Source organism: Notothenia rossii (genome assembly GCF_949606895.1).
Source record: "Notothenia rossii genome assembly, chromosome: 6".
Taxonomy (NCBI): Eukaryota; Metazoa; Chordata; class Actinopteri; order Perciformes; family Nototheniidae; genus Notothenia; species Notothenia rossii.
The window spans coordinates 37006482-37150660 of record NC_136909.1 but is presented as its reverse complement, the minus strand read 5'-3'; the positions used below and the strand labels follow the sequence as shown (position 1 = coordinate 37150660).

The following is a 144179-nucleotide window of genomic DNA, read 5'->3' as shown; positions in this document are numbered from 1 at the left end:
AAGTAAAGTCTTATCAATGTAGACAAAATACCTTAATGAACCTTAATTCTCCAAAAAAGCTGGGTAAAATGTCTGATCAAAGGTTTGAATGCTCACACACACACACACACACACACACACACACACACACACACACATACACACACACACATACACACACACACACACACACACACACACACACACACACACACACACTGTACTGCCCTCTGATTGGCTGTGACATATGAGACCAGGGGGCTCAGCAGACACTCCCACATGCAGGTGAGGGAGCAGAGGATCAGGCTGCAGGGTCAGTTCACAGACAGACAGACAGACAGACAGACAGACAGACAGACAGACAGACAGACAGACAGACAGACAGACAGACAGGAAGTCCTGCACGACAGACAGGTGTTTGGTTGGCTAAAAAACTGTTGGGCATGATATCAGAACAGTGTGTGAAGCTGCAGGAAGACGCCAGGAAGTATAACAGAAGAAATGCAAAGACCGAGGACCGAGATTACCAGTAAGTTTGTGACTTGTGTAAGTTCCTTGTAGGAATAAACAATTGTAATATGAGTAGTAGTGTTTGCATGCTGGCATTAGGGATAGTTAGCAGTATACCTCAATGAGAAACTAAAGTCAGCGTTTGCTGAACAGAAAACAAAATCATATATGTGTTGGTTGTAGATTACTAAATCTGTTACATTTATATAATGATATATCACTGTTAATGGGTTATTAGTGAATTGTGGGCTTTATTCACTAAATAAAGGGGGGGACATTGCCTCATAGTTCCGCGGCCGGAGTCGAACCAACTTAATTATTTTTTTCAATAATGAAAACAGTTAGTTGCAACTGCACAGCGCGATATAATATCCACTATACAGGCCACTACAGTACATTACCTCATGAAAGATAATATACATCTTTATCACTGTTTGCAGTCTGATAAGTAACAGAAACAAGTCACATCAAAGTCAAGATATGTTTTAGGTCATTAAGATACAGACTCCCCATTAAATAGTTTGTTAATTCTAGGTTGATTTAGTTAAAGTGGACCTATCATGCTATATTTGAATAATATAGTGTATAGGACCATACCTATATAAGGCATATTTATACTTTTTATTTTTCAAAATACCAAACAGATCATGCATTTTAGCAATTCCTCATTTCGCTCAATTTAACACTGTCTTTTCATGGGCTGATTCTATGAGAACAGCACCATCTACAGGCCTGGCATATGTACTACAGCGTCTCCAGCGCTTTCGAACGGCAATGTCCGTGGCTGTCTCCTTCTGATTGGTGGAGTTGGCCCAATAGCCGTAGCGCCACTTTTGTGACGTCATAGAAGTGTTCAAATCTGGATCAGTCTGTATCAGATCCGTTGCAGCCCCTTTTTAAGAGATTTGGGTATGGAGGAAAATAGAGAGGGTTCTGTTTTCTGACACTTGGTGAGTTCCCTGGAACACCGGGGACACATATTCATGTATAAAAGACGTACAAAAGTGCATTTTGCATGATAGGTCACCTTTATCTATTACAATCAACACATTCTTTAGAGTTTATGAATAAAATATTTAATGAATTATTGTCAGCATTCTTTTAAATCATCTTATAGTCTTACATCTCTGAAAGGCATGGTGTATGGGTTCAGGTCCATGAGTTTACTATTTATGGTGTTCAACATTATCTTTTTTTCTTTCTTCGTGCTTATTGCTGTTCTCTACGGTGGTGGAAATGTTAAAACGCGCAACAACGGCTCAATAAATTGTCATTTGGAGAAACACGCTGCTCTTTCAAAAAGGATATAAATATAAAAACACAAATATGCCAAAACACATGCAAATGAAGAAACATCTTTACCAACTTGACAGATTTACTAAAAACACTGCATCAACTACATGCTGTAAATAAATAATGCAACACAACCGAAAAGTGATGCACACTGCTGGCACCGGAGTGCTTGTTGATGTTCGGGGATTATAAAGTTGGCCCACTGTCACTGTTGGCAGCAGTGGCGTAACTAATGACGGTGCAGCCGGTGCAACGCACAGAGCCGGCCGGGGGCCCATATATATATATCTTTTAATATATATCTTTTTTGGGCGGGGGGGTCCCAATGGCATTGACCGGTTAACGCAGTCTTCAAAGTAATGAAGCAACCTTAATTAATTTGTCTTCCCAATGACCTTGCTCCCTTTCATGTCTTGTGATACCTTGCATAATGAGCGGACCGTTTAATCAACCTCAAAAGTTATACGTGCTGCAGCTAGCAGCAGCAAGTTTGGCAGCATTATAAAAAATGAAATAGCTTGCATTTATAATGTACAGCAAACCAAAGCACAAGAGCGGCGCTCAAAAGAGAAAGGACAAGAGAGAACAAGGAGATGTAACAGCTAAACTGACTTGGATATTGTGGCTCTGTTATGGTGGTTCTAATGTTTAGCTGTTTCCTTTGCCCTAGCTTGAGACTGTTTTATTTCTGCTTTTGTTGCTGAAAATGAGCAAACTGGCACATTTACAGAAATGTGAATTATTGTGGGTTGTCCTTATAATATCTACTTTAGCATCAGTCTCAAAAGATCAGTGTCACTCAGACCCTAATAAAGCCCTTTATATTTATAATACTTAACAGTTGCTCATGTGTGTGTGTGAAGTTATTTATATGCAGTGTGAGGTGCAGTTGATCTCTCACACAGATATTTTGTATAAAAGTGTTTTGAATTTAGATATCAGAAACAAAACTGAAATACCTTAATGTCAAACTTGGCTGTTCAGTTTACATTCAACTGAGTCCTTTAGAATTAGAGTGGCTATTTTAACTGGTCCAATGTCCTATTCTTTTATTGCCATTACTTCATAGGAGGGTTGAGAGATCCAGACGCAGACACAAACAGATTCATTTCCGGTCTTTTGCTGCAGTTTAGAATGATGTTTTATTTAGCGTTTACATACCAAGGTTTAATTACTGTCAATAGTTGTGGTATGAGCATCTGGCGGGCTGGTGGAATCGGTGTGCTCTTCTTCCTGTGTCCTCGTCCTTTCCTGTCACCTGTGACCCCTTTTATACACCCTGTGCAGCTAAACCCTGCTAAGTGTTCAAAATAGTATTGCACTATAAATATAAATAAACTGAGACACCAACAACACCAATAAAACGGCTCCTACATAAACAATTTGCACATTCTTCCTTTAACTTCATATTTTTATTTTTGTATTAATAGGCCTTTTACATACGCTTTTTATGTTATAACAATTATTATTAATTCATTTTTTATTGCACATTCTTACTTTAACTTCTCGTGATTATTATATATATTATACATTTAAAAAGTTTTTTTATCTTTTAATGGACATTTGATTTCAACTTATCATGTTAATATAAATATCTTTGTTTAATCTTCTCACTTTAAAATATTTGTTTCTCTTTTATTTAAATGATTCTTAACAATCCTGAAACCCATTTCCCCTGGCATAAATAAAGTACTCTGATTAAGTGAAGTTAAAGGGAATTCATATTAAACCATTGTTGCTGAGTACAGTATTCATTCCTCTCTAATCTTCCATGTAGCACCTGCCTGATGCTGCTATATGAAGTGTCTCCGGTCATTTTGTCGTGATGTCTGAATGTTGTTTTCTTGCTGTGTGTAGTTCAGATGTAGAAAACGTGGAGGAGCGGCAGAGATTTGAGAAGATGGTGGGCGACCCTCTGCAGGCCGTGGACCCGGAGCAACAGGAGCTGTCAGGCAGGAGGAAATACGCATTAGTCAGGTGAAGCACATTTAGTGGAAAACTAACCTGAGTCTGGAGCTGTTACTGTAGTAAGTCAAAAACAAAATTGCACGTGGCTGCTCAATATTTCCAGTTTACACCGGCATTTATTCTTTCTTTCTTTTTATTTGCCCAACAAATCCAACAAAGGAGCCGTTTGAAGTAAAATAGTTTGTTCTCGTTTCCCCTCTAAAATGCTCTTACAAATATTTATTTTTTCAACATAATATACATTTTGAATTTAAGATATGAACATAAAATAGTGCTGAGGGTAGAAAACGGTTAAGGAATACTTTCTAAAAATATATAATATATAATGTGTTGGACAGGTCGTGCAGCTTGGAAAATGTAATAAGCGTTATGGAATAAAGATATTTGATATGTTATTTTTATGTAATTTCCCTTGGTGACCTGTTATAAATACTGTCATAAGTACATTAGAGTACAAAGGGCCTCAGACAAAAGGACAGTCATGTAAGGTGCAATATAATGTAATATAATATTATGCAATGTAATTCCTCCTCCTGTGCTGATCTGTCAGATCAAAGACCTTCGACCACTCTCTGCTGACTCAGGTCCAGACAGAATCAGACCCGAAGATCGAGAGGAAGAAGTCTCACTACAGCCAGGTGAGCGCTCTGTGTTTGATCACAGCTGTGAGCATTACAGCAAGGTAAAAATCTCATCCAGCCGGGGGACGTCAGTTACCATTTCTGATTAGCTATTTTGCTTACTGTGGGATTTATTATTGTAATATACCAGAATCTTTGTCAACCTTACCTTATTTAAAGTGATATTAATATCACTTTAAATCATATATTATGTTTATTCTTAAAATGATTCTCAATGTGTTTTTTAATTATCTATCAAAATATCAAACTAAATCTACTTTATTGCAGCTTTTGAAATATAATCAATATTCAAATTGTGCAGCTTTCCAATGTTCAAGCTTCACTCTGCATTATCCATAATGTGTGTGTGTGTGTGTTGTGTTTCAGCTTTCGAAAAGCAATTGCCAGTACCATAAAATATTTAAGGAGATCAGCAAAGAGGAACTGCTCAGACAGAGTAAGTCATTAATGATCACAACTTTCCGCTCCACCTTAAATACTGGATGAGAGATTAGATAGTCTGATACCTCTTAGCTTTTTATTAATTAGGGGATGATGAGTAGTATTTAGTGGTTTCTATTAAAAGAAAAATATTCATAACTATATTTTCATTCATGACTATGTTTTCATTATAGTATAATTAGTTGAAACTAAGAATTTTCTTTTCATTAGCCTAAAATAGAGAAGTGCAGTGATGATGTATAGTCCACCCTGGAAGTTGGCATCACACGGGCTCCCTGGACAAAAAGCAATGGGATTTCCCCATTGGATTTCAGACTTGCTTATAAAACTCTGGTATCATCAACATGAGCATGAATTTATTGGCTTCTAAAGTAGTGTAATGCTAGGATGGCCTCAGCGTGGTGAAGGAAAGATACCACAGCATTATTTACTGCAACCTGCAATACCAGATTCCGCCACGTCCTTCTCACTGTCCTTTCGAAGCATCGGTTTGCATTTTAAAGTCCTTCTTTAACAAGATTGAGCTAGGTATATGTACACTGAATAACACGTTGACATTTGTAATTGTTCATCCTATCAATACTGGCCATAAAGAGATACAAGTTATTTTAGTGTATATAGTTATATAGGACACAATCTCCAGTGCCCGTCCTTTGAGAAATTCAATAATACATCAGGCTGAAGTTAATATAATGCTGCAACAAATGAAGTGTATATCTTCCCAAAGGGAATGTCGTTTTGGTACTAAAGTACACTCTTTGTGTTACTGTCCCTTTGCAAGGAAACGCTGATGAAGCACAAAAAGAGATTTGTATGCCATATGCGCTTTCCTGTTTGTAGGTGCCAACCTGATTTTTCTATCAGCTTCAACTGAACTTGATTGTGTATTCTGTCCCTGAGTGATTACTGGTATTTTTTTGAAAGGTGATCTCTTGGCAGGCCAGTACGAACAAAAGGAATAATATAGTTACATAAAACTATTTTAATGTACAATATTGTTTTCAAAATTGTAAAAACTCTTAAATGCTCATAACAGATATACAGAACTAACATCCAGATCAGTATCTATTGTAATCAAGTAGCGGTTAATGCATCGACCTCTTTTTCCTCATATTGTTTTTACAGAAATGACAGGAACTAAAAACGGAGCGTTCCCCTCAGTATGCTGATGCTGTTTACCTGTTTTTCAGGTTACACATGTGCTCTGCAGAAAGACATCCTCTACCAGGGACGGATGTTTATCTCTGACCATTGGATCTGCTTTCACTCCAAGGTGTTTGGCAAAGACACAAAGGTACCGAGAACTACCCTACTGTTACTGCAAAGTATTTTTTCCTTCATGTCAGAAAATATTGCTGTGGATAAATGTTCTGAGTATTTCCATCCCAGAGGTCTTTCACAATTGCGTCTCTTGTTTCCACTTTAGCATCCCAAACAGATATTTGACAGTGTTACAGATGATCTGTGCTATGCTTATTTAATAATGAATAATAAAGTTGAAGTTATTTGAAGTGAATAGTGAGGTGCCAACTGTAGCTGGTTTGAATTGATCAATGATTTATATTCACCTGGGGAAGCCTCACAGGACACACAAATAGAATCATTATTACAACAAAAGACACAGAATAACTAAACAAAGAAAAAAAACAATTAAAGAAGCACATCATTACTATAAACAACTACAAAAATACATAAAATGACCACAAACGGCTTAGAAATACACAACTAGACATAAAACAGGTGGAAACAGACACAAAATGAATTAAACAGGGACAGAAAAACAACTACAAAGATACACAAAATAAACGGATGGACGTGGAAAAAAAACAACATAAACAAAGAGACACAAAATGACTACAAGGGAACAAAAGATAAGATAAAAAGATTAAAAAAACAACTACAAAGAGACATAAAATGACTACAGAGAGGCAAAAAACAGAACTAGACATAAGCAGGTAGAAAGAGACCCAATAATGACTATCGAGGGACAGAAAACAACTACAAAGAGACGCAAAGTGACTGCAGGGAGACATAAAACAACTATAAAAATACATAAAACAACAACAAAGACATAGAAAGTGACCATTAAGATACAACTACTAAAAGACATAAAACAACAAAAGGAGGCTGTGAGCGTTTCGAGCTCACACTCGGTTTAAAAACGACAGAAGGAGAGGGATGGGATCAAAACAAAACAGTTGTATTCCCCAAAAGGCAGGCACTAGGCAAACAACAGAAAAAACACAGAAGTCAGTCCTCCTCTTTATCCTCTATTTCTGGAGGTGTGCGAGTCAGTCCTTCCTCTCAGGACCCAGCCTACTGCGAGAGAGACCAGAAGCAGGTTACCATATGCTTTTATTCAGTGACTGATTACCTGATTCTGGTCAGCTGTCTGGTCTCCAGCCGAGCCACTCCCATCACTCCAGCAGCCGGCGCCCTAACCACACCCCGCTGCCACAGAGGCTAAATCACTATAAAGTCTGTGTGTCTTGCTCGTGTGTAGTCTAGGTGGTTGGGCCCTTTTGCATTGTCTGAAAATCCACCCAAAAGTAAACATGAGAAAGAAGAAGTTCCTGAGGCGCAACATTTACTGGAATCCTCTTTGAGTCCCAGATACGTCTGTTTTTGGGATATTTTGGACATTATGTTGTTTTTGTCTGTTTCAGATCGCCATCCCAGTGATATCCGTCTCGTGCTTCAAGAAGACCAAGACGGCCATCCTGCTGCCAAACGCGCTGGTGATCGGCACCGCCAACGACAGGGTGAGCAGGAAGCTCAAACTTTAATCTCAGCGACATTGTATTGCTCACACAGAAGCCATTCCTTTAAAATCTAGAATAACAACAAGGTAATCTTCATATATCTGTTCCACATTAAAACTTTTGTTTTTTGTTTCAGTACGTCTTCGTGTCCTTTCTGTCCAGAGACAACACCTACAAGTTCTTGATGTCCATTTGTTATCATCTGGAGGTAGGACATGTATTCCCATATGGTGCTAGACTGTATCTTTCTCATTAGTCACTTGTTGCCATGCATAAAATACTATTACATTACTTTTAACAAGGTTTAATTGATTTTGAAATAAAACAAGTTACATTTTACATCAGATCACTCCCACATTGCATTGCATTACTTATTCTTTCAATTGGTAAGATATGGAAAGAGTTGGGACACTGTTGTGCATAGACCAAGAACAGGAAGGTTCATTTCTGAGTTATGCAACAGGCCTTATGTGCATATAAATACATGTGATTACTTAGTATACCAATATACCTGCAATTAGAATCAAAGCATCTTATCTCTGTGTCTTTAAAGGTAATGTTTTGTATTTGTTTTAAATGTATATATTTTTACAGAGTTCCAGCTGGTTATGAACCACTCAGCCGATTTAAAAATATTGAGGAATACAGTCAGGTTGACTTAGATTGACAGAGGTTTTAACTCCCTGAAAACTGAAATATATCTCACAATGTTAAATTCATTTCATTTAATATTTTTGGGACTACAGTTTGAAAACAAGTAGGCCTACAAAGATTGCTGATTGTAGTTCTTCTAGTACACCTTGTGTTCTTTGTTCTATGTCAGTATCAAAGACGGAATACCGCTTCATGTATTTGGATATCAACCTAAAACCATGTGTATTACATAAATACTGTAAAATAATTGTGTACAGGAGAAGAGTCCATGCAGCAGCCCCGTCCCCTGCTCAGCTGAGAATAGCTTCAGAGGTCAGAGGTCACCTCGGTCGCCTCGCTTCCCTATGGTAGGTCAGACACAAGCCCACCAGGGCAGCAGTAGCCATGAGAAATCTAGTTGCACTCTATTGAATGGGCAACATATACTGTACATGTATGATGTATTCTCTAAATGTGCCTTTACGTTACGATCTTCTTCCCAGTGAATCTGAGAATTGATACATGAAGGAGGAAGTTGTGGAATATATATGTTTTGATTCAAAGGTGAAAATAATACCAGGTAGTGGTGGTAGTTCAACCAATACATATGTTATTTTCATTTGTTTGACTCCATTTCATTCAACTTCCATTAGGTGAAGACTCATAAGTGATTTAGGTGTAAAATGCTAACATAATCCATGATATATGGAGAATTGTATCTTAAAATACAGAGAGAGAACGGCAAGAACATTTGAGACACTATTAATATCCCAAATTGTGATGCTTTTTTTCTTTCTGGATCGGCTTAACCGACTAAAAGGTATCCAAGTGTGTTTGTCTTGTGTGTTTTTTCCTCTCTTCCTCTGCTTTTTGACATCCATCATTTTCTTTCTCCTGACAAACATGAGTACTGTAATTTTGATTTCTGATTCTCAGTAAGTGACTTTCCTACTAACCAACATATTTTTCGTGTTTCTGTGGTTTTCTGCAGAGTTTTCCAGGTGAGTTCTGTGATCTGGACGTAACAGTGAGACAGAGGAGGCAGGAGATGGAGGAGAGCAGCAGCTCCGACTCTCAGACCCCCGACTACGACAAGAGAGCAGGTATCACCAACCCACCAATCAGCAGCAGTGCAGCAGAAAGCTACAAATTATAGGCTCATACTTTCAAAGATCCAATATTGTTACTACTAAAAGTCCAACTCTAACAGGCTCTAAATTAGCAAACACACGTCATACATTAGAATTTAAGCTGGTTGCATTCACATGACAACTATACAGTGGGGATTCAGTGCATCCCTCTGTTTACTTCCTCCTCTCCTCTTTATTTCATTCATCGCTGCAGTAGGTGCTTATATTATGATAAAAGCTTATATAAAAACATAAAAACTCAAAAACAAAACAAAAATACATATTCACAAATCTCCTCTTGTTGCAGCTCTTGTTGACCTAGTTACAGGTGTGCGTATGGTGTTAAAATGTCTGAGCGGAGGTGAGGTAAGGCCGTGTATTATTTTGTGCATGAGGCAAGCATTTGCATATCTAATTACATTTTCCCAGCTCAACAAGTTGTATTTTGTGAGTATTGGGCAATGATGAGAATAAACTGATTTCTTATCCACTATTTTAAGTGTTTGTTTGTATAATGATTCCAGGGGTTTAAGAGTGGTTGTACAGGCATGTGACCAGGTTGTTAAGCAGTAGGTGATGTGAGATAGAACCATAGAGTGCATGTACATCAGAGCCGCCTCTGTTGACATGCAGTCTTGGGTAAACCTTAAATTTGACAGACTGAATTTGACCCTGTTGCAAACCTTTTTCACCTGAGCCTTAAAATTGAGTTTTGAATCAATTAAGACCCCCAGGTATTTGTACTGTGAGACCACCTTTAGCCTCTCCCCGGACACAAACACATCAGGCTCAATGCAGCTTGGTTTTGGTGAAGAACATACATACAGTTTTACTGACATTTAGTTGCAGACAGCATTGCTCCAACCAAGCTGTTACATGAACCATCTTGTTCGTCAGTTCATTAGCCACTTGTGTCAGACTGCCTCCGTGAACATAAATTACAGCATCATCAGCATACATTTGGATGTTTTTGTCAGGACATATCGATGGTAAGTCGTTTATATACAATGAAAATAACAATGGACCCATAATTGACCCTTGTGGGACACCTGTGGACAGCTGGAGGTTAGATGATTGATTATTCTCTACTCTGACATACTGACAACGGTTGAACAAAATGTCAGAGGGTTAAAGAATGATGAGAAGGAGAATTCATCCGGACTTATGGACAGTCGCAGTCCTAGGAGAATCGGACTGCACTTACAGTACACTCAGGGACGCTTGCTACTCGCATTATCTTTGTTTGACAGTCACAAAATGTTGCAACCGCAAATAATAGTGGGATAGCATAATCTCGTCTCCTTCGTCAAGGATGGTTCAGTTTATCCTATGCTAAAGCAGATAATGAAATATGTATTAAAATGCATTTCTTATCATGTAGAGACTTTAAACAGCTCTTATCATGGCTGCCACTTTGAAAGTTCCAACTCTTTTCATTCTGTTAGCAACCTTCCTAAACAAACAAGACAATTAGACCACGACCCTGGCTCTCTGTTTAGTCTTTGTCCGAGTCTTGTTGGTTGTACATCGGGAAGCCTTGTCTTGTACAGACCATGGCTTTTAAAAAAAGTTGTTTCTGTTAGATGTGTCTCTGTCTACTGCGCTTGAGTCCACCGTGCTCCACTTTCCATGACAGACGTAAAAATAGACATGACACAGGGAAAGAAAAAATAGAACAGGAAAAAGATCAACTAAAACCTGGGATGTTAACATATAAGGGTTTCCATTGAAAAGTTTTCCTATTCACACTGCTTCGTGTTTCTGTTTGCAGGCTTCCCTGTTCCTCCGTTTCTGGAAGTGTTGAAGCGCACAGACAGTGCAGCTCCACCTGAACATCCAGACCATCAGCACAAAGTGAAGAGCCAGCACCAGAGCAAGCAGATCCCAGACAACTCGCAGCATGCTCCACACAACACTGGTACGATTGTTGTCCCACAGCAGTGGCATCCACAAAGAGTTTTCATCGGGTTGGCCAGTTGGTGCCAGTAAACATCTACAGTAGACATAAACACCAAAACCAAAAGCCATAACTGGATTTATGTAACATTAACATTGGTAGTTAATGTTAGCAATAATCTGATGCACAGTCACAGTTCATTTGTGAGCACTTTCCAGTCAACTGGTTGCTTGACTTGTCAAAACTTGAGAAAACGTGCTGCCAGTTGAGGGAGTTATTATTTCAGGAAACATGAGTCATGCTCATAAATGTTCTGCTATTATTCCAAACAATCCAAATTGAGGCAATAAGTGGGCAACACATCACCTAGTTTGAAAGTTGCGTGAGCCAGGCGCATCACGCTGGATGGACTACTTTTACCTAAACTAATTAATGCAAAACAGAACAGTGACACCGCAACAGTTGTCAAAGCTGCAGCACTCCCACATTGCATTGCATTACTTATTCTTTCAATTGGTAAGATATGGAAAGAGTTGGGACACTGATGTGCATAGAACAAGAACAGGAAGGTTCATTTCTGAGTTACGCAACAGGCCTTATGTGTCTAAAAATACATGTGATGACTTAGTAGCTGCACTTTTCCCTAAAAACACAAATATACAGCTTTTATTGGAAGAAAATTGGGAACAAGCCTTCCTCAATTTCAAAACACCATCTAAACCCATGTTATGCATTGTCAACTCCAAACGAAGGGCCAGCAATTGTATTAATATTAGTATCTGTAATACTCCAACTGCACTCAACGCATTCTAAAATAATCCAAATTGGATCTAAATATTGTTTTATCAAACACACTCTAGCCACAAACTGTCCAATATTTCCTAATCACACACAATTGTTATGCTTATGCAGGGACGTGCACAGGTACGGGCTAATGTTTCCCGGGCATTTTTGTCTGACCTGCCCCTCTGGAGAGAGCGAGAGTTTTTTGTTTTTTTCCTAATGTGGCCGAATCAACATGATAAGCCCACAATAAGTATTGTAGCATCTCGCTGCGGGAAACACAACTTGTCAGCGCTGTCATCTGCCCGCAGTCACGTGACTTTGTTTACAATCTGACAGCTGGAAGCAAAGGAAAGCACTCCGGCCTCATATGGCTATGGTGATCACACCAAATGCCTGCCTGGCGTTAGAGTATAGGGGAAAAACCAGGGGACTTTACTTCCTCTTGATACCGTCGCTTATTTACAAAAAAACACCTACATATAGCCCACTTGTTATTGAGCTTCTGTCTTTCTGTGTCTTCTCATCTGTAAACTGACTCAACAGGGCCCCTCGCTATCTTTTCTTGATTGCCCTCTCACGGGTGAACACTTCACTGTCCCGCTTCATTGTAGGATTTCTGCCATGTCTTTACTTCAGTTTGACCATCTCTGTTACTAAGTTATGGAATACTAAATAAATAAGTAATTAGACACCTTACCGTTACTGGCTGCGCTTATAAAGAATGATAAGAATAATAATAATGCGTATTGAACTGGTTTCATTAATTAGTGAGTTTATTTAAGGTAATTAGCCTAGTTAGAGGCCCTATTTTATCAGTATGTCTGCACAGCAGTTACAATGGTCTGGTCAAACTACATTAGAACAGAATTTTCCCCATTTTTTCTTTAATAGTTACTCAAATTAGATATTTTAATGAGATATGGACCGCAAAACAAAAAAATTTGTCTGAATAACGAATTTAGCAGTGGACATAAAAGTAAAATGAGGGTCACTTGCAGTGTTGTGTTTTTATTTTATTAACCTTTTACATTAAAAACAAGGCCCTTTTTTCAGTTTAGAGCAATAGCCCCTCCAAATGTCTGTGCACGTCCCTGTGCTTATGGTTAACTATTTCAAACTGATAAGGTTGACATTGTCCTTCCTTATGGGACAGTTGTTGTTAATGTTGAGGTTAGACAACCTACACCCCAAGGAGATAAGTAAAATAGTGCAACAAAAACTGTATAGGATGGACATTTTCAATGAGGTTCAAATGTCCCTTGTGACAAAAAGTTGATAAATTACACCAATTTTTCTCCTTACTGTATTTCACAAATCAATAAAAGAACCAATTACGTTTTTCACCCATACCAGAATAACAACAAAATGTATTTCAGAGTAACAAACATATTTTTCCTTTCAGTTCCGGGCTCAGAGCTGGTGATTGACAGCAGAACTCTGAAACCAGTTTCTCTCAATACACTGCTGTTGGTCTACCTGTTACTGTGAGTCCACTGCCAGTCATAACCACTCTATTGCCATGATTCTTACATTCATCTTAATTAATTGATGAGGTACATGTTTCCATTTGATCAGTAAATTATTAATGAATGTATATTTTCTATTCAATTGTATATTCACGTATTTGTTAATATGTGAATTGCTTTATTCAACTAAAATAAGTACGTTTTTGTTTTATGATTCATTTTCACTTGCAAGTTAACTCACTATCACTGTGTGTGTGTGTGTGTGTGTGTGTGTGTGTGTGTGTGTGTGTGTGTGTGTGTGTGTGTGTGTGTGTGTGTGTGTGTGTGTGTGTGTGTGTGTGTGTGTGTGTGTGTGTGTGTGTGTGTGTGTGTGTGTGTGTGTGTGTGTGTGTGTGTGTGTGTGTGTGTGTGTGTGTGTGTGTGTGTGTGTGTGTGTGTGTGTGTTTCCCAGAGTGTGTGTCCTGTTCCTGTCTTCCTGTTACCTGGCCTTTAAAGTTGTCTCATTGGAGCAGAGACTGACTACCCTCGGCTCCATCTCCGAGTTCCCCCACCAGGAGTGAGTTCACAAAATATGTCACCTTTAGCTACAGACTGAACTAGAAGAGCAGGATGAATGTATATATGTATACATGTTCCTACTTGTTGAAACACCTCACCTTCAAATGTGTTCAGACTTATGTATTGTCAAAACCTATGTATTTGCAGATTACCGTAAATGTATGTCTCCCTAAATTGGCAAATATGGGACCAATTTGTTACGCTATGATAAGACTTTCCCACAGGCATCTACTGTTTTTCCAACCCTGTATATATTTAACCACTTCCACATCGACCCTGCTCCGCGCGACTGTGTTATGGATGTTTAAAGAGAACGTCAGCTCCATCTAAACAACGCTCTAGTATGATCAGGTCTACTTGGGGAAAAAGAAAGATATGAGCCGCTTAATTTGATCAATCTGTGTATATCAGACCAAAAAGATTTAGCTATACTATCTACCCCTTCCCTCCCCATGGTACCTCTCCCTCACTTCCTAAATTGGGACAATTCCCTGCGGGTTGAGTGGACTGCAGCTCCGGAGACCCCCCTCCCTGTTAGCCACAGTAGGAACTCCCGTTGCAGTCAGTTCAAGTTCAAGCCAGGCTGCAAAACGTTACAGCAGTCTTGCCAACCGGAGTATTTGATATACTCTGACAGTGTTGGAATGTAACAAAGTACATAATTTGTATACTCAAATAATGTAATTCTGTACAAAACGTGACAAACTAAAAAAAACTAAATATTAGGCTACACTTAGTTGCTAGTCCTTTCATCTTAAATCCATGGTGAACTGATATTAAAAGATGGATTAATATTAACTCCACTATGCATTACTATGATCGTCTTTGATATTAAAAGGGCTATTTTCATCAATCCACTTTGAAGAAGTGCTCTGTGAAGCGACTGCAGCTGTCAGAGTCCTATTTTGTGGTATTAAAACGCCATGGGTGACACTCTGATGCTGCGTCGATGCTTTCCACACAGGGAAAGCTGCAAAAGGAAGACATGTGGAATTTTCTCGCTATTTACATTATATAGAGACAAAGTTATGAGGTCAGGGCAGACCCTGGGAAATGAAGTTCAAGATTCAAGGCTACTAAGACACTGAAATAACTAGCTCACTATCTTCAGCTAATCCACAATATACAACATAGGGCATGGAAACACAAACATTTCAATTCATGTTTAAGAATTAATATCCACCATTCTTGTTTTTACCCCCTAGAAATGAATTTCTGGGGGCGAGTGACGTGAACACAGAGCTTTTTTCTGAACTGCTGTCCATTAACCTGATGAAGCTGGAGAAGGTCAGTTGGTCTGTCTATCTGTGTCTCATAGGGTTACATTAAAATTGATTATTAAATGATTCTATTAATCTCTAAAAAATTATTTATCGTGTGAATTTAAAATTCCAAATATCAACAGTTGCCTTAGGGCAAATTTGGATGTTTTTGGGAATACGCCTTTGTCTTGAACAAAAAGCTTTTTGATCAGTTTTTTTTTTTAAATCAGAAGACTATGTAAGAATTAAATATCTTGGAATTTATATTTTGTGTCCAGACATTTTGGGTGGCGTTAACATAAGTTTCAATATTTTATCATTAGTTTATGTAAAAGTATTGTTTTTTTTAGGTAAATACAATGTAAAAAGCAGATGAAATAGTCAGTTCAGGATATTTTATGCACTGAATGACCACCCCTGCTGATGTGTTTTAAGATGTTGCAACCAATGTCTCCTTTCTTTAACTTTTCCCCATGAGTACCTTCTTTAAAATGATAAACTTAATTACTACAAAGGAAAGAGTGGAAAAGTTGTTTTCCGCTCATCAACATGTGAAACCAACACGCTTTATGTCAGAAGCAGAACTGGAAGGCTTCAGGAAAAAGTGTAACCGGACGCTTGTTTGCCGTTAATCAAACATTTATAGTCATTGATCTGTTCATATAGAGAAGTGTGGACGTCACCTGTAAGAAGAGCTCATTCCTCATCTTTCAGTCTGCACTGTGTGTGTCTGAGCACATTAACATTTCAGGCCAACACACGTCTCCTAAAAACAAACAGCAGCACACGAAACAAGAGCCTGATTCATGAGAAATGTAGATATTTAAAGTTGTTTATCTTAATAGATTGAGGAGAACTAACATTATTTCACAAAAGGCAAGCAGTTAGGATGAAAGGGAATTTACTAGCTAGGCAACATTCAAAATCAAACTTATCAATGAGGGGCGTACAAGAAATAAAGGAATAAATGAATAGATAGAGATATAGATGAATAGAGAGTAGGCACAAGTACAGGTTCAGGTTAACTGCTGCTAGGGAGTTCTAAGGACATCTGGTGGATGGATGGGACTTTGGGGCAATGAGAAGTAGATATAACGTCTAATAGAAATTGAAACAATCCTCAATGGGTCAAGAAATATCAAGGAAGGTAAATAACAAGTTAGCTTATCAGCAAGAGAATAAGTAACCATAGATTGAATGATTAATAGAATACAAAACTATAAACAGAATACAAAACCATAAAGAAAGTTAAAGGTCCCATGTCATGCTTTTCCGGTTATTACCCGTCCCCTTGTGTGTTATGAAGGTTTTTACGCATGTAAACGGTCTGCAAAGTCACAAAGCTAGCTAGTGGAGCCTCGCAGATGGGGCTGCTGCAGCTCCCTCAGCTCCCCCCCTTCCCGCGTCCATTCGTGATGTCTAGCTGTCTTGCAGCAAGCAGGAAACCACACCAGTAACGGCCCCTACACACGGCGGCGTGCGTTGCCGCTTCAACGCTTCTGCCCATTCACTTTGAATGGGGTGACGTCACGATTCACTGAACTGCATCGTGGGAGCAAAGCGTAGCTTCTCTCGCTGTGCTCGCTGCAAAAGTAGAGCAATGTTCTACTTTTGACGCCTCGACGGAGGCGTCAGCCAATCGAATCATATGCCAATACAAGCTCTAGCCAATCAAACCATGTGCTTGTGTGTCTGGGGCGGGAGATTCATGTGATTGGTTGTTGGTCGAGTTTCAGCCCCCTCCGCCGGCAAGCGACAACGCACGCGAATTATGATCAGTAGAAATGGCCATGACATGGGACCTTTAAGTGATTTACTTCATTATCAACATGGCATCAATGGAATAGAACACTTTAAGAATGTGCTTTTACTTTCTTTACAGAGCTTACTGGTTCCCGTTACCGCCAGTTTGTAGGAGTTTGTGGAGATGTACATATGGAGTTATAGAAACCGACCAATAAAAACGTCTATCATCAGATCAAGTATATCATGTATCATGCATCATGCAGTCAAAATAACAGACATGTCCGTTCTTCCAGGTGCAGAAGAACCTGCAGAGATTGCTGGATGAAGCTGCCTGAATGTTCTGAAACCAGTAGACTGCTTGAGCTGCTTACAGTTCTGTAAATATGTAGTTTATTAGACGTTATAAACTGACCAAAACCAATATGTATTAATGCAATAACACAAAAGGGCTTGAAAATTATGAGCCATCTTTAAATACTGTTAAAGAGCTCAGTTGTTTAATTTCTTTTAATTTGGACGGTGTGTTTAACTGGTAACCACACCCACATGTCACAGCGTACTGACACGCCCAGGAGTGCACGACTACATCACTGCAGAAAGATGAGACATTTGTCCCACTCAAGCCAAGTCAACAAAAAATGTCAATATTATTTAGATGAATTAAAAACGCACTTTTTGAAAGGGCTGACGTGTTAACATGTTAAAGTTAATTTATACTGCAACGAGGATACAGGATGAAGTACCATAATTCCATGACATATTTTTTACATTTCTGTGTACCAAAGACCTAATTTCAGACTTCTAGCCACAAAAATGGTCCAAAAATAGACTCAATAATGCATCACTATTGTTATTGTTTTGTTCACCACTGACAGCGAAAGATAAGTCATTTAACTGTACGTGTGCGTCTAACGAAAAACTTGACATGCAACTGTGACTGTGTGCATAAAAACAATGATACATTTTGATGTATTTACTCTCTAGCTAAGTTCCGCACAACAGACTGTTACACATATGACTGTTATGATGTACTGTAAATATAGAAATTAAACACAGATTTAATGATGTGATTTATTTTCTTTTGGTGAATAATGCTCTTTATTTTCTTTAATGTTCCTGTAGTAGTTATGTTGTAAGCGTCACATTCTCTTTAATTTTATGTTGTCAACCGGGGTTTCATATACTAATTTAACAGTTTCTTCCATTGATTTAAAGCAGGTCATGCAGGAGTTACTTAACCACAGCCTGCTTGTATTTTCAATCATTTCTGGATAAACCTTTAGAGAAACTAATGTTAACACCAACATTTGACAGGATTACAACAGGGAAACAGAAGTTTGAAAACTTCCAAGCCACGGCTACGGAAAACGAAGAAGAATGGAACAGGCTAACAAGTGTGCCACTCTCTCTAACGGTTTCAACATAAACTGTACCGAAAATAAATACCTCACGATGTCTATCTAATTATGAACTTGCTTTACTTTCACGGAACACATTTTTGGTGATAACAAATGTAACAAATTAAGGCTGTGGCGCAGTGGACTCGTGCGTTGGTGTTCAGATAAGGGGGTCACGGGTTCAAACCCCACTGCAGTCAGCATGTCGTTGTGTCCCTGGGCAAGACACTTCACCCCAAATTGCTCCTGTGGGGATTGCCCACAGTATTGAGTATGTAAGTCGCTTTGGATAAAAGAGTCTAACAAGTGACATGTAATAACATATTTACCAACACATGTTCTACGCCACATACTGTACTTACATTTAAATGTGTACTGCGTCGGTTCCGCCGTTCTCCGCAAGGGTTTTTGAAATTGGTCCGTGCGCAAAGCATTGTGGGGATTTTAAGGAGGCGAAGTCTACCCATGTGCAGCCTCAACATTTCCCCCAAACCAAGAACGCGGCCTCGGTGGAATTTCAAGTATGCTGGACATTGGAACAGTACTTCGGCGGCACTCGATGACGTAGCATCCTTGAAATATTGGCTTGGAAGCTGCTTGGAAGCCAGTATCCTCGAGATTGAGAAACAGCCACTGTCTACGGAGCATTTCCTGGTACGTCACCGGCAGTTACTTCCCCTACCTTTTGCCGCCCCTGTCGGCTAGCAACCAGTTGCAGTCACAAGTGCCGGTAATCATTTCTGACATTAGGCAAAATATTTTCAAACTGTTTTCAAACAGTTCAATATGGAGTCAGAAATAGTTCTTTTTTTTGTGTTGTTCAATATGTTTCAATTAATTTCCTGACGGCGCAGCAGGCGCACCATCTATTTCAGATCAATGGAAGACCATTTCCAGGTAATAATATCATACGATAATAGATATCAGTGTTTCCCCTAGGATGGAGTCATAGCAGCGGTGAAAAGGCATGCGGGCCCAGCAAAATGTGAGCGCGTGGAATTTGTAATGGCGTGTGCGAAGTGCGTCCCGCCAATATGTTTCTAGTATGTGTCTGCCAGCACAAGAAGGGCTCTTGAGGCTCTACAGTTGTATTTTGCTAAATCACCTTTATTGAACATACAGTAACACAAATACTACACATCCACATAACAAACAATCAAAATAAAATGTATGCAATTGAATTATTTTAATCTGCTTTATTTGGGGGTGGACCTCCCATCCTCTAGACTAGAGGGGTCCGGGGGCATTCATCCCCGGGAAGTTTTTTTTAAATGTTGAAGTTAAATGCATCAATCTGTTGCACTTTGAGCACAAAATGAATTTATGGATACAGCTCTCAACACTCAGATGACAGGGAGCTGTATACTTTTCAATAATCCAAAAATCTATCACAACCATAACAAATACATTTAGCACAAAAATAATTTAGTTTATTCTTATCTTATGTTACCCTACTTTTTATTTATGCATATTTTACTAATCTCACTCCCCTTTTACTGTCCTATAATACACATTGGAATGATTTCTGACTTTATTTTTTACTACTATATTAAATAGAGGTGTGCTCTCTCTCGCTCTCTCTCTGTCTCGCTCGCTCACAGAGGCTGTGTGCTCCTCCATGGCGATGACGCGAACACCACGTATTATTATTTTAATGTATAAAAGAAAATACCTGGCTGGCGCCCCCGTAGCAGCGTGGCGCTGCGCCGCTGCTGACTGTATATAGGGGAAACACTGGAAATTATATACAATATATATGTACTGTATTTTTAGCTAACAGTAATATTAATATTAGCCTATACATGTTTAAAATGTTATTTCCTCAGGTTGAGTATAGCTTGTGTATGTATATATATAGCCGATAAACATGTCTATAGAGATGTACACAGAATATATGTATGTACTGTATGTACTGTATTTTTAGCTAACAGTAATGTTATTAGCATATAACACTGATACAAATTTCATTTCAGGGGTATATTTCGAGTATAGCTTGAGTGCATAGACCTATATATATGTATTGATATATACACACATAAATATATATATATTTATATATACACACATAAATATATATATATATTTATACTGTATATACACACATAAATATATATATAAACATGTCAATAGAGATAGAGTCTTCTGACTGGCCACAAAAAGTGTGACCACATCACCCCAATTCTGGCCTGAGTTGATTTTAAACTTCTTTTATTTGTTTTCAAAGCCCTAAATGGGCTGGCTCCTGCCTAGTGCCTATATAGCTGAACTCCTCCAATGCTACGCCCCAGCCAAATCTTTAAGGTCTGCTGACCAGCTGCTGCTGGTAGTGCCCAAGACCAGGCTCAAAAGTTTATAAATAAACTTAATTTGATTTAATTTGATAGATATATATTTATACACATAAACACAAAAAAAAAAAAAATCTTCACTTATTTAACCCTTTTTTACCCAACCTTTCCCTCTACCAGCCAAGGCCCCTGTACTGCAGGACCAACTTAAGCGTCCCTGTCCTGGATAGGTTTTTCAATGACCAGGACACACGCCCTGATTTCAGGCTGAGCAGGGAGTCCCTGAATGTGCTGCTGGACCTCCTGGGTTGCTGTGTTTTGCCGGCACGTGTTTTCATCCATGCCTCTTTCAATGGATATGTTTCAGGAACAAGCCAATCAGAGAGAAAGAGTGAAGAAAAGTATTGTTCTTCATCGTGGACAGATTCTCAGAGAACTTATTCTAGTGTTTTCTGAGGAAAATATCACGGAGAATGACTTTCACTTCCAAGTTATTCTTCCCGATGGAAAACTTGAAAAAGCTGTGGATGATGGAGGTGTTATGAGGGATATACTGTCAGAATTTTGGAATGACTTTTATGAGCAGTGCACTATGGGAAATTGCTTCAAAGTGCCATACCTGCGTCATGATTTTAGTAAACAAGAATGGGAAAGTGTAGGCCGAATAATCACATTTGGCTGGCAAAAAGAGAAGTACCTTCCTGTTAAACGTTCACCTGTAATTCTTGAGCAAGCTCTTTTGGGCTTTGTTGAGAGTGATCTTGTGGACAGATTTCTCAAGTATGTGTCAGAGTCTGAGCGGGTGATCTTTGAATCTTGTCGTTCAGATTTTGAAGGTGTGAACCAAGAAGAATTGTTGGAAATCATGGATATCCACAACTGCCGGCGGCTTCCAACAGCAGATAACTTTGAGCAAATCTTGAAGGAGATTGCTCATTAAAAACTGATTCAAGAGCCTGCTTTTGTGATTGAACAGTGGAACAACACACTTGCACCTCTTAGATCAGAGCTGAAAGGGATTGCAGCAGTCTATGAAGATCTACAACCAACATCAAGAAAGATCATGAGATCAATGACTTACCCCAGTACACAGAATGCCCAGGAGAAACAAATGGTCAAGTATGTTAGTGCATGTCTTAGAGAGTCAGACACCCAGCACCTCTCCCTTTTCCTCAGATTTTGCACAGGATCAGATTTGTTCACAAGAAAGAGCATCACTGTCAGCTTCACACAACTTCAGGGATTTCAAAGAAGACCTGTTGCTCATACATGTGGCTGTTACTTGGAGTTGCCAGTCAGTTACGACCACTACCCAGATTTCCGACATGAAATTAATAAAGTCTTAGATAGCAACGTGTTGGTAATGGATATTGTCTAAGATACAAAGATTTCAGCTTACAGCAACTAGACTGCAATCAGAGGTTCACATTTAGAATTTGTAGGTTTTCCAGATTATTGTGAAGGAAGTACAGCTTGTTTAACCTTACTGAGTACCACCGCATCAACATCTTGTCAATATTTCTTTACTGCTTTTAGCCACTTTTGTTGAACATTGTTTTCATTTTAAGAACATGTTTACGTTTCAATGCAGATAACTTTCTGTGAATACCTCAGTTAAGGAAGTAGTTTAAGATTGATGTTTTATATTGCTAGACTTCACTAATAACCTGAGTCTAAATCAGTTATTTCAGACAACAATGTATATATTCCTTTGTTAAGCACTATTCTATTCAGGTGCTGTTCTTGTTATTTACCAAAAGACAGTTTGGCATTTAAACCACTCATAAACGTATCGATGGATTACAATTAAAGGCTGCTGATGCTGTAGCAAGTTAGATTAAAATGCAGTCAAAATGAAAACAGCAATTTTGGTTTCAGAGGTTTATTGAAGTATGCCAGCTGATTGGTTGGATTCAGATAAATGGAGGGGGAGAAAGGAGCGAGGAGTGTTTGAGGAAGTCACTCGCTCTGTCTCACTCTCTCTGCTGCCTGCTCTTCCCTGGCTTAGCACACCATTGTGAAAGAAGTGGGAGGATGGAGGGATGCAGAAGGAGAGAGGATGAAAGGGAAACAGCTGCTGCCTTTAAACTGATGTTATTCTTATCGTGATATGATACAGGACATGCTCAGTGACTCAGCCATCAAAGAGCTGCTTGGAAACAATTATATCCAGTCAAAATGAAAACAGCATTTTTGTATGCTATCTGTTTAAATAATTGAATAAATAATTCTATTAATACATGTGTGTATTTTGCATTTGTATCCTGTTTTTACACATAGTCAATCAAAGGGCAACACACGACTTTGTTTGTGTGTACATAAAAATATATGTTCTGAGAATATTTGGTACATCTTTGACGTGTCTCAAACAGCTACAATTATATTTTCATTCATCACAGGTTAAAGTATATTATAATTCTGACAATTGCAATCAGTATATATATATTTCAATTTGTCCTGGAATGAAACAGGAAAAACATTTCTGAAATATAAATTGTGACACTGCCCCAGGAAAGTTAGTGATCCAGTTCATTGTTCATCAGTTGTCTGAGTGTGATATACAGGTTAACAGTTTCAAACACATCATTTGTTAATTTCGGATTATACTGTGACATTAGATCCACACAGATATGGAACACATCTTCATCACATGGGAAGTCCTTGAACACACACTCATCAAGGCAGACTTGAACTTTCTCCAGGTCCACTTGGTGCAAACAATCTCTGCCTCCATACAGGTGAGGGACTGCATGCAATATGGAGGGACGTCCATGGGGTGATCGTGAGTTATGGACTTGACGGACTCTTTGATTTTTCCAAGTCAATACAACCTCATTAAGTTCTTCCTAGGAGGCAAATCATATTCAGTCAAATAGAATGTATAAAAATACTGGGCAGTGGTTATTACTGCCTTAGTCAAGTATAGTCCTGACCCATGGTTTTTTATATTTGTGAGATTTGTCTTCTAGTTGTACTATGCTAGGTTGGCACAATCATATTAATACCTGTAAAATGTACATTGCAGCAGTGCAACTAATGTTATATCTTAACAGCTATACAAATGTGGTGGATAAACCCGAAAAAAAAAATTCTTAAATACCTACTTATTTGACACAGCTACTCTGAATACCCACATATTTTTGTTAGCCAGAAACAATAACTTATTATTCACTCTCTCCACGGAAAACAGGCAATTTCTATTTTACACATGGTCATTTGTGGCTCTTTAAAAATATTCACCACATTCAACATTTATTTATTTCATAATGTGACAAGTACCTGTATTATTTGTAGAAAGCAGAACTGGATCAAGGACTTGTCCAAGAAGTTGTCATCTACACTCAGTTTGTCAAAAAGGTCCATCCAAAACTGGACACACTCACTTCGCAAGGTCAGCCACCATCGTTCAATACGCTGGTTTCCAGTGCTTGGACCAAAGGTCACATTGTCTGTTTCAGCTTGGTTCTCAGAAAAATGCAAAAACTGCTGCATTTCAGCCTTATGGCCATTTTCTGTTCCTAAATCAAGTCTGAGTCTGGCAGGGCACCCACCAGCATTGATAACAGCATCAATAAAGTAGCCAGCGATGATCTTCGGGTCTTTGTTTCTTTTGTAAGCTTCAAGCCATATCATCTTTCTGGAAAACCAGTCAATGCATCCACTGATTGCAATTCCAAATGGCTTAAGCCTGTCGTAACCATCAATGTGCCATACATAGTTTGGACCACAGCTGTGGTAGATGCGCCTTCGCAGTCTGTTTCTTGACCTCAGATCAACACCTTCACCATCCAATAACTGTAGCAGTATTCACACTGTTTCTCTGTCAGTCACAATTCCATGTAACCAACATTTTTGGTGCATCCATCTGTAACCATGACACTGACCAGATGTTCCCAGTTGCTGTTCAATGAAGATTGCCACCTCAGCCACATCGGTTTTATTCTTTCGACGCCAGAGCTGCTTCTTGCTTAAAATCCTTTCAAGGGTGCGTTTGCTTAGTACAACTCCATGTGAATCAGCAAGCAAATTAAGTTTTTTATCTGTTGTAAATCCACGTTTAAAGTAGTCCTCAATGTACTCACAATCCATTTCCGTGTCAAGATAAATAGGAGAACTCGAGCCAAAGAGCTGCTAGTTTATCTGTTATGACAAAGTATCTCATAATGGCTTTTTATCTCATAATTATGACTTTTTATCTCATTATTTCGACTTTATTATCTCATAATTATGACTTTTTATCTCATTATTATGACTTTTTATCTCATTATTTCGACTTTCTTATCTCATAATTATGACTTTCTTATCTCATAATTATGACTTTTTATCTCATTATTATGACTTTTTATCTCTCATAATTATGACTTTTTATCTCATAATTTCCACTTTTTTGTCTCATAATTATGACTTTCTATCTCATTATTTCGACTTTCTTATCTCATAATTATGACTTTTTATCTCATTATTATGACTTTTTATCTCATAATTATGACTTTTTATCTCATTATTATAACTTTTTATCTCATAATTATGACTTTTCATGGGGATTTTATTTTTTTCAAGTGGCGGAAATGGCCTTCCATTACGGCCCGGGGGCCGGAGGTTCCCCACCCCTGCCTTAAACAAACAGATATATATGTAAAGTACCATGTGTACAAACAATATAACTGATTCTCTTCTGTTGAACATGTTGGATTGTGTATTGTCCGAGTCAGGGTCCTTTTTATTTTACTGTAACTTCGGAAGTTGTGTTACCAATGCTTGCTGTTTATTTGATACCCTTTTGGTAATGCAATTAATAAAAACAACGAGGTTTGGGTTCATTCTTCAGATGACTGTGACGTTAACGTGTAAGCTCAATAATGAACTCCAGCTCAACCAACCATATTGTAATATCTAAGTAATCATCTTGAAATATGACATTAATAATTGTAATATACACACATCTTATTGTGAGGTTGATTTCACATACACTACTTCGACATTAGCTTGTCTACATACTTGAGCAAAGCCAATTTAAATTAACTTTAGCAATGCATACAGTTCCTACCTACATAATAAAATATCTCTCTAAGTTACAAGGATGACCTTATTTTATCAACCTCAAACAGAAGCCGTTTCTTCTACAGTATTATCCCACTTAATGCTTAACACTTGTCTATTTCGTTTTAACCTTTATATATACAGTCTATGATTTTAACTTGGAGGCTACGATTAGCATCGTTAGCACCGATGTAGCTACCACTTGCTTACACACTAACCCAAGCCTTAACATTCATTACGTAGCTGATTAAAATCATTAACACATAAATAAAGCACTCAAATTTCACTTACCGCAAAACCGCATTTATGCACCGTCGGTTTTAACCGCAGAGCAAGTCACAATAGTCCGATATATAAGCATGACGAACAAACAACCAAGGCCGGCTTCAAGTTGTGTTCCCTGGATGAACTGAGCAGGCTGAGTCCCTGTGGATTCACGGAGCAGCTAGCAGAGAGACAAGAAGCTAGCAGCAGCAGTCACTTGACAGAGCTGTCACTCAATGTGACCACGCCCTAATATATGCATAACTTTAAGGCTTAATATTAATTAAACAGATGAGTTGAGAAAAAATTCACTCCAGGATCCATAGACAGGAAGGGGGAATCTAACTATACTGAGAATAAAATGTTTTGAAACCACGATGTAAACATGTTTATTTCTGCTGTAAAGTTGGGCATTTTAACATTGGGGTCTATGGAAATTGCTCCCTTCTGCACACTGCTCCTACTGGCCACTAGATGAACTGCAGTTTGAGGCACTTCCTGATTCGCATCCCGGAAGTGGCCCAGAGTTTGCCGCTGTCAGATTGGGTTATGGCTAGAAAAGATCCGTCTAGTGTAAAACTCTCGCGCGAGTTTGCAAGTCACGTGGCTGAATGTTTACGTTTGGCAGGCAGCCTTTCAGTTACGATCATTAACATCAGTGGGCCACAGCAAATGATTGTGAGAAGCTAAACTATCTATTAATTATGTCAATGACAGGGAGTGTGATTGTTGAAATAGGATGTTAGCGGTCTTGCTGTTCAAAGAAGAATGACAACACTGTAGATCACCAACACTATGGTTTATTTTTTATTCACAGGCAAGTCAACATTGTCGCAGTAAAAGTCCCAACTAAGATAGCTCCTGGTGCAATAAAAATGTTCCCTTTCAGTGTTTTACTATTATCCTGCTGCATTAATGTGTATGTTGCATCATGTTACTGCTGTAGATGTGTTTCCGAACCGCTCCAACGAGAGTTACAACGAGAACGTGACGTCATATTTACACAAGACGGATCCTTTCTAGCCATAACCGTCAGATTGGGTTATGGCTAGAAAGGATCCGTCTTGTGTAAAACTCTTGCGAGAGTTTGGCTGAATGTTTACGTTTGGCAGGCAGCCTTACAGTTACGATCGTTAACATCAGTTGGCCACAGCAACCAATGGTGAGAAGCTAAACTATCTATTAATTATGTCAATGACAGGGAGTGTGATTGTTGAAATAGGGTGTTAGCGGTCTTGTTGGTGTTCAAAGAAGAATGACAACACTGTAGATCACCAACACCATGGTTTATTTTTTATTCACAGGCCAGTCAACGTTGTCGCAGTAAAAGTCCCAAGATAGCTCATGGTGCAATAAAATGTTCCCTTTCAGTATTTTACTATTATGTCTGATGTTTCTCTATTAATATTGCTGCTGCATTAATGTGTATGTTGCATCATGTTACTGCTGTAGATGTGTTTCCGAGACGCTCCGATTACAACGAGAGTTACAACGAGAACGTGACGTCATATTTACACTAGACGGATCCTTTCTAGCCATAACCGTCAGATTGGGAGACAGCTACTGTACTTCCTGTCTGTCTTCTTCTGCTGTTCCCTTTAGTGTTTACTTCCTGTCTGAATTATTATTTTGATTTCTCCGTCCCACGCTCTCTTTCAACCTCTTTCCTTCTCTTGAGCTACTTTACTCTGGACAGTTTAGCCATCATGAATCCAAAGTGTCGTTCGCGATCTCCACAAATATTCAACCTAATATTCAAAAACTATTTTAAAAAGTGTGTTTCCTCATGGAAACAACTAATGTGTGTTGTCCACAGCTGCAGTCAATTTACCAGACTTCTTTCTGCATATTGATATGACTGCACATCATATCTTGATCCTCTTGGCAACAATTTGTTTTATTTAACAACAGTGTGTTAGCAAAAATTAGCAACCTCTGGAAATGCCCACATGTACTAATCAGAATAGAGTATTCGGCAAAGCCACGTGATACAATTAGATGTGGATAAAGTAGCAATGTTTAGGTGGTGTGAAAAAAAGAAAACCTGAAGTCAACATACCCATGACAAAACTTTCCGAAGGTAAATTATTTAATTTACCTTATGGAAGACCTTTTTAGTTTTTTTGTCATATTGAAGTGATATTTTGCAGCTTTTTTTGTAAAAATGACACAACAATTGGTTAGGGTTAAGTTAACACACATTAAAATATATATATATATATATATATATTGCCAAAGATATATCAATCAGTCATTCTTTACCAACAATTCACAATTGTATAACCATGTACCTTCCTGAAATACTACCCTCTACCCACCATGCACTGTGAGGTTTGGTTTCTAAGGCAACCCCGACTGTCAACAAACATGGCCGGTGCCGCAGGGAGCTCTCACCAACATGAGTGAGTAAACTGTAGTGCAGCAGTGAAATGCAACAATTTATTATGTTCTTTTTTAGTGTTTCCACTTTGTTTTTATCAGTAGTGGAAGAAGCATTGAGACTTTTTGGTAACACTTTATATTAAGGTACACAAATTAACCATCAACTAGTTGATCATTAACATGCATATTAGCAGTATATTGGCTCTTTATTAGTCAGTATAAAACACTTATTAATGCCTTATTCTACATGACCATAATCTACAAGTATAAGCCATTAGCTGAGAGTCTTTCCTCAATAACCCTCTAATTAATGCTTATTTATTGCAAGTAAGGAAGTTGTTGTACATGAGTTTTGGTCTTAATATGCCAAATATAATATAGTGACTTCACTATTATTTAAGAACTCTTTTTATTGGGTTCTTTTATTTGGGGTTAAGTACATTGCCAGAGTAAGTGAGAAATGAATTTAACTTCTGTTAGACAGCTATCATACTGAATAAATATTGACTGTGAATGTATGCAAAAATGTATGGCATAGGCTATAGCTGTCTAACAGAAGTTAGACAGCTATATGCAGTAACGGTTGCAAGGTTGCCATTTGCAACCATTCAGAAAAAATGTCAACCACTTCTTGGCCTTTGGTTGCCATCAGTGGCAACCAGTTTTTAACATAAGGACAGCAAACAGCAAAAATGTGCACCCCAAAAGAGATAAATGTTAATTATTTGTTGTATTAAGAGTGACATTTAATTATTGTTGTGACCAGTCGGAACCTGACCTGAAAGCGATGCGCGTTGTTGAGGCAGAATCTCTGCTTCGCGCCGTTCCTCTATGAGTTTGTTTTAAAAGAAGGAAAAGTCAAAGCAGCCAGGATAAGGGTTAAACAATAATCTGCTTTAATGGCAAAAACATACAATACATCACCCAATCACCTAATCACGAAGCACCAGTGCTTAATTTGTAAATCATAAGGTGCCGGAACGCAAAGTACATATGACAGCTCAGGGATGACGAGATGCGTACAGGTCCCGGAACGTATACAGAAAAGGTGCTGAAAACAACATGAAAATGTCCACTTGCAACACTGTGGGACTTACAAGCCTCAATTTCAAATAGTATCCATGGTATAAATGTTATGACGATAATTTATAATTTTTTAGGCTAGTACGCACAACATAGGCAAATGCCCACATCACCACAGGTGGGACTTCAGTATACAGCCAGCAATTAATTTCTCAACAGGTTTAACGTGTATAAAAAATATTTATTAGGCCTATTCAAAGATTGGCACGGCGGCCTATTAATAGACAGTATGTTTGCTCACCATATTTAGTTGTTTAAAACACCCCACATCACGAGCATGTCCGGATTGTCCTCTATCTCTTTTTTTCTGCTTTTACTGCGTGTGTCTGTGGCAGTTCTGTGTCCTTTGGCCACCCAGGATCTCACGTACGGGACTGGATTGAATTTAGCCAGGGGGGGTCCAACAAGATTTAGGAAGAGTAAAGATGACATGGTGGATGTGAGCAAAGAGCTACGGTTGGGAGTGCAAATCAAGTTCATTTGAGAAAATCCGCGCTCACATTCAGCACTTGCAATGGGAATGCTGTTGACAGCAACAAGTAACTCCATCAGCTCATCGGGGGTGTCTTTACCATCTGAGTCTCTGTACGTTCTGTAGGCCCGTATGACTGCGCGCGGGTTGGCAATGTTGAAGCGCTGACACAGTGACTCGACCTCAGTCTCTCCATACAGCGCACCTGCGTCCTCGGGCCAGTATTGTGCGTAAAGCACCTTCAACTCCTCAATGAACTTGTTATATCCAGTTTTATCTGGCATCCGGCCTCCTTGAGATAACATACGGTCCTCCAAGTTCTTGGCCACAGTTAGAAAAAACTGCTTGGGTTCGAGTGATCTGTCGCTTGATTTTCCTCCATTCAGCGTGATGCCATGGAAAGAGTTTTCCTCAATTCCCCTTTGGCTCAGTTCAGTGTAGCGACCTGGCCGATCCGACATGGCCTCAAGTACCCTGATTTCCCGACAAATGTACTTGTGTGCTGAAATGATGGTAATGTCTCGTTTTTGAGGCTCGACTGAGAGCTCAGATAATTCTTGCAATGCATCGCACATTATGCCTAAATTGTTCACAAACGCATGCGAAGATAAGCGCATAGCAAGCCCAATGTATGTTTGCTTTGTGACACTGTTACGGGAGGGATCTTCTGATGCAGTTTTGAAATGCTTGTAAAGTGCTGGGTAGTTCTTCCACACTGCTTCAACGGTTCTAAAACTTGATGCCACCCATCTAGTGTCTAAAATACGACCTATTTTGCATAGCTGGACATCCAAGCTCTCAGCTGACTCTCTCAGCTCCATTCGATTTTTGTTAGATGTGCTATACAGTGCATATATCTTGTCCATCAATATTTTAAAGTGATTTATAGCACCCATCTCTTTCACTACGTCTGCGACTGCAAGCTCAAGCCTGTGGGCTGAGCAGTGCCACACAGTAATGTTGGGGAACATGGCCTGGAGCCGACTCGCCACTCCACTTTTACGCCCTAACATAACCGAAGCACCATCACAAGTTACTCCAATGAGGGTCTTAAAGAGAAAATCCTGTGTCAAATACAGGCGCTCCAGAGCAGACAACAGTTTGTGGACAATACCTTGAGCAGTTAGATCATCTAGCTCTACGAGTTCAGTAAAAATGTTTGTAGGCTTGTCCATATCGGGCAACTGAGCCCTAAGGTATATTATCAAGCAGCTCTTTTTGCTTAAACTGGTTGACTCATCCAGCATTACACTGATTTTGGGAGTGCACTGTACTATTTTTTCAAACAGTTTTCTTTTCATTTCTTCAGAAATATGTTTCTGTATGTCTACACATGCAACATTGGAATGTAAAATTCTCCCCATATCGAGTCCATTTAATTCTTGGCAATCAATCTCCTGTTCGAAGCCATATGCGGGACGGTGGCGTTTAGCCTCCTTGTACGCCGTGCGAAATACGCGAGCTGTAGTGGCCATCTGTTCAGACTGACTATTAATTATAAACTGTCCTAAAGTGTCCACTTTTGCCTTTTCAAGAATGCTTGCTGCTGCTAGGTGAGCCTTAGTACGGGCATGTTCAAATACTTTTTTTCTGAGTGCGCGTTGCTGTTTTATAATATCTGAAGCAGATGAGGTTACTGTGCATAAAACCCACTCTTTTGCAAGTTTTATCCCCGACGTCTTCTCTGCCCCCAAAGTCCCCACCGCCTTACACGTTGTGCAACCCAAACCTGATTTTCCCCTAAAAAGCCAGGGATAGTAAGTCTGCTTCACTTTTAGCTGAGCTTCTGTCCAAACAGTTGTGCATCCCATCCCTGACCTGTCGCTGGACGTCCCACACTCTTCTACGCTCAATGCGCTCTCCTCTCCTACTGAATCTTCCTGCTGTAAGCCAGCTGATGTCGCGGTTCCGCTCGCCTCTTGCTCCGGCTGTTGTACCGGGCTAGTTGATGCCAGGGTACCCACCCGTTGCTGTTGGTGGTCCACCTGGCTGACGGTAGCTGGCTCCTGTTCCGGCTGGCGGTGAACCTGACCCGCTGCTGCCACGGTGCCAGCCTCCTGCCCGGGCTTGGCTAACTGTCGGTTAGCTAGCTGGCTAGCTGTTGCGTCGCTAACCTCCTCCTGGTTTTGACCATCAACATGACCGCTGCAGCTGCCCTCGTCGCTGCTTGTGGAGGCTTTTCTGACTCGTTTTGAAGTGTCTATTACCTCTTCCTTCTTTTTGAAGAAAGACAGTAAATTTAACTGTCTTTTTGACATGCTTGCATTGAATCACCGTTTCTTCCTCTCTGCGACGTGCTCCTCATGTGGCGAATTTCAAGAGTGAAAGACGTTTGTCCGTTGGTCCAGCTTTTCAGTGCGTCAACACAGATCCCCGACTCTTTCAAATCTTAATCTTAATAAACGACATGAAATTCTTGGGATTTTTTCTGTAAATTAATATCTGCATATTTTATTTCATTTTAACCATTTTTTATTTTTATTTTTTGTGAGAGGTACCGGATCTGCCCAAATAGGTGCCGGAACACAGGGTGGCCAAAATGAAGAGGTGCCGGATCCTGTTCCGGCAGGATCCGGCTCAAATTAACCACTGCGAAGCACTCTGCAGAGTACTCCGGGCTCAGGTTCTACCACCGTGTGATATACGTACCACGACAGCCAGTCAGAAACAAGAGCGCCGATCTTCAAAATGATCACAACATTTATACAAAGGTGGGGAGGAGTTTTATCGCTTGCTCTTCCCTAGCTATTTGTTATTGGCGAGTTCGCTTCTGAGCGAGCTAGCAAGTGAGTTGGCAGTGTTCCATTGGTCGGTTTCCCTTCTGGGCGGGAACCCAGGTAGTAAGTCTGCAGTTGTTGATTCCATCTGTTGCTTCACAGTGTATGTGTGTGTGTGTGTGTGTGTGTTTGTCCCTCTGCCCTTAGGCAGATCCCCAATCAATGATTTGGAGTCATTACAGAGGACTCTTTGACAGGACACATACTCATTCCCCCTAAACATCTTCAACACACACATCCTATAATGTATCTTATCAAACAACAGCCACCTGTTTTTCTCTATGAAATCCGTATTTGTAAATATCCAAACGCCATCGTCCCATGACAGTCACCGCATCAGTCAACCAACATAAGTTAATTGTTCTTGATGCTTAATGGCTTCCCTGAACTTCCCTTCACCCCAAAGTCAGCTTACTAGGAATGAATACATTTTATTGATAAGCTCAAAAGGACGTTTATCTCGTTTACTGCTGGGTGACCCAAGTCTCAAGGCCTCTTTTGGGGTCTGTAGGAGATAAATCATTAATTCTACAAGACTTTAACTGCCTTATATCTGAAAATGTATCTGGGAATTCCCCTGTTAATTGCAAGGACTATTGATAATTAACAGAGAGACCCTAGGGGCCTCTTCTTGGTATCTGCTAGGCAGAAGTCACTCAATGCAGAAATCACAAGTTTAACACACATTCTATATAAGGTGACATTAAAATGAATATACCAGATTGAACTTTCCTGCCATAACACGTTACTTTAATACTTCAAATATTTCAAATAATACTTCAGTGTTTACTCGCGTGCGCGGTGCGCCGTGTGTTTGTTTTACAAAAAATGGCGAAGCAAATTAAGTTGTTTGACTGTGGGGTAAAAGGTTCGGCCAACCCGTCAACATTTCAAACGAAGGTTCAAAGTGATTCAACTGATAAAGCGCAAGATGAACCCGAACGAAAAGCAAAGAGGAAATGTGTAAAGTCTTGGGAGGCGAAATATATATATGTACATTCTGCTCCGTTGTGCATTCACTTCCGGTAAAGGTTCCTTCAAAATAAGAGTCCCGAATAAGTGCTAAACGAAACTTTACCATAGGAAAATATTGGCATACAAATATAATCACTTCTATAAAAAGGTAACACATTTTAAATATAGTTAGACATATTAAAGGTCATTTACATCATTAATAATTATCTAATTCTTAACTGTGAATGGTTTTAATTTATTTAACATTAGAAATGTATTAGTCTGGCCAAACCACAATCAAGACGTCAATGCTGAAGGGCCAATGGATCTATGGTGGGGGTCAGCACAAAGGTCAAGAAAAACCACATTTGAAAGAGAGACAATGGATGACCAAGAAACTAGTGACTTGCTCAATTTATTTGAGAGGGATCTGTGAAGAACACGACAACAGCTGCACTACTGGTATTTTGTATACCAGCAATTGAGGGTGGACAAGTTTCCTACCTCTTAAGTTTATAATAATTGTGTTAATTACTTATTGTAAAGCATTTGAACATTCTTTTGTGTCACATTTTCATTATTAAGTTGATGTATAATTGTATAGTATCTTAATTATTTAAAATACAAGGTGACTAAAAAGGGCAACCGTATTTTCAGTTTTGGCAACCAAAAGCTTATGCCTGGTTGCCAGCCTGGAAACCACTTTTAAAAGTTAGCGTTGAGCATAGGCGGCGCGTGAGGCTCAGGTTTGGGAAGGCTCTATCAAGTCATATTACAGGATAAAGGAAATACAGTTTAAACTGCCGTATGCTGAGAAGACGCCGACGTGTCGCACTTATTATTCATATCACGTCATCAATCAGATCATCTATCATATAATATCATATTTCCTTATCTGAGTCAGCTTCTCGAGCCGTATCTGGCCGTGCAACACTCACAGTGTCACATACTGTATGCAGAAGTATTATTTTAAGCAACACATTGGTTGACGAAACACTCAACTCAAATGTAATTAAAGTCAGATCCACTCGTGTCTTGGATGGGGCAGTGATATCATAAAACTGTTGTATGCTTTCAAACACTCTGTAGTTTATTATTTTTGTAACCAGTTGTTCTATATTAACCTTGGCTTGTATCCTGGATTATATGTTTAAATCATGGATGTTTAAAGTTCATATGCATTCACACCTAATAGTCCGTTTTCTGGTGCGCACCAGACCACAGTTTGTTTCATTGGTTCATTTTTCAGAAGGTTCGGTTTGCGTTCACACGGGCAAAACTCAGACGGACTATAAACTTTAAACACAAGTCATGTGCTCGGAAATGCTGTTCATCCATTGGTCAGACATTAAGGGGGTAAAAACGCAAATCCCGGCAATTTCTACCGGAGCCTCCGCCATGGAGCATCGGCACTTTCGGCAGGTTATTCTCATGCTGCTGTTAATCTGGAGATCAACAGACACTAGCGGCGAGCGCATATGATTATATAATCAGACAACGTCCGTTAAAAAACATTATAACACATATAATAAGACGTTCTGCAGCAGTAAGGAGGGCGTTTCACCGACGACAGGTGTTCTTACTTTTATGTAGTTGACGGAGAATTTTGACTTTACACGACACTGTTCAACACTTAATTCTGCTCCACACTTTAACTAAACAACCGCGGATGTCTTGAAAGACTCTTTCGCTAAAGATTTTGAAGATATCCGCGTTCTTGTGACACGTAAATACTACGCTTCCTATGTTTTGGTGCGGACTGCGTTCACACCAGCAATGAACCGCTCCAGAGTTCTGAGACCACCTATTTTAGCGGACCAGAGTCCAGTTGTTTAGTTCACTTAAGAGGTCTCGGATTGTGTTCACACCGACCCAAATGAACCGCACCAAGCGGCTAAATGCACCAGGGTTCGATTCAACCGGACTATACAAGGCAGGTGTGAACGCACATTACTTTACTTTTCATTCATGAAGTATGACGCTGCGCTGTCAGTAGGCTACACTTGTCCCTGTTTGTGATTGGTCAAATGTTGCTAACCCCGCCCCTTTCATGTGAACGCCCTCTCAGCTGGAGAGATAAACCCTGGCTTGATTTACCGAGTATATAACCAGCTTCGTAGGACCGCATAGCGAGATCTCGTTTGTTAGTTTGTTGTTGTTAGTTTGTTTGTTACTCAAACATATCCAGGGTATGTTGAACTGGCTTCTAGTACAGGGCACAGGTGGCTGCATAGCAGCGTTAATGTCAAAGACACAAACATTATATTTTTATTTTACCAGGATGCAGTGACAAAAATATTTGGGAAGGCTTAGCCCCTGATCCCACCGGAAGCGTCTGCGCTGCGCTGCGGCTGCGGCGTTTTTAGTGATCGCGGCCACTCTAGTCAATGGGTGCTATTCCACCAGACCCGCTGCGCCGTGCTGCGCCGCGGCTCGAAGCGTCCCAGAAGCTCCTCGCCGCAAGGAATTTCTAAAATATAGGATGAATCCTATTTTTGACGCAGCGCAGTGCAGGCAGGAAGTGGAACGTTCATCCGAAAATATTGGTGATGTCGTTGGCTGTCCAGCCACGAGGTGATGAAAATCACCTTGTTGTCTCCTTTGCTGGTTGAGGGGGTGCACCCAAAACCGGCTCCTTCTCCTCCCCCCACCCCCCCCCCCCCCGTAGTCTTTCAAGTAGGAGAATACATGCCAGCGTTCTCCTCCTTATATATATATATAGAATAATTATGATGTTGAATGCAGATTTTTTTACCACTAAAATACAGCAACACATCTTTGATTCATGTCGTTTATAACTGGAATATTACAATTATTATTAACTGTGTCTGTAGTCTACAACACAACAAAATAGGAAATAACAACAATAAACACGATTTAAACAGACACAAACATAAACCATTTAACTACGTTGCCTAGAAGTACAAATGTCAAGGAAATATTCCAAAATCAACAACAACTGCGAGGCTGCACACACGACGCTCCGCTTCCGCAACTTTTTGAAACGCGCCTGGTGGGTTATGACGCAGGAGGAGGTCGCAGCGCGGCACAGCCGTAGCGCAGCGCAGAAGCTTCCGGTGGGATCAGGGGGTTAGCCTTCCCTAGCCTACAGTACCCGCCGCCCCTGGCGTTGAGCCCTGCATATTCTTAGATAGAAATACCTAATTAGAGTCAAACTACTAGCTTATTGGTTATGAACAAGACTTCACTTTAAAATAGGGAACATGTTCTTAGATATAATAGCTAATTTTGAGTTATTTAGACACAATTAACACTTATAGTTTCATGTCTTGTTACATAAGAAGAGATCATATTTGTTTTAACCTCTTCTACACCGCACCCCCGATACCGGGGGGAAAAACGCGTCATCTGCAGGAAACAGCGTCTGAGGGCATCTTAATATTCAATAAACTATGAATGTTTTATATCCATGTAACGGGAAGAAACTCAGCTAACTCATCATTTTTATTTTATTTTTCAAAAAAAAAAAACAAAGCTGGCACTGAGCCTATGAATTAGCCACGAGCGAAAAATGCTAACGGGGTGTTGCACAGAAACTCACTCATAACACCCTTATTACTTATCGTAGCTGCACGTCCAACCCATCGATCTGATCGTGAGATGACACAGAATCGATTGGTACATAATAGGGGTGTAACGGTATACGTACCCGTACCGAGAATTATTCGATACGGGCCCTTCGGTTCGGTACACATGTGTACCGAAGTGTACTGAACAAATATAACGTAAAACGTAAAAAATTGAGAACGTGAACATCTTTTTGGAAGTAATCTCAGCCAGGTGCTGTGTCGCAGCCATGGTCGCAGCATTCAGAGTAATTTGCTCACATTGGGTTGGTCATAGAGCGATCAAGTAATTTAATTGGACGAGAGGCATACTATGAGAGCTGGTCACAGGGATGCGTTGAAATGTAGTCAGTAATTTGAGGAACCGGCGAAATGGCGAACGCAGATAAAGTTGAGCTCGAAAATCCTCCAGCATCATTGAAGTCTCCGGTTTGGGAACATTTTGGTTTCGCAGTTACGTACAAGGATGACGGACAAAGACAGGTGGACCAAACCAAAGCTCTTTATCGGCATTGTTCAACTAAAATTGGTTACGCGGCTGGCAATACATCAAACTTGAACACTCATTTGAAAAGGCATCACCCGAACGTGAATATCACCGGTACCAAAAGAAAAAACACTGAAGTGCAAACCCAACTAACACTAGCATTTAAGCCTCCACCACTCGCAAAAAGTTCAGACCGAGCCAAAGCTATTACAAACGCCAAATATGCTTATGTTGCCATGTTAGCAAAGCGCTACCTGGCTGTGTCTGCTACATCTGTCCCTAGCGAGAGGGTGTTCTCCACAGCAGGAGACATTGTTATTGCCAGCAGATCTGCCCTTTCGGCAAGCAATGTGGACAAGTTAATTTTTCTTTAAAAAAACATGAAAATACAATGACAAGCAAGTCTTAAAGAGCATCTTGCAGGTTTTTATTTTTTCTACATTTATGCTTAAACTTGCTTGAAAATTACAATTAAAAAAGTGAATGAAGGATTTGATATGTTTTACGAGACATAAGGGCAGGAATTCAGAGGGAAAGGAGCAATTTTGAGCTCTGCTCTTAAAAACTGCTTTTTTTTAAGGTCATACGTCAAACGCGTCATATTACATCACACAGGGGACACATCTCCGCTCTCTGACCGCGGTTATAGTAGAGTTGCGTTGAGTAGAGCGGTTGTGTTTTAAGGAGCTGGTATTTTTCGGTAGTTTTACATTGTATTTCACCATTTGTAATCATGGTGCAGTATTGTGTTTGTGCAGGTTGCACAAATACCAGCCTGTCAGGACATCGAGTCCACTATTATCCTAACAGGAAAAGAAAGCTAGCTAGCTTTCGGTCCTGGGTTCGTTTTGTGCAGACAAAGAGACGGGACTTCAATGCTGCGTCTGTGACGAAAAACGCGGTCGTTTGTGGCGCTCATTTTCGACCGGAGGATTATGAGTCAGGTGATGTGATGGAGTGCAGTATGGGATATCGAAGCCAGGACCGTGTGAGGCTGATAGCTAGTGCGGTTCCGTCAATACACACAACTCCGGCAGCAGCAGCAGCAGCAGCAGCAGCAGCAGCAGCAGCAGCAGCAGCAGCAGCAGCAGCAGCAGCAGCAGCAGCAGCAGCAGCAGCAGCAGCAGCAGCAGCAGCAGCAGGCTGGAATGAGAGCGCGGGAGCGTCGGTCAGAGATTCAGCAAAACGAAAACGTGAACTGTGCACCGTAAGTATTGTTTTTCTAACGTTTGCTAACTTCCAAATTAGTCAGTATAATGATTTCAATAATGACAAGCAACGTGTGTTTAGTATTTATTGTTGTAAGTTAATGTTGCTAACTTGTTAAACCCACTTGCTAAGTCATAATGGATAATGTTAGCTAGAATTGGCGTGGGGACTTTATTTGCATATCTAATGGCGCAGTTGCTATTTATTTTCATGTGTAATCATGTGTTTCATGTGTGTGTTTTCAAGACTTTGGGAGACAACAGTACTGCAGATTCACCTACGGCCAGTGATGCTGGGCTTATAGACCCAGAGCAAGAGGTCGTCTCTCCACTGGTTCCTCAGCCAACATCTGTGCTTCACTGCGGCTCACAGTGTAACACAGAAGTAGCGCGCCAATTTTACATCAAAACGCGGTAAAGACTGCATAGTTTTTGTACATGTTAAAAACATATTACAAAAACATCTCAGTATGATGCAGGCTGTTACAACTCCAAGACTTGCTATGACCTCAATAATTAACATATAAATGAATTAAAACATCTCAGCCCGAATGTCAACAAAACCTGAACATAAGCTTTGTAAAGGTAGATTGTATGGCAGGGCTGTTGTTTATGGCAGGCACAATTATATAATATATATTTTTTTATCCTAGCTGTCCAGGTACAGCCCAGAATGGTCAGTGTGGGTGTCAGACAGAATCTCCACTGCCCAGTCCTGCACACAGTGATGATGAGTCATCTTCTGTAACCATGGACCACCCTGGGGATATGCCATGGAGCCCAGAGGAGGAAATGATGAGCGAGTAGTCTGATGAGGAACCATCAAAAGAGCCACTGCAGCGAACTAATGTTGATCTCAAGTAAGGCTTCTTTTAATTTTAGATGATGTGTACTGTATAACCAAATTGTTTCGGTCAGAAATAACAAGTGTTTTTTTTTTTTTTTCAGTGCTGCTGACAAGTTCATTGTGTGCCAAACCCAGCTGATGTCCTTGTTCACCATTTGCCCTTCCTGTTGTGGGGAAACCCAGGGTAATGTGGAGCAGCAAGAGGGAACTTATATAAAGATAAAACAAGTAAGAGGATATGTGTGAATTCCACTGATGTAAAAATAAAGGTTGTATCATAACCTGTATGTAAATGTTTGTTTTATTTTATTTTTATGTTTTATCAATTCACTGTGTCTATACTTCATTAGTTTTATGGCATAATTGATTTTTCGCTGACTAAGAGTTGTACTGGCAATGTTCTGCTTTTCACATCTCTTAGGTATGTGCAGCATGTGGGTATGAGCGATTTTGGCAGAACCAGCCAATGCTGTACAGAAACATGCCAGCCTGCAACCTGTTACTGAGTGGGGCCATCCACTTTTCATGTTGCATGGCTACCCAGACAATACGGATGTTGAAACTGTTAGGGCTTCAGTGCATCAGTGTCGGCACCTTCTTCCGCCATCAACGCCTGTACACAATCCCTACTATCGTGCAGGCCTGGCAAACTGAGCAGGCTGGGATCATCCGAGAACTGAAGGAGATGGGGGGTGGGCTAATCCTCTGGTGACTGCAGGTAGAACACTTCAGCTTGTATTATTGATATCAAAAAGAGGTCAAAACAATATTTAAATTACATTCATTTAGCTTTATCCAAAGCAACTTACAATAACTGCATTGCATTGTTTTTTGGGCTTTAACGTCTGAATTAAACTGTTTTTGACACTCTGTCACTCTCCTGGCCATTGTGCCAAATATGGCACCTACGCCTTGATCGAGGACAGAATAAACAAGGCTTCAACTTTTCCAGGTAAGTTAACGTTATCAGTCACACAAATCAGATGTGCTTTCGTCTGATGTGACACGGTTAGTGATATGACTGCATAATGTTGTTTTACAGAGCTCAGAGGTCCCAAGCAGCACCTGGTGTGAACTAGAGGGTCTGAAACGCAGCATTGACTTCCTTAAGGAGCAACACATGCAAGTTTCAGCCCTTATTACGGACCGAAATTGCCAGGTAAAGACACACAAGAACAAACAGACATATATACACACAAAGATTCTTGGCGCACCATATTAACAGCAAAAAATGCATTTTCTTACTAGTTAGTAAGTAATTAAGGTGTTGTGTTTCACTCTTTAGGTTGCCAAGTGGGTGCGGGAGGAGTTGTGTCCAGGAGGAACGACTAATTTCTTTGATATCTGGCATATTGGTAAAAGTATGTATCTTGATGTTGGTGGGTTTGATTAGGCTGACATTTGTTTATAATTACATTTTCTTTTTTAACATTTTGTTTCGGTTGTGAAACAGGTCTAGGGAAAGCTTTGGATGCTGCTGCAAAGGAGAGGGAGTGTGAGGACCTGAAGCTGTGGAGGCCAGCCATCATCAATCACCTGTACTGGACTGCAGCTTCCACTCCTGATGGAGGTCCAGATGTGATGGAAGCCAAGTGGCAAAGTATGGTAAATCATGTTCAGGACATCCATGAACACGGCACTCCTGCATTTCCCTGCTGTGCACATCCACCTCTGGAGGGAGAAGCAAGGGACAAGGAGTGGCTAGAACCAGGTAACGTACTCTGTACACTGTGTTGCTGAAACATCTTAGTCGTCCAAGTGCTTGTTGGTGCTTAGTTTATTTTGGTTCCAGAGCACTCCATCAATATATAACCCAAAGTGTGCTAACACATTAACAAGGCGTTATATAAATAACACCTGATAGTATCACACAATCGTGCTTTATCAGTGTAGGTAATACATGCATATGTAGACAATTCTAGTAACATCAGAACAAAATATGTGTTTGTACAGGAACAACTGCAGCCATTAAACTGGAGAGGGTGACTTTGAGAACAGCACTGGTAAAGGATGTCCGGAAGTTGTCTCCACAGCATCAGACCTATTCCCTGGAGGCATTTCACTCCCTCATCCTCCACTTTGCACCAAAGCACACTGGGTTCTCCTTCCTTGGGATGTACAGCAGGTAAATATGATGTGATGGTGAAATAATGTGTACGGCTTAGGGATGTTAATAATTAACCATTTAACCGTTAACGAACAATACGAAGTTTAACCGACTAATGCTATCAGTTAAACAGTTTATTCACATATGTACAAAAAACTTGTGAACTGCATAATCTGCTTTTTCTACAGGCTTCTCATGGCAGCCCTGCACTTTAACCACAATAGCAGCAGAGAGGTTGCTCGAACCAGTGATGGTGAGGTGCGTTATGCAGTTCGCTACCCAAGGTTCTGCAAAGGTGGCTGGGTAGTTCGCCCTATCAAGGAGAAGCCATCATACGGTTAGCTGTTTTACTCGGTCCCTAAATATTATTTATTGTGTGATGCATCTATAATATCACTGAATGTGATCACTTGCTTCCTTCCTTCAGCATACGCTGCAGCCCTGATGGAGTCTCTGAGAGAGGGCTACTCCAGGTCACCAGAGACTCTACGAGAGAGCAGTGCAGTCTTGTCCTCCACTGCCCCTGCCCCCCTTTCCACTTCCTGCCAGGAGATCGCCAAGGATGAGGCAGTTGGCCTTTATCTGGCACGGCATTCCCGGTTTAACACAGGAAATTAGTGTGAAACCAGCAGATTCTGTGGTTCACAGTTTTCAGGGTAAGATGATTCTAAATTGACATTTGTTTATTTGTTAGATAAAACCTGGTAAGAGATTTTGATGGTGCAAAAATCAATATTAATATATAATAACAATATTTTCTTTCTCTCTTCATAGGATATGTTGGGACAGTTCCAAAGCTTGCCGCTGTATTTACTCCCTCCATCTGACAGGAGGGAGACTTGTTGAGCGGCGATAATAATATCAAATAAATAATTCCATATTCATAAATGAAATGATATGCAAATAAAATGTTCTTGGCTGTGGACTTGTACTCTACATAATTATGTTGAGGTCATGGTAATCTAATTCAATAAACAATAACTGCAATGAACAGATAGCATTTTCTGACTCTTAAAATGATTGGATATGGTGTAATTTGTTAAATGATTCTGTGTTGAAAAATGTATATCTTTAAAAACTGCATTGGTGTATTAAGGCGGGCCATACTATTTTTTTTTTTTTTGTAAATCGATTGAGGAGTGTTCAAATAACGTATTTTGGTGGTTATTAATGAAAAGACACAATCAATCAATGTTTATTTGTGTAAATTGAAAAAATACCACATTTACAGCATAGGTAGACAAAATGTTTGGAAATGCATGTGTATGCGAGCACATAGTGCGAACACACTATGATTGTGATTAATTGTATTGATCGTCACCAAAATGAGGCCACTCAAAACCTTTGTAAATTCCTCCTCCTTCTTCTGGGAACTGTCTTCTGATGGCAGACACAACACATGAGGGTAAGGGTTTCCTAATGTGCCTGCCTGGAACTCCATAGGCCCAGCGGATGACCTGCCTGTAAGCTGTGTAGCGGTATTGCCTGGGGATAGGGACACAATATCTACAGGTAAACTTGATAGCCTTGTTAACATCATCAACAAGTGTTATATAGTATATAATCTACAGGTTCTGGGTTTTGAAACCTGCTAAACACTCGGGGTCAATAGCAACTGTATTATCTTTAATAGTATTTATCTTTTGAATTGTAATCTAAACATACTCATGTCTGCTGGCGTGAAGCGGGCCATGCTCCTGCCTGAAGTTCATGTAGGCTATCTGTAGCACAAAGCGATTCAGACAGCATGCTTCAAAGCCTGGGTGCAGTGTCAGGCATGTTATGTCTGGTCTGGGGGTGAGGTTCTCCACCAGGGCCCAGAAGGGATCCACCTCCCTGCAGCACATGCTCTCCACAGCTGAGGTCATGGGCTGGCATTCCCCACACAAGCACCTACAAAACAAAACGTTTATCAGGAAACCGTATTACATCTCTCTCCCCCCCTTCGCTGCTCTCTCCCTCCCCTCCGGTACACAGCACCGTAAAACGTAGTGTGGATTTGCATTAGGTAACGCGAGATACGGCTGATACTTGCGCATTAGTTTCTGTTATGGATCAGTATCAACAGTCCTGCCAGTAACGTTACTATATTATCAATGCTACTTTAGTTATAGCCTGATATATGATAGCTAACTTTAAAATGTTGTGATGTGACGTTAGCTAACATTCTGTAGCTAACGCCGTTCACTCACCAAGATAGCTGCCCAGTTCTCCACTGGTTCTCCTCACACCACAGCTCAATTTCTCTCCAATGGCCGTAATTTCTTCTAATCCTTGGCTGCTCCCGGTCTCTTGGACGCCTAGCAGGATCATAATTATAAGGTTGTGGTCCGTCATATGCATTCGAATATTCATGTTCAACTTCTTCTGTGTCTTCTGTGTCGAAACTAGCATTGGGATCCATGTTTATTAATACGTTACACCGGCCACTCTCCCCCTTGTGTCCCCCGTGTTACGTCACACGCGGGAGGTCACTTGCCGAGGCTTTTTTATGCAGAAGTGAACATTTCTTACAAAAACGACGCCAGATGTCACTGTAGTGTATATTTCTGTATATTTTTTTGAAAATCTAGTGTATTCATCATTTTCCTACACATTTATTCACAGGTGTCTTTAACCTGGAGGTTGCTCTTTAATGTCAAAGTAAATATTTATTTGAGTGAATGTTCACAGTTTAATAATAATTAAAAACCCAAAAATAATAGTTTATGTTGTGTGAGTACTAGTACAGTAAAGTTCAAATACAGATTATTTCAGTTTATCGAAATGCTGCACCTTCATGTTTATTTTATTATATTTTGTATTTATTTGAGTGGATACATTATTCACAGTTTAATAATAATTTTTAAAAAACCAAAAATACTTTATGTTTTGTGATAAAAAAAATTGCTGTACCGAAAACGTACCGGACCATGACCTAAAAACCTTCGGTACGTACCGAACCGAATTGTTTGTGAACCGTTACACCCCTAGTACATACATCATCACTCCATGATAAGAACTTGCGAAGCTATTAACAAGAACAGACATCAAAACATGTGGCGCAAGGTAGCTAAAACCGGCAACATGGCCTACCTTGGTCGTTGTCCGTTCAAAAGTGGTCTACAATGGCATTAAAACGATAAACACGCTGCTGAAGTTAATCCATAGGTTAATCCAATGTGTCTGTGTCCCTTTGAAATTATTTCAGATAATCCATAAACAATAAACCTGCTTTCCCGTTTCCAGATGTCAGAGCGAGAGATAGGTTCACTCTGATGCAAACCTGCATGTGCAAAGCCCCCACCTTTTTTTTTGTATACCATGTGTGTGTATGGGGAAATTCCCCTTGGATTCTATTGGCTCTAACGGTCAAAAAGAGATGTCAATCACCAAAATCGACCAATGGGTTCCAGAGAAACCGTAAAAACGTCGATTTCCACCCAAATCACCTCAGGTGGAGTTTTTTTTGCTAAACCTCTCTAAAAAGGTCAAATGACACTTGTTTTGAAACAATCTTGATACAGGGTACTTATTAGGCTTGGGCGGTATGATGGTATTAGGGTATACCAGGGTATTTCGAAATCCCGTCGGTATGATTTCCAATACTGTGACGTCACAGACTGTGCGCCAAATCACAGATGCGTTTAATTCTATTACACTGACATGGAGTTTTGACAGGGACGACATTGGTTGTAATGCACAGCACGCGCCAGCAGAGGGCAGGGGAGGGCAGTCCGTCTTTCCCGCTCTCAGAGCTCAGCACAGAGCTGAGCTGAGCAAGATGGCGGCAGCATTTGCCGGCCCGGAACTCGGAGAACTAGTAAAAAAGAAAAATGCCTCTGCGCCTGTTTGGGACTATTTTGGGTTTACTCCCAATGACTTCGCCAGTGACTTCATCCAGCACAACGAGAGACAGAGGCACTTCTTTGGGAATGTTTAAGACGGGGTGAGTGAGTGTTGACATTTTTTAATCCTATGCAACTGGTTGATGGTTTTGTAGTCGAGGTCGGACGGTTTTAAAAAAGAAAGCATTTACGTGCTAAACATTCACGCGAGTAATCCAATGAATCAAATGGAAATGAGGTTTTTAACACATGCACGGAATAATATTGCCAAACTAGTTAGTGAATATAGCAAACTTTATTCAATAAGTCAAGTATTTACTCCCGGAAAATCTATATGTATGATGATATATTGTTAACTTAGCTCACAATGGAAACAACGTCGGACATCTACAAACGCGTCCTGTATCCGATCTCAAAATGTGCCATTTGCACAATGTGTCATGTATGCAGCCCTTGTTTTGCACTTGCGCGCACGTCGCGGCACTTTGCGAGCGTCTAGCGGCTCGGGCTGCATTTTACACCGAACATATAATATACCGAAACATCTATTTGCCGCCGTTCGAACGCCACCTCACTCAAGTCGACCCAAGTCATACCGTCATATACCGTATACCACGGTATGATGTCAGCAAGGTGTGACGGTATGTAAAAAATGATACCGCCCAAGCCTAGTACTTATCATGTTGTTCTTTGGATTCCTAAAGCTTTTAGTCTACTAACCCATCATCCAAGGGTAGTTTTTACTATAAGTAAAAAAGAAATTTTGGACACTATAATTTACAGTTTTTTACTATGTTCAATCTGAATTTTCTTTAAAATAAAAAACATCTATATTGATTCTGACTTTTATACATCCAACTCACAGGTTTATCAATACTTTGAAAATAAAGATTATTAATTTAACCCTTTTAGAAGGGAAGATATGGTCATTTGTTCTGGGAATGTCATTTTCGAGCCTGAGACCTGAAAAACAGGCTCAGGGCTTAACAGGTTAAGTGTTATTATAGGAGAATAACTATTATTGTGGTACTACTGCCTTATTAGGCCCATATTGAGCAGAGCATATTAAGACCAAAACTCATGTACAACAACTTCCTTACTTGCAATAAATAAGCACTAATTAGAGGGTTATTGAGGAAAAACTCTCAACTAATGGCTTATTACTTGTAGAATATGGTCATGTAGAATAAGGCATTAATACTTGTTTTATAATGACTGATAAAGAGCCAATATACTGCTAATATGCATGTTAATTACCAAATAGTTGATGGTTATTTTGTGTACCTTAATATAAAGTGTTACCGACTTTTTTTGTTATCCTTGATGCATGTGATAATTACCTTAAAGGGGACCTATCATGCAAAATGCACTTTTGTACGTCTTTTATACATGAATATGTGTCCCCGGTGTTCCAGGGAACTCACCAAGTGTCAGAAAACACAACCCTCTCTATTTTCCTCCATACCCAAATCTCTAAAAAAAGGGGCTGCAACGGATCTGATACAGACTGATCCAGATTTGAACACCTTTATGTCGTCACAGAAGTTGCGCTACGGCTATTGGGCCAACTCCACCAATCAGGAGGAGACAGCCATGGACATTGCCGTTCGAAAGCGCTGGAGACGCTGTAGTACATATTTCAGGCCACCAGATGGTGCTGTTCTCACTGAATCCGAGCATGAAAGGCAGTGTTAAATTGAGCGAAATGAGGAATGGATAAAATCCATGATCTGTTTCGTATTTTGAAAAATAAAAAGTATAAATATGCCTTATATAGGTATGGTCCTACAATATATTATTCAGAAATAGCATGATAGGTCCACTTTAATGTTAAAGCTGGTAAATGTGATGCTCATTTAAATTAATTTATATACTGCTGAGTAGCTCATCTTCAACAATATATCGTAAAAGGAAACAGTTTAGAACAAACAAATTAACTTTAATCTTTAATCCCTCTTTTGATCTCACCTCACGAGATCAACTTATACACAGCATTTGAAACATAACCACTGTCTTTCTTTTCTACTGTGTCTGTCCCCCAACATTTATATAAATCCATCAGAAGCTGGGATTTAGAGCACTTTAAACCTTTAGGAACAGTCCACCATAACAACTTCTTATGACATTGGAGGGAGACCAAAATATGTAAAAATGTGTCCTTGTCGGCTGAGTCATCGTGCTCGTCCTCCTCCGACACGTAAGCCAACAAGGGCATTTGGTACGAAGGGGAAAGGGCAGCTTTTCCCTCAAAAAATGGGTTATTAAAACAAAGTCTCTCAAAAATGGGTTTTTAAAACCAAGTTCCACAAAAAATGGGTTATTAAAACAAAGTCTCTCAAAAAATGGGTTTTTAAAACAAAGTTCCACACCGGCTATACCAACCTGTTTCAGCGGAAAGTGGAGTCCCCTGTGCCATCTTGGCTTGCCGTGTCTTTGTCCCCCGCTGTGTCGGCCTCGTGCTCCTCGGGTCCCCCTTTGGCTCCAGCAACCTGTGTGGAGAAATCTGATACCCACCCCTCAAGCCTACGCTCAGGGCTCCTGGGCCCCCAGGGTGTTTGACCCACTACTGCGTAGGCCGCTTGGAGCCTGTTGGTGGGGTGTCTTAACACAACAGCCGTCTGTGAACAGGTTTTCTTGATTAATTCTAGACCTCCTATCTGCCAGTGCAGCTTCAGAATCCTAATACTTGGCCTGTGTCAACAAAATAAAACGCACCATCTTTAGGTCAACTAAATAAAATCCTTGTAATCTTTCTCAAATCTAAATATAATATGAACACACTAATGTTATGGATTCAAAAACAACTAAAATCATGATGCTGATAAAGTGAATAATTTCCTGGTGATACTGCTTCTACCTGTCAGTGCTTAGATATTATCAAGCTGAAACAATGAATACAGAAATCCAACATACTGTCATCAAATGTCTTTCTATTATGAATTTAAATTAAATATACATCCCCATAATGAAGTCTATGGCATTTAATTCTTTACCAGGCTAGTTACAAGATGTTGTTTAAATTAAATTCTGTCTCATTACATTACTATGTTTTAACTTAACTGTAATATGTTCTTTCTACATTTCAAACTTCAGTTACTCTAATACAGTGGTCACCAACCTTTTTAAGCCCAAGATCACCGACCTCGGCCTAGGTGAAAGGCGAGATCTACCTATTGCAGAATTGAGTGAAAAACACGGCCCAGACAATGCTTCCAATTTGAGGCCTTTTATATAGGCTAATTGCATCTGAATTACTGTTACAATGAAGGCTCCATAATCAGCTCACGGCATATAGGCAGGGGTAAAGTGCTATTGGGGGGAGGACCTCACCTCCTCTAGGGGGATCCTCACCTCCTCTAGGGGGGTCCGGGGGGATGCTCCCCCGGGAAGATTTTTTTTTAAATATTGAAGTTGAAAGCATCAATCTGGTGCACTTTGAGAGCAACATGAAGAGATCTATGGATACATCTCTCAACACCCAGATGAAACAGAACTGTAAACAGTTCTCATTCATAACACTCCGTTCGATGTCTCACTATGGGATGCGCCTCATCGCGGAGCAAACAGAAGCATTAATCTCATTACGCCAATCCTGATTGGCTGGTGATCTTGACGTCAGCGTCAGGGAATCCACCCCCTATAAGTAGCTTGCGCTACGCCGCATGCGTCATTCAAACACCTCTTCTCGCTTCAGAGCACATCTCGAGAAAGATCAGTAGCTAGCTAGCTTAACGGTCCACAGACTGATTTACGAAGCTAACCTTCGGTCGACGGGCGCTCGCCGGCTACTTCTATATATACTTCTGCAAGAAGACTGTTAATACCAACACACCAGTTAGTATTGCAAATCGACCTCGCCGTTTTCTCCTCGGGAATAAAGGTAAGGTTTTGATTTTTTCAAGCTAGCAACACACGTGTTGCTAGCTTGTCTTCCCTCACTACCGACACCACGGTAGCGAGGACGTTTTTTTTCTTTTTCTCTCTCACACCAGAGGAGGGGAAGATAAAAAGGGTATTAACACACCAGTTAATATTCTTTGAGAATAAAATTCTACACCGTCGTTTTTTCTCCGGATTAACGACAGTTGGGGAAGTATTTTTTCTCAGCAACGTACCTGTTACGAGCGGGTCCTCTCCACGCCGTCACCACGGCGACCGAGATGGACGCTTCTCTCCCTCACACCAGAGGAGTCAGGGACTCGGAGGCTCGGCTCTGTGGCTGCGGGTTGAAGATATCAGGCACAGACTCACACCAGGTCTGCTCGTCCTGTCTCGGGCTGGAACACGCCCAGGAGGCTATCGACAACCCCGGCTCGTGCGGACATTGTGCCCGCTTCACCATCAAGAGCCTCCGCCGACGGCTAGCACGCCAAGCTAGCTTGTCGGGTCAGGACTCCCTCATGTCCTCTGATTTACCGGACGGAAATCAGGACACGGGGGCGTCCACCACAGAGATGGAGCCCCGCACTGTGTCGGTCTGGGGCTCATCAGTAGTGGCAGCTGCAGAACCGGAGTCCCGCGCCGTGTCAGGCTGGGACTCGGTGGCAGCGAGGGACGTGCGAGCGGAGCCCCGCGCTGTGTCAAGCTGGGGCTCCCAACTGGACCTCACCATGGTCTCGCCCGCGGATGATGTCCCGGAGTTGGACTACATGGAGGACGAAGAGGATGAAACCTCTGGATTCCTCCTGTCCGACTCTGATGAGCAAGACGATGATGTCTTCGTGTCATCAGCTCAGGCTACAAAGCCGGGAGCGATGGCTGCTCTCCCGGGCGATAGCACACCAGCTTTGCCCTGTCTGAGTATAGACCTGCAGGCCGTGTGTCAGCGTGCCGCAGCCAGCCTAGACATCCCATGGCCCGAAATGGCCAAGGAGACCTACAGGTCCCGTTACGAGGGGAAAAATTTGCCCCAAGCAACGAGGACAAAGAGGCAACTCCTGCCGGTCTTCCCGGAGATGTTGGATGAGGTGTCGATCTCGTGGAGAGACCGGCCCTTCAGCAACAAGGCCCCAATCCAGGGTGCCTCCTCCCCTAGACTGCGACGGTATGGAGAGGCTCGGCCTGCTCCGCATACCGCCGATGGAACCGCTTGTGGCAGCTCACCTCCTCCCGAGGATGGCGACTACACCGAGCAGGAACCCCACGCTGCCGGCAAAGGCGGACCGGTTCCAGTCAACCATGACTGAACGGTCCTACAGAGCCGCAGCATTGTCTGCCAAGGCTTTGAACATTTCCTCGCTGCTAACCGCTTACCAAGCGGAGCTCTGCGAGGATCTATCGAGTAATCCTGGACCGGCAGTACTGGACGAGATAGCCGCGATCACGGACATCTGTCTCCGCGTTCAACGCTGCGCCGTCCAGGCCACGGGAAAGGCAATGGGAATTATGGTGGTGCAGGAAAGAGCTAGATGGCTCAACCTCACCAACCTCCCAAAACCGGGAAAGAGAGGATGTGCTGGACATGCCCATCGTTCCCGAGGGGATTTTCGGATCTGCGCTCGCTTCTATGCAGAAGAGATGCGAGTCCAAGAAGAAGGAAGACGAGGCCCTCCACCTCTGTCTTCCTCGATGGGTCGAGCCGCTGCCTTCACAGCGGCAGTCCCTCGCCCAAGCTACCTCAGCTGCTCGGTTTAAAGTACCGAAACAGCAGAGGTCACGGCCCGCCCCGAGTCCCCAGCCCAGGCAGGAGACGAGGGCGAATTGGCCCAGAAAGTCTCCGGTTCCGGCTGCAGCCCAGGCGCAGCCAACCCGGAATTTCGGCCAGCAGGCGAGGAAGAAGAAGCTGGCGGCCTGACAGCCTCCTCTTCTTCCCTCGGTGACGGAGCTGGAAGGTTCCCCAGCTCCAGATGTGTTCCCGCTGCCTCGAGAGATGCCTCAAAGCCATCCTCAAGTGCACCAAAACACATGTCACAATATTGCTCTGTTTTCTCGGATAAAGCATTTTCCGCTGACGCATCCAGGCCTCAGGCTGAGGGCGCAGCTCAGAAAAATGAAAGAGAAAACAATAAAACCAATAAACAGCCCCACATTTGTTCCCCTTTTGAGAGCAGTTACGGCCTCTCTCAAAAGGCGGATGATGAACGGGTCTGTGAAGGCACCGCCGCCACGCGCATGCGCAGTAACGACTGGGGCTGTGAGGCTACCACCGTCACGTGCAGGCACAGTGCCGGCTGGGGTTGTGAAGGCACCTCCGTCACGCGCATGCGCAGTGTCGGTGGGGACTGTCAAATCGGGGTACCACCGTGTTCAGACACTAGAGGGCCCCATAACACAACAAATAGAGACTCAGAGGGCAAAAGACGTGACATCTCCGCTGGCTCTAAGGAGCGAACAGTGGAAGATGCTCACAACGTCTGCTTGGGTGTTCAAGACAGTTACACGGGGTTACAGACTCCAATTCGCTGTCACCCCCCCTTGCTTCTCGGGCGTTCTGTATTCACAGGCCCGAGGGGAGTCAGCCCACATTATAGAAAGAGAGATTCTCTCACTTCTAGAAAAGGAGGCTATATCTATAATACCCGCCGAGCAGAGTCAGAGCGGCTTTTATTCCAAGTATTTCCTCGTTCCCAAACGGGGAGGGAACGGAATTCGGCCAATACTAGATTTGAGGGCTCTGAACAATATCTAAGAAGATACAAATTCAGAATGCTCACTGACACATCTCTGCTGCGTCTCGTGCGACAAAACGACTGGTTTACATCAGTCAACCTGAAAGATGCGTATTTCCACATCCCAGTATATTACCCACACAGGAAATATCTGAGGTTCGCATTTCAGGGGATCTGTTACGAATACAGAGTACTTCCCTTCGGTCTGTCTCTCAGTCCAAGAGTGTTTGTACGATGTACGGAAGCCGCGATAGCCCGTTAAGACAACAGGGTATTCGCCTGGCAACCTACCTAGACGACTGGCTGCTTCTCGCACAGTCGGAACAGGAGACTATTACGCAGACAAATGTCCTCGTAAAGCACCTGCTCAACCTGGGTTTCATAATAAACACAGAAAAGAGCATGTTGTGCCCGGATCAGACTGTCCTCTTTCTGGGTTTACACCTGAACTCGGTGCCCAGCCCGCCTGTCAGCGGAAAGAGTGAAAGCTTTCAGAGCTTGCCTCGCTCATTTCCAGCTGCGCAAACATGTTCTTTTCAGATCATGCCTGCGGTTACTGGGGCTCATGGCGTCAGCCATCCTGGTTGTACGGCTGGGACGGTTACACATGAGGGAGTTTCAGCGCTGGGTAGCCGCTCTAAAACTAAACCCCGCGCGTCATGGAGCACGGAGAGTGATGGTTACTGTGAAATGCGTAATGGCACTGCGCCACTGGCTGCACCCGACTTTTCTGGTACGGGGCGTGCCTATGGGTGCTGTCCTTTCACGGAAGGTGGTCACCACAGACGCATGTCTGACAGGCTGGGGAGGTATTTACGAAGGTCGTCCGGTGAGGGGTCTCTGGAGCAGAGACCTCCAGCGGTCGCACATAAATTACCTGGAGCTTTTAGCGGTGTTCCTCACCCTAAAACGCTTTCTGCCTTTTCTCAGAGGACACCATGTCCTTGTGAGGACGGACAATACGACCACAATATCGTATATAAACCGACAAGGGGGTTTGCGCTCTCTCCAGTTACACATGCTGGCACGCAAACTGATCTTGTGGAGCTGCGGCCGTCTCCTCTCTCTGAGAGCGACGCACGTACCGGGTGTGATGAACCTCGGTGCAGACCTGCTGTCCAGAGGTGTACCACTATATGCAGACTGGACTCTACATCCAATGATTGTGAGCCAGCTGTGGGTGCGTTACGGCCGAGCCGCGGTAGATCTGTTCGCATCAAAAGAAAATGCTCACTGTCAGCTTTTCTTTTCAATGCGCGATCAAAACGCACCATTAGGCGTGGACGCGCTCGCGCACATTTGGCCTCCGGTCCTCCTGCTTCCTCCACTAGGTCTCTTTATGACTGTAAGTGGAGGGTGTTTGAGGACTGGTGCCTTCAAAAAGGGCACACCTCTTTTCAATGCCCTGTGGGAGTGATTTTATCATTTCTACAGGACCTAATTGATCAACACAGAGCTTTCTCCACGATCGAAGTCTACCTGGCTGCTATTGCTGCATGCCATGTGGGTTTTGAGGGTAAGACGGCTGGCCAGCATCCTCTGGTCTGCCGTTTTATGAAGGGAGCTTGCAGGCTCCTTCCTGTTTCCAGGTCACTGGTGCCCTTATGGGACTTGACAGTGGTTTTAGATGGGCTCACTCGAGCCCCATTTGAACCCCTGGAAGAAGCTGACATGAAGCACCTGTCACTCAAGACAGTGCTGTTACTGACCCTGGCATCCGCCAAGCGAGTCAGTGACATTCATGCGCTATCTGTACATCCTTCATGCACTCAGTTCGCCCGAGGGTTAACGAGAGTGTTGCTGAAGCCCAACCCTGCCTTTATACCTAAGGTGGTTGGTTCATGTACCCCCTTTGACATTGAGGTATTTCCTCCGCCGCTGTGTCCCTCCGGGGAACAGCAGCCGAATTTGCTATGTCCAGTCCGTGCTTTACGCACTTATATGGACAGATCAAAAGAGTTTCGTCATAATGACCAACTCTTTGTGTCCTGGGCTAACCCTCAGAAGGGCAAGCCTGTTACTAAGCAACGGCTCTCTCACTGGATTGTGGAGGCAATTGCTTTGGCTTACACGAGTCAGGGTCTGCAGGCACCTTCGGGTTTGCGTGCTCATTCGACTCGTGGTCTGGCTACATCCTGGGCTTTGTTCAAGGGTGTTTCCATCCAAGACATTTGTGCAGCAGCGAGCTGGTCCTCGCCGCTCACTTTTGTCCGCTTTTACAGATTAGACGTCTTTGCTCCCAGTGTGGCCCATGCAGTGCTGGGCCCCCTGCTGAGTTAGAGCTCTAACTGTTAAGTTCTGGTTGGTCTTGGTGACTTTTGAGATAAGCTCGTCTGGCAATTCGGGAGCTACAATATCCCATAGTGAGACATCGAACGGAGTGTTATGAATGAGAACTATAGGTTACTTACGTAACCCCAGTTCTCAGAGTAACATGAAGTGAGATGTCTCACCAGACGGCCCTCCTTGCTATGGTGAAGCGAGAAGAGGTGCTTATTTTGAATGACGCATGCGGCGTAGCGCAAGCTACTTATAGGGGGTGGATTCCCTGACGCTGACGTCAAGATCACCAGCCAATCAGGATTGGCGTAATGAGATTAATGCTTCTGTTTGCTCCGCGATGAGGCGCATCCCATAGTGAGACATCTCACTTCATGTTACTCTGAGAACTGGGGTTACGTAAGTAACCTATAGATTTTCTTTTTCTTTATGGATATTTTACAAATCACTCCCCTTTCAAACTGTATTCTTGTTTTACTGCCATATAGTAGGCTATTTCATACATTTTTTTCATTTATTCTCTTATTGTTTGTATAACTATAATGATCATATGAAGGTGTGCCGCGGAAATAATCTTTTGAATAATTGGTGACAAAACCGTTCTAAACACTCAGAGAGTCCTTTAGCTCACCTGAGCCCCTCAGTCTGACAGGGGAGGACCCTCCTCCAGCTTGTTGTGGAGACAGCTCCTTATGTCCGTTAGTGCAGCTAGCTAACCAGATGCTAACATCACAGTCCCCGCTAGCACCGGTCCCCCTCTCCCCCTCTCTCCCTAAATGCGCTATTGCCACACACACACAGAGCCGAGCTTGAATGACACAAGCACACGTGTATTTCCATGCAACTCTCTGATTGGTCTGGTGACTTGCCTCTGTTGCATTCACTGAAAACGGGAAATTGCAGTCCTGCCGTCCTTTCTTGTGTCATGACTCATGATGAGGTTCACGTAAAGCACGGTTAATGTATTATATTATTGAGGTGTCTCAAATATATGTCAATCAAGTGGCACCTGCTAACGGGGTGGGGGATGATAGGTTTACATCTAAAAACGTATTTTTCAAACATTATTATTTTAATTTTATTTTTCTTTCTTTTGTTACTTTTTTTTTTAACGGTCCGCGATCTACCCGCACCACACTCACGATCGACCGGTCGATCGCGATCGACTGGTTGGCGACCACTGCTCTAATACCTGTTGAAATATTACAAAATTGTTTCATTATCAAAGGTCAACTTCTTCAGTACTCTATTCTGGAATTACATCTCTCACAGTAGCCCCTTGGCCACTGATTCTGCATCTGTGTTACCTGTTATAATTCAATCAATATTAGAAACATGTCAAAATTCACCAAACAGTATGTCCTCCCCAGATATGGAGCAGGTTAATTCTAAAACTGTCAATCAATGGTCAGATTGAACATCTGAGTTGGGGCGGCAGGTTTCTTCCAGTCCCTAAATGAAAATCCCACACTCCCCCTTTTTACACATGAACTCATGTGTAACAAAATCCTGTATGGGAAGAAAACCTTCAGGTAACCAGTGGTTATAAGAAAATACCAAACATCATTCACAAATGTACATCCATTATTTTCCACAGTAAACACTCCAGTGAAAATAAGTGTTTATCTCCCTCTTGCGGTCCTAAAAGAAACAGAATCTTTGGATTTTAGTTTGAGCTTCACATTTGAAAACCGCCAACCCCTGTGGGAGTAAAATAACATCAAGTGGATTAGAAACGGGTCAACTGTGCGGTTTCCCCTTTGTGGAAATGCAGGAAACCTCCCGTTGCCCACAGAGCCCCAAAATAATATGTTAGTCCAATAACATGCTTGGTTAGTCATTGTCTTAAAATCATGCAGTTGAACTGATCACATGCAGACCTACATTCACACTCACTCTGTCAGGTTGTAAAGTCTTGGTCAGGTGCACCCCAGAGTCAGTCATTGACAGTGCTTTTCTCAAGTCACACTGTCAGTCAGGTTCAAAGGTCATTTGGTCTCAGTCTTTTTGGCCATGTGTCGTGCTCTGCAGAGACTTTGATATTTCAGCATAGGCCAATATCCTTTGTCTACAAAAATCAGTCATATATGGAACGCCATCATTTATTACTTCGTGATTACAACTTTAATTGTCAGATATCTCTAACTTGTCATCGGGACGGCTGCTTCCCACATTTCCTGAAATCTGTTAGCCAAAAATGTAACGTCCTTAGTACTACTACTGCTGTTTATTGACACCTAATCTATATTAAAATGTCTAATAGATCTATTTCAGAAACTTGTGCACATAACTATTATCTTGAGTCAAACCATTACTAGGATCTGTGTAGCTCTGCACCTCATAACTCATTATACTCATTTATCTTCAATTCTGGTCTTATTTAAAAAACAATGTAAAACTCTTTAGCAGTGTGTGGAACCCTGGGTGTCCGAACATGCAACAATTACTCCTTCCTTCATCAGGGATTCAAAAACAGAAGTAATTTCATCAATGGTTTGTAGTTGAATTTTACGAATTTTCACCTATAGTAGGCACGTCTTTACCTTCTAACATCTCTAAGTATCAGGTCAACACTAATTAAATGGATGTCCATTCGAAAGGGGAGAAGCATCTCTTTCAAACTCATAAAATGATGCCTTGCGCTCCCTGTGAAGCTGCAAGTAAGACCTAAAAACCACAGCAGGATGGGTTCAGTGACCACACATTCCTTCCAATTATATGGCTTTTTCCAAATCAAATGTGCTGTTTCTACTTTTACTCCATTTTAAACGCTACATTCTGGACTACAAACAACAGTTATTTCCCCCTAAAAAGTTCTTCTATAGTAATATATGTCACAATGGTGAAACCAATACCTTATAATGTTACATCAGGATGTTAAACTAAGCTTTAGCCATATCAATCATTATTACTGTATCAGAGTTAACTGGAGGTTGAACGAACAAAACCTTTTTTGTTTACATCATGCAAACACTAGGGATGCACCGAATATTCGGCCACCGAAAATTATCGGCCGAAAATGGTTAAAAAGGCACTTTCGGCTTTCGGCCGAAAGGGTTTTAGCACCGAAAAAATATCACCGAATGTCAGAGAATAGGGTTACGTTGATCATACTCCGCATATTTGTCCGGGTGTTTTCATTTCAAGTGGTGGAGTAATCCCGAAGTGGTGAAAGTCTTTGCAGTTACACCCCCTCGAGAAATGTCAGCTGAACACGTTTTACAAATCGCAATCCGCGCCTCTCTCTCTGATATTTTTAAATATCTCCAAGCGGCAGACATGTTGGCTGTGAGCCAGCCGCGAGCATGGTCGCGCGCCTTGCTTGTCGCCGCGTTTTGATTACGTCATCACAACAACACGTTAGGTTGCCAAGCTTATAGGTGCATTTGTTGTTGTTGAAGGCCTGGCTGTTACAGTCTTTATTTACACTATTTTGTAGTAGGCCTACTGGCCTAGATGTTTATGCAGTTTTAAAGCACCTTGGCTTTGTTCTGAATGCACTTTGTTGCAGTTATCCTACAGAGAAAAGAAAATGCACTTGACTTGGAATTAATGTATTGTATGCATTCAAAAGTGCTGAATAAATGTTTTATGGACCCATAATAGTGATTATTATTTAAGTTAAGTTTTGCCATAATCATGTCTTTTTCCATAATCAGCTAGCTGAACAACATTGGTAAAAAATTATTATATATATATTTCTATTAATCATTTTCGGCCTTTCGGCATTCGGTTTTCGGCCAACTGTTTCCTATTTTCGGTATCGGTTTCGGCTAAGAATTTCCCATTCGGTGCACCCCTACAAACCACTACCAAATTTTCCAATTGCAGCATCAGCCTTGTCACTCTAAAATTACTTCTTAAATAGGAATATTAGAAATGGAACAAATATTCAATCTTCAGAAATGTTCTTAACAAATGTCTATCTAGTGAACAGGCAACATGTTTCAAAAATGTCAGATGTCTAAAACATTTATCCTAAAATCTCCTTAAATATCAAAGTCCAAAGCTAGACCTAAGGTGAACAGTTTTTGTAATGGACCATTTAATCTAAAAACAAAACAAAACTGGACTTGTGTTCTTGTTATTTGTTCTTCAAAATACATTAGTGAATACCTTGTGAAGTATTCACAATATAACTAACCCTCTCTAGGATGTGAAATCCATTAATCTTTAACCAGATACTATTTCCCTATTTATGTTTAGTTCATGATAACAATGGTATAACCACCGCACGTTTTACCCATAGCTAGTTTCTATGTCAACATTATTATGTGTGACATAATAATCAGATGTCTTGTTTGCTAAACAAGAATATTAAACTTTAATCTTTTCAGTATTCCAGACCATCGTTAAAACAAGCAGCCTCTTATCTAAACACTAAGCATTAAGGTTTCTACACCACCCCCCGGGAAACTCTTGCACAATTATATTGTAAAATCATTGCATCATTCCTTCAGAGTCTGAACAGTCTGAGACAAGCATGTCTCAAGATCTTGTCATAATGAGAACAGTCAATGATTCGTTGTCCTCAGCAGCTGTAGTCAGTGGCAGGGTCCCCAAAAAGCTAGAACCGGCCCTGGTCAGTGGGCTTCAAGGAAACTCTCTCTGGCATTGGGATGAGGGAAGGAATCACTTGGCAGACACACGTTGTCCTCTGTACAGCAGAAATCCCCCCAAAACCGCAGTACTCTTCACACCACTGTTGCCTTGACAACGAGGCACAAGCAAAATGTCAATACCTCCTCAAAGATGCGTTCACAGTTCTTGTGTTTGCAGTGAGCAACTCTTCACCAACACACTGATTCAGAGAACCCAAAAGGTGGTGCACAATTATCCAATGCTGCTGTAATCACAGCCAATCAACGACTGAGAAAAATTCAATTTAAATCTCTCTTTGAAAACGGGTTACAAAATAACTGAGTGTCTATATGGTCAGGAATGCCGAAACATGTAAACGTTAAACTAAACTAACGGTGATAGTTTACCCAGATTCTTTACTTCACAAAAATAGTAAAACTACACTGTAGAATCTCTTTTCTATTGGAGATCCTGCTTTAGAAGTCTAGTCAGGAAATCTTGAAAATCTTCTAAAATTTGAAACCCAAAAGGTATTAATTCTCCACCGTGATCCATTTCTACATCAAAGTCCATAAAAACTGATGATTTATTTCAAAAACATGAAGGATGACAATTCTCATAAAACACTATTCTCTTTACTCCAGTACTAAGTCGGATGAGCAAAACAAGGAAACTCTCCCTAACCACTATAGATTAATCTTTTATCTACTTGGTTATTCTATTCACTTTCAAATGTTCCACCCAAGTTGTGTTACAAGCATGGTGAGGTTGTAACAGAATACACAAATAACTGTATTCAATCTGCGCCGTATTTGAAAACTGTAATGAATTAAAATCAATGTTTAATGACGTAATATAAATTAAATATATTGTTAAGCTAATTACTGTTTTATTGTGAAGGCATCTCTGGTGAAAAGCGGCCTGTGGCTTTTATTTTGAAAGGCCGTTCCGGAAATACACTCCGGACTATGAACAGTGAGTTTGACTTCTAGAAACACGGAAAGTTACGATAACAATCGTTCTAATGCATTAAATAATCTCATGAAAGAGACAAGGAGGGGACAAGGCCTGTGGAAGTAAGCGCTGAACTGAAAATGCTACCAATCCTCTGTTTTAACGTGATGGCGGACATTGAAAACCGAAGCGGGCATACAGCACCCCTGTCATACACCTTCTAACTGACAAACATTCAAAAACCCTTCTGCTTATCACTTACTACTTTTTGTTTTATTCATACTCCTAAAAATACAATTGTGGTGAATAGCTTGCGTTTTCCTACTTTAAACAACCATCAAATGAGAGTCCCTATTGTATGATAAATACCCCAATAACATTTATAATATATATCTATATTTCTTACAGCGAGTTCGTTATTTCATGTCTAACAAATTCTCCTCTGTCTATGTCTAATCTAGGTGGAATCCACTATTATATTTAATTTGTATAGACATTAATCTTTCTATGTACGTCATATAGGCTACTCAGTGAACCACTTTTTACTTTCCCTTAACGTTACTGTATGTAATATAATTTTTTCCTTGAAATATAATTAAGTACAATCAATCAATCAATCAATCAAATCAATGTTTATTTATATAGCCCAATATCACAAATGTTACATTTGTCTCAGTGGACTTCACAGTTTGTACAGAATATCAGTATGACAATACGACACCCTCTGTCCTTAGACCCTCACATCGTACAAGGAAAAACTTCCAGAGAAAACCCAGTTTAAAGGGAAAAATGGGAGAAACCTCAGGGAGAGCAACAGAGGAGGGATCCCTCTCCCAGGACGGACAGACGTGCAATAGATGCCGTGTGTAAATTGAAAAGATAATACATTTGCAACATAGGTAGTCCAAATGTTTGGAAATGCATGTGTGTATAATAGGAAGATGAATCCATGAGTATATCCATCCAGGACTTATGATCCAGGACCACAGCCACGACTCAAGATCCAGGACTCGCAATCCATGACACAGGACCGCAGGATCATCCATGACTCCGGATCCCGGCGTATATAGACACCAAAAAGAAAGAAATTTGGGGAAGCTGGGTTAATCGGAACATGAGAGTACACAGGTATAGACAGAGAGAAGGAAGAAGTAAGATGTCCCCCGACAAACTAAGCCTATATCAGCAAAACTAGGGGCTGAATCTAATCCGCCCTAACTATAAGCTTTATCAAAAAGGAAGGTCTTAAGCGCACTCTTAAAAACGGATAGGGTGTCTGCCGTCCGAACACAAACTAGAAGCTGATTCCACAAAAGTGGAGCTTGATAAGAAAAGGCTCTGGCTCCCATTGTACTTTTAGAGACTCTAGGAACAACCAACAACCCTGCATTCTTGGAACGCAATGCCCTAGTAGGACAATAGGGTATAATGAGTTCTTTAAGGTATGATGGCGCCTGCCCATTAAGGGCTTTGTAGGCGAGAAGAAGAATTTTAAATTCTATCCTGTGTTCTATAGGGAGCCAGTGTAAGGCAGCCAGAACAGGAGTAATGTGGTCCCTTTTCCTAACTCTGGTTAGTACACGAGCTGCAGCATTTTGAATCAGCTGAAGCGACTTGACTGACTTCTTGGTACACCCTGATAATAAGGAGTTACAATAATCCAGCCTTGAAGTAACAAATGCATGGACTAGTTTCTCTGCATCGTTTTGAGGCAACATATGCCTGATTTTTGCAATGTTACGTAGATGGAAGTAGGCGGTCCTTGAAATTGATTTTATGTGGGCGTTAAAGGATAAATCCTGATCTAATATAACACCAAGATTCCTTACAGTCTCACTGGAGGCCAAATTAATGCCATCCATAGTTAATATATCTTTAGATAATTTGTTTCGTAGATTCTTCGGGCCAAGTACAATAACTTCAGTTTTGGACGTGTTTAACATCAAAAAATGTAAGGTCATCCACGTTTTTAAGTCCTTGAGGCAGTCTTGAATTTTATTTAGATGATTAATTTCATCAGGCTTGATTGATAAATATAGTTGAGTATCATCCGCATAACAATGAAAGTTTACAGAATGATTCCTTATAATATTGCCTAACGGAAGCATATATAGGGTGAACAAAATAGGTCCAAGCACTGAGCCCTGTGGCACTCCATGGCTAACTTTGGTTTGCATGTAAGATTCATCGTTGACACGTACAAACTGAGAGCGTTCAGATAGATAGGACCTAAACCAGCCTAATGCAGTTCCCTGTATGCCAACTAAGTGCTCTAGTCTTTGCAATAGGATATCATGGTCGATAGTATCAAATGCAGCACTAAGATCGAGCAAGACAAGAATAGAGACAAGTCCCTTGTCAGAGGCTATTAGAATGTCATTTGTGACTTTAACCAGAGCTGTCTCTGTGCTATGTTGTGTTCTAAAGCCAGACTGAAAATCTTCAAATAAATCATAGTTTTTTAAGTAATCACACAGCTGTTTTGCGACTGCTTTCTCAAGAATCTTTGAGAGGAACGGAAGATTAGAAATAGGTCTATAGTTGGCTAAAACCTCTGGATCGAGGTTGTGCTTTTTAAGAAGCGGTTTTATCACTGCTACTTTGAATGATTGTGGAACATAGCCTGATAATAAAGACATATTCATAATATTTAATAAAGAAGTGCTAATTATTGGAAAAACTTCTTTTAACAGCTTAGTTGGAATCGGGTCTAAGATACACGTTGATGGTTTAGAAGAGAGAATCATTGAATTTAATTGTTCAAGGTTTATGGCTGAAAAGCATTCTAGTTTACTATCTAGTGTAATATTAGAACTTACGTTTCCGGGAGCTGTTGATAACACTATACTGGTTAAAGGCAAGAGGTCATTGATTTTGTTTCTAAGAGTAACAATTTTATCGTTAAAAAAAGCACATAAAATCATTACTACTGTGTGCTATGGGAATAGAAGGCTCAGTCGAGCTGTGGCTCTCTGTCAGCCTGGCTACAGTGCTGAAAAGAAATCTTGCATTATTCTTATTCTCATCTATTAAAGAAGAGTAGTATGCTGCTCTCGCTTTACGCAGTGCTTTCTTATATTCATTGAGTGTAATATGCCAAATTAAACGAGATTCTTCAAGTTTAGTGGAACGCCATATCCTTTCAAGTTGTCTCGACTTTTGCTTTATTTTGCGGGTTTCGGCATTATGCCATGGAGCTAATCTATGTTGTTTTATTTTCTTCTTTTTCAAAGGAGCAACAGAGTCTAATTTTATTCGCAGCGCATCTGTAGCACTATCAACAACATGATCAATTTGGGGTGGTGTACATTTTGTATAAGTTTCCTCCCCTACATGCAGACATGCTATCGAGTTAAGTATTGGTGGAATCTCTTCCTTAAATTTGGCTATAGCACTAACAGATAGGTTTCTGCTGCAGGAGCTTTTGGCTAATGCTTTGTAGTCTAGTAACAGTACTTCAAAAGTTACTAAGAAATGGTCGGATAAAGCAGGATTATGCGGTTCGACTAATAGTTGCTCAATTTCAATACCATAAGTCAGAACAAGGTCAAGAGTGTGATTATAGCAGTGGGTTGGTTTATTTACACTCTGACAGAAACCAACAGAATCTAATATAGAGTTAAATACAAATACAATCCTTAGTTAATGACAAATACCATGAAATTCACAATGTAATGCAATGGTACCAATCAGTTCTCAAAACCTCTCATCAAAACCACAATGTGACGTCTGTATCCTACAAAACTATGCTAAAAACAACAAACTATAGTTTCTTATTTATTTCAATATATCTACTACATCAAATCACACATTGATCTATTAATTTTCAATGTATTCACTCCAACTTCAGATCACTCGATCTTTCATTCCTTCCATGATTGACTTCATATCTATTTATCTGACTAGGTTGATATGTGTTCACTCGTATTTATTAATATACTGGCCAATTATTGTCGTTACTCTTAATGTCCTTAATTCAAACGTTTACACAGCATATGGTTATACACCCTGTTCGCCTCCAGAGGGCAGCAGCTGACCACGAATGAACTTCCTCTGTCTGGTGAAGCTCAGCTCTGCACACTCTGTCTCCATTGAACTCTACTTCTGCTCTTTTCTCTCAATTATTACACAGCTTTGACGTTAAAAAAAAATCACACAGAGTTTATTCCCTTATACATTCTGTCCGGCTTTTTGTGCGATGTTTATTCCAACAGATAATTGCAGTTTTTGAGCGCGCTTCGACACCCCTCTTTAGAGATGTGACGCTCACATGGAGTTTAATCCCAAACCACAAAAATCCTTTATCGCCAAATTCAGCCTTCCAGATTAACCCCACAGCAAGAGTTTGCGAGATCCGGTCACTTCAAATTGATTTTGAAAGTCGCGTATCTCCTCTTGGAATACCCACTTATTAAATTGACTTCAGCTTTTTATTAGCCTAAAATCTACAGAATTTCCCCAGCTAGTCAGCTCACTGGGTCCTCGCTGGTTCACTTTGCTAGGTCCGGAATGTTCTACCTGACTCTAAGCACTTTCTTACTTTCTACTCGGTGCCTTAGGTCCGGAATGTTCTACCTGACTCGAAGCACTTCTTTAGTGAGTTAAGGTACGGGACTTAACTACCCGACTCTTACAAACACCTAATAATCTTATAACTGTCTTGGTGCCTTAGGTCCGGAATGTTCTACCCGACTTTAAGCACCTTCTACACGTATGTATTGTATTTATTTTCTTTACCGTGACTAAGGACACTGAAAACGCCGCTGACAACTCTAAAATGTTTGTAGTACAGCCAAATTACAGATTTCGGTAATCAACAGGTGGGTCATTCCAGAATTGGAGGACAATTTAGACACCAACATTTTTGAAAAATTAACCTTTTATTTTATAATGTTTTTTTATGTATTTAGGAAAAACAGATAATAAAGCATCAAAAAAAGTGATTTGCCCAGCTTGGCATCAAATGTATATTTTCCAATGAAGAATTACCCCTGTTACTCTAATTATAGTAACAGGGTTGAAAGTAACAGGGTTGAAAATCAATGCTAATTTGAGCCTTTAACCTCAGGAATTATTGCTAGATGTAGCATGTAATGCTACTTTCCAAGGCAATGACAAACTTGGATATCTAATGCAAGAAAGATAACTCTGAAATTAATATGCTTTATTCTGGTAATATCAGTAACAGGGTTGAGTGGGTCAGAGTGCCACACTCTTTCACGACTAAAAAGATTGTAAAAATATGAAAAATAAAAGAGAGGACTTAGTTTTGGTCTACCCATGGCACTAGCACATGGCTTGCTGATGTCACTTCCACTGTGTCATCTGATTTACAGTTTTTTCAATTCCTGTGCCAATCTAAAAAGGTTTGGGTAACAGGGTTGAACGCATGTTGAGGGACACACCTTCTGTGCAAAATTACTGTTATTTAAAATATGTTTATGATTTAACAAATAGATTTTACCATTACAAGAGACATATATCAATAGAATAATACCAAAAAAAGTAAATAAAATCCCTATTTTAAACGTTATATTTGACATGCAAGTTGGTCACCAAGAAGCGGGGACAAGAGAAAAATGCCATTTTAGGGGATGTTCGAGAGCTATTTGATAATTTAAATAATATTTTGAAACCACTTTTTCTACAATTTTATACACATTTTGTCTCAAGACAAGTATGTTTAACACAACAAGTGCATGTTTTAGCATTTTGGGCAAGGATTATTAGATTTTTTATATGGGGGACATGAAATGTCCTCCAATTCTAGAATGACCCAGGTATCTGTTTTACCTTTATTTATGTAGGACGCCCTGGTGTAGTTGTCAGTGGTGTCCAGGTGTCCTCCCCTGGACTGAATTCCGTCCGCTGGCTGTCGGTGGTCCTCCGAGAGACCAGCACTCATCACGTCGGGATGTCACCAAAATTGCTGGAGCAAAACACCACAGTGGTAGTGGCTTAAAGGCTACCTCTGCTCCGCGCCGTCCGTTAGATGAGCCTGGTCACATTAATAAGAAGAAAGAGTTCAAAACACCGGCATAAAAGTTATAACAATAATCTGATTGATTTTAATGGTAAAGAAAACCCATACAAGTTACAGAGTACTCCGGACTTCCAGTTCTACTGCCGTGCGATAGAGGTATCGGGACCAGCCAGTCAGAAACAGGAAGCCCCGTGGATGACTAAACATCAGTATACATAGACAGATTTGGAGGCAGTCGATTTCACTCCTAAGCGAATCAGAGTTCTGGGGAAAATGTATTTTACTTCTGAACAGAGCGTGAGAGCTTCGGACAGAGTCAATCTTTTATCTTGCACCTGAATTCACTCCTTTACTTTCCCAAGGAATATTTCACACAAACTATTCTTTCCCAGACAATCAAACATTGTACACAGATATATTGGTGCCCAGAAAGGACCTTGAAAAGAATATGTGTGTGTGCTGATATCTAGGTCAGTGAGTGTGAGTGAGAAGGTTATGTATATATAGGATTACTTGAAAACAGTCCCCAATAATACATGTTTACTTCAAAACAGTTCAAAATAATAAATTTTTACTTTAAACAGTTTAGAACAAAAAAAATAACTTTAATCTTTAGTACCCAAGTGAAATCAAAGTACCTAAAAATTGTACTACATAAATTAGTCAAGAGAAATCACATTAAATACAATGTAATAATAAGATACAAAAATACAATATTCACTCACATCTGATAAAAAGCTCAAATGATGATATTATTGAATTACTCTTTACACCTCATTCATTTAATTTTTGATGGATTGATAATAACCCCTTTGTCTTTACTTTTTTACATTTTTAATTATTCATAAATTATTTCCTTTGTATAATTCATTTCAAGTACTATACCTATCATAGTTCCACATTCAATCATTATTCTTTTTTTATTAGTCTGCATTTCACTTGCTCCACGGTGACAAACAGCATCTTTGAAGTATTGCATTTAATTAATACAACTTCAGTTTAATAAAGTGTAAACATTTGTTGAACACAGCTAAGCAAACATTTTTCTCATGGTCACTCTGAGGCGATCCTGTTCCCACACCCCTACGTTCTCTGCCCGACATCCCATGATCCCCAAACTGTATGTGATGCCATGGAAACAGGACATGAAGAACCAAAGGCTCTTGATGAAGGTAGATACCAGAGAGGGAATCAAACACACCTCACTGTAAAAGAGGACTTATTATGCTTTTGGGGGGTTCTCCCTTTCCTGTAGTGTTATATTGTTTTTTGTGCATGTAAAGGCCCTGTGTTTCCTCCAGAGGGAGTTTCTTGAAACACCTCCATTGGACTCCTTTGTTTACTACTTTATAGTGACATCACTATGTAACACTTGCGCTTCTATTTGCTAGAGCTCTAACCCATACGTGATAGGCTAAAGGGCGGGACATCTCTAAGCTGTTGACCTATCACAACAGAGCCGGCCAGCTAACCAATCAGAGCAGACTGGGCTCTGGTTTCAGACAGAGGGGGAAAAGAGGTGCTGCAGCACAGGCAGGATGAGAAAAATAAAGAGTTTTTTTAACATTAGAGCATGGAGACATGTCACAGTATAGAAACACTGAGGAATTGAGCATAATAGGGCCCCTTTAACTGTCCACTCACATTTACTGTGTGTGCGTGCGTGTGTGTGTGTGTGTGTGTGTGTGTCAGAATGCAGCTCTTACAGGTATCCCTGTGGTTCCTCTTGAGGAGTCTTTATGTTTTTGTGGTCGGGAACGTCTCTGCCAAAGTCAGGGATCCCCCTCCTCCTCCTCTGCTCTGCTCACCCAACCAGGACAGACAGCTCATCACTCCTCCCACTTCTCCAGGTAAAACACTTCAGAAAGGAAACAAAAAACAGGTGTTTGTAAATTTTCAGGTAAATGTTTTATGATTTTCTGACATCTTTTTACTCTGCTGCAGATACAACAGCTCTGTGGTGACCGCCAGGCGCCTCTACCAAACATGAAGGCATATCACACACATATGCCTCACAAACTACAAACATTGATTTTGGGTTTTTTCGCATGGTTTGAACCATTGAAGAAATACATACTTTTGAGTATTTTTCTGAATGTCTTGTCTTACGTATAGGTCTTTGTATTGTATCGTCTATTGACTGTTGAAAATAAATATGAAAATGTGAAAAAATCTGAAGTATAAATTACGGAGAACAAAAAGGAACACCGAGAAGTTTTGTAAAGTATCATGGCCATTAGAAAATGTATACTTTATATAGATCTACATATACAGTACATCTAATAATAAAAACATAATCTAAATAAATAGATGAATGACATAACCTGATGAATGAGACAAATGTGCATGTTCAGAAGTACACAGGCACTATATCAACTTTATTCCACTTATCCACTTGTAAATCAAATCAAATCAAGTTTTATTTATATAACACATTTATAAACGATTTTTGGTTGAGCCAAAGTGCTATACATATAATAAAAATAGCCTACAGTAGAGACAATTTACAGCAAATACAACAGCACAGATTGTTCAGAATATCAGTATGAGAAAAACGACACCCTCTATCCTTAGACCCTCACATCGTACAAGGAAAAACTTCCAGAGAAAACCCACAGTTTTAAAGGGGAAAAAATGGGAGAAACCTCAGGGAGAGCAACAGAGGAGGGACCCCTCTCCCAGGACGGACAGACGTGCAATAGATGCCGTGTGTAAATCAAAGAGATAATACATTATACAGCATATAGACCGAATGTTAGGAAATGCATGTGTCTGTAATAAGACGATGAATCCACGAGGATGTCAGCTACAATCCTGTGGAAGCCATCAGGGAAGCAGCATGACGAGACCCAAGGCTTGACCGCAGAGACAGGTTCAGCCACGACCCGAAGTCCACGACTTAATCCAGAAGTCAGGATAGAGGATCCAAGACACGGGACTACAGCAAGAGGATGAGCCTCGACTCCGGATCCCGGCGTAGATATAGATACAAAACAAGAAAAAAGATTTGGCTGGGTTAATCAGAACAAGAGAATACACAGACACAGACAGAGAGGGAAAAGGTCAATGGATAAAAGTTATTCTTGATAACCCTCTAAAAAGATCTCATAAACTTCCCCACTCAATCTATCAAGACCCGAGCAGTTCTATTAGATATAGGATAAGAAACAGAGATAGGGAGCACAACAACCTATCTCTTCGCCAGATGCACTCCCCCGCTTATCTAAGCGACTCTGTACCCTGTTACCCTCTACAAGGCCATAGACCAGCAGAGGGAAAATGGGGGGTGGGTAAGGGTAAGGGTTTTTAAGAATAAACCGCAAGGGTCTAAAGGGAAAAAATATTAAATATAAGGTACTATATTTTAAGAAATCCTTTCTATTCCTATATTCGAATAATGTATAAACTACTTTAAAAAATACTTTATGAAATCCTATGTTATGTTATAAATATTAAAATAAAGAACTACATGAAAGAGAGAGAGAGAGAAGTAATACGGTTTCCTGATAAAGCTGTGGAGAGTATGTGCTGCAGCTGCAGGGAGGTGGATGCACAACGCACCCAGGAACGAACGCTAGCTCCGGTCCTTTTTACTGTGGACTCGATGTCCTGACAGGCTGGTATTTGTGCATCCTGCACAAACACAAGACTGCACCATGATTACAAATGGTGAAATGCAATGTAAAACTACCGAAAAATACCAGCTCCTTAAAACACAACCGCTCTACCCAACGCAACTCTACTATACCCGCGGTCAGAGAGCAGAGATGTGTCCCCTGTGTGATGTAATATGATGCGTTTGACGTATGACCTTAAAAAAAAGCAGTTTTTAAGAGCAGAGCTCAAAATTGCTCCTTTCCCTCTGAATTCCTGCCCTTATGTCTCATAAAACATATCAAATCCTGCATTCACTTTTTTTTTTTAATTGTAATTTTCAAGCAAGTTTAAGCATAAATGTAGAATAAATAAAAACCTTCAAGATGCTCTTTAAGGCTCTGCCTGGGGTGTAGCAATGGAGGAGTTCGGCTATATAGGCAGGAGCCAGCCCATTTAGGGCTTTGAAAACAAATAAAAGGAGTTTAAAATCTATCACTTCTCCACCCTCATCGACAGCACCAACCGGAACCCCCGCATCCTGTTTTCCACCATCAATAAATTGCTCCAGCCACCTGACATCAATCCACCCTCCTCCCCTGACCTATGCAACTCCTTCCTCCTCGCCTTCAACAACAAAGTTTCACAAATCAACAGCTCCCTAACTGCCATGACCACTATCTCCTCCAACCCCCACGCCCCCCCTCCTCTCCCAGTCCACCCGCCCTTCCCTCCCCTCACTGCCTTCTCTCCTGTTGACTCCTCCCACATCCTAGCCATCATCACCTCATCCAAAACAACCACCTGCTTTCTTGACCCCCTCCCTACGACCCTAACTAAGGCCTGCCTCCCTGTCCTCATCCCCCACCTCACCACCCTCTTCAACCAATCTCTATCCCTTGGTCTTGTTCCCTCCATCTACAAACTTGCCTCCATCACCCCCATCCTCAAAAAGCCCACCCTTGACCCAGCCAACCTCTCCAACTACCGCCCCATCTCCAACCTGCCATTCCTCTCCAAAACACTGGAGCGTATTGTCGCCACCCAGCTCCACACCCACCTCCAGTCCAACAACCTCTATGAACCCCTCCAGTCTGGTTTTCGCCCACTCCACAGCACTGAAACAGCCCTGGTCAAAGTAATCAACGATCTCCTCTCCTCTGAAGACTCCGGTGCCCTCAACATCCTGCTACTACTAGACCTCAGCGCAGCCTTTGACACTGTGAATCACTCAATCCTCCTACAAAGGCTGCGCCAACAGGGTGTTGAGGGCTCCGCTCTCGACTGGCTCACCTCCTACCTCACCAACAGGCAACAATTCATCTCCCTCTCTGGCCACACATCCGCCCTCTCCCCAGTCACACAGGGGGTCCCCCAGGGCTCAGTCCTCGGCCCCCTCCTCTTCATCTGCTATCTTTTCCCCCTTGGTCACATTATTCGCAACCTCAACCTTGATTTCCACTGTTACGCCGATGACACCCAGATCTACATCACCACCAAATCCCCTCACAACCCTCCCCTCACCCATATCGAAACCTGCATCTCTTCAATAAAAACATGGCTGACTCACAATTTCCTTAAACTCAACAGTGATAAAACAGAGCTACTCATCATAGGCACCAGATCAACCCTCAATAAAACAGGACCCATTTCACTCACCATTGAGAATTCGACCATCACCCCCTCCCCCCTGGCACGCAATCTTGGCGTTATCCTGGACCCCACCCTCTCCTTTGACCCCCATGTCAGCTCCATCATCAAGATCTCCTACTTCCACCTCCGCCGCATTGCCAAAATCAAACACTACCTCCCCCCCCGTGCTGCTGAATCCCTCATCCATGCCTTCATCACCTCCCGCCTCGACTATTGCAACGCCCTCCTCACTGGCATCTCCTCCCATTCCCTCCATAGACTCCAAATGGTACAAAACTCTGCTGCCCGCCTCCTCACCCACACCCGGACCCGTGAACACATCACTCCCGTTCTCCGCTCTCTTCACTGGCTCCCCATCAAACAACGCATCATCTTCAAAACACTCCTCCTCACCTATAAAGCCCTTCACCACCTAGCCCCCCCCTACCTCTCTGACCTCCTCATCCCCTACAACCCCCCCCGAGCCCTCCGATCCTCCTCCACTCTCTCCCTCACAGTACCACCATCAAGACTCAAAACATTTGGCAACAGAGCATTCTCCAGATCAGCACCCCGCCTCTGGAACTCCCTCCCCCAATCTGTCCGCCACTCTCCCACACTGTCTACCTTCAAAACCCAGCTGAAAACATACCTCTTCTCCCAAGCCTTCAACTTACCCTACCCCCCAACCCACTGACTTCACTCACACCCCACGCTGTATCTCTTATTCACCCCACGCTGCATCTCTTATTCATACATTCATCAACTTTTTTCTTTCCTCTTTTCCATTATGTTGTCTTTTGCTCGTTGTCCTATGCTTGCTCCCCCCCTGTGTTGTCCTTTGCCTGTTCATGTAATGTTCAATTTTCTTGTCCAATATGTTGTCTTCTGCCTGTTCACCCCCTTTCTGTACTTTTAATTTTTTTTGTAAGCGACTTTGGGTTATTGAAAAGCGCTATATAAATAAAAGTTATTATTATTATTATTATTATTCTGAACCGAACTGGAAGCCAGTGCAATGAAGCCAGCATTGGGGTGATGGTCACGCTTTTTATGGCCAGTAAGAAGACGTGCAGCTGCATTCTGAACTAGCTAAAGGTGTCTAATTGAGGCCTGGTCCATACCCACATACAGAGCATTGCAGTAATCCAGTCTCGAGGTAACAAAGGCGTTAATAACCCTTTCTAGGTCTTTAAAAGATAAAAACGACTTGGCCTTAGCCAGTCTTGACTACAGTGCTAACCTGCTTATCAAATTTAAAGGCGCTGTTAAAAGTCACTCCAAGGTTCATGACAGAGGGGAGGATATTTTTATTGAGTGAGCCCAGAATATCAACCGGGAGACTTTTGGTTGGGGTCCAAAGAAGATGACCTCGGTCTTGCTCTCATTGAGGGTGAGGAAGTTTTGGCTCAGCCAGGATTTAATCTCTGTTAAGCAGTCCTTCAACTGCTGTAGTGAGTTGGCATTTTGATTGAGAGGCAGATATATATATAAAAATTGGATTAGTTTTGTATCATAAAGATAAAGCAACACTTTCTCAGAATAAAGCAAAACTATGAGTTTAAAAGAAGAAAAAAACTGAGTCAAGCCAAATTAAATACATTTCAAAAATAAAACTATAAGTTGCAAACAAATCATTTGTGTAATCATGTAAACTACAAGTCTTTTTTCTTTGTTTTAACAGGTTTTTGTTTGCTGTTCTTGTTTCAGCTTTCTCTTTTGCGCTCCCTCATTTTTTGTTTGAGATTCTGACACAAACCTCCCAGGTGGGCGGGACTTTCAGGGGTGCGTCCCCATTTGCTACTCAGTCTTTGAGTGACAACCCAGTTCTCCAGCGATTGTACAGTGCAGGCAGCTGCGGTCAGAGGCTCTAGGGCTCTGGTTGCGGTGCGGTGGCTGCCTGCGTGGATAGAACACCCCCAGAAGAACCAGCATTTCAATTATTATAATACTACAACTTGTAGTATTATAATAATTGAAATGCTGGTTCTATATGTATATATTTCACTTGTACTACAAGTGAGAAGTAAAGCTGTGCTATGAAAGTTAGCTTTTGCTACCTTTAGATCCATAACAATGCAAGCTAAGTAGCCTAACAGTTAGCTACATAGCTAGCAGTGTCACGGTTTGTGAAACAAGCAGGACCCAAATGCAGATATAAACTGAAAATTCCTTTATTTCAAGGCTATGATATATATACACACATACAATGACAAAACAGAACACTCACCGCAGAACTAGTCATGGAACAAGACGAACCGACCAAGACAGAAAACCCAGAACTTAAATACACACAAGACTAATCACACAACAAGACACAGGTGAGGAGGGAGTAGAAAACACAGGGGCCCAGGTGAACATAATCAGACAATTAGACACACCAGGGAAACTAATGACAGGAGGAAAAACACAGGGAAAAGGACCAGACAATAACCCAGAGGAAAACATGACCGGGAAAACAGCAAAAACACCCAAACCTACAAAACTATAAACGTGACATAACATGAGAATCGTGAAATAACCCCCCCCCTCAAGGGACGGATTCCAGACGTCCCAAAAAAACAAAGTCCAGCAAGGTGGGTGGGTGGAGGGGGTCTGGAGGACGGGTCTCGGGCGGACGGCCCGGGGGCAAGGCAGAGACCAAGGTGGGGAACTCGGGCGGACGGCCCGGGGGCAAGGCAGAGTTCAAAAAGGGGAACTCGGGCGGACGGCCCGGGGGCAAGGCAGAGTTCGAAGAGGGGGTCTCGGGCGGACGGCCCGGGGGCAAGGCAGAGTTCGAGGAGGGGTGAAGACCACAGCGGGCGAACTCAGGGGACCGGGCCCGAGGGCAAAGACCGGACAGCTCCGGAGGCCGGGCAGGAGCCGGTGTCGGCAAGATCCCCCACGGAAGAGGACACAGGGCCGGCAGGACCCCCGGCAGGAGAGCAGTCGGCGGAACCTCCAACGGCACGGGACATGGAGTTGGCAGGACCCCCGGCAGAAGAGTAGTCTGCGGGACCTCCAACGTGACAAGACATGGAGTTGGCAGGACCCCGGGCAGAAAGGCAGTCTGCGGGACCTCCAACGACACTTGAGTGGGTGGGTTCGCCAACAGAACACGGGGAGGTGGCGTCAGACGGACAGCCAACAGGACACGGGGAGCTGGCGTCGGACGGACAGCCAACAGGAGACGAGGTGCTGGAGTCGGCCGGTATGCCGACAGGACACAGGGAGCTGGCGTCTGACGGACAGCCATCAGGACACGGGGAGCTGGCGTCGGGCGGACAGCCATCAGGACACGGGGAGCTGGCATCGGACGGACAGCCAACCGGAGACGAGGTGCTGGAGTTGGCCGGTACGCCGACAGGACTCGGGGAGCTGGCGTTGGACGGACAACCAGTCCTATAGCTGAAACTGGAGTCGGAACCATGGCTGCTAGGGCCGGAACTGGGGCCGGGACCATGACTGTCAGTTCCGGTTCTGGAGCCGGAAACGTGGCTGTGTGGGCCGGCACTGGAAACGGAATAATGGTTGTAAGGTCCGGTTCTGGAGCCGGAAACATGGCTGTGTGGGCCGGCTCTGGAGCCGGCAACATGGCTGTAAGGTCCGGTTCTGGAGCCGTAAACCTGGCTGTAAGGTCCGGTTCTGGAGCCGGAAACATGGCTGTAAGGTCTGGTTCTGGAGCCGGAAAAATTGCTGTGTGGGCCGGCACTAGACCCGGAAACATGGCTGTAGGGGCTCGGGCTGCTAGCCTGCCCTTGCTACTCCTTCTCTTCGCAGCCGCCTGAATACTCCGTGGACCTCCATAAGCCAGACGAGTTCCATCATACGACTCTTGAACAGGAGCAGGAACTGGGGAAGAAGCAGGGGTAGACTCCGGACGGAACACACCGAGACGTTTGTAGTCAGCAGGCTGGAAATCACACACTGAGAGAAAGTTCAAAATCCAGCCAGGTAAGAATTTCACCAAGTCTGGCTTCTCCAAAACCAACCGGTGAAATTCTACCAGAGCGGCCTCCTTCTGTCGAACACTGGACGCTCCCTTCCACCAATCAACGCAGCAAGCCAGAGAAAAGGTGAAATGCTGCAATTCTACCTCAAACGGATCATCTGCATTCCATTTTTTGTCCATTTTTGGTCGGTTCGTACTGTCAAGGTTTGTGAAACAAGCAGGACCCAAATGCAGATATAAACTGAAAATTCCTTTATTTCAAGGTTATGATATATATATATATATATATATATATATATAATATTATATATATATATATATATATATCATATCATCATCATTATTATATTATATATATTATATTATATATAATATAATATATATTATATTATTATATATTATTTATATATATATATATATATATATAATATCTAATATATAATATATATATAATATATATTATATAATAATAATAATATATATTATATTATATATATATTAGATATTAGATATTATATTATATATATATTATATATATATTATATATATATTATATATATATATAATACAATATATATATATATATATATATATATATATATATACAATGACAAAACAGAACACTCACCGCAGAACTAGTCATGGAACAAGACGAACCGACCAAGACAGACAGAAAACCCAGAACTTAAATACACACAAGACTAATCACACAACAAGACACAGGTGAGGAGGCAGGAGAAAACACAGGGGCCCAGGTGAACATAATCAGACACACCAGGGAAACTAATGACAGGAGGAAAAACACAGGGAAAAGGACCAGACAATAACCCAGAGGAAAACATGACAGGGAAAACAGCAAAAACACCCAAACCTACAAAACTATAAACGTGACGTAACAGGAGAATCGTGACAAGCAGTGAGTGAGCGTTCAGACACCGGCGCACACACTCAAACTGACTCGTGTGCCTGACTCTACCAACAGGCTTTCATGATTCTGTTTGGATATGCAAGTATAAGCCATGATAGCTTATTTTATTAATACGCTAATTTGATATGAAAATTAATGGAGGCTGCCTCTGTGAGGGCCTAAGATATTCTACAAAATAATATTTAAAAACATTAAAAAATATATATTTTTTAAAATATATTTTTTTAGTTATATTAGTCATTAGTTTGACCAAAATAACTTGATTTAATTGTATTTAAAATAACATTTCCAAAGAAATAAATCCTTCGAATCTGCCTATTCAGTTTCTGTTGGAATGTGAAGGGTTAAATGAAAGAAGCTGTCTCTGCGAGTTACTGTGAAGTTACTGTGAAGTTGGACGTCCAGGCGGTCCAGCTATGAATTCACAGAGGGCCCAGCAATAGTAACTGAACGAGAGAGTAATGTCAAATGACAGTACAATTGACCAATCATATCTTCCCTCTAAATGGGTGGGTGTTATTATCGCGGGCTTTATGACAAGTTCCGCCCGCTGTGAAACTTTTCTTGTTTCCATAGCAACAACAACTTCCTGTCAACAGCGTTAACTCGCCTTCAAAATAAAAGCATGCCAAATTACACATACAACTGCAACAAAATTAACAAACACAATGCGATATCCTTTTCAATTTCAAAGAACACAAATAGGGTTAGTTACAGGTGTCGTTTTGTGTGGTAGAGGGTCGCTTTCGTTGATGCGTTTTGCACCCCGGGCCGTTGTTTTGATATTCCGCTGAAGTATACGCTGTGACATAATAACTCGAGGGAAGGGGTGGGGGTCAGAGGGCCTAGGTATAAAAGTCACTGCTCGCCACTGCTTTACATATACATTTAATAGATTTTATTATTATCCACCTTTTTGTTTTATATCCTTTTATTTAAAACATTCTTTGAGACTTCATCTTCTGGTTCAAATTTCAATAAATATAATTTGTATAATCACTCTTTTGTCTTTATTCTACATGAAAATGTTAGAGATTCCATTCCAATCTGTTGATTATTCCTTTATTCCTCAGGCTAGGAATAGTATGTCGAATTTTTAATGCTAAATGTATATCATTTTCTCACAGGATATAGAATGAGACAACACAGTTTTTATCCATTGTGTATGAATGCTTCAGCTCTTCAGACCAACATAGTAAGATGTGAGCATAATTGTGTTGGTATGCAGCCTAGGTCTGGTCTGTTTAATAAAGCAAATCTGCCACTTTTATATTGCAGAATTTGTTAAATTAAAGCAGTCTTTAATTGTTTTTCCTAAACATAGCAATATATGCTTTTGAAATGTAACATGTCTTTGAAAAATAATAGTATACAGTTTATATTGTGTATCACCTTTAGCTTGGAAATACAAAGATGTGTTTTTTTAATCTATAAAATAAATAGACAATCCCAAATTGGGAAATTATTTAACAGCAGCAGTGTGTTCAGGTATTAAAATATTTAAAGTTGGAATAAAGTATAAACTACACAACACAAGTATAATGCAAAGCAATCCATAAGATGAGTCCGATATGTTCATGAAACTCCCCAGGAGACACCAACACTAACGTGGCCGAGTGGACTCCGGAGTTTGCTGCATGAGTTGCACTATATGATCTGTGGTGTAGTGGGCTGTCACTCAAAAACTGAGTAGCCAATGGGGACACACCCCTGAAAGTCCCGCCCACCTGGGATGTTTGTGTCAAAATCTCAAACAATAAATGAGGGAGTGCAAACGAGAAAGCTGCAGCGAGAGCAAAATTCTGATCATTGAGAAAGAAGAAACAAGAACTGCAAACAAAAACCTGTTAAAACAAAGAAAAAATACTTATAGTTTACATGATTACACAAATTATTTGTTTGCAACTTATAGTTTTATTTTTGAAATGTATTATTATTATATTAATATATTATATTATATTATTATTTATGTTGCTTGACTTAGTTTTTTTCTTCTTTTAAACTCATAGTTTTGCTTTATTCTGAGAAAGTGTTGCTTTATCTTTATGATACAAAACTAATCCCATAGATAGATCTGTACATCATCAGCATAACAATGGAAGGGGATATTATGTTTTGTGAGAATTGAACCTAGGGGCAGTATATACAATAGAAAAAGGATAGGGCCCAGAATCGAGCCTTGGGGAACCCCACAGGTAAGAGGGGCTTTGGCAGAGGAGAAGGCACCTAGCTGCACTGAGAAGCTACGGTCCGTCAGATAAGACCTGAACCATGCAAGGGCAGAGCCTGTAATGCCTGCGGACTGTTCAAGCCGTGACAACAGGATAGATGATCCACAGTGTCAAAGGCAGCAGTTAAATCTAACAGCACCAAAACAGCTGGGCTACCTGAGTCGGCGGCTAAGAGCAGATCATTAAACACTCTTAAAAGGGCTGTTTCAGTGCTATGCATAGGTTTAAAGCCAGACTGAAATGTTTCATGGATGCCATGCGTGGTTAAAAATGACTGCAGCTGGGCGTAGACTACTCGCTCCAGGGCTTTAGATAAAAAGGGTAGCTTGAAGATGGGCCTGAAATTTGCGAGAATGGAGGGATCAAGATTTTTCTTTTTAAGTAGTGGCTTAACCACGGCATGTTTGAAGGCAGCTGGGACACATCCTGAGCTAAGAGAGGTGTTTACAAGCAATAAAACACTTGCTCCAACTGATTCAAAAACATCTCTAAGGAAGCGAGAGGGAATGCTGTCTAAGGTGCAGTTTGTCGGCCGCAGGTGCTTGACTACATCCGAGAGAGAAGAGAGGGATACAGGCTCAAAATGGTCAAGGACAGCAGGGCACAGAAAGGGAGCAGGATCTGGGGTAGCACTAGGCTAGCCTTAGAGCAGATACTTTTTCGATAAAAAATGTAAGAAATGTATCGCAGAGAGTAGTTGATGGCACAATTGGAGAAGCATCACAAGGATTAATGATCGAGTTGAGGACATTAAAAAGAACTTGAGGTTTATGGCTGTTTTTGGAGATTAACAGAGAAATATACTCTGTTTTGGCTGCTTTGACTGCCGTCTGATAATCAGAAAGGCAAGCATGAAGAATTTCTAAGGAGACATGGAGTTTATCCTTTTTCCATTTTCTCTCTGCACGCCTGCAAGCGGGGTCTAAAACCAGGAGTACAATCATTGAGCCACGGCTCTGAGAGAACTTTGTTGCGTCTAAGCGTAAAAGGAGCAACGGAATCCAGTATTAGTGTGCATGTCGAATCAAACAAAGAGATAAGCTCATCCGCACTAAAAGCACAGTTCACCTCTAATTTACAAATCGGATAAGCATTAAAAGCATCTGAACACTGTGAGGCAGTCAAGGGGTTAATTGAACGCAGACGACGCGCAGGGTGATTGTAAGTCTATTAAAACCTATATATTCCACATGCATCAGGAATTAGCACTTATATGTCAAGTCCAGCGACGTATTCCTACTGTAGTTAATAATAATTTTCGCTCACTATTTATTTCTGACCAACAATGTCATTGTCCATTTAATTTGGGTGGCAGTAGCTCAGTCGAAAGGGAACACAACCTCAACTTCTCCAGGAGGCTAAAATATGTTACAGCAAAAGTTGCATAGCAGGTAAAAAAAGACATGCAATAATACAGAATGAGCTAACATGTTAATTTATAGACGAAAAGCACATTAGTTATACTAGAATGAAAATAAAGAACAAAATAAGTAGGTAAGTACACATCCATGGCTAAAAATGATGAGCAGCAACTTCAGAACTTAGTAACATATGCAGTGAAAGTACAAATACGAATAAATGTGTGAAAAAACAAAAAAAAGAAATGCATGTTTTTGTGCATCTGTGCATTTCAGTGTACAGGTCCTGTTGTGTATTATAACTAAGAAGAGTGTATAAGAAAAACAGAGTGAAACGGACCTTAAAAAGGTTTGTCTTGTTTTTGTTCTTGTTCATGTTCTTGTTCTTGTTCTTCTTCTTGTTCATGTTCTTGTTCATGTTCTTGTTCTTGTTCTTCTTCATGAGAGTAGTTTAACACTCACAGGAGGTTTCTCAATACTCAAATTTCCCCTCCCCGATTCCTCGACTCCTCGGTCCTCCGGTAGTGACCCGGAAATGAATTTCAGCGCGCCATGTTGAAGGACATCTCATTTCTCTAAATGCACTTCGAGGACCGAGCATCGAGCATCGAGGAGGCTCTCTGGAGGAGGGTTATGGCTAGAAAGGATCCGTCGAGTGTAAATATAACGTCACGTTCTCGTTGTAACTCTCGTTGTAATCGGAGCGGTTCGGAAACACATCTACAGCAGTAACATGATGCAACATACACATTAATGCAGCAGCAATATTAATAGAGAAACATCAGACATAATAGTAAAACACTGCAAGGGAACCTTTTATTGCCCCAGGAGCTATCTTGGGACTTTTACTGCGACAACGTTGACTTGCCTGTGAATAAAAAATAAACCATAGTGTTGGTGATCTACAGTGTTGTCATTCTTCTTTGAACACCAGCAAGACCGCTAACACCCTATTTCAACAATCACACTCCCTGTCATTGACATCATTAATAGATAGTTTGGCTTCTCACCATCATTTGCTGTGGCCAACTGATGTTAACGATCGTAACTGAAAGGCTGCCTGCCAAAAGTAAACATTCAGCCTCGTGACATTCAGCCAAACTCTCGCGAGAGTTTTACACAAGACGGATCCTTTCTAGCCATAACCCTGGAGGAGCTCTAACCGGGTTATGGCTAGAAAGGATCCGTCTAATGTAAATATGACGTCACGTTCTCGTTCTAACTCTCGTTGTAATCGGAGAGGCTCGGCTGTAATCGGAAAGGGTCGGGGTGGGCGGGACGCGGGAAGATCGCGGGAAGATCGAGAAGAGACGTCGTTCTAACTCTCGTTGTAATCAGAGCAGTGGTAACCACTCAAAGTCCTCAAGAGATAGGAAACGACAGCAGTGTGGGACCTTATTGCGGGAAATTACTGAGCACACATACCACCTATAGGATGAGACGTTCATGTGTACAGTGATATCAAGACTAAATGATCTTTTGGAGGACGTAAAGCAACACACCCCACATGACAGTAGTCTTCCTCTCCCCTTCACGCCCCCCAAACACAAAAGGCAGAAGAGGACCATAACACCTCTCAGTACCAGCCATGGTAGACACCCTTTTTCAGGCCGGGTGGGTCATAAAGCTGAGGTCATGAGATCCAACTAGAGAGTGGACAGCTTGAACAAGATTTTAAAAGCTAAGTCCCCAGAGTCTAATGCGGGAGGAGCAGGCAGGGGTACGAAGAGGAGGATAGATGCTTTAGGTAAGAACAAAGTATATTTAATTTTGCCATCTCCTCTATATTCACAAAACACAGCCAATCATCCATTCCAATCCTATGTGACATGGCACAGTTCATTTCACTCCAATAGAAATTGGTATAAAAGAGACCATTAGTCTTCTCATTGTGCTTATTGCTGTGGATAGGTGTTAACTATTGTTGTTGTATTGTATCATATCAAAAGCGAATGTTGGAAGCTTGGAGATGAATGGAGCTGTACAGAGGTGGTAAGTAAAACAACGTTTTTAATCCATTGCATGTGATTGATGTAGTTATAAAAAGTATATCATAAGCTGTCATTACAGTCTAAATATCTAACAGCAAAAGGAGGAGAGTCTGAGGAGGAGAGGAGATGAGGAGAACAGAGGAGAGGAGACAGCAAAAGGAGGAGAGTATGAGGAGAGGAGAACAGGAGAGGAGAGGATACAGCAAAAGGAGGATAGTCTGAGGAGAAGATGAGGAGAGGAGAACAGAGGAAACAGGGAAAGCAGAGTAAAGAGCAGAGTTGAAAGAGAAGTTGAAAGCAGAGCAAACAGTAGCAGGAGAAGTAGAGCAAATGTAAAATTAACTTTGAAAAGTATCAGCAAGAAGATCAGAGTTGCATAATGTTATTTTGTTTTATTCGTTACTGTTATATTAATGTTGTATGTTAATTTTTGTACATAGGATAATAAAGATGATCTTAACCTTGAACTCGATTCATGACCTCATTTCATTATTAAAACCTTAATATCAAATTACAGACTGAATTCAAATTAGGATCTCCAAATGTGTTGATGTAATGTTTGTGATAAACTGAAGGATAAAGTGTTCCTTTATGTGTTGAGAAAATTCCCCTCCCTCTTAAGCCAAGTAAGGTGTTTAAAAAGCCTCTTGGATCAGCTGGAAAATGCATCATCACAAAGCTGAAAACAGCTGTTTCACTTTACTTTTGAAAGATACGACAGAGACAAAGCTACACATATATGATGATATTATAGAATATGATGCATTGCTGCAGATTAAACTACCCAACGGGATATAAAAGAGGTAAACACATCTACAGCAGTAACATGCAACATACATTTTATTGCACCAGGAGCTATCTTGGGACTTTTACTGCAACAACGTTGACTTGCCTGTGAATACAAAATAAACCATAGTGTTGCTGATCTACAGTGTTGTCATTCTTCTTTCAACAGCAAGACCGCTAACAAGTATTTACATACCTAATATAGTTTAGTTTCTCGCCATCCCAAACGTAAACATTCAGCCACGTGACTGCGCTTCCGAGCCGCTCCGATTACAACCGAGCCGCTCCGATTACAACGAGAGTTAGAACGAGAACGTGACGTCATATTTACATTAGACGGATCCTTTCTAGCCATAACCCTCTAACCGGGTTATGGCTAGAAAGGATCCGTCTTGTGTAAAACTCTCGCGAGAGTTTGGCTGAATGTCACATGGCTGAATGTTTACGTTTGGCAGGCAGCCTTTCAGTTACGATCGTTAACATCAGTGGGCCACAGCAACTGATGATGAGAAGCTAAACTATCTATTAATTATGTCAATTACAGGGAGTGTGATTGTTGAAATAGGGTGTTAGCGATCTTGCTGGTGTTCAAAGAAGAATGACAACACTGTAGATCACCAACACTATGGTTTATTTTTTATTCACAGGCAAGTCAACGTTGTCGCAGTAAAAGTCCCAAGATAGCTCCTGGTGCAATAAAATGTTCCCTTGAAGTGTTTTAGTATTATGTCTGATGTTTCTCTATTAATATTGCTGCTGCATTAATGTGTATGTTGTATCATGTTACTGCTGTAGATGTGTTTCCGAGCCGCTCCGATTACAACGAGAGTTACAACGAGAACGTGACGTCATATTTACACTAGACGGATCCTTTCTAGCCATAACCCTCTAACCGAGGAGACGATGCATCCTCCACGGATGCATTTCCGGGAACGGTGGAGGCGTGACGCACGGCCGAACTTTTCTCAGCCAATGACGGCTCTGCATGCATCTCCTGGATATTATTTTAGTAACTGCTTTCATCGCAACGCGATGTTTACAGTGAGAACAGCTGTGAGGTCCGTGCAGAAATCAGAGCAGTGTAAAATATATATAACTCAGTATAACAGGCCTACATTACTTTCTGTATTTGTATGCTGTAGTTTAGTAGATATCTACAAACAAAGAGTCGACATTCTTCTAAGACCATTTAGTGCTTCACATAATAAAATACACAACGGCTGTAGCCTGATTATGCTTTAGAAGCAGTGCTTGAATTGGGCCGGTACTCACCGGTACGCAGTACCGGCACTTCTGATTTTTACCCATGTAGTACCGGCACTTCTTACTGAGTACCGGCAAGGTGCCGGTACTCAGTAAAATGTCGGTACTCATTAAAATGCCGGTACTCAGCCGCCGGCAATATACGTATATATTGTAAACGCAACGCAGCGCAAATGTGGGTCTGACTCTGCCTCACAGAGGGTGACTGGCTGTCTACATGACGTGGCCTGCCGACATTGCCACTTTCATACAGATCATACTAATGCCCTCGATTGGTCTCTGTGTGTCATTCAAGCTCGGGAGGGTGTGTGTTGGTGTATGTGTGGCGCGAGCGAGCGAGAAAGCGCGCGCACCGGTTACGTGTATTGTTGTTAGCATCTGGTGCTAGCTAGCTGCGCTAACGGATATAAGGAGCTTTTTCAACAACAAGGTGGATGGAGAGTCCTTTGCTGTCAGACTGAGAGGCTGATAACTACAGCTCTGGTGAGGTAAATTACTCTCTTGAGTCTTTAGATAGTTAACTTAGTTTAAGTTATCTCAGTGGGTCTCAAACGGTTCGGTCAGCATCTATGTAAACACATATTTCCATTTGAGGGGGTAGTGATGAGTAAAATATGCATGAATAATACAAACAAAATGTTAACTAGGTGAAAAAAGGTAAGATAAACTTGTTGAGAGCTAAAACTAGTCTTTGCTGTTGCCTCAAAGAGGGAGAGACAGCAAGCGCATTTCGTGGCATCTGCGGGCAGTGGCAAGTACTTCCGGCATCTGCCACAGAGGCCGCTACTCCGTGGTATCTGTGGCAAGTATATGCCACAGATGTGGTATCTGTGGCAAGTATATGCCACAGCCACAACTTGCCGTGGCAAGTAAATGCCACAACCATGCCACAACTTGCCGTGGCAAGTATATGCCACAACTTATATATGCCACAACTTGCCGTGGCATGTAGGCTATATGCCACAACTTGCCGTGGCAAGTAAATGCCACAAGTTAAGAGTTAAGAGAAGGTTTACGGTAGCTGCCACTCGCCTTCCGTGGCAAATGCTGATATTTAAACCCGTATTTATCGCGTAAAATGTCGCTGTTTTAGCATGACTTTATCGGACTGATCTGTACACAAGACTGATGATCTGTTACTGATGGTCCGATCATATTTTTCAAAAAGATTAAACATATGTTCTATAGATTTTACTTGGAGAACGTGGTTTGTTAAAATAAATAAACGTGCTATTTTTATGATAATAGTCGGTACTCGAGTTGAGGGGGGATGGCATCCCCCCTGAAATAAAAACGGTTAAAATCATCCCCCTTCTAAAACGCATGGCGGGACCAATACGATTTTCATTGCCATAAGCAATAGCTGTGCACATGATATAACCTTTCACCCTTGATGGATTTCCATCATACATAATACACATAAGGATTATCTTATGTTAATGTTGGTATAGGCTACTTGACAGTAAGTGTGCTTCTATTGTTTGTTTTATATATAAATATATACATTCACTTGAAAAGACTGTAATTTCCTATTGTTACTGTTTTACTTTATGACAACTAGTGGTCATTTTCTGTGTTTTTGTTATGTCAGTGTTCATTTACTGAGTTTGTGATTTGTGACTTATTAATAAGGAAAACATCATCCTTAAAAAAAAAATGTTTAATGTATTTTTAAATGTTCTAAATTTGAAAAAAATAGATAAAAATAAACTAAAGTTAAAATCTTGTTTTTCATGCCCCAAGAGCAATAAAAACAATTGGTAAAAAAATCCTGAGTGAGGCTTTCATAATTCATGGATGAAAGGGTTAAGAAAGACAAATATATGTTTCTATTGGTTTTAGTGAGATGGTTTATTGTAGTGTATTCTTACATATTCAGTAGGCTATATTGTTTATTCTTTAGATACTCTGTAGATGAATATCTACTAATAATGCGTAAATTATTTCCTGTTTCTTTTTATTATTATTATTTGCTGTAACGCAAAGATTTCAACATTTTAGATAAATAAATTAAATACAACGTATCATATCAAAATCTGTTTATGTTAATTAGCAACACAATGATTTGATATTTGCATGCATGACATATAACCTTTTTTAATGATGCACACAAAAAGTTTTAACAAGGGTGTAATTATATTACATTGTAACCCTCTTTCCTCAACATATTAAATCAACTTTATACGGTTAAATGAGGATTGCTTGGAGTATCATGCTTAAGAGAACATTCTTCATGTTAATTGTTCACCACTTTCAAAACGCAATAAAAGGATGGATAAAAAAGCATGCATTGTGTCTTGATTTTTAATATACTGTCATGATTGTCTTAACGGAATAACATGGTTTGTTTGGATTCACCGATATCAATATCTAATAAGAATAATCTGAAGCATTTAAATAAAAATGTTCAACCAGAATTAAAATATTAAACAACAAAACAGATACAATGACATTAATCTGTTTATTAACAACGCAAATAATACAAATTAAGTACATATGCCTGGATTTAAAATAACACATTTATACATGTGTACAATCAAATATAACTGTCCTTTGCCTCATTTATAAAATATAAATCTTAGCATCTCACTAGCAGTGGCAACTGCAATCAGTTACAGCTGCCCTAAGTCTGTAGCCAAGTCTAATGACACCATTGTACACGTTGCTGTGTCAATACAGATATTTATTTTTAATTATTTGTCTTTACTAGTAACAATACACCTGGTTATCGTAGCAAGCAGTGGAAACTCCCCTCAAGAAGCGACAATTGCCAAGGGCTTGCGTTGCAACGCTCACTTGCCAATATTTTTTTTTTTATTACAATATAGGCCTATGTTTAGCCTACTATCATAGATATAGCACGTTTGTTTATTTTAGCAAACCACGTAGGCTATTCCAAGTAAAATTGAATATAAATGATAATTTATTATCTTTTTGAAAAATAGAGATCGCACATCAGTCCTGTGTACAGATCAGTCCGATAAAGTCATGCCTAAACAGCGACATTTTACACGATAAATACGAGTTTAAATATCAGCATTTGCCACGGAAGGCGAGTGGCAGCTACCGTAAAACTTCTCTTAACTCTGGCATCTTGTGGCAACTCCCGTTCAGCATGCGCAAATGCCACGGCAAGTTGTGGCATATGCTTGCCACGGCAAGTTGTGGCATCTGTGGCATTTACTTGCCACGGCAAGTTGTGGCATATGCTTGCCACGGCAAGTTGTGGCATCTGTGGCATTTATTTGCCACGGCAAGTTGTGGCATATACTTGCCACGGCAAGTTGTGGCATATAGCCTACTTGCCACGGCAAGTTGTGGCTGTGGCATATACTTGCCACAGATGCCACAGAGTAGTGGCCTCTGTGGGAGATGCCACAAATGCCAAGGCACATGCCACGGCAATGTAGTGGCAACACTCATTGTGTTCTAGTATGATAAATAAAATAACATTGTACCTTGAAAATCAATGCATTCGTTCATTTGACACGTTGGTGGTTTTAGGTAGGCTATACAGCGACCCCTGGCGGTTCTAGTGTGAAGTAAAAGTAGAAGTAGCCAACCTAAATGTTGGAATACTCTGTTACAAGTAAAAGTCATGCATTAAAATGTTACTCAAGTAAAAGCGCAAAATGATTAGCATAACAATATACTTAAAGTGCATATTACATGTTTTCATTATAATGATTGATCATGAAAGTGTTCTCAAAGCTGGTAAAGGTGCAGCTAGTTTTAATGACTTTGTATACTGTAGTAGGGTATCTTGTGAATTTACTCCAGGAGTAACTATAAAGTCTGATTTAAGACTTGATTATATGTATCATCATTAATCAGAATCTGTAGTAAGTAACTAAAGGTAGCGTATTAAATAAATGTAGGGGAGTAGGCTACAATTACACAATTTACCTCTGAGTTGTAGTGGGGTAAGTAGCCTACTACGTAACATACCATTTACATACTCAACTAAAGTACAAGTAGGCTATTTCTAAATCACAAGTACAGTACTTGAGTATACAAGTTAGCCTATTTCCCACCTCTGGTCAACAATGTTAGATCTTTATGTCAACTTACTAATAATATATCTTGAGTATTATCATAAAAATAGCACGTTTATTTATTTTAACAAACCACGTTCTCCAAGTAAAATCTGAACATATGTTTCATCTTTTTAAAAAATATGATCGGACCATCAGTAACAGATCATCAGTCTTGTGTACAGATCAGTCCGATAAAGTCATGCCAAAACAGCGACATTTTACGCGATAAATACGGGTTTAAATATCAGCATTTGCCACGGAAGGCGGGTGGCAGCTACGGTAAACCTTCTCTTAACTCTTAACTTGTGGCATTTACTTGCCACGGCAAGTTGTGACATATACTTCTCACGGCAAGTTGTGGCATATAAGTTGTGGCATATACTGGCATGGTTGTGGCATTTACTTGCCACGGCAAGTTGTGGCTGTGGCATATACTTGCCACAGATACCACGGAGTAGCGGCCTCTGTGGCAGATGCCGGAAGTACTTGCCACTGCCTGCAGATGCCACGAAATGAGCCAGGCCCTACTGCAAAGAGGAGCAGGGGGGAGAGGAGGGAGACAGGAGAGGCCGATTCAGGAGCCCAGACACACTCACAACTATAAATGAACCAAAAACAAATAAATAAACAAGTTTCAATGTTTTTTCATATTGGATATTGTATGTTATTGGTTATGGCCATGTACTTATGTTTTTATGATTATTTAAATGTATACATTTTTGTTTCATATGGGTGTAGTCTCTTTATTTCCCCCTCAAAATGCACCAGATTGATGCATTTAAGTCCAACATTTAAAAACAAATCTTACCGGGGGAGCATGCCCCCGGACCCCCCTATAGGATTTGAGGCCCGGCCCCACTGTTCCCAAATAGATTTGCAATTTGTTTTAAATAGTAACCCATCTCCATATGTTTCTTTTTGGGTAGTAGATTTAAACTAGAGGGCTATCACTTTGTGCAGCAACGCTATTGAGAAATAAATCCAGCAAAATGGCACAAAAAACTGGTAGTTGCCTCAGGGACGAGGAGTCATTTAACCAGCCAGTAGGAGTCAAGCTTTACTTTCTTTTATATCCATAAAGAAAAAGTAAATCTGTTTACAGTTGTTTCATTATGGATGTTGAGAGGTATCCATATATCTCTTCATTTTGCTCTCAAATTGCACCAGATTGATGCATCTAACTTCAATATTTAAAAAAAAAAGAATCCCGGGGGAGCATGCCCCCGGACCCCCCTAGACTAGAGGGTGTCAGGTCCACTCCCCACTTATAAAAATAGCACTTTACCACTGCACCCCCTCTAATCTCAGATGCACCCTGAGTCATTTTGTTTAAGTACAGTGAGCCTTTCTAAAATATACAGTAAAGAGACAAACCCACCAGCATTATAGGATATACTATGACTTTGTGCCAAATACTTGTTGCTGATTTAGAGTACTGGCACCTTTTTTATTCCAATTCAAGCACTGTTTAGAAGCAGTAGGTGTGTGTGGTACAGTGTGTAGGTGTGTGTTGTACAGTGCGTAGATGCGGCGGACAGACGGGTTCTCAGTTGGTTTGGTGTCCTATGCTTACTTTTAATACTTGTACAACTTTTGGCCCGTAATTTCAATTCCCCATTTCAGCGACCAGAGAGAGGGGGGGATGTATCCAGTCTCTGATTGTGTTACGTTATTATGAGAGTGCTCTCATACTTGTTTGATTCTGAAATTGTAGCCTATATATTTATATAAATATATATGTGTGTGTGTGTGTGTGTGTGTGTGTGTGTGTGTGTGTGTGTGTGTGTGTGTGTGTGTGTGTGTGTGTGTGTGTGTGTCCGCATCTGTAGCCTGTTATTGTCTCATTATACCGCACTGTCAATGAATTAGAAAAATAAATATATAAGTCGTCATGAACACATCTGTCCATCAGAGTGCTGCTTTGCCTACTGTCATCATTAATGGACGTCTCTTTAGTTTAAAATGACCGCTCAGAGGAGAGGAGTTCTCATTTCTCTAACCGCCTGCTGCTTCCACTCCTCTCTCCTCGGTTCCCCTCCTCAGTCCTCCGCTTGCATCTCCTGTGGGCGGCACCGAGTCTCGAGGAGAGGAGTCGAGGATAGGAGTCGAGGAGGGGAAATTTGAGAATTGAGAAACCTCTACAGCAGCGGTTCTCAAACTGTGTTCCGCGGACAACTGGTGGTCCACGAGGGTACTGCAGGTGGTCCGTGGAAAAAAGCTAAATAAAATCCACTTTTTATTATCAAGGATTTTCGGGGATCACCTCATATGTGACTTTCTCTATCGAAATCAGTCGCATTGACCCGAAGACACATTTTGAGTTGTATACACTGTTGGAAAGAGGAGATTCCTAGCTTTCTAATGATATCAGGCACTGGGGTAGTGGTCGTTGAGCTCATCGGACATTTATGAGAGAAAATCTCTAATGTCCGAGTGCAATTGAATGCACCACAAGACACGAGCCTTGTAACCCCTCCCCCGGCCCCGGCGCGAGCGTGGAAATATGATTGGCGGCGATTTCATTTGAACCGGACGGCGCAAAACGAGAAGCATCCGGACCCAAGTACTGTACACGGAAGGAACGAGGTATTTGAAGTCTACAATGACAGAGAAGAGACTGTCAAGTTTGTCTGTAGTCAGCATTGAATCAAAACGCACTAAAGCTTTGGATCTTGATCAGTTTGTGAGGCGTTTTGCTGAACAGAAGGGTAATCGCTGCATCATAATAGTGATTGACAGCTGATAGGAATAATATGATTGTTAATATTATCATATTAATTCAGACAAAAATCGATGAGACAGTTAATTAATGTACTTTTTGCAGCAGTCTGCATAGATTTGGTACCCCTGGTCCAAGAGTGAAACAAACTAATTCAGTTATTGTTCAGTTAAAATGCATTCAATTAGGCCTGTCTGCCATCTTATATATTTATATTTAAGGCTTTACTGATGTGACACAATAATGTCACCTATGTTATTGAGTTAAAATGTCAATATTTTGGCTTTCCAAGTTAACATTGATTGATATGACTGCGATTAAATCTCCTGCTACCCTCTTGCTACCCCATGAATATGTTTCTAGATCCACCCCTGAGTAGGCTATATTTTTCGTTTCGTTTATTTAATAAGTGAATTTCAGGACAACTTTGGGAATTTTTTAGATTTAAATAGATTTTGAAAGTAGAGAGAGAGAGAGAGAGAGAGAGAGAGAGAGAGAGATAGAGAGAGAGAGAAGCAGCGCTGTCTGCTTGGTTGCAATACTGTTGCTCAAGCCTTTATGCAACTTAGGCCTATACATTGTTTATGTTACTTATATGCCTGTGTGTCCATGGTTTTGAGTCTGTGTGTTGAGCGCAGCACCGTCTGCTTTTTGCAGTACAGTAACTAAAGTAGGACTAAGCATAGCGGTAGTTTTTTGTAGACCTGTCTGCCCGTTTTGTGAGTGCACTGCGCGCGTGCGCACTTGTGGCATTGTTTGGGATGACCTAATTAAAATACGGTCCGCCGTCCTCTTTGAGAAACATACACAACGCAGACAGACACCTGTCACAAAAGTATCAGATAGGCTTCAATTTTCTTTTGATTGTCTAAAAATATCGGCGTTTTAACACTAAGTTTATATATGTACTTATTTTTACGGTTTGCATATGAGGTGGTCCGCGAAAATCCTTGATAATAAATAGTGGTCCGCATAAACAAAAAGTTTGAGAACCCCTGATATATATGTATCAATTAATTTGATATAAAACAATATATTTTTGAGTGGGCTGTATCTGTCGAAAACTGCTAGCTATACTGTCTGCTGTATGCACCTCCCTTACGAAATGAACTATAAATGCATGGTTTTTCATACCACTGCTACGCTGACGACACCCAACTAATTCTGTCCTTTCCCCGCTCAGAGACCCAGGTCGTCGCACGCATCTCTGCTTGCCTAGCAGACATCTCTCGGTGGATGTCTGCTCATCACCTCAAGCTCAACCTTGACAAGACTGAACTGCTCTTCCTTCCGGGAAAAGATTGTCCCACTCTTGACCTAACAATCAACATCGGCACCTCTGTTGTTTCCCCGACTCAGACTGCAAGGAATCTGGGTGTGGTCCTAGATAACAAACTGTCCTTCACTGCAAACATCGCTGCTACAACCCGCTGCTGCAGATACACGCTTTACAACATCAGGAGGATACGTCCCCAGCTGACCCAGACATCAGCGCAGATTCTGGTCCAGGCTCTCGTCATCTCACGCCTAGACTACTGCAACTCCCTCCTGGCTGGTCTACCTGCATGTGCCATCCGACCTCTGCAGCTCATCCAGAATGCAGCGGCTCGTCTGGTCTTCAACCTTCCCAAATTCTCCCACACCACACCGCTCCTCCGCTCCCTTCACTGGCTTCCAGTAACTGCTAGAATCCACTTCAAGACACTGGTACTTGCGTACCATGCTGCGAATGGATCTGGCCCTTCCTACATCCAGGACATGGTTAAACCGTACACCCCAGCACGTGCACTCCGCTCTGCATCAGCCAAACAGCTCGCTGCACCCGCACTGCGAGGGGGACCCAAGTTCCCGTCAGCAAAAACACGTGGGTTTGCTATCCTGGCTCCAAAATGGTGGAATGAGCCCCCCATTGAAATCAGGACAGCAGATAGCTTACACATCTTCCGACGCAAACTGAAAACTCATCTCTTTAGACTCCACTTCGAGCGATAGAATTACTAACAAAGCACTTATATACTAATAAAGGGCTGGCTTTCTAAATGCCAGTTGAGTAGCACTTGAAATGTTTGGCTCTATGAAACCTGATGTACTTATATGATTCTGTTTTCTTAAAGGTTGTATCTTCCTGGTCGAATGCACTTATTGTAAGTCGCTTTGGATAAAAGCGTCAGCTAAATGCAATGTAATGTAATGTAAAAAAATGAACTCTAGTATTACTATAGTATACTGTAAAAGTTGTATAGTGTCCTATAGTAAGTTTGTAGTGTTCTGTAGTATTTTTCACCAGCTATCGTCTTACTATAGTTTTTTCTACCGTGCCATTTTATTAGCTAAAGTACTCCTATAATATTTCAATAGTAATACTATGTATCTAGTTCTTATAATTCCTATATTATTTTAAATAGTAACTACAGTATAATATATAGTGTTTTTGTAGTTGCTTTTTTAACACACTATAGAACACTCCTAGTAATAGTATGACATTGTCATAATGAATGCATATTATTACTATAGTTTTTGTAAAAGTATTACACTCCTATAATTAATGTGTCATTTTTTTATATCAAATTAATTGATATATATAGATATATATTAGCTGTACACTTTACGAATATAATAGTTTTTTATGGACAACTTTACCATTAATCGGCACTGTGTTAGACATGGGCGGAGCCTCTCTGGTGGTTGACTAATTGGCCGAGCTGACCAATCGGCGCACACTGGGCTCACAGGGAGGGGGCGGGGGGGGGGGGGGGGGGCAGGAGCTCCAACAAGCCGTTTAGGACAGAGAGTGAATACACATACTATACAGATTAGAAACCAATGTGAGTTTGGAACATTGCACAATATAAATCTATTCTAGTAGACCTCAACAATGGAATTGTGACCAGTAGAAATGGCCATGACATGGGACCTTTAAGGAACATATGTTTGCAGTAAAATAACCGCAAACGTGTGACATAATGATGATGACATGTTGCTTATAACTCACAAATGTAATCTTAGATAAGTTTAATAAAGTGAAATTGGTCGAACTGGTCCCCTTTATTCTGTCCTTGTATTGTCCAGTGTTTGGCTCCAGCATCAAGCACTTTGTCAGAGAAAGCAGCTGTTGTTCCCTATGCAAACGATACACACACACACACACACACACACACACACACACACACACACACACACACACACACACAGACACACACACACACACCCACACACGCACGCACGCCCTTAGTCTCATTGCGTGCCTCCATGTGAATGTCTCAGTGTGTCACCAGCAGTGATGACAAATGTCTTTGTTTTACCCTAACACACACACACACATACACACACACACACACACACACACACACACACACACACACACACACACACACACACACACACACACACATACACACACACACACACACACACACACACACACATTCAAGATATTCATTTGACGCTTTTATATTTTTTATGTTTTTTTTACTTTTTGTTTTAATTAATTTGGTTTGGTTTCCACGTCAGTTGTGCCATCAGTCAGGGCACTTGCAGTTAATATAACCTGACCCACGCTCCAGTGTGATCTGAACTACATGAGGCAAGGTCACATGTCCCCCTGTCATCATCCTTTCTGTCTCTTCCTCTCTTTTCCTCCCGAAATGGATGCGCCACGACGCGTGCCAAAGTTTGGTGCGTAACGGACACCGATCCATCATTCCTTCCCCTTCCTCCTCATCCCCCTCCTCCTCCTCTCCACCGGGTACCCGTCATGCTGAGATGTCTCGAGAGTCCAGAGAGAGGAGGAGAGAGGGAACAAGACGGATGACAATACACCGTTTGAGTCGCCAACTGAAGGGACGACACGCACGTCAACACGTGGATGGATGGACAGATAGACTGATGAAGAGGGAGAGACACAGATTGATAGGCGGAGAGAGACACTGAGTCAAAGAGAGAGAGAGTTGGTGTCCTTTACGCACGTCACGTCCTGGCCGCTCCATTACCCAGAGTTCGCAGAGGAGGTGATGACAGTCTGTGTTTGACTTTAGTTTGTAAATGTTTCTTTTGGACACTTAAATGATTTATTCTTCTGCTAGCCTGCGGTTGTGTGTGTCTGCTGGGACTGTTTGGTACTACATGCTGCGGAGCTGCTGCCCCGACCTCCCCTCGGCTTTAGAGCAGGTGTTTTTGACACGGTAACCGTTCATTAGAAGTGACTCTTTCGAGCGTCTAATCCGGGAGGACATGTCGGGACAGAAGCCGGCCTTGAAGAGCGGCGGCTCCCCTCAGAGCCGCTTCCAGGTGGACACGGTGACAGAAGCAGCAGCCGCCCCGGCCTCCACAGATGCATCCAAGCCGCCCGAGGAGTCCAAAGGCCGGTTCAGGGTGGTGGGCTTCCTGGATGCAGGCGCCCTGGGCAGCGCCATGGATATCGGGCTCCCGCCGGATGTCTTCCACGAGCCGGACACGGCGCGGAGCGACTCGGTCAGCCTCCATTCAACGGGCACGGGACATACGCACATCTCCGACTCCCACTCCAACACCTACTACATGAGGACCTTCGGACACAACACCATAGACGCCGTGCCCAACATCGACTTCTACCGGCAGACCGCTGCGCCTTTCGGGGAGAAGTGGGGCAGACCGTCGCTGTCGGAGCTGCACGATGAACTCGATAAAGTACAAATAAAATGTGTTTTCATTCCCCTAATAGCATTACACATCATAGCCTATAGATACTTACTTTACTTTACTTAAGTATTTCTAATTATTGTATACTTTGAACTTCTACACCATTACAATTCAGAGGTAAATTATGTACTTGTGCGCCTCTACATTTATTTAATACCTTTAGTTAGCCTACTTTACTGATTTGGATTAATGATGTGAAATATAATCAAGTCTTAAATCAGACTTTAGTTCCAGTTTTGTACAAGCTACCTTGCAGTATACAAAGTCATTCAAACTAGATGCACCTTTAACAGCTTTGATAGCACTTTAATGATCAATAATTATTTTAAAAATCATATGTATTATTCTGTTGAATGCAGGACTTTTACTTGTAACAGAGTATGCCTACTTACGGTACTTCTACTTTTACTATAAGTCCAAGATCATCTGAGTATACTTCTCCCTCCTCTGCCAATACCGCACTTTTAAACAGTGGATGGTGAAGTTCTCGAATACTCTGAAGTAACTGTGAAGTAAAAGTAGCACTACAACAGCGTAGCATAACAAGTTACATTAAATTCCTACACAAATAGTGTAGTAAATGTACTCAAAATGTAAAGGTACTCATTCTGCACATCATCACATTCCTAATATATATAGTATGTTTGAAGTATGTATACTTGTGAATTTCTGCAAGGAATCAATAGTCTAATCTTAACATATCATACATGATTTAAAAACATAACAAATATCTGTATTATTAATTGATATGATAATCTTCAGAGTAGCAGTTGTAATATAAATGATAGTTAATAGTAAGAAAGTTCTACTAAACTTTCATTCATTTGAAGACCAAATCAAATGCAGCTCCTCCATTTTTTCTCAGGTTAATGTTTAGTTATGGGTGGTAATTAGAGGTATGCAAGCTGAAAACAGAAAACATTCCCTGCACTCCATCTCAGAGACTACGAGTGGGCTTAGTGACATGGAGGCATGACCCCAACAAACAAACGCACACGCACACACACACACACACACACACACACACACACACACACACACACACACACACACACACACACACACACACACACACACACACACACACACACACACACACACACACACGAACACACACACACACGTACACACACACACACACACACACACACACACACACACACACACACACACACACACACAAGCACACAAGCACACACACACAATGCTGCATCTCATGACCCTGTAGGCATCCCACTCCTCTAGGTAGCTGCAACATAGCCGTACATTGTACACTGATAGTATTCTAACAGCAGGAGGTTGGATGACGTACAAAATCCACTAAAGCATTTATTTTTAAGGGGATACCAATATGCTAATTATTTTAGGCTCATATTTGTATGTTGTGCCTCTACTGTGACATGTCTCCATGCTTTAATGTTCAAATAGCTCTTTATTTTTCTCATACTGCCTGTGCTGCAGCACCTCTTTTCACCCTCTGTCTGAAACCAGAGCCCAGTCTGTTCTGATTGGTTAGCCAACCGCTTCTTTTGGGATTTGTCAACCGCTTAGAGATGTCCCACCCCTATCACGCACAATGTGTTGGATCGCCAGCCAATAGAAGTGCAAGTATTACCTAGTGAGGTCATTATGTCACGAAAGTAAACAAAGGAATCCAATCGAGGTGTTTCAGGCAGGGAGGGGGAGTGTGTGGGAGAGAAACTCCCTCTGGAGGGAACACAGGGATTTTAGCCTTTGCAGACCATTTACATACTCAAAAACCTATAGAACTCAAGGGAAAAGCCCAAAAAGCACAATTGGGCCTCTTCAGATGTAGGTATATTTTTCTTTTTCATTGATCCACTTATTGATTACTCTCCTGTTTTTTTTTTCTGTCACCCTTTTCCCCTTGGCTGTGATTGGTTGTCAGGATCCGTTTGAAGACGGACTGGCCAATGGAGAGGAGCCTTCAGCAGCTGAGGAGGCAGCGGCGGCGTTGGCGGCAAAGAATGCTAAAGGAGGAACTATCAAGTTTGGTTGGGTCAAAGGAGTCCTGGTTAGTGTTCTGTACAGGAACATTTAAAGGAGTAGTCCTCTATTTCTCACTGTGATATTTCATCTTATCTGATCAAATCAATGTTTTCAACAGCAATTGTTGTAGCGTAGACTCATCTCCCATCTGGGGTTACAGGCTGGCCAACAGAAGACTAACATGTTTGTGCATTACAGGTCCGCTGCATGCTGAATATCTGGGGTGTGATGCTTTTCATCCGAATGACCTGGATTGTTGGCCACGCTGGAATCGGTGGGTACATTGAGTTTAAATGTTTGAGAAGAATCCAAGTATGAGGTCATTCTCCTTCAAGTGCCAACAGATCAGAAAGTCTCATTAGATGTACTATTTGGTAGCCACAATACTTACAGGTTAATGTTCTATTCTTATCAACTATTCCCATTAATAGACCCCAGGACCGGACCTAGACTTTTGGGGGCCCTGAGCGAGCTTTGGCTCGGGGGCCCCCCTCACTCTAGTGCGTTCTTACTACACACAACACGAAACCAACTTTTGTCTTATGATTAGGGCTGTCAGTCGATTAAAATATTTAATCGCGATTAATCACATGATTGTCCATAGTTAATCGCGATTAATCGCAAATTAATCGCACATTTTTTATCTGTTCTAAATGTACCTTAGAGGAATATTTTTCAAGTTTTTAATCCCTTATCAACATATGAGTGGACAAATATGCTTTATGCAAATGTTTATTATCATTTGAACAATGACAAATATTCTCATGAATATTAAACACAACAACCTCTGAACATTACAAATATTCGCCTCAATTCAATCTGGAATCTCTCTCATTCAATAATACAATACAAAGTGTGTGTGTGTGTGTGTGTGTGTGTGTGTGTGTGTGTGTGTGTGTGTGTGTGCGTGCGTGCGTGCGTGCGTGCGTGCGTGTTGGATCATTGGAGCTATGTGCAACTCAAGGCATATGCTCGAACGGGAGCTGCCTGGACGCTGCAATCATGTTGCGCGCACTATCCGTGCTGAGTGTGCTGACTTTTCCCACAATGTCCCACTGTCTGGCTACCTGCATAAAGTGAAGTGCTCGGCGCAGTTGTCGGCGAAATGTCACTCCTCTGTTTTCATTTAAACAGCTCCTTATATCCGTTAGAGCAGCTAGCTAGCACCAGATGCTAACAACAACAACAATACACGTAAGGTCTCTCTCTCGCGCCACACACCCTCCCGGTCCTCCCAATGGTTCACATAGAAACTAGCTGTCAATAGGAATATCATTCAGAATAATTATAATTTCATGCAAAAATCTGTCACAAAAAGAGGTTGCATATTTAAATGCAGGTGTTGTTATGGCAACGTCAGTGGCCATTGGCCAAACAGCCACATTTACTGCTGCAAATACGTTCAAACATGCTGTCGACACGTAAAGCAGTGGCAACTATGCCACCATTTCAGCTGACTTTTTCTCAGATATACTGTCACATAAAATCCATATATTTCAGTGCTAGGTTGATGCTTAGCTAAGCTAACTATGAAACACTTTAACTGACAGGACTCAGGATCAGCTGTGTACTGTAAGGTAGCTTCTACCTTCATGTTGAACAGTAAGTCAACATTTCCTTGAGAACTTTCTTTGAAATTACCAGGTAACGCTAAAAAACTAAACATTTAGATTGTATGACAACCTGTTTATTTAATATATCTGGCTAGCTATAGCTACTTGCTAACGGTTTAGTTTACCCCCGCGATTCAAAGTAACATCAACGTAGCTGTAATTTATGCTTTGCTTACATGTTCGCATAATTTGGAAGTTTACTGACATTTACATACCTTGTTCACCTGGCTCAAGTTGTGGCTCCGGGGTTGTTGTGTGAGCCACCACAATTTTTTCTTCCAAAACTCTGAGTCCGACAGACTGTTTATTTTAAACATTGTCACAGCTCACAGGATAGGTACCTGTAAGCCAATAAGACAGATGTTTATTTCCATTCAACTCTCTGTTGGTCTGGTGTCTTGCCTCTGTTGCATTCACTGAACACAGGAAATTACAATCCTGCCGTCCTCTCTAGTGTCATGATGAGGTTCAGGTATGGCACGGTTAATGTATTATATTATTGACTCAATAATATAATACATGACTTTGAGAGTAGGCAATGTAGGCATATTAACAACATTAATTAAACATACTTATCACGGCGACAGTGTACTGAGATTATTCTTTTTTTTTCTTTTTCTTTTTCTTTTTGCTAGGGGGCCCTTATTGGCTGCGGGGCCCTAAACCAACACGGAATGTGTCTAATAAAAAGTATTGTGGTTGTACCATCATGTGCCTCTGTGCCGTGTCCCATATACATTGTCCTGCTTCCACAAATACTCATAACCAAACGTGGATTAATCCGTGAATGAATAATGTCCCTAACAATTTCACAATTTTCCCACTGTTTGTGTAATGTTGGATAAAATATACATTTCTATTCCCTTTTAAAAATGTGACTTCATCAGTTGGGACCATTGGGCATGGAGCTGAGAGCCACAGACAGGAAGTCAGAAATAATTGAGAGACGCACTACAGTATTGTTTTTTGACTTTTCATGGAATATGTTTACATTAAGAAAAAGCCTCAGTAAACAATTAACTAATATTGTGAATTAAACATTGATGTTCAGGAATATATAATGAGAGCCATTGGATTACATTGATAAAACTTCTGTGAAAGCTTGAAATTAGCTGATTTATCAATTTGAGCTAATTTGAGCTAACGGCTAATGGGTATGGTAAGTTCATCATTAGAGAATGTTGGGCCTGTTTGCCTGCTTGAATAAGCTAATCAGTTCTGGAAATGATATGATTAATCAAAACTGTTGTTTCATAATTTTCCGAACTGTGTTTCTTAGTTTGTTTATGTTTTGTTATGTTTAATAGGTCTCACCATTGCGATTATTCTGATGGCGAGTGTCGTCACCACCATCACCGGTCTGTCCACCTCTGCTATAGCAACCAATGGCTTCGTACGAGGAGGTGATGACAGCAACTGTACACATGCTTTTATTTTGAAAATGTCATCTGATTATTGTGGAGTTTGCCACCCAGTTATTCTGAAATACAGATTATTTTTAAAGCAACATATTATGAGAGCCAAAAACCCTAACATTTAGCAGCCAACTTTCAGACATATGAAACCTTTTTCTTTCGTAAAAACCACTGGATAAAGAACATATAAGTAATACTGATAGCTATAGTTGATTGATGGCTCAGTCAAGAGTAGGGTTGGGAACCGAAACTCGGTTCCAGATGAGAACCGATAAGAAAATGCCGGGTACCGGGTACCCATACAAAATACACAATTTTGGTTCTGCTTAACGGTTCCTAAACGCGGTAGACTAACCCTTTAGTATTGCAAAGAAAGCCTACATGTCTGCACGGGTGTAGGCTAAGGCTACGTAGCTATCTGTAAGGACCTGTAGTAACATGACGACGTCACGCATCAACGGAACAGCAGCGTGTGATTTGATTTGTTTAGATACCCAGCAGCATGCACGGCTCGGGCTCAGTCACCTCATAACACCAAATATGCATTGCGGTAAACGCTCAAAAGTGTGGCCCCACTACACACAAAAAGAGAAAGGCAAGGCACAGTGCAATGCCTGTGGCAAGCTAATAGCTTGTTCGTCAGGTTGCACTTATAATTTAAGCAAACATTGAAGACAGCACGGCATCGAGATGAAAGAATGTACAGTCTTTAATGGCTTGCGGTCTCCGAGCCCGAGTATGACATCAATAGCCAGCACTAGCACCCCGGACCCGGTTGTCAGTTAAAAGCTTGAAAAAATTAAGATATTTCTAAACATTAGAGCTTTTTCTTTAACAATTTTGGAATCGAAACGGGGAATCGATAAGAACCGGAATCGATAAGCAGAATCGGAATCGAAAAATTTCAAACGATACCCATCCCTAGTCAAGAGGTTAAAAGAGAACTGAAGTGGTGATTTTACTCGCAATATTCAACCTAAAGACTTCTGGGTTGGCAACCACCATCAACGCTAGAATGTCCCTGAGAATAAAAGGTAATTTTCAAATGTACGGTACCCCATAAGGAAACAATGACTAATACCTGAGTCACTGCTGTGCAGGCGGAGCGTACTACCTGATCTCCAGGAGTCTGGGACCGGAGTTCGGAGGGTCCATCGGTCTCATCTTTGCTTTTGCCAATGCAGTGGCTGTGGCCATGTACGTCGTAGGCTTTGCAGAGACAGTCGTTGAGATGCTTAACGTAAGAAATAACTTGGTATAACCATTTGAATTGTGTCAGATTGTTTTGCATAGATCCTCATATTGATCTTGTTCCTGCTGTTGGTTGCAGGATGTCGATGCTTTGATGACTGATGAGCTAAATGATATTCGTATCGTCGGGACTCTGACTGTCATCCTGCTGCTGGGAATCTCTGTAGCAGGGATGGAGTGGGAAGCCAAGGTAGGACAGAACACTGAACATCCTCAGAGGACATCTCATAGACTGACATATGACGCTGATAGTAAATTATAGCTCCCTGCTGTTAATATTAAAGCCTCAAACATGTGCCTTTGGTCTGACTGAAATAGCTCAACATTGGTTTTATGGCAAAAATGAAACCATTTACAAGTATTCATGGTCTCCAGAGGATGAATACTACGTTGTTGATTCCCTGACTTCCTCTACCACCACCATCAGGTTCAGGTTCAGGTTATTTATTTGTACTCGTAGGTAGATTCTGTTTGCAGAGAAAAAGACACAAGGGTTCCATCCTGACACTAAAAACAAACACAATCAACAGACACATCTCTAATAAAGGACAAGTAAAAGTACAAGTAACTAACCATGACAATCAAATAATAGTTTGTATTCAAATTAAAACAACTAGTGGTTGGATTACATTAACGAGTGGTTTAGATATTCATGGTCCCACCAGGATGAATTGAAATACCTTTATTTATTTATCATCTTCAGGTCATGACCAAAAACCTGCAGATCTAATGCCATTCCCCATTACCCTCATCTGTACTTTTGGTTTAGCAGTGAGTTTTAGAACGATGGCATGCTATTAGGCTAGAACATTTTACAGTAGGCTACTTGCTAAACATTAGCATGTTAGCGTAGCCACATTATCTGGTATAATCCAATCATCTATCTTGTTGTAAGAACTTGCTATGTGCAATTTACTACTGTCACGTGTCATTTACAGCTACAGTTACAAAAAAAGGGGCAATTAGAGTTACAATCTTGACCCTGATCAGTGATCAGTGGTTGGCTCAAGTTATATCCTAGATGCAAACACAAACAGCAGATGTTGTGATCAGTAGTGAGATCATTTGTTAAAATAAAAACATCACATTGATTATACCATCCTCCCTATCTGTGTCTGTCTCTCTCTGTCTATCAGGCTCAGATCGTCCTCCTGGTGATCCTTCTGGCAGCCATCGCAAACTACTTCATAGGAAGCTTCATGTCAATGGAAAGCAAAGACCCCAAAGGATTCTTTGGCTACAATTGTAAGTCTGCACTTTTTTTGATTTGTACAAACATTTTGCCTATTCAAGTGTCCCTGACCTAACCTATGCAGTTTGAGAATGTATTACTGAAAAATACTTACTATTCTCCTCTGTGTTGGTTCTCTTCTCTTTTAGCTGCTATCCTTTTAGAGAACTTTGGTCCAGACTTTAGAGATGAGGAGACATTCTTCTCAGTGTTCGCCATTTTCTTCCCTGCGGCCACCGGGATCCTGGCTGGAGCCAACATCTCCGGAGACCTCACAGTGAGTTTTACATTTTGCATAATATAATATAGGCATATAGTACTGTTCAGAAAGTAAATATGTGTCTTGTGGTGTGTCCTAAGATTTTGTCTTAAGCCCCGCTCTTGCATTTCTTTACTAGCTGCCACTTAGTTGTATTACGCCCCGTCCACACAGCAGCTTTGAAAAAATCTTGAAAATCTTGGAGGTGGGTGTGTCTGAAAGTTTGGGGATTTTTTGCGAGAAACGCGACCAACAACCAATCACATGAATCTCCCGCCCCCGACATACAAAGCAATAGCAATGTTAAAACGAAGTAAACTGGATATGAACTCTCCAAACAGGCGAAAACCTACCAGTTTCACCCACTGTCTCTGCCACCTCCCTCCATGCCTGGTTCCTCCGGTTTGTATCCCGGTAAATAGTACTGGTCGTAAAGAACCGGGTGATTTGCTCCCGTAATTTCTCGTTTGGAACATGAGGAAATGAACTGCGGTCTGGCTCTCCAAGCTTACACGTGGTTTGATTGGCTAGCGCTTGTACTGTCAGATTTGCATAAACGGGATTTGATTGGCTGACGCTTCCAGCTCAGCTTCAAAAGTTGAACATTGCTCAACTTTGGAATCCTGAAAATCCTGAAAATCCTGGAAATCTTCGCTTTGCTTCCCAAAAATGCAGTTCGGCGAAAAGCGAGGCAAAGTGACGTCACCCCCATTCAAAGTCAATGGGCAGAGAAGCGTTGGAAGCGTTGGAAGCGTTGGAAGATTTTTTTAAAGCTGCTGTGTGGACAGGGCGTTAGTCAACAGCTTGGCATCCATTTATAGGCAGATGACACTCAAATCTATATCTCTGCTTCATCTGATGTTCCAAGCCCTGTGGACACTCTTGTATATAGCGTTTCAGAAATCAGTCATTGTATGGCTCAATAATGTATATGTTTTTGGCCATATTGCATTTCAAGAATAAGGTCACACCTAGAAAAAGCTCACCATATTTCTTTCGCGGGTTATTTAGACTTTTCTTGTCTAAACACTACAGCCAGATACTTAACTTGCCCTTTTCAACGTTTTGAAAAACACTTTAAGGCCTAGTTTCAGACAGTACAGTTTAGGTTACTAACTCATCACTATGTTGCTCTGCCTCTTTAACATGAAGGAACATTGCTCCAGGACTTAAGCCTATACATACTTGTTGTATGAAATGTGTTATACGGTTGAAGTTACAAATACATTTCAATTATTACTTTCACCAGGGGAAGTCAGAGAAAAATATTAGTTTAGCTATGTATCACATAGTCATTAGCTTGAGGCTCAAACCATATTTTAAATTGACAAAAAATAAACTTGAATGTGGTCATGTCTCTTTCCTCAGGACCCCCAGTCGGCGATCCCTAAAGGTACTCTGCTGGCCATTCTCATCACAGGAATCACATACATTGCCGTTGCCATCTCTGCAGGTATTTAACACTCATTGGCAGCTCCTATTCCAAAAATCATTAAAACTTGCAGTTCATTTGTTACACAAATTGTGTCACGTAAAACTGTGATGATATGCATTCTATAAATATTTTTACAGCTATTATACATTATATGACAATGCTGTTTAAGTCACATATCTGGCAAATATTAAGGAGATGTATTCAATGACTATTTTGCACCATTGTTGGTCCTATTAAAAAAATTAATATTGAAACATATATTACTCTCGCTGTACACATTGATAAATAATTGTTATCGACACATCTTGTGTTGTTACTTTAAAAATCAAACTTAAGATAGGAAATAAACTACAAATAAATGAAAAAGGAAGGAAAAGTACAATAAAATTGGTGTGTGATACATCAATGAGTGGTCAGTGTTCTTTGGGGATAATACTCAATAGTGCAGCAAAGCCAGAAAAACACCAGACTCGGGGACAGTTTCATCCCACAGGCCGTAAGACTGTTAAACACCTGAACTTTTGAAAGAACATACATAACATTAATCCGTTTGTAACTTATATCAATATTCCAATTACTTGTATATAGACTATTCTGCACAATTGTATTATATTCTATTTTATTTTATTTATTTGCACTATTATCTGTTTTATTGTGTTGCACTGTTGGAGGAGCCTGTGACCTAAGATTTCCATTGTCATAACTACACTGTAGCTACTGTGCACATGACAATAAAAGCCTTGAACCTTGAAGGAAACAAAGATAACCTAATAAACCAAAAGTACGATTTACTAAATCTCCCTGTTTGTGGATTATGTTAGAGTGTGTGTCGGTTTTCTCATCCTCCAGGCTCCTGCATTGTCAGGGATGCCACTGGCGATCAAAACGACACGGTGAGCGACACGGTGAACTGCACCGACGCCGCCTGCACGCTGGGCTACGACTTCTCCATCTGCAAGGAGGGAGGCTGTCAGTTCGGCCTGATGAACGACTTCCAGGTAACGGACGCTAACCCCAACCCCAACCCTAAAGATCTGATGACCAAAAAGATACAATACTGTTTTATTATTCAAAATACTGAACAGGCCAGCTCAGGAATTTGTGTTACATAAAGGCCAACACACATGAGCAGATGTGACGTGTATCCAAACACCCACAGCCATTGTTTTCCTATGGAAGCCTACACATTGACAGAGATGCCGTGTCAGGATAAGACCGTCAACACACATTGAAAGTCCATCGAAGTAGAAAATCTGATCCCATTCATCTTTAGATCTTGTGTTTGTTGCTGTTTATGCAGCCTTCCAGACCATGATGAGACTTTTCATTTACCTTAATAATGAGACCTTGACTGTCTTTCCATAATAAAGACACACTTTACACACTTGGTTTTGGTGCTACAATTGCCAACACTGCAATATTTAGCCTCAAGATACACAACTTTTATTACGTGAAGTACAACCATTGTATTTATTTGAGATTAATACAAAAAGGTATTTAGGACTATCAAAGGATACATTAGTTTCAGCCAATACTGATTTCCTACGTCTGGTGCCTGGCATATACTTCAATGATCATAATGGAAAGCAGATGTATCATTTATAACTCTTTAGGCGCATTAACACACTCTGTCAAATGAAAAAGTGTAAATTGTGTCAGACTGCAGCTCGTGATTCTGCGTGCCGTCGTAGATGTGTGTGTGTGTGTGTGTGTGTGTGTGTGTGTGTGTGTGTGTGTGTGTGTGTGTGTGTGTGTGTGTGTGTGTGTGTGTGTGTGTGTGTGTGTGTGTGTGTGTGTGTGTGTGTGTGTGTGTGTGTGTGTGTGTGTGTGTGTGTGTGTGTGTGTGTGTGTGTGTGTGTGTGTGTGTGTGTGTGTGTGTAAAAGACAGAGCTGTTCTCCACAGTGAAGCAGTGATAATAGTGGCTGTTGTTTTGAGTCAGAAGGTTCTTTCTGGTTGGAGCTAGAGCTGAATGAGAGCATTGACAACATCCACCTACACTCTCTCTCTCACACACACACACACACACACACACGCACACACACACACACACACACACACACACACACACACACACACACACACACACACACACAAACACAAACACACACAGCTCTCTGACACTGATATCCCTGACATTTTTTAGATCTTGTCTATTGCTACAGACGGAAACACTGTCTCTGGTTTAACTTTAATTATATTATTACGTTTTGCCGTGTCTCACTAAAATCTGTCCAACTGAAAGAAAGAAAAAATCTAACATCTGTGTGTGGTTCTCGTCCTCTCACATGCTAACAGACATCACATAATCTTGGTAGGTGTTGATGTTTCACAATGGAGCTGCCTTCTGTCCTTCTGTTCAGTCAGTCATTTAATTACATCAAGCCTGATTTAGATCACACAACTTCCAGATCAGACTATATTAGGTTAGTAGGGGTGACATCAAACATTCATCTACATAGTCAAAATTAAGTTGTCATTCCTTCCAATCATTGAGTGATTGTTAAATCATAATTTTTTCATTGAGACCCCTCTTAGATTTATGCTTCCATAGAAAAAGCAAAAACAAGAGAATTATTCAAAGAAAGAGAGGCAGATGCAAGCTGAAAACCTTTGTTTCTTCTCAGGGCAAACAGCAACAGTTGATCTACCTAAATTATGTTCTCCAATCACAGGAAACCTATTTGGGCTTGGCAAGAGTATTACCCATAGAGTCCAGGTATATGTGGAACCAGGGTTACAAAACATAACCCAAGTTTCTACTCACTGCAATTAGATTCTACGCAAATAAATGTTGCTTCTATGTACAGCAAAAAGCTATTTCTGAGAAAACAGAAAAGTTGTTTCTATGCACCTCAAACTGTTCTTTTACACACCAAAATCAGCTGGTTCTATGGAGGGAGCCTTAAGATGTCATTGCTCTCTACAGTATGTGGTTTGTTTTGCATATCATAGAGAAATAAATAAGACACAAACAGTATCCCATCACTTCTTACTTGGCAGTATGTTAGCATACACTATGCTACATGAGTCATGTTCACGTTTGTGTGTGTGTGTGTGTGTGTGTGTGTGTGTGTGTGTGTGTGTGTGTGTGTGTGTGTGTGTGTGTGTGTGTGTGTGTGTGTGTGTGTGTGTGTGTGTGTGTGTGTGTGTGTGTGTGTGTGTGTGTGTGTGTGTGTGTGTGTGTGTGTGTGTGTGTGTGTGTGTGTGTGTGTGTGTGTGTGTGTGTGTGTTACAGGTCATGAGTCTGGTGTCAGGCTTCGGTCCTCTGATCTCTGCAGGGATTTTTTCAGCTACTCTGTCCTCGGCTCTGGCCTCGTTGGTCAGCGCGCCCAAAGTCTTCCAGGTCAGAAACTCCTTCATAATCTGATTTATTACAAGACAAATGAACAAAAAACATCTTCTTACACAGACATAAATAGAGGAATTAACGACAATGACTGTTTAAATTTGATGTGTATCATCAGCAACCAAAATATAGTGACTTAAGGAGTTACATTTGTAATGTTGTTATTGGTATTTGTTGTGAATGGCTAAACGAAAAAAAGCCAACGACAAAAGCAAATGGACTGGGAAAAAACCCCTGAACTGTTAGCTTTTGTTATTAGCTTTTAACAGCGTTTACCTTCTCTCATCATTGGATACATTTAGCTTTTTTTGGGTCGAACCCAGATTTCGAGAGATAGAGGCCTAAATGATCATCCCTAATCCAATCCATCCAAGCATGAGCACGATCTAAGAGTTTCATATTTCATATCCCTCTCTCTCTTAAAAACTGTGTTAACAAATGTATTAAATAATTAACTTAATGTTTTGTTATCTAGGCACTATGTAAGGACAACATTTATCCAGGACTGGGTATGTTTGCAAAGGGTTATGGGAAAAACAACGAGCCTCTCCGTGGTTACGTCCTGACCTTCTTCATCGGCCTGGCCTTCATCCTCATTGGTAAGATGCTGTCTGTTGCTGTTGCAGCTAAAGATTAAAACTAGAATGAACAGTTCATATTCATTCAAAGCTTTCTGTTGCTGTCTGTTAGCGGAGTTGAACATCATCGCTCCCATCATCTCGAACTTCTTCCTGGCGTCGTATGCTCTCATTAACTTCTCTGTCTTCCACGCCTCCCTGGCCAACTCTCCAGGTAAACCCAAAGTTGAATTGACTCAGTCTCGATAGATGATGCGATCTAACATGATGATGATGATATAAGATGCATGCCATGACATAAGAGTTGACTTGAAAAGGTCTCTAACTTTTTGAATACATTCGAGATCAAAGAGTCTTCTTACACCTTTGTTACACTTTTTTTTTGGCTAGTTTGAATACACTCTTATACTTAAGCTGCTTTCACATGATGCGCGACTTTGATCACCGTTGGGTGTAGAGCCTTGCGTTGAAAGTTAAGTTGACGACAAGTTCAAGTACTCGGAAAAAAATAAAATACTCTGTTAAGCCTCAATTTTCGATTTAAGTAGGTATTTCTTATCTTACTCTGTCCCCTAATGTGACAATGGTTTGTCATTGTTACTGAAAGTTAACTTAATGCCTGTTTTTACCATGCCTATAGAGGATAACAAAACTTTAGTTGGTCTTGAACTTTTGGACAACATTCCCAAAAATATGTGTAGTTTTATGTTGTATTGTAAAACTATATTGGTAACAAGTATATTTCTAGGGCTGCACTTGACCAGAAACATTGTTCAAGGGTTCAAACATGGATTGTTTGCAAAACATGTCTGGTTTTAGGCTGTATCAATATGGTTAAGAAGTCTGCTCTAAAACGTTCTTTCAGTTCAGATTTGTCCTTGTATGATGATCTGTTTATATTTGCCTATTTTAGCATGGCTCTTTTGGTTTAATTTCCATCTGTTAACACAGGGTGGCGCCCAAGTTTCAAGTACTACAACATGTGGGTGTCTCTGGCCGGGGCGGTGCTGTGCGTGGTGGTTATGTTTGTCATCAACTGGTGGGCGGCTCTGGTCACTCTGCTCATCGTCCTCGCTCTATACATCTATGTCAGCTACCACAAACCTGGTGAGGACATGATGATCTCACATTTTCTTTGCTTATTACTAAGAGTAAATCTGATAAATACCAACCACCTGATGCTGCTTCCATCAATGTGTTGCACAATGATGCTAGTAACTGCCAACCTACTGTGATCTGTCCAACTCTACTTCCTTTTTTATTCCACTCCACAGACACTTAACATTGTGTGTGTGTGTGTGTGTGTGTGTGTGTGTGTGTGTGTGTGTGTGTGTGTGTGTGTGTGTGTGTGTGTGTGTGTGTGTGTGTGTGTGTGTGTGTGTGTGTGTGTGTGTGTGTGTGTGTGTGTGTGTGTGTGTGTGTGTGTGTGTGTGTGTGTGTGTCCTGTAGATGTGAACTGGGGTTCGTCTACCCAGGCTCTGATCTACAACCAAGCTCTGACTCACTGTATGAACCTCACTGGGGTCGAAGACCATATTAAAAACTTCAGGTCAGCTCAGCTCAGATTTGGGTTTTGTTTCTGGTTTCAGAATCAGTTACAGCTTTACACCAACTCAGAACACTTTTTTATAATATATGTTTAAAATCAAGTAGTGTGCAATTCAAGGGGCAATGTCATTGAAAATATTAGTTTTCTTGTAAACCTGCACTCCACCCTCTTAAAAAACAGTGAGAGTGCTTTGGAAGAGAGTTTGTTGAATTGAATATGTTTGTCTGCCTGACTCATCCTTTGTTTATCCGATGGAGGTTTTTGCCAGTTAAATCCATGATGATGTCTGTTGTGCTGAAGTAGCAAACAGATTTTGCGGCAGTGGCTCAGGAGATAGACCTGGCCCTGCAGTTAACATGTCATTGTGTCCTTTGTCAAAATACTTTACCCCAAATTGCTCCCAATGGCACGGAATATGTGTTAATGTCAATGGGTGAATGCTGACTTGCAACATCACGGCTCGGAGACAAAAGCTTCAGTTTGAAGAAACAGTCTTTACTTTGCAAAAGGTCCGTACACTGCGGATCATTTAGACAGGGAGCCACAACAGATGAGGAGTAGATGAAAGCAGGGCCAGGAAACGTAGCAAGATCAGGTACACAAAAGATACTGGTCAGTGTATGTTTTGGTCATTGGATTTTCTTTTCACAAATGGATATTCAAAAACAAAAAACGACTGGATATTTGATTTTCGTTTTCAAATTGAAAAACCAAAATTGAAATACAAGGCGTTTTTCTTTATCATGGTCAAAAATGGATTTACTAAACTTAAAAAACGGGATGATTTTCATTTTCTACTTCTCAAAACAAAAAATAAAATCATTAGAAAACAGAAAAAAAAAACGTTTTTTCATATTCTGCTACCAGAAGTTGTCTTTCAAAAATAAGAGCGCAGATGAGGACGGTCAATCCATGTATCTACTGTCCATTTATTTTCACAACGAAAACGGCCAAGACACATATTGAGCCCAGAAAAGGAATGCTATTAAGGGCTGGAAATATAATAGGCCTGTGTCTAAAATGGACAACATTGTTAGGAGATTTCAACTATACAGCGATTCTGCACTGCGGTCAACTCAGCCGTCTCTCGAGTTTGTTATTATTTTTTCTGCCAATAGTTCTTTGTGAGATCGATCCTGTTGGACTCAGTACTAGTGGAAACTACTCCCACAACAAGTACTATGAAGTACTTACTGTGTACTTTTTGAGTAATCCTCTGTCAATGTCCCCTCCTGAGAACAAGAATGCATGTTTCTCTGCTATTTTGAATCAGCATTAAAACACCTTTCTTCATGAGACTGATATTGTTGGACAGAGTATTTGAAGAGGATATATGGTAGACTTGATATCAGTAATACCTCCAGTCAGTAGTCCGGCAGCAGCATTTTTACTCCTTGGAAAGTCTTGCCCGCTATTTAAATTGATTTTGATTGAAGTTAATAACAATATTGATATTATATAGATATAGCATATTTGATGCAGTCTTTCTGAAAACTTTAAAAAAATAAAATACTGCAAATTAAGAATATTTGCCTTATCCCTCTATGGCATGACTTTTTATTTTGGGAGAAAAAAATGTTTCACCATGTGTTTTAGGAGCTTAGGGGTCCCTGATATTATATCAATTATAAAATGTGACCCCCCCACACCCCTCAACCAGGGGTTGGTTTGTTGCCTCAGGGCAACAATGATATAATACGAGGTTATTGAAACACCAAGGATTTCTACAATTCAGAAGAAATAGAGAAAACAACTCTACATGAATTCAAAAGGTTTTCTTTGTGTGTGTGTGTGTGTGTGTGTGTGTGTGTGTGTGTGTGTGTGTGTGTGTGTGTGTGTGTGTGTGTGTGTGTGTGTGTGTGTGTGTGTGTGTGTGTGTGTGTGTGTGTGTGTGTGTGTGTGTGTGTGTGTGTGTGTGTGTGCGTGCGTGCGTGCGTGTCTGTCTGTGTGTGTGTGTGTGTGTGTGTGTGTTTGTGTGTTTGTGTTTGTGTTTGTTTCTGTGTTTCTATACTTCCTCTAAGAAGAAAGGACAGTAACAGAAGATCTCTGCGGCTTCAGCTTTGAGCGCCGTTCAAATGACAGTGCTGGTTTCCCCAAAAGTGGGCGGGGCTGTAAAGTGAATAGATTTTACTTTAATCTATTATTCAAAACCATTCTATTTATTCTAATGTAAATTACATGCCAGTGTTTTATCTTTTTATTTATTTGTTTTTATTTTAAATCGTATAATGTTTGACTTTTTTTCCCGTCTGTGAGGAAAATAAATGGGGCTTAGAGCCTCAAAATACTGAAATCTGCATTTAAAAAAAAAAAAAAGTCTTTCTAATTTGTTATTCTTTTCTAAATAACACACTGTTATTTACTCAACAATAACACACAATTATCCTTGTTTTTATTTATTCGTTTAATTCTATAATCTTGGGCTTTTTAGCCATAAATAAAGTCACCGGAAACAGACGTAGGCCTATAAAGGACATTTCGAGCGATACACACCACAAACCCACTGAACAGATTACCCAAGATCCTCAGCTTGAAGCTCGTTGATTGGATGTTTTAGCCGCAATGCATGTTGGGATATGATGTTAATGCGATATGATATCCGAAAACATTTAAAAAATAAAATAAATACTTTATTCCGAGTGTTCTTGCTTTTCTCTTTGACAGTTATCACATAAAGGCATTGTAATACACGGTCCGGCTGCATTAAATATTACAAATCTGCCGTAGTTCGCTATTTATAGAGCCCTGATGAGAAGACTTCTGGACAAACAGGAGAACTGCCGCCAAAACTGAATACGTGATGTGGATCATAAATATATCAACAATTAAACAACATCTTGCATTTCTTTTCACAAAATACGTCTCCTTGCAGTATCAATAGTAATTCGGCTGACTTTTATATTTGATCCAATTGGTAGTTAGGTTATATTTACACCATAACGGTGCACAGCTGATAGAAAAGGACTTGTAGTTTTTAAAGATATTACTGATTTTCTTTGAATATAAGAATGTAAATACTGAGTTGAGAGAATAGTCAGGGGATTTGGGTGATGGGAGATAAATCGATGGAATCACAATTTCAATAGCTTACCATTAAATGACGGATATGCCTTTCTGTCTGTGATGTTTTACAAATCAGATATTAATGTGTAGAAGTAAAACATGAGAAATAGCATAGCAATATCATGTAAAATTATGTAAAAACATGAATAAAACTACACATCTTCAGATGTTATACATACATAAGTGTCCTACACTAATAATACAAAGTTATTATTAGTATGCTGTGTGTACCTTGTGTTTACCTTATGTGAACCGCCTAGTGGTTAAAGCACGTTATTGAATTATTTTTGTTGAATAATGTTATTTTTGTTGAATAATGTTATTTGATGACAAAAATATTAAAAGTACATATTTTCATAGGGGGAAAGTAGAAGGTCAATGATATAGAATATAAAAGATCAAGAAGATACTGTAAGTGATCTCTACAATAAAACAGTTTAGTGCACGATGTACAAAGATATTAATAGGAGGATGTGCAAAACAGACAAACTAATTAACCTTTATTAACACATTAAAGAATACTTTAGGTTAAGGTCTTCTTTCAAATAATAAAAAAGCTTTGGGGGTATCAATCTACAGATAAATATTAAGCCTGACAAAGTACTTAACGTCTAATATATTTCTTTCCTGCAATGTTAACTATGTTGAAGCACTTATTTTAACTGATATTATACACATTAATTATACACTTATGTATGTAGATAGAATAAGAAATGTGCAGAATTTGACAGTTTAATAGTGGATGTATAGATACATATTGATAGATGTCTTGTAATGCACTGTTGAGGAACCTGTGACCCAAGTTTTTCATTCATTGCATAACTACACCGTAGTTGTGTATATGATATGTCAATAAACCTTAGAAAATATTGAAATATTGAAAGGGATGTGCAAAATAGCCATTATATACAGTCTTTAATTAACTATTAGTAGAGAATAACGAGTAATGAATATACTTTAGATCTGCAGATTTAGTCTTCTCAAGCACCAACTATCAAATATCTCCTGATTGTTGGAACTTGACAATCACCTTCCCTGAATTTTACTCAGGTGTAACTAAAGTCTGCTTTAAGGGTTGTTTATTTTCACATCATTACTCAGAATTTGCAAAGTAACTAAAATAAATGAAGTGGAGTAAAAATACCAGGTTAATCTCTGAATTGTAGTGGAGTAGAATTACACAGAATGAGCTGTCATGTGGGTATATATTAATGCTGCCCATTATGAACACAAGCGATGTTCACCCATTTAGTAATTACATGTTTTAAATTTGTACACACCAATGTGTTTCCTATCGCCTAAACCTCCAGGGCTGTACAAAGTTTAATACTGTCAACTTATAATTTTGGGAAAAAATAAAACGTCTTTAAAACTACAATTCCCAGTAGAGACGTGCCATAGAGAACATGTTGCGAACATAGACTGTATATATAAAGGTTGCGAAACACAATAGCCAGCGTGTGTAGTTCTCGGGGGGCGTTCGAGTCCAGTTTTGGATAGTCTGCCGTGGTTTCGTTCCATTTCAAAGAGTTTGACGCTCGGCGTAACCTTGGCCACTCCAACATCCAAACCCAGAGCTTGAAGATTAATCATGGGGTTTGTCAACGGGACTGTAGTCCCAGACGATAGCTGGGAATTATGGGTAGTGTAGTGTCTTCGGACATCCTAAACTGAATTTTTTTCCGGATATCATATCGCATTAACAACACCACATCTGGCTTCACAGAGATCTTCTGTTACTGTCCTTTCTTCTTAGAGGTATACAGAAACACGTAACTCTGGATTTGTTTTAATGTTTGAGGTGCAATAAACGACACAGCAGCTTTTTGGCATGTTAAAACTGTTATTTTCTGCCTCGTCATTGAGAGTAACAGCTGGCGAAATTACAGCCTCGCCTACTGATTTCAAATGTGTGCTCTAAAATGATATTTATAAATTACTATTGTCATTATTATAAGCAAGGCAATAAATGGCAAAGATGTAGAAAATAAACGTATTTGAGATACGTTCATAATGAACGTAACGTGGGAGAAAATACGTTTCTCGCTAAACGTAATTGAGAATGCAGTTTAGCCCTGTGGGAACGTAATTTTTAGGAGACAGGGTTGAGGGAGGGGACATTGACAGAGGATTACTCAAAAAGTACACAGTAAGTACTTCATAGTACTTGTTGTGGGAGTAGTTTCACTACTAGCTTACTGAGTCCAACAGGGTCGATCTCAAGAATAACTATTGGCAAAAGAAATAATAACAAACTCGAGAGACGGCTGAGTTGACCGCAGTGCAGAATCGCTGTATAGTGGAAATCTCCTAACAATGTTGTCCATTTTAGACACAGGCCTATTATATTTCCAGCCCTTAATAACATTCATTTTCTGGGCTCAATATGTGTCTTGGCTGTTTTCGTCGTGAAAACAAATGGACAGTAGATACACGGATTGACCGTCCTCATCTGTGCTCTTATTTTGAAAGACAACTTCCGGTAGCAGAATATGAAAAAACGGGGTTTTTTTTGTTTCTGTTTTCGAGTGATTTTATTTTTTGTTTTGAGAAGTAGAAAATGAAAATCATCCCGTTTTTTAAATTTAATAAATAAATGTTTGACCGTGATAAAGAAAAACACCTTGTATTTCAATTTTGGTTTTTCAATTTGAAAACGAAAATCAAATATCCAGTCGTTTTTGGTTTTTGAATATCCATTTGTGAAAAGAAAATCCAATGACCAAAACATTCACTGACCGATACTAAACACTAGGGGGAACACTACTGGACTGGAATGGGGACACAGACTAAATACATAGGGAGAGGGATGATGGGGAACAGTTGAGCCTTATTTGGATGATTTCACAGGCGGGGAACAATCAAGCTCAATCAAACTGAAACAAGAGGAGAGGTGAGTCAAAAAAAATAAGACAGGAATTACAAAATGACAACATAAAGTCAACTTGCCGAGAAGGAACCTCACAGGGAAAGCGCTACACAAATGCAGTCCACTGACAATTGTAATTGTTTAGTTTCAAAAAGTGAATGAATAAACCTAAAAACTTAAACGTTTCTTTTGCCAGATTGTGGAAACAGTCTCTTTTTTTTTTGTTGCAGAATTTGATTAAAAAAGACCAACATGTGATTTCCATCAAAACTGATAGTGCTTTTAAAACATTTTTATGCAATGTTTAATTTAATCTTTAAATGTTTGAATTCCCCGTTCCCAGGCCGCAGTGTCTGGTGATGACTGGGTATCCAAACTCCCGTCCTGCTCTCATTCAGCTGGTGAATTCTTTCACAAAGAACGTGGGCCTCATGGTCTGTGCTCACGTCAGGACAGTATGTACACATTCAGTTCAGTCTGTTACCTTCACTACATTCTTAACATCACTGAAACACTTTCTGCATGATTCTCCTCTGTCTTCAGGTGACCCGTCGGCCAAACTTGAAGGAGTTATCTCAGGAACATGTCCGATGTCAGCGCTGGCTCAATAAAAAACGTATCAAGGCTTTTTACACTCATGTGTTTGCTGACAACCTGAGACACGGGGCGCAATTCCTTATGCAGGTAATGAAACCTGGATCAAAATGTTATTCTTAGGTTAAGCGAGTATCTCAATCATTATTAAAAATGTCTTAATATGTAAGTGGTAGCCTTAGGTCGCATTCACACCTTAATACTAGTCAGTTTCTCTATTATGTGTAGCCGGTCTGGGCCTACTTCTCAGCAGACCCTTGCTACGACTCTGCGTTGTGTTGTGCGTGTTTGATTGACAAGGAGATTTGGTTGTTGTCTTTAACCGAAACTGGCGTATTTATTCCTCTGCATGAAGTAAACACAATAATGCAGCAGCATTAATACACATGGACGTCTGCAACACACTAGTCTCAGTCTGCCATACAAACAACTGAGAGACTAGTACTTATAAAACATTCAGATATCAAATCTGTCACAATAGATCACAATACACTGTACAATTACAGTTACACTGGAAATGTATACACCACCGGCTAATTAGTATTTTTAGACATGTAAATAAAACAATAAAATAAACACATAGTACAAAACACAATAGAACAAAAACATGGGATCAACAAACATACCTGCATGAAGTAAACACAATAATGCAGCAGCATTAATACACATGGACGTCTGCAACACACTAGTCTGTGGTGGGGAAAATACGCCATTAAACATGCTGCAGGTGCTGTGTGTGAGTCTTCACAAGTGCTGCTAAACAGTACACTTAACTAAAAGTTTGCTAAAACACTCAAACTTCTGCAAAACAACTACACAGCAACACATTAGCACCATGGAATGATATTATAACCTTGTTTCACAGTTTAAGATTATATAAACACTGTAAACATAATTTAGAACAGAAATCTACAAAGAGCACATGACAAACTCTCCTCACCTCAGTCTGCCATACAAACAACTGAGTGAGAGAGGGTGCAACGCAGGTAGATGACGTCACTGCCGAAAGTGAAGACTTCAAAATAAAAACATTAGCTCCCAAAACGGTCTTTTGTAGTAAACATACCAAAATAAAAGTGACAATAAATAATATTGGAACAATAAAATAAAACGTGAGGGATTATTGGTGGAATGCATTCCTGTATATTTATATACCTGCTACATTCACCCCTCCTGAATTACACCAGAATCCTGCGCGGCTGACAGGACATAACACTGACAGGGACATTAACACTGCGTTAAAACTGGCACGGGTTCACATAAAGATACCATCTTCACAATCAGCTAGAAGCTACCTGGTAAACAGGTTCAGAGAAATCAAAAGGGTGATCAACCCTTAGTCCCCTCTTAGAATTGCTTGGTGCCGTGTACACCAAACTACCCGGCCTACTTGAGTCCCAAACCGTACTCGTGAGCACATACAGTAAACAGTACATCACTTACAGTGACACATTGCAAAACGTAAAAACAAAACAACGATAAAAAAGAAACATCTCAATAAAAGAAAACAAACAAGAAGAAATAATACAGCCCCTTTAGAACAGGGTAAGAAGAGACTGGGATCTCTTACTGAAAGAGTTTGCGAACCCCCTCATGCTGGTCGGCCTCTGAACCATTGTCTCTACAAAACGGCTGACTCTCTTAACAACCCTGCCAGCACGTGTCCTGACCACACCCTGCGTGTCTGCTTGAGTGGATGCTTGGCTGTCTCGGCCCTGTTCTGCAACTGTTGGTAAAGTGTCAGAAATAACGGTCGGGACATGGCCTGTGTCAACCATCGACACTGAGTCTGATGTGTCAACTGCTGACGCTGTAACCGGTCTGAATGACTGGACACTGCTTGCGTCGATCACTGATGCTGTATCTGGTACACTTGACTGATCTAGCTCTGCATCAGACTGATCTTCGTCTGTATCAGCTTCGTCACAGGACCGGTGACTGACAGTGTCTTCCGCCCCACTCAGTGCCCATGCGCTTGTCCTATCCTCCGAACCCTCTTCCTCTTCCAAAGAGTTGACGAGATCCTCCATCCGAGACCCGTCCTCTGAATCATCAAGACTGTCCTCAGTCTCCGGCATTTCTCCTTGAGCAGACTCTATGGGTAGGAAGCTGATATCCAGGATAAGGTTGCGATGCACTACCTTTGTTTTGCCCTTGTCATCTTCCAACATGTAGACATGAGTCTGTGGGTTGCTGTCCACGACAGTATAGACTGTTGGTTCCCACTTGTCCGCAAGTTTCTTCTTTCCCCTCTCACCTTTGTTGGCGAGAAGTACTCTGTCTCCCACGTTCAGGCAATTCCCCTTGATCTTTCGATTGTAACCTCTGGCTTGCTTGTCTTGCTCCTTGATGGCATGCTTTCGAGCAATGTCTGCTGCTTCATGGAGGTGGGACATAAGCGTTGTTACATAGCTGCCATAGTCAACAACCACTGGGTCGTGTAGGACCTGTTTGAACATCACATCAACGGGGAGTCTTGGAACCCGACCAAACATTAGGTGGAAAGGTGCATACACAGTCATCTCATGCACTGTCGCATTGTATGCAAATGTCAGGGTCTGGATTTGCTGGGGCCACTTGGCCTTCTCTCTCAGTGGCAGTGAACGGAGCATACCCCCCAGAGTCCTGTTAAATCTCTCAGTCCCTCCGTTCCCCATGGGGTGGTAGGCTGTAGTGTGTGACTTGGAGACACCCGATAGTTTAAAAAGTTCTGCGATGAGCTCACTCTCAAAGTTGGCTCCTTGATCTGTATGTATGCGCCCCGCAAACCAATACACACAGAAGACGTTGTCCCACAACTTCTTAGCAACTTGTTTCGCTTGTTGGTTTGTGCAGGGAAAGGCATGGGCCAACTTTGTGAAGTGATCTGTCAGGACAAGAACATCTACTGAACGCTGCTTGCTATCTTCCGCACTCCAGAAATCCAAACACACTAGTTCCATAGGAGCGGTGGTCTTGATACTTTCAAGCGGAGCTCTGGCAGAAGGATCCGGTGTCTTGGCCAGGATGCACCTCTGGCAGCACTTCACATAGTCCTTAATTTGGTGCTCCATTCTAGGCCAGAAGAAGCGTTGTCTTGTCAGGTAAATCGTTCTTGCCTGCCCTTGATGTCCAGCCAAGTCATGTACACCACGCAAGGCCTTGTCTACCAGACTTTGGGGCAAGACAAACTGGCGCCTCTTCTGTTTGCTCAAGGGATCCTTGGTGACTCTATAGAGCACTCCATCAATGACATTAAGTCTCTCCCACTGCTTGATGAGTACCAGAGCACTTGTGTCCAGACTGTCTCTCTCCCGCCTTGAGGGTCTTCTCTGTCGACTCAGAAAAGGCATGACTCTAGAGATGCCAGGGTCAAGCCCTTGGCTTTTTCGGAGCTCTTCCAGGGAGAAGGCAGGTAGCAGATCCTGCCCTGGTGGAACAAGGTGTTGAACGGACTGGATCAACTCTGTCGCCCTGGACTCTGCAGCTGCATCCCAGTGGTCATGAGAATCAAGGACAGCTTTCACAATGTTGTTACACAGGGGCGGGGAACAATGGGACTGAGTCACAGCACCTTGTTTTGACCTCTTTGTCCGCTGACACTGGACCTTTAAGCGAAAGACATCCTGAACTCCATTTTCTCCAACTTCATCAGATTCGGCAAGCAGATTGCCATAGGACTCTGTAACAAGTCTACGCCCAACTGTCTTGGCAAACGGGTCCCGACTGAGAGCATCAGCCACTACGTTCTTGGTTCCTGCAATGTGCTTCAGACTGAAAGTAAAAGGAGCGAGCTTTGCGATCCATCGTTGTTCGCAGGCGTCGAGTTTGGGCTTAGTCATTATGTATGTGAGTGGATTATTGTCCGTCCATACTGTGAAGGAATTGCCCTTCAGCCAATGGCTGAATTTGTCACACACACTCCACTTCAACGCCAAAAACTCAAGCCGGTGAGCTGGATAATTCTTCTGAGAGCTGCTCAGTGTCTTACTTGCGAAAGCTATGGGACGGGCTTTACTTTCACCAGCTGCTACTTGTGACAACACTGCGCCAAGCCCGTCCAAGGAAGCATCAGTTGACAGAATCAGGGGACGTGAGAAATCAGGATGTGCAAGAACCACACAGTCCAGCAGACTTTCTTTAAGACTGTCAAAGGCGATGTCACACTCTAGAGTCCAGTCATCAGGTTTCAGTTTCCTGAATGTTCCTGCCTTCACATTCACTTTCACTTTCATCCTTCCTCTTCTCTTTTGTCCAGCAGTCAGAGCAAAGAGTGGCTTGGCAATGGAAGAGCAATTAGGGATGAAGTGCTGGTAGAAGAACACCATGCCCAAATAGGATTGTATCCTCCTTACTGAGGGTGTACATCCGTCATCTTCCATGAGATCAGACTTCGACATAGTGGATATGACTTCCACCTTTGCGGGATCCACAGCTACTCCGCCGCCATCTATGATATGACCCAAAAACTTGACAGACGATCGCATCAGGTGACACTTCTTAGGACTCAACTTGAGGTTGTTGTCTCGCAGGCGCTGGAAGACGACCTCCAGTCTCTGTAGGGCCTCCTCTTCAGTTGATGCGAAAACAAGCAAGTCATCCAAATAACATAATAAGCTGCTGAAGTTCATGTCCCCAAATATACTCAGCATCATGCGCATAAATGAGGCAGGACTATTGCACAGTCCCTGCGGCATCCTGTTATACTCATGCAAGCCTAGCGGTGTGGTGAAGGCTGTGTATTTTTTGTCCTCTTCAGCCATGGGGACGTTGTAGAAGCCGGACTTTAAGTCCATCGTGCTGAAGAAGGTGTTCCCTCCCAAGGCAGCCAAGCAGTCTGACTGATGTGGAAGAGGATGGGCGTCCTTGAGTGTTCTCGCATTCAACCACCGGAAATCGGTGCAGATCCTCCAGTTTCTGTCCTTCTTCCATACCATCACCAGTGGTGAGGCATACTCACTCACAGATTTCCGAATGATCCCTTGCTCCTCCATGTCTGTCAAGACTTGACGTAGTTTCTGGTAGTGAGCAGGGGGTACTCTCCGGTAAGGAAGGCGGAATGGGCGATCATCGGTAAGTCGAATGCGGTGGACAAAGCCCTTTGTCTCACCGCAGTCCATTTCATGCTTGGAGAAGACATCGTTGTAACACTCGAGCAGTTGGACTAACTTCTCCTTCCCTGTGTGGCTAGTATGACAAGGTTGTATGTCAAGTTTGTCAAGGCCAACATCTCGCAGCCTCTGTTCGAGATCTGAAGGACTGGTTGGTGTATGGTGCTTGCCTGGGACAGCCTTGTCAATCTGACTAGAGCCTTGGAGGAGCTCAAAATCTTCTACAGCTAAGCAGGGGGACACATCTGCCAGTTTACAGTTCCTCTTGAGCGTAACTGGTCTATCAGACAGATTGGTGACCTTCATGGGGACCCACCTATCACCCCACAGAGGTGTCACGATCCGGCCAACCATGATGTTACGTGGCATGGACTTGGATGAGGTCGGCTCAACTATCACAGTGCTTCCCGGTGACATGGGAGTATCGTTAGGTAGCTTACCCCAAACGAGGTGTTCTTGCATTGCTAGGAGAGTGACTGACTGCTTCAGCTTGACTGTGCCAATTTTGTCTGGTAGCTCCTCACCCCTCCAACGGGATGTGTTCGCCATGAGGTCCAAGAACTGTTCACACTCTGGGGATGAGGAAAGACTGCAAACGGAGATAAGCCGCCAGTAATCATCACTGTTCTTCAACTTGCGCATGAGAAACTTGATCACATTTGTGCCAATGATGAGATCATCTCGCTGGCCTGGCACCACAAGAACTGGAACGATGCAGCTCTCCCCATACACCTTCAGTTCAACTTCGTACATGCACTTCGGTTTAGTGAGTTTTCCTCCACACCCAACTAAAACCACTTCCTGAGTCATCGGTCTTGGTTCTGACAATACTTTTTCACTCAGCATCTTTTCCACTGCTTCTTCACTGAAAGTACAGGCCATGGAACCTGAATCAAGCATTCCCTGCATCTGGAACATATTATTCACATTGACTGGAGCATAGAATAGCTCATCATATGGCTCAACTCTATGCGTGTTCTGTGCTATCATCGTCACACCAGCCGGTGCTGCACCGCACAACTTCACATAACACTGTTCATATTCACTGTCACTTCTGAGGGTTTGTTTGTCCTCACCCACACGTCCCCTCTCCAAATGCGGGCCAGTCAGTTTAAAGGCTGCTGCTCTCGAGGTGAATGTGCGGCCTGGTCCTCCCGTCCGGGAGTGTAACTCTGACAGTCTTTCTTGATATGGCCAGGCTTAAAACAAGACAAGCACAGGCGCTCCCGCCGGCAGTGTGCTAGAGTGGAGTGTTCCATAGACTTGCATACCTTGCAGTGTTTTCTCTGGTCAGACGGGTGCAGCCTATACATTGGCTGGTTGTTTTGAGCCATCGGCTGGCTGTTTTGAGCCATCGCCTGGCTGTTCTGAGCTAGTGTGCGGTCAACTAGGCCAATCAAAGTCTTTAGGCAATTACCATCAAACTGAGGAGCAGATGTGACATTCGCTTCAGCCTGGACAGGGGGCAACACTGGAAGGCTAGGCATAGACACCTCCTCAGACACAGGTGTTTGAACATGAGCTGCCACATGTCTTGCTGCGCTGGGGCGGTTTGGTCTGGTGTTCAGCTGTTCTCTCATTTCGATTTGATAACGGTCAACATGCTCCTGTATTTCACCAGCTGTCCACTTCTCTGGCGCTTTGAACCGCAACACTGCAGCCAGGGAGGGATCTGGACAATACTTGACAAACATCATGGTGACTTCTCGACGGGGATCATCAATATGTCTCCCATGTCTGCTCAAGCCCTCCTCAGCTGCATCAACAGCTTTGTTAAGGCGGATCCAGTACTCGACAGGGTCCTCTCCTGCTACAGGCACAGTGCTGTAGAAGTCTGCAAGGGGCATACTCGAACATGACACACCACCAAAATGCTGTTTCAATATGTCAGTTATAACTTTTGGGTTCTCGTGAGGCTTCAATAACGGATTGCTACGGAGCGTTATCCTCACAATGTCTCTGGCTTTGCCCATTAATCTAGTCAACATCTCCTGATGCTGCTCACCCAGCTGTATGCTCCTCTTCCTCAAGTACGTGTCCATGAGCTCCTCCCACTCATGCACTGAGAGTTTGTCAGACCCATCTCCTCTGTACACAGGAGGCTCTCTCACATCGGACTGCATGACTAACTTCACACCAGTCAGGTTAAGTGTGGAGTCAACGCGCGACTGGCCTGCACCTGAGTTCTGAACCCGTGCTTGACTGCCTTCATTCGCTTGACTCTCTTCCTTTAACTGAGCTGATATAGACTGTCCCACTTGCTGGGCGATGTGTGCGATGAGATCACTCAAAGCTGGGTCACTCCTGTCTGGGATGGCCGAAAGTGAAAAGGTAGGTCTGTCGGTAAGGGACGGGTGGCTAGGTAGACGGGTGGAGGTGAGAACTGGGGAACCTCCATTGTCTGGAACAATAACTGGGCGGGTGTAGTTGGGCGCTGGCGACATCATGTCGCCTGGACTTGCAACTGAAGAATTAAACAGCTGTGCCCCCCTCCCAAAAGAGTTAAACAGCGGTGCACCCCTCCCCAAACCAGCAATTGGAGAGTTAAATAATTCCAAACCAGGAAGTTGCGCCCCCCTCCCAAAACCAGAAACATTTTGAACAGCTTTCCCCATTACATTGAAATCCATCTCTTTTTTTGTTTAAAAAAAACGTAGTTAATGTCAACAAAAACAGAAAATACTGATTCACAATAAACAATGGACAATTTTTTCAATGTCTTTTTCTTTCACTTGACACACATTTTTCCAGAAAGAACACAATGTCCTTGTAACTGTGACAAAGCCACTTCAATATAACCTTCATAAGGGAACCTCTTTTTTGTTGTTGTTTTGACGTCCGACAACCTCCGGTGACCAAGCTGGTGTTGATCCACGATGTGATCCGGGTCACGGCACCAATGTAGCCGGTCTGGGCCTACTTCTCAGCAGACCCTTGCTACGACTCTGCGTTGTGTTGTGCGTGTTTGATGGACAAGGAGATTCGGTTGTTGTCTTTAACCGAAACTGTGGCGTATTTATTCCTCTGCATGAAGTAAACACAATAATGCAGCAGCATTAATACACATGGACGTCTGCAACACACTAGTCTCAGTCTGCCATACAAACAACTGAGAGACTAGTACTTATAAAACATTCAGATATCAAATCTGTCACAATAGATCACAATACACTGTACAATTACAGTTACACTGGAAATGTATACACCACCGGCTAATTAGTATTTTTAGACATGTAAATAAAACAATAAAATAAACACATAGTACAAAACACAATAGACCAAAAACATGGGAGCAACAAACATACCTGCATGAAGTAAACACAATAATGCAGCAGCATTAATGTGTTTACTAGGGTGGGGGGGGGGGGGCCTGGTTGTTGAGAACTTTGTGTGTTTGTCCCTGTCTCCACTGACAGGGAGCCAGTGCAGGTTTTGAAGGACGGGGGTGATGTGTGGTCTCTGGAGCGGGTGTGGGTGAGGAGGCGGGCAGCGCAGTTCTGGATATATTACAGTTTATTTAGAATGTTGGATGATAAGCCATACAGGATGCTGTTACAGTAGTCCAGTCTTGAAGTGATGAATGCGTGAATGAGGGTTTCAGCAGCCAGGAAGGAGAGTGAGGTGCGGAGGCGGGCAATGTTTTTTGGATGGAAGAAGGCAGTCCTGGTGAGATGGTTTATGTGTTTATTGAATTTGAGCTGGCTGTCAAAAATTACTCCAAGGTTACGAATGTGAGGAGAGGGGGTTAGAGTGGCGTTGTCAAGGGTGAGGTTGAAGTTCTGGGTGGTGTTGGTGTAGGATTTCGGTCCGATTATGATAATATCTGATTTGTCGCTGTTCAGTTGAAGGTAGTTTGTTTGCATCCAGAATTTAATTTCTGAGAGACAGTTGGTAAGTGTGGAGTGAGTTGTGGCAGTGATGGTTTTTGTGAGATGTAGAGTTGGATGTCATCCGCGTAGCAGTGATACTGAAGGTTATGGCGGCGGATGATTTTTCCAAGGGGGAGCATAATAGAGGATGAAGAGAAGGGGACCAAGCACCGAACCCTGGGGGACGCCTTCGGACAGAGGAGCAGTGGAGGAAGTGCAGTTAATGATATGGATTAACTGGTGTCTGTTGGTGAAGTAGGATTTCAGCCAGGAGAGTGCAGTGTCGGTGATGTTAAGTGATGATTCCAGGCGGGAAAGCAGGATGGTGTGGTTGATGGTGTTGAACGCTGCTGTGAGGTCGAGTAGGATGAAGATGTTGAGGTTGCCGGAGTCTGAGGAGAGGAGGAGGTCGTTAGTGATTCTGAGGAGGGCTGTTTCTGTGCTGTGCTTTGTGCGGAATCCTGATTGAAAGGGTTCAAACAGGTTGTTGGAGCTGGGATTTTAGTTGGGAGGCTACAACACGTTTGAGTAGTTTTGATAGGAAGGGGAGATTCGAGATGGGCCGGAAGTTGGAAATGATGTCAAGTGTGAGTCCAGGTCAATCAATCAATCAATCAATGTTTATTTATATAGCCCAATATCACAAATGTTACATTTGTCTCAGTGGACTTCACAGTTTGTACAGAATATCAGTATGACAATAGGTATTTTCAGTATGGGTGTAACAGCAGCCAGTTTGAGTGAGGGGGGGACTGATCCAGAGCAGAGGGAAGAGTTAATGATTGTGGTTATGAGTTAGGAGATGGCAGGGAGGCATTCCCTGACAAATGTTTTTGGTATGGGGTCCAGAGTGCAGGTGGAGTTCATTCCAGCCATGAGGGTGGACAGTTGCATTGGGGTCACAGGGGAGAACCGGGATAGGGGCTGTGAGGTGAAGGGGGGGGGAGCCAGGAGGGGAGATGAATGCTGAGGAGTTCAGGTTTCTATAAATGCTGTCGATTTTGGATTGAAAGAATGAGAGGAAAGAATTGCACTGTGCGGTTGTGAAGGATGGGGTGGCGTTGCCACAGGGTTTAAAGAGTGTGCTGATGTTGGAGAACAGAGCCTTGGGGTTGCTGGAGCCGGAGTGTATCAGTTGTGAGTAGCAGTTGGACCGGGCTGCTTTGAGCGCATTATAGTACTGTTGTAGGTAGTCAGTTTTTAGTTTGATAGTTGTTTTTACTTTACACTACACTGTACAACACTTAATTCTGCTTCACTCTTTCGCTAAAGATTTTGAAGACATCCGCGTTCTCGTGACTCGTAAATACTACGCTGATGTGTTCACACCGCTCCAGAGATCACTAGCAAGCAGTCCGAGACCACCTGTTTAGGTTGTTTAGTTCACTTCAGAGGTCTGAGACCACCTGTTTTAAGCGGACCAGAGTCCGGTTGTTTAGTTCACTTCAGAGGTCTCTGACTGCATTCATACCAACCAAACGAACCGCACCAAGCGGCTAAACGCACCAGGGTTCGATTCAACCGGACAAAACAAGGCTGGTGTGAATGCGACCTAATTTCATTATTGGTATTTTCCTTTCTTTTTTTTTTTTTGTTACAGCTGTTTTGAGGATTCAAGCCTTACAAAGATATAAAGGATCCAGAAACCCATTGACTTGTATACCTATCCTCATTAGAGTAACACATAACTTGTTCTCTGATGTTCAGGCAGTTGGTTTGGGTCGTCTGAAGCCCAACACTCTGGTAATGGGTTTCAAAAACAACTGGAGTGATGGAGACATGAGAGAAGTTGAGATTTACATCAACACCATACAGTAAGGACTGAAGTATCTTCTAAAAAGAGCTACTAACATTTATCGGAGGTACTTTATTTTCCCAAAACACAGTTAAAGTTTGAGATTGTGCCATTTTTGGGGTTGGTGTCTGGAGACTTTTGAATACTGCCAGAGGATGTTCAGCCTGAGAAGCGCCACTGGGGGCAAGATAACCAGATGTATATACTGTATCCGTGTAAACATATATTTTATTTCTCCTCACCACCATCACACTGGTTCATTTGTGTCCTCTGTCGTAGATATTTAGTTTTTTGCGCTGCTGGGACGCAAAGGGAGGCGCTAGTTAGCAAATTAGCGTGTCATTTGTGATCCGATAAATAGCAAATTCCTCAAATGTAGTGATAGCATACTAGCAAATAGGCTTCAAGTTCACAGGTCACCAAAACAAGGAAATGTTTGATGAGTTGACTGAATTACAAAATATTTTTTTTATCTTGGTAAAATGCATTGATTTATCAAACAGTTTCCCTTGAAAGACAGTAAAGTTGTTTTATGTGTTCTATGATGCAGCGATGCCTTTGACCTGCAGTTCGGAGTGGCGATCCTTCGGCTACAGGACGGACTGGATATCTCTCACATCCCGGGACAAGGTACATCCTATCTTTTTCATTTGGGGTCATTTTAGTGGTATCACTGTTCATGTTTTATTGTTTGATGTTTCTGTGATCTAACTCTCTGATTGTCTTTTTTAGAACTTTATTGTAACTCAGTGTTGGTTTAATGTATCTTGTATTGCTCTGTAAAGCACTTTGGGCTGCATCTTGCATGCAAGGTGCTATATAAATACAGTTTATTATTATTATTATTATTATTATCCATCTGTATATATGTCTTAACTATCTATACTGCATGTTCTCTATCTCCCTGTTTGTAACTGTAGATGAGCTGGTGTCGTCCCATGAGAAGCCACCTGTTGAAAGTAAGGAGATGGTGGTTACCGTCAGTCTCTCTAAAGACCCAGAATTTGACTGTCCTTCAAAAATCACCAGCAACCAGAGCAGCCCACTCATCACGATAGGTATCCCTGAACACTTATTTACTGTCTGGCTTTCACATCCTGTTTTTATTGATAATGGAACAGTTTTATTCCGTCTATCTTTAGCTTCCATTTACCAGATTGGTCCATCACATTCTCTTTGAACAATCTCAGTTGGACAGACTTTCATCTAATCACTTCTGTCAAAGTATTTCTTTAACCTCACCTTTGTTGATGAATTTCCTGTGTTGTCACCTGCTACAGATTCCAAGTCTCCTCTGAGCCTGACCGACCAGCGTCTGCTGGAGAACAGCCAGCAATTTAAGAAGAAGCAGGGCAAAGGAACCATAGATGTCTGGTGGTTGTTTGATGATGGAGGTCAGTTTGTAATGTCTAATACAAGGAAGAAGGCTTACTATACATATACACGAACAGATTCCTCTAAACCAGGGGTGTCCAAACTTTTTTCACTGAGGGCCACATACAGAAAAATATGCGAAAGGTTGGGCCACTCACTAAAGTTAAGGTATATCGCCTCACCTCTAGTGTATTAACAGTAATAAAAATCAATCAATCAAATGTAGGTAAATCATTCTTGATAATTTATTATACTTAAAGAAAAAACTTTATACATCACATCTTTCTATGTATGGGTATTCATTTATCTATTTTCAAATAAAATCAATCAAATGTAGGTAAATTATTCTTGATAATTTATTATACTTAAAGAAAAAACTTTATACATCACATCTTTCTATGTATGGGTTTTAATTTTTTTTACAAAAAGGGTTGGCAGCTCATTCTCAAAACTGCAGCCTCAGATTGCTTCTTTGTCAGGATGGGGACCCCCTTCACAGCCCTGTATAAAGAGGGAAAAATAACAGGACAAGGGAAAGGGTAGGCTTTATTTAACCTAGTTATGCAAATAATTTATTGCGGTTGTTAACACATCAGCTAACGTTTTTTAGAAAAATGTTATCAACTTTAATTGACTGAATTTATTAAGTAATTGGGCTTTTGAACACATGAATACTGTGTAATATATTTGAACTCACCTACAATGGGAACAGTGTTGCACTTAATGGGAGCAGTGATGCTGCGCTCTGGACTGAAGGATGGCTGGCAGGTCAGGAGTAAGTTTGGTGGTTGAGATGCGAAGGACATCACAGAGATGGCTGTCGGTCATTTTGGTTCTCAATCTGCTTTTGTTCAGAGTTAACAGAGAAAATGTTTGCTCGCATATGTATGTTGTGCCAAACAGACTCGTCATTCTTTTTGCGTGGCGTCGCATCAGAGGAAACTTGGCCTTTCCCAAGCTCTGGTAGAAGTCGGGTAGGGAGAGGAGCTGATGTTTATTCTTCAGAGAATCATCACACTGCATTTCGATGAGCTCTAATTGCAGACTCTCTTCCACTTCTTCTGCATCCATCAGGAAGGGAGTTGAGAACAGCTTGATTTCTTTCTCAATGACAGAAAAATCTTGGAAGCGCTGATTGATTTCTGTCATAAGAGTTGTGATCACAGACACCTATTTCCCCTTTTTAGCAGAGAGGTCGGCCTTTGGATGAGCACATTTGATTTCGGACAGCGTAGGGAAGTGCGCAAGGATGAAGTTGCGTAGTTGTGTCTCAAAAAGACGAAGCTTCGCACAGAATGCTTTCATGTGTGCATAAAGTTATGGTACAAGCTGGTCTTTGCCTTGTAGGCTCTTGTTCAGTGAGTTAAGATGACCAGTAAGATCAACTAGAAAGGCCAGGTCTGCCAACCATAGAGGATCACTCAGTTCATGAAGAGGTCGGTCCTTCTCTTTCAAAAACTGGTCAATTTCTGATCTCAGGGAATAAAACCGCTTCAGCACGGAGCCGCGAGTAAGCCAGCGCACATCGCAATGATAGAGTACGTCCCCGTATTCAGCATCGAAATCAGATAGGAAAGCTTGAAATTCTCTGTGGTAGTGCCCTCGTGCTCGAATTATGTTGACAGTTTTCACAACTGTGGTCATCACATCGCCAAGCTGGACTGTCTTGGCACAGAGAGCTTCTTGGTGGATGATACAGTGCAATTTTACAGCCTCGCCTCCACTCTCTCGCACCTTGGCGCACACCATAGATGCCATTCCTTTGCGCTCGCCTGTCATAGCGGGAGCCCCGTCCGTTGCAACTCCACACAGCTTGTCCCATTTAAGTTGCATCTTGTTAATTGCACCTGACACGGCTTCAAAAATGTCCTTACCCGTTGTTGTGCCCTTTAGACTCCGAAGATCAAGCAGCTCCTCCGTAATGCAAAAGTTATCGTCAACTCCCCGCAAAAAAATTAACAGTTGTGCAGTGTCTGTGGCATCTGTGCTTTCATCACATGCAATCGAGTAAAAATCAAAAGCACAAGCTTTATGTGACACTTGATTTTGTATGTTAGCTGACAAGTCTTCGATTCGCCGCACAATTGTGTTTCTGGACATGCTCACGTTGTTGAATTCCTGCATCTTTTCCGGGCACATTATTCCAGCGACTTTAATGAGGCACTGTTTAACGAAGTCACCGTCTGAGAAAGCTTTCCCGTGGCGCGCTTTGAGTTGAGCTACCTCATAGCTAGCTATTGTAGCATTTTCTTGTGTTTTGTTAGCACGGTAAAAGTACTGTTGTTGAGCCTGCAGGTTAGCTACCATTTGCTTGACTTTCTCCTCTCGCTCAGCAGCAGTGTAGGACGTGAAGGTCGGATGCTTGGTTTCGTAGTGTCGTCGTACATTGTACTCTTTCATCACTGCAACCGTTTCATTGCAAATCAAACAGACACATTTCCCCCTGACTTCTTTGAAGAAATATTCATTTTCCCACTGTGTTTGAAATTTTCTGCATTCACTTGCTATCTTGCGTTTCTTTGGTTCTGCCATTTTGTCGTCGCGGATTTTTTTTATTTGAAACTTTTTTTTGTGGAGAAGCTGCATTAGGACTGCAGCTAGTGAGTAGCTCCACCTACTGGTCAAACTAAGAACTACAATACAGTCAAGTGCAAGTTTCATGTGTGGGCCACATTCTATTCTATTTTTATAATTTGCTGCGGGCCAATAAAAAAGGGATCCCGGGCCGCAGTTGGCCCGCGGGCCGTACTTTGGACACCCCTGCTCTAAACCAAGGGTGTCCAAACTTATTTTACAAAGGGCCACATACAGAAAAATATTCGAAGTGCTGGGCCACTCACTAGGGGTGAGGTATATTGCCTCATAGGTTAAGTTATAAGTCAGCAAAATCAATCAAATGGTAAATATAACATATAAAATAGGTAAATTATTATTGATAATTGCATATGCTTTAAGAAAAAATAAACAGCCTACTGTACATCACAGCTCTCCAGAGGGTTTCATTTATTTTGTTAGCAGCTCATCCCTTAAAACAGAAGCCTCAGATTGAATAATAAGGAGAAATATGAAGGGGTGTATTTCAAGGTGGTTGTGTAAATAAGTTGTTGGGCTTTATTTTATCAACTTAGATTTGTTAGAACATAATTTTCCACTTTCATTGACTGAAAGTGGGCTTATTAACACATGGACACTACTGAGTAATATATGTTTACAGATGTATTGAAGAAGTACAATACAAGACAAGCTCAAGTGTTATTTATGGGCCGTACAACATTATACTTTTATAATTTGCTGAGGGCCGATTCAAAATGGCTGGCGGGGCCACATTTGGCCCCCGGGCCGTAGTTTGGACACCCCTGCTCTAAACCAACTTTAAGCATATCTGACAGCATGTCAAGCTTTAAAGGTCCCATGACATGGCCATTTCTACTGATCATAATTCCATTGTTGAGGTCTACTAGAATAGATTTATATTGTGCAATGTTCCAAAATCACATAGGTTTCTCATACAGCATCTCTGTATAGTATGTGTATTCACTCTCTGTCCTAAACGGCTTGTTGGAGCTCCTGCCCCCCCTCCCTATGAGCCCACTGTGCTCTGATTGGTCAGCTCGCCCACTCTGTGCTGATGAATCCACCACCGTTACAGCGGAACATCAGTGATTACGTGTTACAATGGCTCTTTTTGTGTCACATAGAGTCCAGTAGAGGGCGGAGCCTGTGTGAAATATAAGAGAAGGATTCCAACTACCCATTAACCTGTATTGAATGTGTTTGTGTTTCAGGTCTGACTCTGCTGATTCCCTTCCTGCTGACCAATAGGAACAAGTGGGGTGACTGCAGGATCCGCGTCTTCATCGGCGGGAAAATCAACCGCATCGACCACGACCGCAGAGCGTGAGTCATCGCAGCTTTATTTTTGTACACTTCATACTGTACACTCACTACATTCTGTATGAAGAAGATTGTGTTTGTGTGTCCCATCAGCATGGCCACGCTGCTCAGCAGGTTCAGGATCGACTTCTCTGACATCCATGTCCTCGGAGACATCAACACCAAGCCCAAAAAACACAGGTATGAACACTGTTTGGAGTTTGATGCATTATAATGTAAAGGGTCTAAGACTATATTTTTAGCACAAGGTCATCAAATGAAGATATTTAAAGGGCCGCAGGTAACTAGAGATGCTGGTTTACCACTTTTTACACTAAACAAAATGCTGTTCTAATTCTGTGCTGGTGATAGTTTGGTTCGGATGTACAGTAGATTAGATTGCAAGTCGAACCAACTGTAGGAGCAATGTTTTTTTTAAGAATCTGATAGCTTCATGATAATAAAGTGACGTGTCTGTTGTGCAGTAAGCTGAGCTTTAAGGAGCTGATTGAGCCGTACAGGCTGAAGGAAGACGACATGGAGCAGGAAGCTGCAGAGAGGCAGAAGGCCCAGGAGCCCTGGAGGATCACTGACAACGAACTGGAGCTCTACAGGGCAAAGGTCCCCCCCCCCACACACTGCACACACATCCACTCTGACCAATCAATATCCTGCTGAAGTTCACTGTGAGTGACAGCTGTTTTAACGTCAACGTGATGATTTGTGACTTTCAGAGCAACCGCCAGATCCGACTGAACGAGCTGCTGAAGGAACACTCCAGCATGGCAAAGCTCATCGTCATGTAAGAGCTTCTTCATTATCAATGTTACACTTTAACTTCATGTTTGGTTTTACTCACTTATTACTATATAACTTGAGTTAAAGACGAACGTGGATCATATTGGTCACATGACACCAGTGGAGGAGGAAGTATTCAGATCCTTTACTGTTGTGAAAGTGCTAAAACCCCAATGTAAAAATACTCTGCCTAAGTCCTCCACTGAAAAAAGTAAACAAAACATATGTTAGTATAATCAGGGTTATGTAGTAACAGAATACAAATTATAATAATGTTCCCTGTGACATTATTACAATTGAAACACTATACTTATCATATCATTAGACTATTATTACTCATGCATTAATTTTAAAGCAGGATTTGACAGTTGTACTGTAGTTGATGACGTTGAGCTTATAACTAATGATTATTTTCACTGTGATTTTCTCTGCTGTTTTATCTCTCCATTATTGGATATTGTGTTTAGTAAAATATAGTCAAATAAGTAAGAAATGCTGTTGAAATTACCACTTGGATAAACTGTTGGGTAGTTTAATATGTAGGCAATCCAAAAAAAAACTCAAATTTGTTCTTAAGTGAACGTTCTTCCCACCACTGAAGGACACATAGCTGGTTTGAAATAGTATTTGTACATTCAGGTTGCTAAAAACCAAGATAAATAATAATACTTTCTGTATTTACATTTTTTTACATTCTCAGGAGCATGCCTCTGGCCAGGAAGGGCACGGTGTCGAGCGCCCTCTACATGTGCTGGCTGGAAACTCTGTCTAAAGAACTACCGCCTTTGCTGCTGGTCCGAGGAAACCACCAGAGTGTCCTCACATTTTACTCTTAGCGAACACACCGCACGCACGCACGCACGCACGCACGCACGCACGCACGCACACACACACACACACACACACACACACGCACACACATACAGGGTCCACACACTGACATGGTGTGTGTTACAGTTACACCGCCTACAGCTGCACAACAACAGAGATATTATGATGCTTAAAGTTTTGTGCCACACTTCTGAAACACTCCTGCTGTGAAAAAAAGTCTAATGTTTTTCCATTTGTCTTCAGTTCAGTACATGTCTGTCTCATTAACAAATGTACCGACCAAATCATTATTTTTTATGTGCAACCCAATAACTGGCTGTATATTCTGTGGCTTCTGTACGGTGGCTGACAAGTGCAAAAGCGCAACAATAGCCAAAAACACCTACATTTGAAGAAACGCGCTGCAGTTTCAAACACGATGCAAATATAAAAACAGAAATGTGCCGCGTTTTCAAAACGAAAAGAAGTTCAAAACACAACAGAAACGGGGACGCTAAAAAGTGATGCACACAGCTGGGACCGGAGGGCTTGTTAATGTTAGGGATGGTACATTTGGCCAACTGTCAGTTGGCACAGTCTGTTTCATAATTGTAAGTGTTTTGTCAGCATATTTGAAATGATTAGGTTATCTACGTTAGCTAGCTAGCTTACAGCAGATCTGCATATATATTGGAAGGAATCATGTGATGAAATTGTCAAAATAAGCCAAAAAACAACAACATTTTAGCAATTTTATAATCCCTGGACGTCAACCAGCGCCCCCGGTCCCAGCTTTGTGCCTCACTTTTTAGTGTCCTCATTTCATATTTTGTGCTTCTTGCAGCGTTTTGTATTTTTATTGTTTTATTTATGCAGCGCTTTTAGTAAACACTGCACATGTTTCGTCAAGTTGATGAAGATATTTCTTCAAATTCACATTGATTTTGAGCGCATTTCTCCTTAAGGAAATGTTTTTAGGCGTTGTAGGGCTTTTGCACTTGTAGGCCACCGTACTTCTGTGAGTTTTTATTTAAACTGCCGTGCAAATTAACTTATTTTATTGTTTATTTATATTGATTAAGTCATGTTTCAGAATGTTTGCTGGTATTCAGGTGGCCTGTGTCTTGAAATTGTATTTTCACAGGGTTTCCAGTAGCAAGACACTGTATTTGAGTTAACATTATTTTGTACACTGTTTGATTAAAATATTTACTAAACCACATGTTTCTGTCACGTTTGTTTTGTCACGTTTGTTTCAAGTCAGCATTTCGGGATTTGTTGTCGGTCATTTCAGCTCTTCTAGACTACAGGATGTTATAAAAGAAACTGTTATAAAATACATGTGAGATATTAAAGTGTTACTTTATGCAGGGTTGAAAAAGTATTTACTCAAGAGCTGTACTTTTTTGAGGTAATATTCTTTTTCTATTTTGTGCTTTTTTTTATTTAAAACATACTGACAAAATAATTACAATTATGAAATAGACTAACACTGCCAACAGAGACGGTTGGCAAACTTTTTTATCCCAGAACGCCAACCAGCGCTCCTGTCCCAGCTGTGTGCATACATTTTTAGTGTCCCTGTTTCCGTATTGAACTTCTTGCAGCGTTTTGTGTTTGCAGCACTTTTAGTCAACACTGTGCATGTTTCATCAAGTTGGTGAAGGTTTTCTAAATGCTGCGTATAGTTGTCAAATGAATGTACTCATATACATTTGCATGTGTTTTGCAACAACTGGTAACTACTTAGCACATAAAACAATTAAAATGAGATCCAGATTTACCAGTCACAACATTATAGATAAGATGCGTCACTTCCAGGCGAAAATTACGGCCCTGCACACTTTTGGGGGAAAACAATGCTGTCATTTGAATGGCGGTCAATACAAATTCTGAAGTTTTTGCCAATCCGATCAGAAATGTAAGAAAACCGTGGATTTTTGGATCTTCAAAGAGCCCGATTACGATGGTCAGTCAGGCAAACAATTACAATAAATCATTTAAAATCGACAATCGGGCTCGATATATGGTTAAATATAGCAGTAGGCGATCGATGTCCATAGATGAGAGTAACTTCTACGTCACTTCCGAGCGAAAATTACGGCCCCGCCCACTTTTGGGGGAAACAACACTTTCATTTGAATGGCGATCAAGCCTGGAGCCACAGAGCTCTTCTTTTACTGTCAGAGGAAGTACAGAAAAACTTAACTCTGGTGCAATAAACGACACAGCAGCTTTTTGGCATGATAAAACAATTATTTTCCGCCTCGCTCATGAGAGTAACAGCTGGCAAAATTATAGCCTCGCCTACTGATTTTAATTTAACCATATATTGAGCCCTATTGTCGATTTCAAAGGATTTAATGTAATTTTTTGCCTGACTGTCCATCGTTGAAGATCCAAAAATCCACGGTTTTCAAACATTTCGGAACGGATTGGCAAAAACTTCAGAATTTGTATTGACCGCCATTCAAATGACAGCCTTGTTGTCCCCAAAAAGTGGGCGGGGCCGTTATATTCGCCCGGAAGTGACGTAGGTGTTACTCTCATCGATAGAGAGGCAAAGTCCTGCCCATCTACTTCCGACCCATGGGACCTTATTTCGGAAAAATATGTATTAAAGTCAATGGGGAGAGAAAGATTATCTTTCGATCCCGTTTGAATTGTGCCAAAGTTACACATATGACAGGGCTATTCAATTAATAAGACTCCACCAATAAGACTATGAAAAATACGCAACTAGAAAGACTACAAATCCCCGAATCCCGGTCCTGCATGCTGGCTCTTACGGAACCGACAAACTCCCCTTTTGTGTATGTACAGCAGTCAGTGGCGAGCAGTGACTTTTATACCTAGGCCCTCTGACCCCAACCCCTTCCCTCGAGTTATTACGTCACAGCGTACTTCAGCGGAATATCAAAACAACGGCCCGGGGTGCAAAACGCATCAATGAAAGCGACCCTCTACCACACAAAACAACACCTGTAAATAACCCTATTTGTGTTCTTTGAAATTGAAAAGGATATTGCATTGTGTTCGTTAATTTCGTTGCAGTTGTATGTCTTAAGTGTAATTTGGCATTCTTTTATTTTGAAGGCGAGTTAACGCTGTTGACAGGAAGTTGTTGTTGCTATGGAAACAAGAAAAGTTTCACAGCGGGCGGAACTTTTCATAAAGTCCGCGATAATAACACCCACCCAGCGCCATATAGATAGAAGAGTTACGACAGCGGAAGTCCAAAAACGGTTATCGTCACGTGGTTCATGCAGACGAGGATTGTTCCCCGGAAGTTCATGGCGGGCAATGTGAATGCATTGATAACAGGAGATAGAACTACGATTTTTGGTAATTATTAGTGAATAAAGGTTTTGATTTGCAATATTTATACAACAAATTGATATGTGTATGTATTTACATCAATATGTTTTAAAAAATAAAATAGAATTTGCTAATATTAAGTGATAATATTAGGATTAGTGTGAACAACTAGTTTACATGTTAGGCTAACAGTGCCTTGGTTAAAGAGCCTGTTGCTGTTTATAGCTTTGAATGCTTTAAAACCAATATTATCTTCTTAAACTTGTATGGTAGTCAGGAGCATCACTTTCTAATGTTTATTGATATATTTAGAGGGAGGGGATCTAAAGGAATGCTTCAAAATTCTGATTAGATTAATTTCTACCATTTTCTTAAATTCATGGTAGTTTCAGTAATCCCATGGTAATTGAGGACACAAGTTATCTAAATGACTAATGTCATCTTTATGGCTTTCAGAAAAGACAGGAGACCGACAGGTGACTATCAAAGGACTAGCAGCAGCAGCAGCAGCAGCAGCAGCAGCAGCAGCAGCAGCAGCAGCAGCAGCAGCAGCAGCAGCAGCATGATGATGATGTTAAATGTGTTGTTTTAGGAACATCCATTGCAAATACATGGAATTCAATAAACATTGAATAGCATATCATGCAGTTTTTCTGTGCCTTTTCCTCCGTGTTGTCCTGGTTTGCTGTGCTGCCTCCTAGTCGCCACCATGGTTTGCTGTTCTGCCTGGGGATGCTCAAATCGCTCCGAGAAAGGAGTACGAATGTACGGCTTCCCCACTGACACAGAGCGGAGGAAAAAATGGCTGGCTCAAGTCAGCAGGAGCAATTTCACGACCAACAGCAAAAAAATATGTGAGGTTATTATATACAAACACTGCATTTGCACTTTTTCACAAAACGAAAACCACACCATTGGGAAAGCTTAATGTTTTGTTTAATACAAAAAAACAGGGAAAGGCTTGAAAAACACAGAATGGAGACTCAGGGTGCAGGGTGAGGGTCTCAGTGCAGGTATTCAGGCTCCATTGAATCCCCCTCTGGTTCTTGTGCTGAAAGAGGGAGTAACAGACAGGAGAAAGGGTTATACACACCTATATAGCACACCTATTGGATGGGAAATTGCCTTGGGGAGATAAGGTGTGGTCTTTGTGCCCAACTGAAGTTATGGAACTTTATTATTTTTGAGTTTAACAAAGTATGACAAATGGCATCAGTAACAGATGTGATATGAATTTCTATAAAGTTGTCTCACATTCTTGGTCATATTTTATATACAGTATGTAATGAGTATAACATGTCCAGTAAGTATAAAGTGTTTCCTAATACCGTGTATTCAACCACTATGGAATATGTATGTGGGCAGACAAAACTGAGTTGTTCTGTGTGTGAAGTAACCTCAAGTCACTCCGCAGGCACATTTTGATGCAGACCAGTTTGTCAAGACAAAAAAGGGCAAGACTAGGCTGAGAGCAGAGGCTATACCCACCATCTTCGTGCATCGCCCTGTGGTCAAAAACAGAAGGGCCCCTGCACCACGATTCACCCCGGGACCTGTATCTACAAAGCCCATAGCTCATGATCACAGCTATAGTGTGAAAGGTGACACAGGTATAATAAGTATGAACTCTTAGTAACAAAAGTCATATTTCTTATTTTTAAGTGGTATAATATTTTAAATGTTCGAAAATCTACAGTGCCATGTCTTCTACTCACATTAGCCTCAAAGATTGAGGGAAGAAGGGATGAGGAGACTGAGAGAAAGGAAAGTGAGGGTGAATAAAGAGAGGACATGGCTAGTGAGGAGAGACAGGGAGGGTGGACACAACCCACTCAGCCAGCAGCCAGTCAGCATACGAGGGAACCAGCAGCCAGTCAGCATACGAGGGAACCAGCAGCCAGTCAGCATACGAGGGAACCAGCAGCCAGTCAGCATACAAGGGAACCAGCAGCCAGTAAGCATACGAGGGAACCAGCAGCCAGTCAGCATACGAGGGAACCAGCAGCCAGTAAGCATACGAGGGAACCAGCAGCCAGTAAGCATACGAGGGAACCAGCAGCCAGTCAAGCAGATCTATTAAAAAAATTAAAGAGAAAATTAAAGAGCCAAGAAGGAATCACCAAAAAATGCAAAGTCTGCACTAAGAAAAATCACGAAGGAAAATGCAGCTCTCAAGAAAACAATGAAAATTAGGGACAACAAATATAAGAAAACGTTTTCAAAAGACCAACTTAAGGCATTAGGCAGACTCACCACAAAGGGGATGAAATTGAGCAATGAGACAATTAAGAAGGCTTTAAAGATTCGCTTTGCGTGCGGACCAACGGGTTACAAAACTCTGCAGGAATTGCAGATTCCCCTTCCAGGAATAAGGACACTGCAAAGAAGGATGCAATGTGTTAAGTTTGAGCCTGGTGTGTAACAGCTAACATCACTGCCCTCCACCTGCCAGCACCCAGCCAGAGGAGCGCAAACAACAAAAACAAGCACGGTGTCCCGTCATGTACCTGGAAGTTTGGGTTAGCAAAATGGAGTAAGAGAGGGACTTGAAAAACCTTGGTGGCTCTCTACTCATGTTGTTACAGTTGTCTTGGTTACAGCTTTCAAGTTTTTTTTTTTGCCATTTCCACATCTTTAGAAAATATGAAATAAATGAAGTGAAATCAACCTCTTCTCTGGAGAACAAACTTTGATTTCTCTGTCTTGTGAGTTTGCAGTCTTGCAGTTTTGCTCCTCCACCTGTAACATCACTGCCCCTCCACCTGCCATACAGTAGGTTACTAACCAGATGACTTATATAATACAGTGATAGAATTAGGCATGGGCGGTATCATTTTTTTGATACCGTCATACCTTGCTGACATCATACCGTGGTATACGGTATATGACGGTATCAGTCCCAATTTAAGGGGTAATTTCTCCCCAAACATTTTTTTTACTCACTATATCAACAGCCCCACCAAAAATATTTTCCACCAGCCGCCACTGACGGTATGACTTGGGTCGACTTGAGTGAGGTGGCGTTCGGCGGCAAATAGATGTTTCGAACGGTATATTATATGTTCGGTGTAAAATGCAGCCCGAGCCGGTAGACGCTCGCAAAGTGCCACGACGTGCGCGCAAGTGCAAAACAAGGGCTGCATACATGACACATTGTGCAAATGGCACATTTTGAGATCGGATACAGGACGCGTTTGTAGATGTCCGACGTTGTTTCCATAGTGAGCTAAGTTAACAATATATCATCATACATAAACATTTTCCGGGAGTAAATACTTGACTTATTGAATAAAGTTTGCTATATTCACTAACTAGTTTGGCAATATTATTCCGTGCATGTGTTAAAAACCTTATTTCCATTTGATTCATTGGATTACTCGCGTGAATGTTTAGCACGTAAATGCTTTCGTTTTTAAAACCGTCCGACCTCGACTACAAAACCATCAACCAGTTGCATAGGATTAAAAAACGTCAACACTCACTCACCCCGTCTTAAACATTCCCAAAGAAGTGCCTCTGTCTCTCGTTGTGCTGGATGAAGTCACTGGCGACGAGTAAACCCAAAATAGTCCCAAACAGGCGCAGAGGCATTTTTCTTTTTTACTAGTTGTCCGAGTTCGGGGCCGGCAAATGCTGCCGCCATCTTGCTCAGCACAGCTCTGTGCTGAGCTCTGAGAGCGGGAAAGACGGACTGCCCTCCCCTGCCCTCTGCTGGGGCGTGCTGTGCATTACAACCAATGTCGTCCCTGTCAAAACTCCGTGTCAGTGTAATAGAATGAAACGCATCTTTGATTTGGCGCACAGTCTGTGACGTCACGGTATTGAAATCATACCGACGGTATTTCGAAATACCCTGGTATACCGTAATACCGTCATACCGACCAAGCCTAGATAGAATACATGTTTAGTATGCTTACTTATATAAAACAGTAGTATTAAACTTACCTTGTGTTTTCACTCTCATTTAAGTCCCTCTCCCTTTGCCATCAATCCAAAATCAGCTGAGCTGCAACATTATACAGACAGGTAATAATCAACATAATCACAAGGACACAATATGGCTCTGCTAAAAACACTCACTCTTACACGCACCAAAGTTATATTTATCTAATATGTAACTCCCTCCACCCCCGCATACAATCCCGTTTAGAAGCCCCTCTTCTCTAATTCAACAACGTTGGACGAAATGACATTAAGAGAACGGAATTTACAATTAAAAGGCTGTTCAACGTGTGTTGCTAACTTGATCCGTTATCCTAGCTTTATCTGTTATCTGTAAACGTTCCCTAAATCTACTAATTTAGAGATAATCCACTGACATCCTTTAATACACATGTTGATTTGAATCAGATGTTCTGATAATATCCGCAATATAAATCTTTAAACTTCTTCTTACCTTTAAAAGTCCGTCACGAACGGTCTATTATGCTGCAACTCTACAGCTCTGCTAGCCTTGGCGCTAACTTCCAGGGAACGATTGAGAGGCTCCACGATCCGCCATTGCTGTAAAAAAGTGGTCCATTGGAGTGAACGGATATGACGTAACTCTCAGTCAATACGGCGCTGGATTTAGAGGGAAGATATGATTGGTCAATTGTACTGTCATTTGACATTACTCTCTCGTTCAATTACTATAGCTGGGCCCTCTGTGAATTCATAGCTGGACCGCCTGGACGTCCAACTTCACAGTAACTTCACAGTAACTCTCAGAGACGAGCTTCTTTCATTTAACCCTTCACATTCCAACAGAAACTGAATAGGCAGATTCGAAGGATTTATTTCTTTGGAAATGTTATTTCAAATACAATTAAATCAAGTTATTTTGGTAAAACTAATGAAAAACATAACTAAAACAATATATTAAAAAAAATATTTAAATCTTTTTTTTTTTTTTAATGTTTTTAAATATTATTTTGTAGAATATCTTAGGCCCTCACAGAGGGCCTAGAGGGCCCTGGCGGCTCGCCACTGATGTACAGCTCTCAACATGCCCAGACTTGTAGTGATTTTCACCTCTTTTAATACTTTTCGCCTCATTCTGAAAGAAAGAATTTAAATGTGCTAACGTGACGGCCGTCTTGGTGTGTGGTGCGAGACGGGAGATGTAGTTCATTGAGCGGTCTCACACAAAAAAAGTGTTACTTCACAGTTTTGCGACACATTTTTATTTTTTGACTTGCAAAATTATCTTTTAAATTGACAAACATAATTCGTGGCACAATTTAAATGGAATCGAAAGATAATCTTTCTCTCCCCATTGACTTCAATACATACTTTTTCTGAAATAAGGTCCCATGGAGGTCCCCCGGAAAGGGAGGGACTTCGCCTCTATAGGCCCAATCCCAAACCGCACCCTACACCCTACCCCTACCCCTCCTGGCCCCTACTACACCCTTTCAGATGGAGGGAGTAAATACAGCGGCAAGCTTTGGGACAAACGCCGCTCTCTCCGCCAGAAACAGGAAATGCCATAACTGTATGTAACAACGGTTTCAAATCATCATCTCTTAGACAAAAAATGTAAATGAATAACTAAAATAAAACTCCAAACATCTTTAATTGTGTTACTTTTTTGTAAAGCTCTGTTAGTTTTAAACCGGATGTTTATAAGCTTCTTAGTTTTTGCAACAGTCTGTAAATATATACAACTTTATAATAAAATGCACACATTTACCTTTTTCTAGACTAAACACAGGTCTACGATTAAAAGTATGAAGTAAAAAAAATATGAGGTTATCATGAGGTTGTTAACATCGTAATTCATCAGTGGATGTTTGCTGGAACTACTTGTAAACAGCTTGTTTCCTGACGGAAACACACAGCGTTGAGACCGGTGTCGGTACCAGATTTGTTTGGGGTACCATATGTGTTCGGGGTCCGTCTCTTACCAGTGACGTCACGACGTAATGACGTCAATTACGTCACACATTGTGATTGGCTGTACGGTAATTTACCCACGCTGTCTAGAGTATAGAGGGTTTTTTTTATCATTACATTACATTGCATTTAGCTGACGCTTAAGTGCATTCGAGCAACAAGATAAAAACTTGAAGAAATACAATACAAACTTGAAGAAAAACAAAGACGAATGAGGAGAAGAATAAGAGAAATCGAAGGTAAGAAGTATAGACAAGTTTACGCGCCAAAACACGGGTAGCGCCATAACCCTACACAAATGCACTTCATTTCCGCCGGAAGTCTTTTGCACAGCGTCTGTCGGTGTAAACCGGTGTAAACAGTCAGACGGGCACTGGTGTAAACACAGCGATTTCGATGCTAACAGTGATGCTAGCTTGGGAACACGATTCTACTTCTTTGACTGGAGATGGCGTTACTCTCCCCCACCCGAATTCAGTGCAAAACTGGGAGGATAACATGACGACGTGGCCCAGCATAACGTACAGCAAAATTTGCTCCTACTTCGTTCAATCCATGGCAATAGATGGAAAAGCAATGGACAGTCTGAAGGCATATCATAAGGCTGCGCACATTCTACTTTGCCCACATGCTCCCGAAAATTGTTGACGATTTTGTTGAGGGAAGGTTACAGTTCTGCAGTAAATATCTCAGCATTTTAAAACCAAAATAAACTGCCTTATTTAGGTCATGCCCACAGGAGCCAACAGTTGTCTGTTGTTTACATAATGCACAATTTACATGATCTCTTTATGCTGTGCAATATATCATATGTGC

General features: G+C 41.3%; 6 protein-coding genes and 1 long non-coding RNA gene across 10 annotated transcripts in view; 5 read left to right on the top strand and 2 right to left on the bottom strand.

Moving 5' to 3' along the window:
• gramd2b (GRAM domain containing 2B) overlaps positions 1 to 18137 on the top strand; it is a 31751-nt gene extending 13614 nt beyond the window's left edge. Inside the window, exons 1-14 of one of the 2 annotated variants that reach the window (XM_079688550.1) lie at positions 307 to 508; positions 3640 to 3759; positions 4301 to 4388; positions 4758 to 4827; positions 6023 to 6126; positions 7499 to 7594; positions 7731 to 7802; positions 8506 to 8595; positions 9219 to 9330; positions 11129 to 11275; positions 13443 to 13524; positions 13958 to 14062; positions 15270 to 15351; positions 17366 to 18137. In XM_079688550.1, coding sequence (XP_079544676.1) covers positions 423 to 508; positions 3640 to 3759; positions 4301 to 4388; positions 4758 to 4827; positions 6023 to 6126; positions 7499 to 7594; positions 7731 to 7802; positions 8506 to 8595; positions 9219 to 9330; positions 11129 to 11275; positions 13443 to 13524; positions 13958 to 14062; positions 15270 to 15351; positions 17366 to 17407 — 1296 coding nt within the window. In that variant the 5' untranslated portion in view covers positions 307 to 422 and the 3' untranslated portion in view covers positions 17408 to 18137. Of the gene's footprint in view, positions 1 to 306; positions 509 to 3639; positions 3760 to 4300; positions 4389 to 4757; positions 4828 to 6022; positions 6127 to 7498; positions 7595 to 7730; positions 7803 to 8505; positions 8596 to 9218; positions 9331 to 11128; positions 11276 to 13442; positions 13525 to 13957; positions 14063 to 15269; positions 15352 to 17365 lie in introns of those variants that run through there. The other variant, XM_079688551.1, reaches the window with a different exon arrangement.
• An 11077-nt stretch (positions 18138 to 29214) lies between these two features.
• LOC307042223 (uncharacterized protein) lies at positions 29215 to 40804 on the top strand. The gene is made up of 5 exons (XM_079685993.1): positions 29215 to 39010; positions 39259 to 39425; positions 39665 to 39871; positions 39960 to 40086; positions 40280 to 40804. The coding sequence occupies exons 1-3, from the start codon at positions 38537 to 38539 to the stop codon at positions 39816 to 39818; spliced, it is 795 nt and encodes a 264-aa protein (XP_079542119.1). The 5' UTR covers positions 29215 to 38536; the 3' UTR covers positions 39819 to 39871; positions 39960 to 40086; positions 40280 to 40804.
• A 94-nt stretch (positions 40805 to 40898) lies between these two features.
• Positions 40899 to 42758, top strand: LOC307042222 (uncharacterized protein). The gene is made up of 7 exons (XM_079685992.1): positions 40899 to 41017; positions 41144 to 41219; positions 41312 to 41569; positions 41812 to 41983; positions 42154 to 42302; positions 42393 to 42621; positions 42740 to 42758. The coding sequence occupies exons 1-6, from the start codon at positions 40979 to 40981 to the stop codon at positions 42581 to 42583; spliced, it is 885 nt and encodes a 294-aa protein (XP_079542118.1). The 5' UTR covers positions 40899 to 40978; the 3' UTR covers positions 42584 to 42621; positions 42740 to 42758.
• A 389-nt stretch (positions 42759 to 43147) lies between these two features.
• Positions 43148 to 44726, bottom strand: LOC307042224 (P2X purinoceptor 7-like). The gene is made up of 3 exons (XM_079685994.1): positions 44158 to 44726; positions 43631 to 43858; positions 43148 to 43450 (listed from the first exon to the last, which is right to left on the bottom strand). The coding sequence occupies exons 1-3, from the start codon at positions 44367 to 44369 to the stop codon at positions 43267 to 43269; spliced, it is 624 nt and encodes a 207-aa protein (XP_079542120.1). The 5' UTR covers positions 44370 to 44726; the 3' UTR covers positions 43148 to 43266.
• A 16105-nt stretch (positions 44727 to 60831) lies between these two features.
• LOC307042225 lies at positions 60832 to 67248 on the bottom strand. Its single transcript, XR_013809041.1, has 2 exons — positions 66307 to 67248; positions 60832 to 66213 (listed from the first exon to the last, which is right to left on the bottom strand). It is a non-coding gene; the product is annotated as an uncharacterized lncRNA (long non-coding RNA).
• A 17025-nt stretch (positions 67249 to 84273) lies between these two features.
• Positions 84274 to 135385, top strand: LOC307044366 (solute carrier family 12 member 2). Of its 2 annotated transcripts, none has more exons than XM_079689529.1 (26): positions 84274 to 84400; positions 97255 to 97380; positions 97554 to 97629; positions 100276 to 100371; positions 101484 to 101623; positions 101714 to 101824; positions 102771 to 102879; positions 103015 to 103142; positions 104493 to 104577; positions 105409 to 105557; positions 107796 to 107903; positions 108382 to 108505; positions 108597 to 108698; positions 109436 to 109591; positions 109934 to 110033; positions 116309 to 116420; positions 116509 to 116649; positions 127226 to 127332; positions 127864 to 127943; positions 128234 to 128371; positions 128594 to 128707; positions 132473 to 132584; positions 132675 to 132761; positions 133046 to 133181; positions 133295 to 133362; positions 134059 to 135385. In XM_079689529.1, the coding sequence occupies exons 3-26, from the start codon at positions 97563 to 97565 to the stop codon at positions 134192 to 134194; spliced, it is 2706 nt and encodes a 901-aa protein (XP_079545655.1). In that variant the 5' UTR covers positions 84274 to 84400; positions 97255 to 97380; positions 97554 to 97562; the 3' UTR covers positions 134195 to 135385. The 2 variants fall into 2 exon arrangements, with proteins under 2 accessions (XP_079545655.1, XP_079545654.1); XM_079689528.1 differs by lacking the exon at positions 84274 to 84400 and adding an exon at positions 94418 to 95333.
• Positions 84333 to 93386, top strand: LOC307044367 (uncharacterized protein). Of its 2 annotated transcripts, none has more exons than XM_079689530.1 (2): positions 84333 to 84395; positions 91852 to 93386. In XM_079689530.1, exon 2 carries the CDS (start codon positions 91905 to 91907, stop codon positions 92658 to 92660), a length of 756 nt encoding a protein of 251 aa, XP_079545656.1. In that variant the 5' UTR covers positions 84333 to 84395; positions 91852 to 91904; the 3' UTR covers positions 92661 to 93386. The 2 variants fall into 2 exon arrangements, with proteins under 2 accessions (XP_079545656.1, XP_079545657.1); XM_079689531.1 differs by lacking the exon at positions 84333 to 84395 and adding an exon at positions 88385 to 90535.
• Positions 135386 to 144179: the final 8794 nt, after the last annotated feature.

Coding starts and splice junctions, on each gene's coding strand:
- LOC307042223 (XM_079685993.1), top strand. CDS start 38,537: ATGGTGCAGTATTGTGTTTGTGCAGGTTGCACAAATACCAGCCTGTCA. Junction 39,011..39,258: donor GAAAACGTGAACTGTGCACC/GTAAGTATTGTT, acceptor TGTGTTTTCAAG/ACTTTGGGAGACAACAGTAC. Junction 39,426..39,664: donor CAATTTTACATCAAAACGCG/GTAAAGACTGCA, acceptor TTTTTATCCTAG/CTGTCCAGGTACAGCCCAGA.
- LOC307042222 (XM_079685992.1), top strand. CDS start 40,979: ATGCAAGTTTCAGCCCTTATTACGGACCGAAATTGCCAG. Junction 41,018..41,143: donor TTACGGACCGAAATTGCCAG/GTAAAGACACAC, acceptor TTCACTCTTTAG/GTTGCCAAGTGGGTGCGGGA. Junction 42,303..42,392: donor CAAGGAGAAGCCATCATACG/GTTAGCTGTTTT, acceptor TCCTTCCTTCAG/CATACGCTGCAGCCCTGATG.
- LOC307042224 (XM_079685994.1), bottom strand. CDS start 44,369: ATGGATCCCAATGCTAGTTTCGACACAGAAGACACAGAAGAAGTTGAA. Junction 43,859..44,157: donor AGAACTGGGCAGCTATCTTG/GTGAGTGAACGG, acceptor TTTGTTTTGTAG/GTGCTTGTGTGGGGAATGCC. Junction 43,451..43,630: donor CTTCACGCCAGCAGACATGA/GTATGTTTAGAT, acceptor CCCTATCCCCAG/GCAATACCGCTACACAGCTT.
- LOC307044367 (XM_079689530.1), top strand. CDS start 91,905: ATGTCTGCTCATCACCTCAAGCTCAACCTTGACAAGACTGAACTGCTC.
- LOC307044366 (XM_079689528.1), top strand. CDS start 94,899: ATGTCGGGACAGAAGCCGGCCTTGAAGAGCGGCGGCTCCCCTCAGAGC. Junction 108,506..108,596: donor CCTGGCCTTCATCCTCATTG/GTAAGATGCTGT, acceptor GCTGTCTGTTAG/CGGAGTTGAACATCATCGCT. Junction 110,034..116,308: donor GACCATATTAAAAACTTCAG/GTCAGCTCAGCT, acceptor CCCCGTTCCCAG/GCCGCAGTGTCTGGTGATGA.